The following is a 144,179-nucleotide window of genomic DNA, read 5'->3' on the forward strand; positions in this document are numbered from 1 at the left end:
ACACTACATTTGTCTCATACCAGTTACCAGTAGCCTCTTGGGCAAGGTCACATAAGCCAGTCATGTGTCAGGTGAGACTCTGGGAAAACCTAAGACAATAGGACATTTACTCTCTACGAGAAGCACTCATTAACTCTCACCATTAGGGACCACTCTTTCCAATGACCCTAACCCAGTGCTTCTACAACATCTCCCCATCTCACCGCTGCCACAATTAATAAGGTGTATTCTCACTTCATGAAGGCCACCATAAAGTGTCTCTATGTCAAATTTTCTTCTAATTTCATTCTTTAAGGCTCATCATGCTTTGTGCTAAGTACTATATCCCTCCCAGGACAACTAGAGCCTAAAATATTGTCATCAGTGATGAATATGTGTTCTCCAGGTAAGGTGTATTGCTAGTAATTAAACAGTATTAATTCCATCAGCTTTGATTTATTCTGCTCTCTCAGTAATGAAGCTCAGTATTCTATTTTCTCTCTGCCTAGCACTGAGCAATAGAATTGGTGTTTAAGGATTATCATATAAATCTACTTTTTGGTCAGTCAGTGTTGGGGAGTTTTTTCAATATATTACAAATGTATTCATTATTCCCTCGTTCATAAAAATAATTAAAAGCTACGGCCGAACACAAATTCCCAGAGCACAAAAGCCTGACTGGCAGGCCACTGCCAAATACCAAGGTTACCAGCTTCTTAGTTTACGGGTTTCTTAATGAGAACTCGTACCTACTCATTCAATAAAGGGCTTAGGTGGACATTTCCTGCTGGTGTTCACAGGAGTTATAAAACTAAAACCCTACACATCAAAATGAAAATGGGCTTCTGTTATTTTCTGTATGTTCTTAGCAATTCAGAAATAACTTACCCTAAAATAAAAACTACCCCCCTCCAAAATAAAATCCCAGAATTCTTTAGAAGCGATGCCCAGGATGCTAATAACATGTGTTCACAGTCTCTTAAAATAAAACTAAATAAAGAAAGAAAGAATAAAGCAAGGAAGGAAGGTAGAAGGAAATACAAGTAGATCCAGTCCATCATTGTGATAGCCAAGTTTCTCCTTAGATAAAACAGACATAAAACATGTACTTTACAAGCCTCAGATGACCTTCAAGACATCTGAGTACAGTTATCTATGGATTTTTAAGTATAATTAACGACTTCTGTTTTTCCATTTAAAGAATCGGAGTTCTGTTTCCTTGACAGGCAAAAGCCAATCAATCTTGTTTTCAAATGCTAATACAAGCAATTACAAATAACATTAATTAAAATACTACAGGAGCTGTTAGAGCTTGGGTGGTAGAGCTTTTTTTCTTCACCGAAACTCATGAGGATTCTAATTTGCGGGTCGAATTGAAGAAGAACCCTTGGTTTGATCCATTTCTGGGAGGAAGAGCTCGCCCTTGAAACCCAGCTGAGAGCTGCAGAAATCCCCTGGTCTGTGAGGAATCCCGGGCCTGCAGAAGCCACGATGCTTATCGCACACCTGGTAGACCAAATGTGACAGATCATTTTATTTACAGCGCGAATATAAATTTTCTGGTTTTGGTAACGAAAATACAGTGCTCATTTGTATTGTTGTAAAACTTGTAAATATGCCCAGTAGGATAAATAATATCCAAACAACATCCTAATTAAAAGGAAAACTCAGTTGTCTTGCAAGATAGTGTAAGGAGGGTACATAAATTGTAAGTAAGATACATGGTAAAAATGAAAAAGACAGACTGGATAGGAGAGGAATGAAATAAGATTTGGAAATGTGCTTTTTAAATGAACACAAATTGTGAGATAATGTCTCACTGAACAATAAAAATAACAAAACAGTGGCAAAGATGTAATAGAATTTCCTGTGTACACCATTTTAATCTTAATATAATTTTCCCTAGTGCCTCCACGATTACTGAACTACTACGACCATTTCTTTCTCACTCTGTCCAAAGGTACCAAGACAGTGTTCTTTGCTGCAAATAATTCCCTGATTATGAACACGAAAATGATCTAGAATTTGACCACAGTGCTTTTTAAAAATGACATAGTGTCTGCTCAGGGCCAAAGGCCTTAGGGAATGGCAAAGTATGGGTAATTTCCTCAGGGAAACAGAATGAGAACACGGAAAAATACTTCCCCACTTCCTCCTGAATAAGGCAACCCCACACTTTTGCTGTTGTTGTTCTTTTGCTCCTGTATTCAAAAGAAGGAGAAAAGATTTCTACACAGATCTGGACCTACAGAGTGTTAGAGCACAGAGCTGATGCCAAAGAAATTCTAGGTTTGGGAAACAAGTACCAACAATATGACCTGAGGAAAATTCACATCACTGCATCCTCTGTTTCTCAGTCTGCAAAATGGAGGTGATAATATTTATCTCTTAGCTTCACACATGACACAAATGAATGTTGAGTAAATGCTACTCCAATATGGAGGTAAGGGTCCAAATATGATTGTGAAAGGTTTTCTGGTGTAGACACATTACGTCCAGAGGAAACCCTACATCTATTACTGACCCCAACTGAGGAAGCTCAATAAAATACTCAACTCCAATCCAACCCCATTTACATCTTAGATATGTGCAGACATCTCACACTCATGTAGGTCTTTCAAGCTATGTATATATTTCCTGGGTGTCATCAATGTTGTTATAGATCTTAAACTTTAAAAAAATACCCAAAAGTAGAGACCATGCCCTACTTATTATTTTGCCTTTCATTTGGTGTCACTCTGGAGTAGGAATTCTGTTTTTGCTAAACATCCACTCAAATACTTTTTCTTTCATTCAGAGTCTAATTTGTTTTATTAATATATTATTTTTCAAAAATAATTTATCAGGCAAGAGAAAGATATACTTGCTCATGCATAGAGAAAATATGTGCCAAATACATCAACAAATCCATTTTATTAAACGTGCCATCAATTAATCCCTTTGTTGAATAGAATGCATAACTATATAATGTGACTAACTTTTAATTTTGATTTTTTATACTAGATTAAACAGTAGAAGAATTTTGGGCCACATGAAAATGGGTCTACAAAACAAACAAAGCTGACATAACCAGAAAAGCTAGGCTCATAAACAAGTATTCTTATAATATGCGATCTTGCTATTAGAGCTGCAAATCATGAGCACACTATATTTATGAATTTTGCATTATTTTTTTCTAGAAAAATTCTAAGGATTTAAATTGAAGTTTTCAAGTCTATCTGATTTCTTAATATAAAAATCAATTTCAGTGGTTTTTTATTTATTTATTTATTTTAAAGCCTCATTGATCCAAATGCAAATAGAGTAAAGGCTATCATTAAATACATCCCCAGGCATTCCGTATTCAGACTTCATAATCACGGATCAGCTGGTAGGAGATTATTACAAAGGCAATTTGAGATTGTCTAAAAGATCACCAAAGTAGACTTCTTTTCCAAAACCAGAGTCTTCTTCTCCAGGAGATGTGGGTCAGCCATCTTTTATGGATGTTCCTCCAGTCCATTGTTTTGGATGATCTTGGTATACTCCTTGGCAGATGTGTAAGGCGCTCGAGGTCTAGCAGGATCCTCAAAATCAACATGGAAGAGACCAAACCGGCTGCTATACCCTTGGATCCACTCAAAATTATCCAGAAGAGACCATACAGAATATATTTTGCAATTGACTTTATCAAGGTGGATAGCTAATTAAAAAAAAAGAGAGAGAGAGAGAGAAAGAAAAGGAAAGAAAAAAAAGGAGAAAAATTATATCTCTGGGAAGTTTTTTCGTGAACATACAAAATCACTGACAACTAGTGTGGGTATCTTTCTCTTGCAGAGGATCACAGGAAAAAAAAAAAAAAACTCTCAATGCTCTTTTCCAATTTTCTCTTTTAACCAAGTAGGGTTTCCATTCAAGAAGTTAAATTACATATCATTCTAATTATTTGGTTATTCATTCATTTTGATGAATGTTTTATTCATCCATTCATTTACTCAATAAATGTCTTTTTCAATATCTACTACTTTTCATACACAAAGAAACACATACACACACAGAGTTTTTCCCTATTACCTAGAATTATATTCATTAAAGACACTGCTTGGCTCTCACTCTCCACAGATGACGTGATATGCTGTGTGGAAAACACAAAAAGCTCTACCCAAAAATTGTCGGATCTCATACAGGAATTCAGCAATGTGACAGGATATAAAATCAAAGCACAGAAATCAGTTGCATTACATACACTAACAATGAAACAGAAGAAAGAAAAACTAAGGTATCTATCCCATTTACAATTGCAGCAAAAACCATGAGATATCTAGGAATAAACCTCACCAAAGAGGAAAAGGATTTGTACTCTGAAAATTATAGAACACTCATGAAAAAATTGAGGAAGACACAAAGAGATAGAAAAACACTCCACATTCATGGATTGGGAAAACAAATATTGTGAAAATGTTATGTTACCTAGAGCAATCTATATATTCAAAGCAATCCCTCTCAAAATACCATCAACTTTTTTCACAGATCTAGAACAATTAATCCTAAAATTTATATGAAAAGATCCCAAATAGCCAGAGGAATGTTGAAAAAGAAAACCAAAGTTGGTGGCATCACAGTTCTGGACTTCAAGCTATATTACAAAGCTGTAATCATCAAGACAGTATGGTACCAGCACAAAAACAGACACATAGATCAATGGAACAGACTAGAGAACCTAGAAATGGACACTCAACTCTATAGTCAACTAATCTTTGACAACACAGGAAAGAATATCCAATGGGAAAAAAACAGCCTCTTTAACAAATGGTGTTGGGAAAATTGGACAGCCAAATGCAGAAGAATGAAACTGGACCACTTTTTGAACCATACAAAAAAAGACGCTCAAAATAGATGAAAGACCTAAATGTGAGACAGGAATCCATCAAAATCCTAGGGGAGAACATAGACAGCAGCCTCTGTGACCTCAGCTGCAGCACCTTCTTGCTAAACAGGTCTCCAAAGGCAAGGGAGACAAAAGCAATAATGAAGTTTTGGGACTTCATCTAGATAAAAAGCTTTTGCACATCAAAGGAAATAGGCCACAAAACCAAAAGACAACCTACAGAAATGGAGAAGTTATTTGTAAATGTCTTATCAGGCTAGTATCCAAGATCTACAAAGAACTTATCAAACTCCACACCCATAAAACAAATAATCCAGTCAAGAAATGGGCAGAAAACATGAACAGATATTTCTCCAAAGAAGTCATACAAATGGCCAACAGAAGCATATAAAAATGCTCAACATCACTAGGCATCAGGGAAATACAAATCAAAACTACAAAACTACCACACTACACCAGTCAAAATGGCTAAAATTAACAAGACAGGAAACAACAAATGCTGACCAGGATGCAGAGAAAGGGGAACCCTCTTACACTGCTGGTGGTAATGCAAGCTTGTTCAGCCACTCTGGAAAACAGTATGGAGGTTCCTCGAAAAGTGAAAAACAGACTTTCCCCATGACCTGGCAATTGCACTACTGGGTATTTACCCCAAAGATACAGATGTAGTGAAAAGAAGGGGCACATGTACCCCAATATTCATAGCTGCAACGTCCACAATAGCCTAACTATGGAAAGAGCCCAGATGTCAACCAACAGATGAATGGATTAAAAAAAATGGTGTATACACATACACACACACACACATACACACACACAATGGAATATTACACAGCCACCAAAAAAATGCAATCTTAACCATTTAATGACATGGATGGAACTAGAGGGTATTACACTAAGTGAAATAAATCAATGAGGGAAAGACAATTACATGATATCACTCATATGTGGAATTTAAGAAACAAAACAGAAGATCATAGGGGAAGGGAGGGAAAAATAAAATAAGACAAAAACATAGAAGGAGACAAACCATGAGACTCTTAACTATAGAAAACAAACTGAGGGTTGCTAGACGGGGAGTGGGTAGGGGCTGGGGTAACTGAGTGATGGGCATCAAGGACAGCACATGATGTAATGAGCACTGGGTATTATATGCTACTGATGAATCACTGAACTGTACCTCTGAAATTAGTAATACACTGTAAGCTAAGTAACTGAATTTAAATAAAATAAAAAATTTAAGTAAATAAATAATAAAATGTTCTTTAAAAAAAAAAAAGGAGAGAAGACACTGCTCAACTTCCAAGTGCAACCTCCAGAGAATCCAGAAAGTCCACTAATAAGTTAAAAGAGGTGATAACAATAGGGCTGAGATAGCCCCAGGTATTACCTTGTGTCCCTATGACCAAACTGAGACATGTATTATAATTCTGGAAATAGGACCCTAAAGTGAAAAGGATCGACATACAGCTCTGGTTGTACATATATCTTAGACTGAGTAGGCGCAAAAATGTTATGGCATCCCCTCTGCCCAACATCTAAACTCAGAGTGGTGTTTAAACCCTCTAAGAACCCTCTAAGAGCCAAAGCAATGGGTCATCTCTCCCTCACATACACATATGCTCATACACAATATTCTATATAATTTCATTTGTGGATATCCTAAATCCCACCCAGGGACTCCTATAGTAATATGTCAAAATGTGGAGAATTTTCTAAGTAGTTTTATACTGATTTCTATCATGGTAGGAAATTTAACTCATTTTTTAGTATTTCAAGCATTTTACTAATATTACTTTTGCATTAATATTTATTAATTAGTATTTTAATTTAATATTTCAAGTTGGAGGGGAAGAAAGAAAAACCTCTGGGGTTGCATGAATTGTTGCATTGAACATTTCTTTTAAAACCAGAATAAGTAAACTCTATATATGGGATGCAATAAAATCTATTTCCCAATACAGAAATTAAATAAAAAGACAAATTTCCTTTATAAGATAGACATATTCCTAAATAAGTTGGGTGAAAATGAGCCTTCATATGATATACTAAATTTTAACAGTATTAGGGGTCACTCTCAACCACAATGACTCCTCTAGCATTAGCAAAGCAAGATCCACTCTACCTTTTTCTTTATACATCTGTACTTTTGGGATCTCTTAGAGGAACTATATAAACCATGACACATGAGTACATTCTGAATCATTTTGGAATTTTATTTATTTATTTATTTATTTTACTACTGATACTCCATAGACAAAAGTTTCCTGAGCAGTTAATTGATGCCTAATCCCTCTACCTTTGTGCATGGAGGCATGCAAAGTGCCTCAAGGCAGGAATTCAGCCAAACCAGATTGGCTCTTTTTAAATAAAGTATGATTGGAAAATGAAACACATAACATTCAAGCACATCAAGCTTTGTAGGAATTAAAACATGTATAGATACTCCTTCTTCTACTTGTCCACATTGCCATTTGTGTCTCCTCCCCTCTGTCAACCACAATGGCAAAATACCAATTCTTAAAAATAATTTTTTTTAAAGATTTTTATTTATTTATTTGACAGATAGAGATCACAGGTAGGCAGCGAGACAGGCAGAGAGAGAGAGGAGGAAGCAGGTTCCCTGCTGAGCAGAGAGACTGATGTGGGGCTCGATCCCAGGACCCTGGGATCATGACCTGAGCCGAAGGCAGAGGCTTTAACCCACTGAGCCACCCAGGCGCCCCTTAAAAATAATTTTATAACTAATTTAAGTTTTACATGGCATGTATCTAAGAATTAAAATAACCAAAACCAAGTACCAGGTCAGAAAACCACTATCTTCTTTGACTGCCTTAGAATTCAGTGGGGAGACATGGGAGAATCTTGCATAGTTCTTTTCCCATTTGCAGAACTACTGCCCAACACAAAAGCCTGCCAGGGAGAAAGCCAGACAGCTTCTGCAAATACACACAGTACCACGGAACACGCACAAAGGATTGATCCATATGCTCAACCAGGGGATAAAAATGATGCGGAGCCTGCTTGCAAGGGAACAAAAGGGAGACGCTGACAAGTTCATTGTTAACTGCCAGGAGTTCAGAGGCAAGTACTGCCCCAGTGACACCATGGGTGTCTCTGCGTTTTCATTGCAGGAACATTCAAATAGAGAATTATGTGGTTAGGGCTGAGGAGCTGGCCTGCTGGAATCCTTCTTGTTGTGCTACCACAGGGAAAAATGACAAAACCGTGCTAGAGCCTACATGCCTCTCCTCATCCGATCTCCTCAAGACCAGAAAGAGACCATCATCACATTTCTTGTCAATGTGATTTACGAGGTCCCACATCTGAGAAGGGAAAAATCACTTCAGCATGTTCACTTTCTTTCTTGAACCAGAGTTGCAGGCAAAGTATACACAGACTGGCAGGGACTATGGGTGGGTACAAAACACACTGGGATAAAAATTACAAACATACAGAGCCAGAGTTTGGTTTGGGACACAAAGTCCAGTGGAAAAAGCCTCACAGTCGGCATGTTGCATAAAAGAAGCAAGGCAAAAATGTCTAAGACTTGCTAATATATTAAAGTCTGTTCTAATTAGAAGAACCCTGTGCCAGAGTTGTTCTACACACACGCACACGCGCGTGCACACACACACACACACACACACTGCCCAGTTTTAGCCAAACTGAGAAGGTTGAGGAAATAGCCTTTCATCAGACCACCCTCATTTCTGGCAAAACTACAAGGTCATGGGGGTCCCCAAACCATCTTCAGTTTCAATAATTCGCTAGAACTCGCAGACCTCTCTGAAACCCACTATACTCACAGTTGTGGCTTATTATGGTGAGGGTTACAAGTTAACATCAGCCAAAGGAAGAGATGCTAGGTCAGAGATGGTGGGGGGTGGGGAGGGGCACTCCAAACATGAAGCTTCCATCATCCCCTCGCCGAGGAGTCCTGGGATGGACATGTGACAATATGCACAGAGCACTGCCAAGCAGAGAAGTTTACCTGAGCTTTAGTGTCCAGAGTTTTTATGGTGACTTCCTTACACTGGCATGATGGATTAATTGGTTGTCCATGTGGATGAATTCAGACTCCAGGTCAAGTGATACCATGTTACCTCAAACCCCACCTTCAATCATATTGTTGGTCTTTCTGATGTTAATAGCCCCCACCCTTAACAAGAACATTCCTTCAGGTATGACATAGATTTTCTCCCCAAAAGCTGAGGACAAAGACCAAGTTGTTATTTGGGCAAAACCCAATTCTTTACTACACACACATACACAGAGATACAGACACATACACAGAGATATACACTTATTTTAGAAGCTCATTATTTCATGATGCTGAGCAGAATCTTCTCATATTATTGCTTTATAAAGTGCCATGTTTTGCCTGTGTTTGTCACATTACAAAAGGCTAAAAATTGGGCACTTGGCTTCAGTGGGATTTATTTCCCAAAAGTTTATAAACAGAGATAGCCTTTGTTTTCAGGATTACCTAGGACTATATAAGACATCCATGACTATGGCAAAATAGTTCAACTATCAAACAAATGACTCATCTACAGACCTAAGCTGCTGTGGTGGGAACCAGTGGAAAGGTTCCAAACGGTGTTCTAGGCAGCAGTCCCACAGTAGAAAAATGACGGAGAGAAAACCCCAGGAAGGAGTGAGAAGAAAAAATAGAAGCACCTAGATTCCTATGTTCTGGTAATGGCAGATGACATTATTTGAGCAAGCCCTCGTAATGAAAACAAGTAAGCATGATGCATAGAATTTTAAAAGCAGACCTTCAAAACAATGAAAAGCTGACAATTTCATAGGGAATTACCAGGCCAAAGCAGAATGAAGAAATGAAGATTGCTAGGCATGGCAGCTACTTTCACTTCATGGAGTTCTCCCACCTTAGGAAATCCAAATCTTTTCCTATTTCCCAGGGTGTGAAGCTAAGTGTCAAAGCCCAGAGATACATGGCAGGAAATCTGAGACCTCACACAGACAAAACTAAGATCTCCAAACACTAATCCCTCAGGGGAAGGGTGAGCCAGAAGAAAAGAAGTCACTGAAAGTCTCAAGCCATCTGGTGGTTCAGAAAATGTAAAGTCCAGAAGTTGGATAGAGGTGGTATGGGATCACCCAGGAAGACACACATTTAAATACTTTCTGAAAGGAAATACCCATATTCTAAACCTTCAACCATTAGCACAAATATTTTTAAGTATAATCATCAACTCATTATCCAATATAACCAGAAAGACATGGGAAAACAATGATAACTGGAAAACCAACAAAATCAACAGACAACAGAAACAGGGGTACCTGGGTGGCTCAGTCAGTTAAGAGTCTGACTTCAGCTCAGGTCATGATCTCACTGTCCAAGGAATGAGCCTGATCAGGCTCCACACTCAGTGGGGAGTCTACTTCTCCTTCTTCCTCTCCCTTTGCCTCCCCCACTACCATACTCTTTCTCTCTCTCTCTCTCCCTCTCTCTCTCTCTTTCTCTCAAAATAAATAAATAAATAAATAAATAAATAAAATCTTTAAAAAACAAAACAAAATAAAAATAACCAGAAAGGCATGGGAAAACAATGACAATTAGGAAATCAGCAAAATCAACAGACAACAGAAACAGACCCACAAAGAAATCAGTTATTAGAACTGTCAGACAGACTATAAAATATCCATGTTACTATGTTTATATTGTAGAGATGAAATATCTTCAAGGTTCAGGAACCCATAAAAAATGATGTAGCAAATTTGAGTAAGGAAACTAACACTTGGGTTTGAATCTGAGATGCAGAGGGGGCCTCCAGTTTCTCATGAGTACAATGTAGACACTAATATCTACTCCTAGGGCTGCTATAAAGATTAAATGAGATAGCATGGACCCCAGCACAATACCTCGCCCATGTCCTTTCCTTCTCTGGCCAGCCCTTAGGAGAATACAGAACCCAAAGTAAAAATATATTTTGATGTGCCCTCTCTCCACCAATCCAGATACTTTAATGACGTCAAAACTGGGTTTAAATGAGCATCTGGGATAATGTAAAAGGGGAAGAGGAGGCAGAAGGACAAACTTAAGTCTAAGAAAGTGTAAGGACAAAGGGAGAGGCATAGATCGACTGTATAAATCTGAGAACAGGGCTCCTTACATTAGTTAAGAAACTCCTTTCTTTCTCCAGGGTGACATCCCAAAGTCACTGCCTGACTTCCTGCTTTCCTGCATCCCAGGAAGCAGTTCGGAGACACCTACAACCCTGAATTTCAGGTTTCCAAGCTCTTTAACTCTTAAGATGTTAGTTGAACAGGTACATCCTGGGATTTACTTTGTGGGCAGCAAATCTGATCCCAGATATGGAAAACAGTAATAGCATGGTCTGAGTCAAAATCCTTAAGTAGTATGTGGCTAAGTCAAAATTATAACAAGTCCAAAAGGCAGGATGCAAAACAAGCTCAGATTTGAAGTCACTGACAGAGAATGGGAACAGATCAAAGACAAAGACAGAAGCTGCAGAACAGTCTTGAGGAGTGTCTGCAAAGGGTCACGGAGTATTTTCTATTTGCATTAACTTATTGCTGAATATGTAGCACATAGAAGAACTGGGCTGATGAAAAAAACATGGAGCCAAAGCAATCATCAGTATAATTACTAATCCAGCAGGGCATTGTTTCTCAGTGTTGACTCTGACCACCTGAACCACTTGGAATTACCTAGGGCGTAGCTAAAAAAAAAAGTTTGTTAACCCCACAACAGACCTACTAAAATCAGATCTCTTGGGTAGTATTATGAGCTAATTATAACTCATATAGCCTCAATAAATACAGCTAATTATAGCCCCAACATCCATATTGTTGAAGCCCCAGCCCCTAGTACCTCAGCATATGACCTTATGTGGACATAAAGATTTTAAGAAGGTGATTAAGTTAAATTGGAGGGGGAAACAAACCATGAGAGACAGTGGACTCTGAGAAACAGAGTTTTGGAGGGGAGAGGGTGGGAGATGGGGTGAGCCTGGCGGTGGGTATTAAGGAGGGCACGCACTGCATGGTACACTGGGTGTGGTGCATAAACAATGAATATTGGAACACTGAAAAAATATAAGTAAATAAATAGGTGATTATGTTAAAATGAAGTTGTTAGGGTGGGCCCTAATCCAATGGGACTGTTGTCCTTCTAAGAAGAGAGAAGTCACCAGAGGTATGTATGAACAGAGAAAGACCAATGAGGACACAGTGAGAAACTGGTTATCTGAAAGCCAAAAGGAGAAAGCTCAGGAGAAATCAAACTTGCTGACACCTCAATCTTACACTTCCAGCTTCTAGCGACCTGCAAGAAAATAAATCACTGTTGTTTAAGCCACTTGGTTGGTGGCATTTTCTTATGGCAGCTCTTAGCAAACTAGGTTGAGATCTGAGAATTTCTGTTTTTAATAAACAACCTGAGTGATTGTTACACTTTCTCAAACAGTCCAGTTTGAGACTACTAAGCCTAGAATAAGCTCTAATAGTCCACCACAGTTTTTTGAACAGAGGCATCCCTCTCGAGGTTATAAATGTAGATGACTCCCTTAGCCCCTCAACACTCATAGCCGGAGATGCCCTATGCCAAAAGATACCACAATGTGCAGGCCAGGCCACCCCACCTTTCAGAAATAGGAGACCACAGAGAGATCAAGGTGGGAATCCTGCAAGTTCAAGAGCGCCAAATGCCTGGCATCACCACTTAATCAAAGCCTCACCTTACTCCAGTGGATCATGAGACACCTTCCCAATTCACCATGTGTAACTGGTTGAATGGTGTCTCCCCGTGAAGATCTATCCATACAAAACCCGTGAATGTGACCTTATTTGGAAAAAGGGACTTTGTAAATGCAGTTAAAAATGATCTCAAGATGAGAGGGCGCCTGGCTGCCTCAGTCAGAAAAGCATGCAACTCTTGATCTCCAGGTCATGAGTTGGAGCCCCACATTGAATTTGGAGATTAATTAAATAAATAAAACTTTAAAAAAAAGAAAAGGATCTCATGATGAGATCATCCTAGATAATATTGAGTCCAAAATGCAATGACCAATGTCCTTAGAAGAAAAGAGGAGGGGAGAAGACACACAGGGAAGAAGGTAATGTGAAGAAACAGGCAGAGATTAGAGTGATTAAATCTGGAAACCAAGGAATGCCAAGACAGCCACCAGAAGTTGGTGGACAAGCATGGCACAGATTCTCTCTCAGAGCCTCCAGAAAGAACCAATCCTACTGGCACCTTAATTTTAGATTTCTGGCCTCCAGGACTGTGAGAGAATAAATGTTGTTTTAAGGCACCATGTTTATAGTAATTTGTTACAGTAACACCAGATCATGTACCATACTCTTTGTAGAGTAGTTGCCAACGGGGCTCCAAGTCCCAAACCACCCACCTGATCTTGCTGAGAGCTTGTGAGAACCTTTTCTCAAGGCCAAAGAGAGAGAAATCCTTCCCAGGACACAGTTTGAAGCAGATTTTCTGGCAATTGCCCCCACCAACCTTGCAAATGTGTTTCTCTGAGCTTGGTTGAATTGCACAGAGCCCTATAACTGGAGGACAGCTTTAGCAGGATAAGAGTGCCTGCAAGGGAACTGGCTCACTGTCTTTCCCTTTCTTCGGAAAAAAAATAAATAAAATAAGGTAGAACAACATCAGGAAGTTCTAAACATAGAAAATGCACACTAAGCCCCCCACCCTAACACCAGGTGAGTATCACTGGCTAGACAGCATCTGTGAAAAGGCCCAAATAATCTCAACACAGGAGGTCCCACCTGCACATAGGAACTCCTAGTAACAAAACCTATGACTCTCTGAAAAAAGAACCTGAAAACCAAAGGCTAAGTTTTAAATATTTTATAGGAAAATGCCAATTAACCAGAAATACACTGTAAGGATTTCTTAATTATCTGTATTGTTCCTGTTACTTACATTAGATTTGGGAGAAAAAAGCCCACAAACAGCAAGCAGTTGAAAGGTATTAAAAAATATATTTTTATTTAGCTATAAAGCTGATTTGAGGATAGGTATACACTCAGTGTCACTTTCTATAATGTCTCCATCAGTATTACTTTCACAGTTACCTCTGTGAAATAGATAAGTTCTTATGAAACCCAAAGTTCTGAGCAAGTGAAACTCTCTTCTAGGGATGCCTGGTGGCTCAGTCGGTTAGGCATCTGCCTTCAGCTCAGGTCATGATCCCAGGGTCCTGGGACTGGAATCGAGCTCTGTGTCTGGCTCCCTGCTCAGTGGGAGCCTGCTTCTCCCTCTGCCCCTCCTCCACTCAGTCTCTCTCAAATAAAATCTTTAAAAAAGAAAAAAAAAAAAAAAAAGAAACTCTCTTCTACCAGAAAACCTTCCTTCCTTCCCCCTTTCCCTCTTCCTTCCTCCCCTTCTTACTTTCCTTCCAGGACTTTCCCCTTCTGTAAAATGGGGCCAACAGAATCTTTTTATGAGGATTACGGTATTAAATAAATTAATACATATAAACCTGTGAATAATACTAAGTTTATAGTAAACACTCAACACATTCTATTTGTTGGTATGGTATTGTTGTTTCTTCTCTCTGGAAGGGCGATGACTGAAACCTGTTTTATCTCTGCCTCCCATCTGGCTTCAAACAGCTCTCAGAGGGTGTAGAGTCAGCAAAAAATGTTCAGAGCTGAGAACCAGAGAAATCAGGGCATCAAGGGAAAGAGCAGCATCTGGGCCAGGGTTTGTGCTCTGTGGGAAAGGGTCAGTTGTGGGTCACAAAAAATAAATCACTAAAGACAAGGACCTTGGGGGAGGGGGGCAGACTGCATGGAACACCAGATGCTGCAGAAGCCTCCTGGCCTCAGTGTGCTGGGAGGTGGAGACCACATCGCTCAGTGCTTCCAGGATCCTACAACAGCCACCCCACAGTTATTAAATAAATATATATTGTGCTAGCAATTGGGAATATAATGGAGAGCAAAATAAACAACCCCTCTTTTTATAGAGCTTAACAGCGCATGTGGAAGACATATCTTAATCCAATTACCACCCTGTGAGCCTTTAATTACAATCTGTGAAGAGTATTATGGAAGGAAAGACATGGGAACTGTGAGAAAGAACAACGTATCAGCTCACATTTATTGAGCATTTAGGTACTGATCCCAGCATTTTGTGTGTACCTTAACTCATTTCCTCTTTACCATAAACCTATGAGATAGATACTATTATTGTCCCCATTTTACAGATAAGGGAATTGATACATGGAGAGGTGAGGTAAGATTTACAAGATTCATACAGCAAGTAAGGGAGAGAGTTGGGGTTGGAATCCAAGAGAGATAACCACAGAGGCTGCACGCTGAGCCACAATACTCCATTGAGTCCTGACCCCTGTGGTGGGAAGATCTAGCTCAGTCAGCAAGGGTGGGAGAAGAAGGGGAATGGAGCCATCTCCTGGAGCAAACTAGAGCTGAGAGCTCAGCATTCATTGGGGTTATCTACTGCCATCAGCCAGGGTTCTCTCATAACTCTAAGTGACAGAAACTGACCTTGCCTGATGAAGCATAGAAGGGTCAAGTTGGAAAAGCAGACTCAAACAAAGCTTTCAGGACCAGCCAAAAACACAACACAGAACTGGTGGAAGGAAGAAACTTCCTTAACGGCTACTGACGCAATGGGCACTAAGTCCTGCAGTGCATTGCTGCCAAGACCTAACTTCCTGCAAGCAGACCAGCCACTACTTCTGTACCAGAAGCTGCACCTTATAAACCAGTCATTCTCAAAAGGGGGATACCGATGCTGCTTTGCTCACCAGCACAGTAGGTTCTGCCTGCCTCAAGCTGTTCACTTTCATATTCTCCTCTCACGTGGATAAGTCTGATGGGCAGAGACTAGATCACATGTGTGTGCCCTGCCCTGACAAAACCTGGAGAATATCATTCTTTACCTGGGCCAGACAAAACTCTCAGATGTAGCCAGGGTGTTCAACAGGTGCTAGGCAGCCAGAAAACATGACAGGTGTCCACTTCACGAGATGAACAAGGACAAGAGAAACCCAAGAAAAATGAACCACGTATGTGCAAGATCAGACATGGGAAAGTTCATAGCATATTTAAAGAACTCCCGGAAGGTGGTTCAATGGATCATAGAGACTTATCAAGAATTCATAGAAATAGAGAGTAGAACGGTGGTTACTAACCAAGAGCTGGGGAGAGATTACTCAAAGGGTACAAACTTTCAGTTATAAGATGAATAATTTGGGGGATCTAATGTACTATGTGGTATTTATAGTTAGATAATTATACTGTATTATGGACTTGAAAGTTGCTAAGAGAGTAGATTTTAAATCGTCTCACCACAAAAAAATAAACAGCTATGTGAGGTGACGGAGGGTGTTAGCTAATGTTACAAGGGGAATCATTTCACAGTATATAAATGTATCAAATCAACACACTGTTTACCTTAAACTTACACCATATTATATTTTAATTATATCTCAAAAAAGCTGAAGGGGAAAAAAAATAATGGAGAGAGAGGAGAGAGAGCCATAAGGCAGGGGACATGTAGTTCCTTATAAAGATTTCAAGGATTTTGATCTTTATCCCAACCACATTAAAAGTCATTGAGGGAGTTTAAGCAAGGAAGTGACTTTAGCTAATTTGCATTTTTAGAAGACTGTGACCTCTGTGGAGAATAAATTTGAGTGTAGCAAGAATGGAATCCAAGAGAGTATTTAGGAGTAATTGCGGTAAAGCATGAGGGAGATGATGGGAGCTTGGTCTGAGGTGGTGTGAGTGAAGACAAGAGAGAATTAGATGGATTAAATAGATATTCAGATAAAATCAACTGGATTGAACAATTCACTGGAGCTCAGTGGGGAAGGAGATAAGGTAGCAAAGATAACACAATTTAATGGATATCATTATCACTCTCTGAGTTCAGGTATACTGGGCATAGACAAGTTTTGGAGGAAAGGCAGAGAAGATAATGAATCAAGATTTGGTTATGATAACTTTAGTTTTCTTTTTTTTTTTTTTAATCTCCAAATGAAAAATTGAAAAAGTCAGAGTAGAGTCTGAAATGGAAATGTGAATTTTGGAGTCATCAAGTAAAAGAGGTAATTGAAATCATGGTTGTCAAACACAATTTAGAGACTAAGAAAACAAGACATTGGCACAAGCCTTATGGTAGTCAAATATTTAAAAATAAGCTGGAAAGGGAAATTGAACAGGAGGACCAGAAATATTCTATATCCTTGACCTGATACAACCATAGATGACACTTTCTGTGGACATAATTTGACCAAAATCAGACAGCTGAAGAGGGAGAATTTGGAAATGAACACTAAGGAAGTCTGACTCCAAAGTCCACAATCCTTCTATCAGAATGGAATGGAAAGATTGTAAACCAAGACTGTGGGTGACATGCAAGGGTCACAGCCACAATGGGAACATAACCAGACCATGGAGAGCATAAACTGGATAAGCACCTATAACATCAATACCCTAACAGCAAAAATCTAGTGCTTACAGTGTAGGGAAATTTCTCAAGTCCTCTCCACCCCTTTCAAAATCCCCTTCTATTACTACAGGAAAGATTCAGGATCAAAACCAAAAAACTTGTCCCCTTGTACTGAGAAACAGTAGTACTCAATTTAGAGGACAGTAATTGGCCCAGGTTTTGCTGGGGGATCAGGTTATGAAGCTATGACCTACATAGGTAGGGGTCTCTCTTTCATGCACTCCTGAAGTTAGAGTGATTAAGATAGCATGGACTCTTTCCCTTTGGAACACACTTTGCCAAGGCACGTACTTTGTTCTCAATCTCTCTTTTTCCTATTTGACAACAGGCCCAGAGCTTCTTGACTTACTTAGACCCAGGTGGCATTGGTGGGGAGGGATGCACCCTCTCCTGTTACCTGCTGCTCTGGTCCTATTTCCTAGGGTATGATATAGTGGTGCTGGTTTTTATACTATTAGAAAGATAAATTCAGAGATCCTAAGATTATTTTAAGAAAAATTGTGGGTTTTTAGCCTGTTTTAACTCTGGGCTTTAGACTAACCTATACTACCTGGGGAAAAAATAAAATAAAATAAAAAACTACGCCACATGATTCAGCCTCACTCACTAAACTTCTGAAGAGAATGGAGGGCCATGACCCAATTTAGGTCATGGGTCCTCTTGTCAAATATCATATGGTGACTCCAAAATTTATATCTCCAGCTCTTGCATCTCCCTTACCTGCAAAATCTCTATATAATTGACTAATTGACTTCTCCCCTTTCATTCAAAATGACATTTAAACTTTAACATACATATTTGTACATTAATGTTCAAATCATCATTATTCACAATAGCCAAAAGATGGAAATAACCCAAACCTCCATCACTGGATGAATGGTTAAACAAAATGTGCTATACTCCTACAATGGAATATTATTCGGTGTTAAAAAAAAGAATAAAGTTTGATACATTCTACAATATGGATGAACCTTGAAGGCATTACACTAAGTGAAATAAACTAAACATGGAAGACACATACTGTATGATCCCATTTATATGAGGCACCTACAATGTCAGATTCACAGGGACAAAGTAGAATAGTTGTTTCTAGGGATGGAGGGGAGGAGGCAATGGGGAATTATTGTTTAATGGACCCAGTTTTAGTTTGGGAAAGATTAAAAAGTTCTAGAGATCGATGCAGGTGATTGTTACACAACATGAATGTACTTAGTGCCTCTCACCTATACACCTGAAAATAGTTAAAATGGTATATTTTATTTTTATATGTTTTAATTTTGAAATTTTAAAAACTGATTTTAAATCAATTTAAATAAATACACAATTTAATACGTATAAAATAGAAGTCTTGATTTTTAACTCATTCCTCAAAACTGTGCCCTCCCCCCTTCCCAACCAGGTTTTCTTTTCTTTTTTTTTTTTTTAACATATAAAGTATTTTTAGCCCCAGAGGTATAGGTCTGTGAATTTCCAGGTTTACCCCTCACAGCACTCATCATAGCACACACCTTCCCCAATGTCCATAACACAACCACCCTTTCCCTACCCCCTTCCCCCCAGCAACCCTCAGTTTGTTTTGTGAGATTAAGAGTCTCATGGTTTGTCTCCCCGCCGATCCCATCTTGTTTCATTTATTCCTATGCTACCCCCCAAATCCCCCATGTTGCCTCTCAACTTCCTCATATCAGGGAGATCACATGATAATTTTCTTTCTCTGATTGACTTATTTCGCTAAGCATAATACCCTCTAGTTCCATCCACATCATCGCAAATGGCAAGATTTCATTTCTTTTGATGGCTGCATAGTGTTATAGTGTTCCATTGTGTTTGTGTGTGTGTGTGTGTGTGTGTGTGTGTGTGTGTGTGTCCATTCATCTGTTGATGGACATCTAGGTTCTTTCCATAGTTTGGTTATTGTGGACATTGCTGCTATAAACATTCGGGTGCACGTGCCCCTTTGGATCCCTACATTTGTATCCTTAGGGTAAATACCCAGTAGTACAATTACTGCCAACCCAGATTTTCTAATCCTAGCAAATGGCACCATCTATCTAATTCTTGACACCAGGCACCTAGAGGTCACCCTTGATTCTCCCTTTGCTGTATGTTGTCCAGATGCCAATCTGTAACTGACTATGCCTCCATCCACCTCTCTATCCCTCTACACTACCACAGTAGCTTCCTTACCAGTCACCTGCCACAACTCCTACATACAATGTAGCCAGAAAGTGTAAATTTTTAAAAACCAATTTAACTGATGTCCTTCCCTGCTTAACTCCTCCACTCAATGGTTTCCTATCTTACTTAGTGCAAAATTTGACATCGTTATATGATCTTTAAGGCTGTTTATGATCTGGCCTCTGCCTGGCTCCCTTCTGCCTTCTCCTTTCTGTCTTCTACCTCCACTGTCCAGACACACCGGGCTTCTTTCTCCTCTTGAAACTTGCTGAGCTCTTTTCCATTCCATGATCTTTACCCTTACTTTCATTCTGCTTGGATCACTCCTCTAGGTCCTCACTTTATGGCTTTTTATTGCCAATAGGTCTTAATTTAAATTCCTCTCCATAAGCTATCTTGTCTGATGCCCCAACTTAAAGTTTTATTCCCAACCAACCCATTGTCTCTCATATCATCCTGTACTATTTTCTCCGTGTCCCTTATCATTAAGTGAAAATGTCTTATTCATGTATTTACTTATTTTTTATTGTCTATCTTACCCAGAAGACTGAAAATCCCATGAGAAAGGGACATCTGTCTATTACTTTCAATATCCCCAATCCTGAGAACAGTACTTAGCACATAGTAGATGCTAAATAAACACTTGTTGAAGGAATGAAGGCGGCGACAATAAATGGAAGGAAGAGAGGAAAGAAGGAAGGAATGAATGAACAAATGAACAAATGAAGGGGGGGAAAGGAGTCATCTTAATAGGATCTTAATAAGACTCTGGTCTCACTATTATCATCTGGATATTCGAATCATAGCATCTTCAGGTTGAACAACCAAGATTCAATGGGTATTGATTCCAAATCCACACCTAACATCTGAATCTCTGTTACTACACTGCTGGCTGTCCCTATCCAGCCTTTGTTTCCAGTCCCAAACTGTTGATTCCAAGTCTCCATCCACTCAGACCTGAGATTCCTCATCACTTTCCATTATCCTCTTACTCTCTGACATTCCCCAAAAGCTTCTCTACTACCTCAGCTGCTACTACCACACTTCACCTCTAATTCCTAATATTTCTCAAAGAACTCTTTATTTGGCCCTTAGCTGCATGTCTAGCATAGTCCCCTGGAGTGTTTTCCCTTCTTGAGAACTCTGGAGCTCTCAACCTTCTTGAGCAACATCACTCCACTCTCCTGGACATAGTAGGAGCTTGAATGATGGCTCTTGGTCCCAGAAATCCCCTAGGGTACCAGAGCGGAGCCCTAGGAGAAAACATCTCCCACCTCATGACCTTATCTGTAGGCCTGAGGCATGTACTTTAGAATAACATCATTTTTCTTTTAGTCCATAAGAATATTGATCTATTGGGGCACCTGGGTGGCTTAGTGGGTTAAAGCCTCTGCCTTTGGCTCCGGTCATGATCCCAGGGTCCTGGGATGGAGCCCCACATTGGGCTCTCTGCTCAGTAGGGAACCTGCTTCCTCCTCTCTCTCTCTCTCTCTCTCTGCCTGACTTTCTACCTACTTGTGATCTCTATCTGTCAAATAAATAAATAAAATCTTAAAAAAAAGAATATTGATCTATTTGTATATAGAAATAGTCCATCTCTAACAACTATAGCCACCTAAGAATAGCCCTCAAAGAAAGTGACTGGTGCTCCAGATAGAATTATCAGAGTTCCGGTTTTCCATACACAGGTGATAGGCTAAGTTCTAGGTTCTATGGTTTTAAAAGTGAAAAAATAAGCATTATGGCTGATTAAAAATAGTATAACTGCCCATGAGGACACAAATAAATAAATCATGTGTACTTTTGCTCTGAAACTGATTTAGGGCTTTAGAACTATAATTTTTTAAACCAAATCTTGAACATATAGACTAATATTAACACCTTCTTCTTAGTTCTTTCTTTAATTCCTCCCTTACAGCCACAAAATATTTTATTAAGCATCTACTAAATGCAAATTATTGTTTTAGGCAGAGTCATTCTCATAGAGGAGAGGAAAATCTGATGTAAAGTTATTGTTTTAGGCAGAGTCATTCTTATAGAGGAGAGGAAAATCTGATGTAGACCTTACCCTCAAGGTCAAGTAGTCAAGTAGAAGAGAAAAGCCCCCACATATTTTCTCTGATTTGCTTCTCACTCAACACTCTTAACTTCCCTGTTGTAACATCAATAAGACATGGAACTAACTATTTGTTCATTTTCTGTCTTCTACTCCAGACTCTAACCTCCAAGAGGGCATTAAGCACATGGATCTTATCCTGGTGAAGGGTAGGTGTTTAATAGAATATTATTTAAATGTATGAATGCTACAAATGAATATAGAATACTGAATATAACGTCACCAGTATAAGAACAGAGAAAGGGTAGTTCTCAAGAAGGCGAGATTATTTTCTTGGTCACAGTAACAAAATTCAACTCTAAATTCATCTTATCCAAATAAAAAGAAAGAAAGATCTTCTTCCACTCTGATCAAATCACTACTCATTTTGTACTCTTAAATATCTTTGTGTGATCACAAGGACCATCTCTCATCAGTTACTGGAATTCTTATACATATATAATAAATGTTGAATAAATTATATTAAATGCCCCTCAAAAAAGCCATCTTCAGAGGAGTGAATGCCACCTTTTGCTAATGACAAAACAAGAGGAAGCAAGCCTTAGCATTATCCTCACCACAATAACACCACAAAAACACTTCAAGTGTTTGCATACAGTGGCCACTAAAATGGCCTAAAGTCAGGAGATACAGGAAAGTGAGTAATAGAGAAGAATGAACAATGGCATCTCTTTAAAATGCTACTGTGTAAGTGTTCATATTGCTGGCACCAAGTTCAAGCCCAGGTGGGTACACCTCACCCAGACTGCCTGTCCTGGCCTATTGTACAAGTCTTGCTAGTCTGCTTTTTAAGGACAAGGAAGGACATTGCTTGGTGATGTGGCCACAAGCTGTTCAGGGAAGAGACTTTGCTCAGCACATTTCAGCTACTGAGCGAGGCTGGGCTCATTTCAGAGACCCACATAAAATAAATAATCATGCAAAAGCAGATTCGTTCTGATAGGGCTCTGACAGCTGCTCTGAGAGGTGGATCCTTGCAAGCCCATCTTTCAACAATGAACTGACCCAAAGATCCAGGAAAGCTCCAGACAGGACCATATGGCCTGGAATAAAAACATATTTCAAACTCTGTTTATTATGCATATCTTTCAAAGGTCCACTACTCTGTGATGAAACATTGCACCTGCAAAGCTTTAATAAGCTTCCCAAGCAAGTACAATTATAAAATCGCAGGCACCTGAAGAATTTGTCTTCTCTTACACTTAGCTATGCACTGCCCACCAATGACTGGTCTCATTCTTTTTAATTATATAGGTTTGCAGTATTTTGTAAGCTGCGATCAATACTTATTCAGAAAATAAAACTCTTTATAGACCTCAGCATGAGGGCCATGAAATATCTCTCCTCCTAAATTTTAGGGACTCCAACATTATTGCATAAAGAACCTTCCAATATGCCTGAAAGGAATAGCAGCAGCTCAATCATGCAGCCCTGCAAAGACATGAGAGCATTTGACATGAATTTTGGCTGGGCTTCATTCATCAGCAGTGGCAGGGGTAGGAGGGAGCATGAACAGTTTCCCCTCATAATTAAGCTCTGTGACTCTACATCCGGTCCAAATATTTGAGATGCACAGTCTGTTCATTATTCACTCAACAAATATTCACTGAGCAGCAATTATGTAGACTCTGTATAGACTCCCCAAGCTAGGTGTGGTGATTCAGCAACAAACAACACATAATTTCTGTCTTCAGGAGTTGATGGTCTCATTGGGAAGACAGACTCAAAACGAACTGATTTGGAAATACAAAAAGACATTAGAGGGACAAAAAAATGGGGTTACTTAACTCCCCTGGGAATTTCAGGTACAGCTTTCCAGGGAAATAGGCATTTGAGTCAAAACTTGAAAGGTAATAATTCACTAGCTAGTTAAGTAAGAGAAAGTATGAGCCATATCAGTGTGGGAACTCTAACCACACATCAATTTTAATGGCCTGTCCCAAGGCTACAAGCACTGTGGTACCATTTGGGGCCGTGAGTTCTGTTTCTATCCTTGCCTCTAATCCACTTAAGCATTAACAAGTCATGTGTCTCTAAGATTGTTCGCATAATCCAATGATGGGTTGAGAATCGAAGATCTTTACAGATCTATTGGCACTAGAATCCTTCTAAGGTTCTCTCCGAACCGAAGATCTTTACAGATCTATTGGCACTAGAATCCTTCTAAGGTTCTCTCCGAACTAAGAGTCTACATAAAATTTGGACCTTTTCTATTTCTCTACCCCGAAACAGTGCACAGTGATATATCTTGGGATTTAGAAGTAGATTTTACACAAGATAGCTTAGCCTAATCATTTGCAGTGTGATGGAGTGGCTGAGTCTTACTGCCAAGATCCTCTTATTCCCCTTAAACCTATGGTCTTGCATCAAAAGAGACTTTGGATCGTATAACAGGATTACATCAGACTCGGCCTTCAGGAATACAGGACCAATAATGATAGATGAAATAAAGACTTTGACTATGAAATTACATGTATACCTAGAGACAGATGAAAAAAAGTAACTGCTGTTTCCTAGAGGTGCTGATGATGCCATCAGTAATATGCAAAAAGATGAGTTTTTTGTTTGTTTGTTTGTTTGTTTGTTTTTGACCACAGGTCGTTATTTGACAGCTGCATTGAGATAATAAAAGAGAGAAACAGAAAAGAGACAGTGAGAGAGGGGAGGGGGAATAAAGGAAAGAGGAAGCAAAGAGGGAAAGAGGAGTTCGGAAGAAGTTGGGGGTGGGGGTGGGGAGAGGGTAAGGGAGGGAGGAAAGCAGAGAAACATTCACTTACTATAACAATAGTGTCCCTAAACTGTTTTTATCTCCAGGCTCTCAACAATGAATCATAGTATGTAGCCAGGGCATTATCTCTCAAGGCTTTTTAGATTCAAGGAGAGCAACAGAGGAGTACAAAGATGGCACCTGATACTGCCAGGCACACAGAAAAAGGGACAGCTATGATATATCGCTAAACACCATGTTGTTCACAGCAACCCTGCAAGACTGATGTTATTATGTCCATTATATGGATAAAGAAAATAAAGTTCAAAGTTAAGTGTGTTCAAGGTGAGCAAGAGAACAGTCGACAGAGAAAGGATGAAGACCCAGCAACCTGCCTCCAAAGTCCATGCTCTTTCCAAGACCCTATTTTGCCCTCTTCCTAAGTCATCTTCCTGAAAACCCTGCACAGGAGGTAGAGATTAGCCATTTTTGTCCCTGTCCTACCTATGCTTTGAAAGACTGTTGATCATAGCCATGTAGGTGGCCATAGCCGATGAAGTGTCAAAGGAATTCCGAACAAGTATCCTGACACTGAGCATGTCACTGACAGGTGCAGGTCCAACGAGTTGTCTCTCTTTATTTGACTTCACTGTCTGTCATATATCAGTTAGCCTTTTCTGGTTTGAGAATTAAAAATACAAAAATATTCCTAACAGGTGTCAGAGAAAGGGAGAGAGAGTAGAGAACTGGAAAGTTTTGTTTTTCTATGAACTACAGATAGAAAAAAAACCATCATTCAAAGAGAGAATGGAATCAACAGATTTTTTGGTTTTCCTCTGGCTTATGGTAGAACTCTATCTATGTTCCTTGAGCTCCATTATTTTTCTTGATAAATATTGACTTTGTTAGAATTTTAATAAATCTATTTATGAGTCACTTCATTGAGGTTCAGAAAAGCTACAGACCACCTCCCTCACACAATTTTTCATTGACCACCTTGAAGAACAACTTTCTTGAATGAAAGATGGGGTAAATTTACTCCTGCTTTGAAGCTAATAAGACAGTAGTAATTCATATTTACTGCATGTTTACTGGCTACCAAGCACTGTTTTAAGAGCTTTATATGCATATCTCATTTGCCCTTTTCAACAACAGGGTAGATACTCTTATTATACTCATCTTAAAGCAGAGGGAAAATGAGACTTAGGGAGGCTGTGTCATTTGCCCAAGGTCACGCATGTGATAATACATCTCAGGTATGGTCTCCTTTGTAAACTTCTTGTGGAGCAGAGTGGTTTAGTAACTTGGAAATGATTCTGGAAGGATAACTACATCATCTTATTTCTATTGGATTTTTAATAGTTTTATATTGAATATAATATTTATTCTTTCAGTCACTCAAGTTTTTTTTTTTTCCAAGACACCAAAAATATGGAAATAAGTAGGATGAGATCAAAATCTCAAAGGGTTCCTCTGTCTTATAAAGAAAAAAAAGATACATAAAGGAGTAGTTATAAAACAAGGCAATCAGAATAAATACTGCATGTCATGGGGCACAGAAGAGAAACTCCTGACTCAGCAAGGGTATTGGGGAAAGGAAACATCAGACCTTCTTTAGTGTAGATAATGCTAGAACAATCTTAAAGGGCAGATAGAAGATAATGAGGAAGAAAGGGCCAGAAAGTACAAGAAAAAGACAAGGACATGTTCTGAGAACTATATCTAATTTGGTATGACACAAGCATTGATAAAGGCAAAAGGGCGAGGGTAACCCTGAGGAAGTGTGTAAAAAGTGTGTAAAAAGCCATGTCATGGGAGACTTTCCTTGCCATGTGGTAATAAATTGCAATTTGATGCTGAAGGTAATGAGAAACCACTAGGAAGTTTTAAGAAAGGGAATACGAAAACTAAGTTTGCATTTTAGAACAGTCTTCCAGAAGACTGGAGACTAGAGTCAGGGAGGCCAGTTAGGAGGCTTCTAGAGCCTTCTATTCAAGAAAATTGCAGTGGGATAAGGAGGGACCAAATACCAGAGATATTAAGAATCAAATCTTACAGCCAACTAATTGGAAGAGTTTAATATGACTTCCACATTTATAGCTATGTCTACTGTGTTAATAAGAGAGAGAATTCAATAGAAGGATCAGGTTTGGGGCATTAATAAGAATAATGAACAAGGGACTTTACAGTTTACAAATGAAATTGACAGATACGATTTTATTAGTGCTTTAAACATCCCACTGAGGGTTATCCTCATCTCAGATGGGAGCCCTGAGCAGAGAGGCCAAGTGACTTGTTCAAGCTCCTACAAGTAGTAGAGGGAAGAACTAGAACTTAAACCCTTTCTAAGTCCCATTTTCTTTCCACTATATAATCCAACACACATAACAATAGTAGCAGAATAGTAATGATGTTAGCAAATGTATGTGGAGCCCAGGTTCTATTCCAAGAACTTTATATTTATCAGCCCAGTGATTCTTCACCACAACCATGCTCAGTGGGCACTGTTGTCTCCATTTCACAGCAGAAGCAAATAGGGCACAAGGAGATGATACAGCAGTGAGCTGTATCAGCTGGGTTATACCTATCACCGCTTTTCCTGTGTGGCAGATCAAAGTGCCATGGCAAGCAGAACCACAGAGCCATAAGTCAATAACTTGATCCCATGCATTCTTCACCAGACATCAGGTTTCTTTCTGAGCCTATGGTCTAGGGGAACCCAGACCCAGGATCTCATTGTTTTAACCCATATATGAAAGAGAACCATTTTCTCCCCAATCCCAATTCCTTGAGTTTATAGGCAAGGATATCCAGCACTTCTTAGATGGGCTGCCAGTGTTGTTTTTTTGGAAGCTAGAACCAGTCTCTGTTGATCCAGTTTGAGTTTTCAATAGGGAACCATTTTCCAGCAGCATTAGTGTGCTGGGCTGTGCTGTCCTGGAGCGGGATAAACAACCTTAGGCTTGACTGCCCAATGCATCAGGCTGTGGAAACAGCCCTCTGGAGGACACTACTCACCAAAAGCCCATTAGCCAATTACTCAGAGCCCGTTTAGTAAATGAGCTCTTTCTGTGTACTAATTGGAGCCCTGTAAAAGTAAATTTGCAGTGAGAAGCTAGCTCTCTGTGGCCAGATTCCTCTCTGGTGCACCTCAGAATGAGGGTCCTGGAGAGGCAGAATGGATCAGTGAGTGGTACAGCCATTGGTGGTACAGCTGGTACTTACCAGCTATGTGGACATCAGCAAGTTATTCTGGCCTCAGTTTCCTCATCTGTGAAATGAGGATTATAGAGCCTAGTTCATGGGATTTGGGGGGCTCAGATGAAGTAATACATCTGTACCCAGCACATAGGAACTATTCAATAAATGTTATCTGGAATTGTTTACTGCCCTTGCTTATTTATGTAGAACAACCCACCGTATTCCAAAGAATGTAATGTAAAAAGCTGAGAGGAATATATATAAATTCACTCAGGTTTGATTACTCAAGTTTTAGTAATATATTTACTCAGGGTATCTATGATGTCTGCTATCCTCCTCATTTGGCAATTAAGACATAATGTATTGTTAGTTTGCATTACTGTGTCACTAAGTGACTTTTCATACACCTAAGCATTAATTACCTCATCAGTTCAATTTCATGCTCCTTGAAGACAGATTCCAGGTACCTACATGCCTCCCAGTACCATCCAAACATTAAGTAGATATTCGTTTATTATTGGTATCCTTGAGTAAATTGTCATTCCTGATGAAAGTCAGCTGGAGTGAATATTGGTGTGTTACTACCTACTACAAATACTTAATTCTTCAAGACTGAAAGTTTCCAATGAATTTAATCTCTATTCATGATTTGGCATCAAATTAGACATACATATAGTCAAACCCATAGGGCAAAATAGTAATAAAATAAGCTAAGGCAAAAACTTACTCTACTCATGAATCATAGTTGTTTAATTTAAGAGGACTTCTTAAAGTTAAAGTAGATGAATACTAAAGCTTTCGTGGTCTTAACTCCCCTGGAGCTGGGTAACAATTAGCCTAAGAAGTAGAATAGACTCTGGAAACTAAATTAAAGTTCTGCCTAAATTAACTGTTACTGTCATTGAAGTTGTGCAAACTCAGTCAAACAATCTTATTGTCTGATAAATGTCAAGACCATTTTAGTATTCGTGAAAATAATGTGCTTGCATATTATTGAAACTACATTAAGCCAAGAGCCATTGTACAGGTTTGAGTACTTGATGATGATTTATTAGAAATTATAGTTTTCAAGGTAAATATCAGAAATAATAACTTTGTAATGTGTTAAAATCCAACTCTATCTAATCTTTTAAAATTTCATCCTTAAAGGTATAAAAATAATATGTTAATTTGTTTAAAAGAAAAATAAGAAAAAACGTGTCACATCTTTCATTAAGCATAGGAAATAGCTGAATGGAAAAGTCAGAACCATATACCGGCAGACCTATCATTCAAACAGACTTAGGTAAAGAGTTAAGTTACTCTTCAATATCAGGCTTCTACGGAAATAATTTTGTACTTAAAAAAAAAAAAAGGAAAGAAAAGAAAACCCTAGAATAGCTTCCTTTCTTTAGCATGGTCATTTTCCTGATTTCACAAGCAGAAGCAAATACAATGTGACTAGCTAATTCCCAGCTGCATAAAGATTTAAATTCATGTCTGAACACTGGACAATCAAATTATGTAGTACTACAGTAACCAGAAATAAACTCAACACATAAATGCAGTTTATTCAGTATTATTAACACAAATGAAATTTACACCTATAGTCCTATGCATTAAAAGTAACTTTTCCTATATCAAATAGCAATATTTTGCTATGCCAATCAAATTAAACCACCAGAACCATACGGAAAGAAATCAATCCTATAACAAACCTTTGAAAAGTATGGCATTTATCATGTTCAAGACAGGTTAATTCCAGCTCTAAACAAACTTTATTCCAAACAAGGGCTTTTGTTTTTATTCTATTCTTCATTGGAAATGTACTTAACACAAACATTCTGTCAGTCTAACCACAAAATCCTTTTTCTTCCACCCTATGTGAATTAAAAAGAGAGAGGAAAACAGAAACAAAAAACAAATACACACACACACACACACAATCTTACCAGACCCAGACAAATTTAACCGTATTGATTTTAGGCAAAAGTGGGACTAAAATCCTATACCCAGAATGAGAGGCTAGAAAAATTCTGGTGAGAAATGTTTATAGAAAAAGCTGTGTCCCCTTGTTCCTTGTCAACAGTGCTTTGGAAACTAATTGTAAAATCACCTTAGGAAATGTACTTGACTAGTGGGAGAGAAGCCATCTTTAATGGTTTCCGAAGCCCTAAACTACACAGAGCTCTGCAGATGAAAACTGATAGCCTCAAGTAGGGCCCTAACCTGAACAATAACTGCATCATCCACACTACCTGAATCGTGTTCCTAAATTAGCAGCCTCTGCAGCCTCCATTAGTTCGTATTTGAAAGACATAGTCAAGACCAGTCTTCCAAATCAAGTACCACAATAGCCTCATCTACAAGTTATGAGCAGATGAACAATACAGATGAGGCAAAAGGAACAATGTCTGCTCTAAAGCGCATACAAAGTGGAATGGAAGGAAAAGAAATGCATAGCATAGGGTGCACATTTTAGAGCAAAAAGAGACCTTACCAGTAACCTAGTCTGGACTTAGAGCTTCCATCACATGGGAGTGTGCGAGTGGAAATGCAGGAGGCAAAAAGATTTCCCTCTGGCAAAGAAGAAATGAACACATGGTGCCAAATGCCTGTGGGGCTTCTCAGGGTTTGTGCAGGTACCTTGTTGTTCTCCTCAGCTTTTCAGCTGGAGATGTGAAATTTGCGTTTAGTTAAAGCCAGTCCACTGAAACATCAAAGTGAGTTTCTTTGTTTTGCCTTAATTTTATCATATGCATCCTAATGAATTCATCACACATTCACTTATTAAGTCAATAAATATTTACGGAGAGCTACCAAGTATCAGGCATGGCCCTCGCTGCTGGGGTATAGCAATGAACCAAGCCGAGAAAAGTCTCTGGGAGGGGACGATCAATAAACAAGAGCAGACACGTATATATCAGGTATTTGTGAATGATATAGAGAAAAGAAATCATGGTGAGAGTCAAGATTGTCAGAAGATGCTATTTTATGTAAAATGGTCAAGGCAGGCCTCACTGATAAAGTGTCACTTGAGACAAGATTTACAAGAGAAAGGGAGCAAATCTTGAGAATATACAAGCTAAGCATTCCAGGCAGGGGAAGCAGCAGGTAAAACCATTTTTGACATGTGCAGGGAACAACAAGGAGGCCAGGCTGGATTTGAATGAGAGAAGAGAGTAGTAGAGCAGGAGTAAGTGGGATGTTTAGAAGAGATCAGGTAGGATCTTTTGGGCCACAGTAAGGACTGTGCACTGCATGCAGAGTGAGATGGAAAGTCATTAGAATGCTCTGGGCAAAGAAGTGGCATAGTCTGATCTGGCTGATGTGGAAAGAGTGGGGCACCAGGGAGCAAGCAAAGGGTACTTCAGGGAATTGCCATTAATTGGTAGCAGCCACTGCCCAACAGAACTTGTTTCTTTCAAGACCTCAGCTCATCACCTGCTACCACAGCCACTACAAACACCTACACCCAACCCAGTAGATCTAAGCAAAACCAGGAGGGAGGGGTCACCTTATGAGTGTGTAGAGCAGCAAGCATCCTCTCTTCTTAGACCACTCCATCATCTCTTTCTATAATATTGAAGGGACCCAAATGTCCTCCCCACCTCTGCAAAGTCAGGGACTGTGATCATTTCTTGCCTGAAGTCCTGAGCAATGGGAATCCTCAGAGTTCCCAGTGTGGCAGTGGGACGAAGGGCAAGAACAAGATGACCAAGGAATGATAGGCAGTGTTGTGGGGCAGCCTGTATGCATACGGATTTATGGTTTACCAGAGCAAAGATTGAGAAAACCCCTCTTCATGAACAAGTGCCAGAAAACAGAAGGATTTAAGCACTTCCAGAAAGGTCAGTCAATGAAGGAGAGGATCCTAAAGCAAGGGGCCACAGAGTGAGTGGCCTGCCCATGGTGTGGGCTGAAGCTGCCAGGAAGACGTGGACACTGAGCCAGGTCTCCTGGACCAGTATACTGGGTAGGGCACGTATGAAGAGAGCATTCCCATGAGCACCCATAAGAGGTCACTCTTTGGTGCCCTGTCCCACAGAAGGGTGACAACCAGTCGATAAACAAAGGCAGACTAAAGGGCTCCGAGAAATCCTGAAAAGCCCCTTACCGTACTATTGCTTCTTATATGATAACAGCATTCTAGAGATATCTCACTGAGGAATTCATAAATACAGCTTTCTCTGCCTACGGTTTAAATTGTGAAAACACCCCAGTGAATATCTTCTACATTAAAAAAAAAAAATGCCATAGTGAGGGAATGATTAAACAGAGCTTACATTATTCACCTTTTATAGAATTAAATTGAAAACAGTTCAACACAGAAAGTTTGAACAGTTTTCTCACAGAGTCATAGTCACTTGTTCTTGGGGGTTCTCCAAATTTTTAAAAAGGCAAAAATAACAGTTTCAAAAATGGACTATTTTTAAAATAATATATGATTAACCTAAGAAATATTCTCATCTATAGGAAAAGCATTGGAATGGTTCTAGGCTGCCTCTTCCTTTTTAACTATGATTTGATGAGTAAGTCACTTCACTTGTAGTGATTATGTCCTCACGGAGGTGCTGCAAGGTAGAAAGTGTTCCTAATCTGCAGTCCTACAGTCCTCTGGGGAGGGGTTCCTCTTAATATCACCTATCATCCTTTTATTACCGCACCGTATCCTGGAGCCCACTTATGAAGTTCTCATGGGCATCTCTCAGTTTTGCCTACCTTGCATTTACCTCCCACCAACCACTAATAAGAACACCCCAATTTTTATGGTGAAATCATACTGCCCACACTCAGTATACACAGTCTGGATGGGACTGGACACATCCCGTGAATCCAGTTGTTAACACAAAAACTCTTTCTGTTCAATCAATATTTTCCGAAACTAAAGTCACACTGATTGGTTCAAGGACGAACTCCTGATTCAAGCTGTCTAATCAAGCTAAGTCAAGCATTGCCCAAAGAAGTAAGAGGAACTTATTCTCTTCTGGTCTCTTCGAGATCAGAATCTCGATCCTAGAAGAGAAAAGCCTAAATCTGCCAGCAACAATCACAAAGAAAGAGTCTGAGGGTTGAAGAAAATCCACGTAAAAGCAGAATCAGAATATGGAGAAGAAATAGATCTCTTTAAACTATTAAGTCCAATTAAGAAGAACTATCCTTGGATCTGTCACTTGAGCAAATAAAATTCCTTATTTTTGTTTTTTGTAACTAAAACCAGTTTCTGTTACATTTTTTGTACCTGAAAGACATGTGTCTGATACACATGGTCCTCAAATTTAAAAATTTATTCAGATTAATACAGATATACAAATATTTCTATAAAATATGTAAATAATATACCAAATAAAATAGAAATCAGTGTAAAAGTTTTCTAATTTTTATTAGAAATCTATAGCAATCTCTAGCAAAGGTACAGTCAGAAACTTTCAACAGTCCTTTAGGTTTTAAGATCTTATGATGTTTAAAAGTCTTTGTATTACATAAATCAAGGTATACACCTGTGTGCAAAATGGTACAGGGGATGTTTGTCTACAGAGATTAATCAAAATTAATCAATAAGCAGCTGTGTACCTTTGCCTGATATTGTGAAATGTGGTAACTTTGAGACAATGATGTTACATTGTGGGTTTTGCAGATTAGAGACATGGAAATAAGGTTGTGAATTCTGAGTAAGACCGAAAAAAAAAAAAATCCAAAAGATGCCTTTTGTTTTGATCCTTCCTTTGGTGCCAGTAGAGAGTTCACACTGGGTAATATAAATCAGCAACGTGCTAATTAAGCTGTGTTTCTCACTGTAAGGTCTTTCTGTGCTTCCCTCAAAGTGATAACAAATGGAACATCATCATTTTCCTTAGATCTGAGATCACAAAATGTCCACAAGCAATATACAGTTGTAGTGATACAATAGCCAGCAAAAAAAAAAAAATAGGCTTTAAATATCATCCGCCACAAAACTTGGAATATAAAATGTGAAATTTGCAGAGGTATGACTAATGGGGTGATTTCTATTTTTCCAGCAACTGAACACCCAGTCCATGAACTGAGCACATATAATACTTAGAAAACAGTCTTAGAGAAAACTGACAGATATATAGGGCATTTTATCTTGCATTATGTGATTTATAGAAGTAATCTCAACTGGAAGTACTTCAAAGGAAGGCATTAAACAAGTGTAAAATAACTAATCTACAAGTATTTATTAAGTGTTTGCTATGTAGGCAGCCAAATCCAAGGTGATTGAGGAGGAAATAAGAAAGTGCAGTCTGAGGACCCTGTTGAGAGTGACTTGCTAACTATGTCCCCCTCTCTCAGCCTCATCCCCTCCACATGTTCCTGAGACTAATTGATTCAAAACACAATATGACTCACTTCATTGTCCAGTTCAAGCATCTCCAGGGTTCCTCTGCTGCCTCCTCAATACATACTGGATCTCTTCAGTTGGCATAAACTAATCCCAACCTAATCTCCTCGCCTTACCCCCCAGTATTCCCCTTTGGGTGACATCAATCCAGGTTAGCATTTTTATCTGAGAAGGAATTTATTCTAGAATGGCTATGAGAATGCTCACAACAATGATGATAAAGAGGAAAAAGATGAAGAGGAGGAGGAGGAAGAAGAGAATGGCATTCTTTGACTGGTTGCCCTGTGCTAAGTATTAGCCACTGTGTTGGGCATTTAATGGCCGTAAGTCTCCTTATAACCCTATGAGGTGGATACTGTTTTCATCCCCACTTCTTTCTGTTGAGGTGAACTTGGCATAACATAGACCTAACCATTTTAAAGTGAATAAACATTTAGTACTTACAATATTGTGTAATCACTATCTCTATCTGGTTTCAAAATGTTTTCATCAACCTAAGGAAACCCCATATTCATTATTCAATTGCTCCTCATTCTCCCCTCCTCTCAGTCCCTGGCAAGGACCAATCAGTATTCTGTCTCTATCTACATTTTAAAAGATTATTTATTTATTTATTTATTTGAGAGAGAGAGAAAGAGAATGAGCAGTGGGGAGGGGCAGAGAGATAGAGAGAGGGAGAGAGAGAAGCACGCTCCCCACAGAGATGCAGGGCTTAACCCCAGGACCCGGGGATCATGACCTGAACCGAAGGCAGAACTTTAACCAACTGAGCCACCCAGGCACCCCTCATCTACATTTTTAAAATGAAAAATTCAGTCTTAGAGAGGAGAGGCTATTGATCCAAATTCTCACTGGAAGGAATAATGGACCTAGAATTCTGTCTCCTTCTTTAAAACAGCTAAGTGATAAAGCTTTTGCAACACAATTACTTGAAGAATAAAGTTATCCTGAATACAGGGACTAGAGATTGAATGATATATGTTGGGGAACTCATAACTTTAAAATAAACTAGATCCCCTGCTACCTGGGAGAAACATGTCAGCTGTCCTTACCCTGAGAGTCCCCTGAAATTTCTTTCTAGTCAGTGTTTGCTCCCACCATTTATGTTTTTATAATACGAATTGAACACCTACTATGAGCTCACTGTGTAATTCTAAGCTATAAGTACAATCCACTAATTTTTTTATGCTTTTAAAGCTTCCCAAAAGGGACAAAGTTCAAGACAAAATATCGATAAGCCCATATATGCCACACTTGGCAAAATGGGCCATTTTGTTTCTTTCATGTTGGTTTCCAAGTTCCTTTGTAGAATATAGTATGAATATTACATAATATCTTATAGAGAAGATCTAAATAACCCAAACTATAATATGATATGCACACCGCAATATTATAATTGCATAATACTATAAGTTATGGTAATTTAATACAAATCCAGATATAATATTATTATACATAGGAAATCATACAAATTAACTCTAAGAGCCTGATATTCTAAGACATCACACCTGACTCCGAGATGAACCCCTACAATGGCTGTCTGATTTATGTTCTTTTTTTTTTCAGTATTTTATTTATTTATTTCACAGAGATCACAAGCAGGCAGACAGGCAGGCAGAGAGAGAGGAAGGGAAGCCGGCTCCCTGCTGAGCAGAGAGCTGGACTTGGGGCTTGATCCCAGGACCCTGGGATCATGACCTGAGCCGAAGGCCCACTGAGCCCCCCAGGTGCCCCTGATTTATGTTCTTAATTCCACCCCTGCTACTGCTTTTAGTCAGGCTATGCCTGAGACAGACATGCAGAACCAATGGAGGAAGCTGCAAAAAGACAATTAAGAAATCAGCTTGCATGATTGTGAAAACCAGAAGTACAAAGTCAACGGGGCAGGCTAGGAACCCAGGAAGGAGTTAATATTGCAACTCAAGTACAAAGACAGTCTGAAGGCACATTTTTTCTTCTTTTTTAAAGAACCTCAATCTTTTTCTCTTAACGCTTTCAACAGATTGGATTGGCCCCATCCACATTATAGAAGGTAATATGCTTTACTCAAAGTCTACTTATGATCATCACAACTAAAAGATATCTTCACAGAAACACCTCGATTGGTGTTTGATCAAATTTCTGGCCACTGCAGCCTACCAAGTTAACACATAAAATTAACCATCATAGGGTAGTTATGGACTAAATTTTGTTCCCCCAAAATTCTTGTGTTGAAGCCCTAACCTGTGACTATATTTGGAAATAGAGCCTTCAAGGAAGTAATTAAGGTTACATGAGGTCATAAGGGTGGGGCCCTAATCCTATAAGACTGCTATCCCAATAAGAGGAGGAAGAGAGACCAGGGTCCTCTCTCTTTTTCTCTCCCCCATGCACACAGAGGAAAGGCTATGTGAGCACATAGCAAGAAGGCAGCTATCGAAAAGCCAAAGTGAAATGCCCCACAAGAAATTATCCCTGCTAACATTTTGATCTTGGATGCTAGCCTACAGACATGTAAAATAAATAAATAAATAAATTTCTGCTGTTTAAGTCACCCAGTCTGTGGAGTGATAGTCCTGACAGACTAAAGCACACCCTAAATCTCTTCCCAGTGGAATATCCAGGTGTTCACTGAGAACACACATCTGACACTGCCGTCCTCTGCACAAAACTTTCCAATGACTCCTACTGCAGTCAAGGTAGAAGCCAATATCATTAAAGGCCTGCCCTGACCTATGGGATCTGTTCACACAGGTTCCCTTTCTTTCTCAATGACTCCTTTTCCCTCACCCATGCCTTTCCAGCTATGCTGCCCCTCCCTGTTATCTCTGGGCCATATCAGATCAGATCCCAGTTCATAGATTCTGTCCTGGTGCTTCCCTCCACCTAAGAGCACTGTTCCACTCTCATTTCCTCTGAGTCAATCCTCAAACAATCCCTCCTGAGTGAGACTTACGTTGCAACCAGCCTTCACCACCACTCCCAGTGTTACTCTGCTCCCAGTGTCTCTGGCCCCCATGTTCCCACTCCACTTTATCTATCCTCTTAGTAGCCCCAGGAAGAAAGTGTTGTTATTACCCCCATTATAGATGAAGAAACTGAGGAATAAATGATGTAATTATCTTGCCCTTGCCCATTAATCCCCAAAACAGAGTGACCAGGGTATGAAGCTAGGCAATCCTACTCTAACACTACACCCTTCATCACTCAACTGGACTCTCACTATTTTGGGGAGAAGGTGTGTGTGTGTGTGTGTGTATGTATGTGTGTGTGTGTGTGTGTGTGTGCATGCCAGCACACACTTTTTGCCCATTTTTTCATTTAATTGCCTAACAATTTTGCGAATTTGATATGGTTCCCTTTATACAAGTGTGGTACAGCTTTTTAGAAGAGATTAGGCAACACAGCAAATGAGAGAATTCACATCTTCTTCCAAAATCTAGGTCTCCACTACTCCATGCTATCGCTGATCATCTATTGTGAAGCTGGGCCCCACCCGTTAATAAGGTTGAAACTCACAGAGAGTTTAAAGCTTGTTTTTCAGAGAACTGATTCCCCCCTAATCAGCTACTGTGCCTTTTTCAGACCCCCCCCCCTCACAAATCCACTAGCTGTCTCTGCAGAAGCCTGGACTCAAGGTCAACTGATGTGGTTCCAGCCTAGAAACAAGCAAGGCCCTGCAATCCTTACCAGAGTTAACAAGCCCAAGACCCCATTCATTCTGTTCCAGCTCTTGGAGCATGCCCATAGCCCCTTCTCCTTATCCTAAAATAGCCTTCTGATGTCAGGGACTGAATTTTGCCTCATTCTGATGTTAAGTCTCCACCTTAATGTGAACATGAGATGCATGGTACATACATGCTTGCTCGATACTAGCCTTTTATCAAGATGTATGTAATCTCAACCCTTATGGTTATAAAAATTTATTCTCCCCCCTTGAGGATGCAGATTTGAGGCTTGCCCTCCCATCTTCTCATTTGGTTGCCTGTCAAACAGTTTCCTTGCTGTGTGTCTGATGTCTCTGTGGTTTGTTTGCTGTGTATTAGACTGATGGACTTGGGTTCAGTTACAGCTATGGATAATATGGATATTACATAAATATGAATCTGGAATGAGTTTAGAGGTAAGACTCCCACATGAGTTAGAGCCTTCTCAAAGACAGAAATTAGTAGTTTTGGTGTATTCTTGTTGTATATAGGGGCTAATGGACATATGCTTTATAGGATTCATTCCTTCTGATCAGAGCTAACCTTTATATAATCTACATATTATGAGCTGAGGGATCCTAGAAAGTCTGTTATAATGCATGTAATTCCAATATTAAAAATGAAATCTATGAGTTATGGCATTACTATATTCCACTAAACCTTTTAAAATTACAACAGAGTATTTTCTAGAAGTCTTTCTTTTGTAACTAACAAAGACCCAGACCTAGAAAATGAAGGGAATTTATAGACCTAAGTTGAGAAACAAGTCAGCCTAAGGTAAGGTTTGATCTAGCAGCTCAGATGGTCTCACCAAGAATCCAGGTTCTCTCCATCTATCTGTTCTAACTTATTTGATACCTGCTTCAGTCTCAGGATTCCCTCAGAGCCCCTGAAGCTCCAGGCTCTCCCTAAGTGAAGGTAACATAGTGGCCAGAGGCTCAGACTTCTCTTTCCCATACCACATGAGGAAGACCAAGCATCTCCTTTCATAGCTCTAACGGAAGGGAGAAAAATAATCTTTGTGGAAATGCCAACAAATGTTTTCTTGCATCTCTTTATCTCTAATTAGGTTATACCTATTTTCTATGCTCCAATCACAGTGTCTCAGGAATGGGATTCTCTGATTGACTTGAAAAAATTAAGTGCTCCTCTTTGAAACTAATAATGGAGCCATTCTCGCTGAAATTAGGTGGCTGAAATGGGGACCAAATGAATTGCTTGGAGGAAATGTGCAACAATGTTAGAAAAGCTACCACATGGTCCACTGGAAAAGAGTAAGGTATAAAACCATTTGGGGTTTTTAATACCTTATCGGGATATTGGTCTCTCCACTGATTGCTAAGTGTGGCACCTCGCCTGATACAAGACAATGAGAAGAGTGTGCAGAGGATGTTAATGTGGGTGGGTATTGGGGAGTGGCCTTTCATCTTCTGAAGTAAGAATTAGTAGAGCAGGCATATGCAAGAATTGGGACAACCTGAGGGGACTCGGTGCCTTAGGTCACCCCTGAGTATCAAAAGTTATGAGGCGGAGAAATCGGAGGAAAGCAGAGAAGCTCGAGAAAGAGGACGAGGTTTTGCCTACTTGACAACTTTGCCTTCTCTGGTTGGAATGAGCTGTAGGATGGGCAGGCTACAGAATGAAAAGAGATAGTTTCTGCAAAAACAAGCATACATTATAGAAATTCTCAGATGGGATGATCCTCCAGAGAATTTTGTTATATCCTAGCTAATTAGCCAAGGAGATAATTCATTTTACTCTTGAGAATCCTGTTTTCCCTGGGGGAAGGGGAGAAATATTCAAGGTCTGCAAAAAAGAGTTCCAGACTACTGTGAGTGTTGCTAAATACCAAACATTCCTTCTCCCTGGCTGGAGCTCAGCAAGGACAAAGCAAAGACAAAAGATCTGGCTTTGGGAGTAGCCACTCCCCTCACACTTTGCTCCACCTCCATCCTTCTAATCCTCCTCTACCCTCCCCCAGCATTTAGCCCAGAGATAGCTCACAACCTGGGAATGCAGATCCTGGAGAGAATTCCTTTTGTTACTGCCAAAATACACAGGAGGGAGAATCATGCAGTACAATGTGGGTGGAACACAAGGGAACAAAAGGCATGCCCAGTGCTCAGTGAATCGGAAGAGCCTTGCTGTATTAAAATGGGTGATAGCAGACAACTGCAGAGATGGTCTTAAGCAACAGAGTCCCCCCAGTACAGAATAAAGCTGACCACAGTCAAAATGAAGGTGTGGTTATACCTAAAGAGGAGATACAGCAAGAGAAAGTTCAGCCATGAAAACATAGGAATTAGGCAGAATTTTGGATCAAATGTGTGCTCAGCACATTCAGGGACTAGAAGCCCTAGACAAATAGTACAGTTTTTTGTGTCTCCTCCCCCACCTTGGAGGAATAGCATCACTGGTGCATCAGGCTACAAGATGCTTTTAGTCCTTGCTATACCTTGATCACCTAGCCAGCTTTTAAGCTTTTCTTCGTTTCACTTACAGCTTTCTTCCTGAAAGAGAATGTGTTGATTAATTGCTACAAATATCTTATGTCCTTGACAGTTGTATTTCAAGTCATAAATTAATAAATTGGCATTTGGTTTTATCTATCAGTGTTTTGCAAGTTGCTAAATATGTGTCTATTACATTAAAAACTGATATACTCTGGGAATACTGACAACAAACACTTAATTTTCTGAACAAGTACTGTGGAAGAGTAGAGCCACCTCTGGCTAAGATAATGTCCTCTGAAGGGTCTTTCCCAGCTGTCTGGATGGACCCTCTAGGTGTTGTCCCTTTTGCTCATGCCTTCAAACCACAACAACAATGCAGGGTAGTCAGGAAAGTCAACTTCATTGTAAAGGATTAGCCTCCACTCCAATTAGAAGCTTGAGAGAGGTGTTTATGTGTTGAAATTTGAGGGCCACTTCTTTCAAAGTAGTCAACAGTCAAAACATCATATGGGACTTAAGAGCTGTAGTGAGTCCTCATTGTACAAGTGATGACAAAGAATCTCAAAGAAGTCAAGTGACTCATTTATGGTCACATGTTTTTGACAAAAACAGGACCCAGGATTCTTGGTTTAAATCTCAGTTTCTTTCTACTGTACCACAATGGTCCCAAAAGGCCATCAAAGTTATCACTATATCCACAAAAAGTCATCTTTTGCCTCCACGGTTGTTATTAAGTGAACTAAATTTGTAAATATAGCCAATTCCAGCCGATGTCCTCCCTCCACCATAAAGTGTAGACAATTTTCATTGCATTTCAAAGGTAAAATGCTCTAATTTGTAATCAAATTACAGTTACCCTGATGGGTCTTCCATTTCTTTATTATAATGATCCTAAGACTTCACATAGAATTTCAATATAGAGAAAGTGAAATACTGATTTAATAAATTGTCAACTTAACTTGAGTTCTCATTTTTACATGACACACAGTAAGTTGCTGATAATGTCACAGACAGTCAAGTGTTAATTTTGGTATGAGGAGATTATACTGTTTGGGTTCTTGAAGAACTGGCATGTATGCTTCTGTTGGGTAAAGAAAATTATACAGCCCATGGTATTTTCCTTTTTCGTCCTGGCTGATGGGTGACTCAACAGTAAATGTAATGCTCAGTCACAGGAATTATTCTAGGCATGTTTTAGGATATTTGCATGCTTCATTCTGAGCTAGCCATGCGGGGCTCAAGCCACCCTCAGGCAGAGCTGCCCAAGAAGAAACTATGCAGAGATGATCGAGAGTCCGGTAATAGGTAACCTATGCTACATCTGGGATGAACTAACTAAAATCTCAGCAAGATAAACAGCCAGGAAACTAGAACAAATAGTGTATTGGGCTAAGAAAAAAACCACAGACAATAAAATAGGAGGGAAACATGTTAGCTAAAGACTGAAATCTAAAGAAGAAAAGGGCTAACCAGGACAAAAGTCCTGTGAATTCAGTTAAGTAATCTTACATCTACATTGTGAGTGTCTTAATTGGTTTCCCAGCTCAGATGCCTAAAAAGTCAACTTCCTTTAGTGTGACACCTTTGTTACTAATCCATCTAATTGACTATGTTAACTTTGTTTTAAGCCACATCTATTCCTATATGAAAGCAAGTAGACAGAGTCTAAAATATGTGGATGGACTTCAATGACCTTTCTTTAAAAAATCTTCACTCGAGGCAGTCATGTGCTTGGAGTGTTGAGGAACAGCTAGCAAGAAGGCAAGTATTGCTGGAGTGGAATGAGGCAGAGAGAATAATAGCAGAGAAGATTCAAGAGTTTGAAAAAGAAAGGTTTTCACTATTATGCTGTGTGAAATGGAAAACCATTAAAGAGCTCTAAGCAGGATATTTATATGATCTGACTTATGTTTTAGAGAATAACTTTGGCTGCTGTAAGACAGAAAAATGGGGAACCAGTTAAGAGCCTATGTCATTAGTCCAGGAAAATATGACGGCACCTCATACCTAGGTATTTCTAGATAAAAGAGAAGGGAGAGAAAAAAGAAAGAGAAAAGACAAATAACTCCAAGATTTCAGCCTAAAGTCATTATTAGTAAGGAGTTGCTATGGAATAAGATACTGTGCCAATTTAAAGGACATACATACAGAGGATGAACAGGACATGGTGATGAACAGGTCTGAGAACTCACAGTCTAGACAAAGAGATGGACAAAAAGCAGGATATTAATAAAAGCAAGTTCCATTTCTTATGTGCTCACTTTGTACCAGGCACTGAATTAAATAGTCTACACACACCACATAATTCTGTCCGCATAATGACTTGATGTGGTTGATACAATTAGCCTTAGTTTACTGAAAGAAAACTAAAGCTCAGCGAAGTAAAATGACTTGTCCAAGATCTAGGAGCTGAGAGATAGAGAACTGGTTTGAACTCATGTCTGTCTAACCTCAAACTTACACTCTTAACTAATATATTTTAGACTACCTCTGGCTCAACTTAATCTGAGAAAGGTAGGCAGGATATATGAAGCATGCCCGTGAGTACAGGGAGCAGTTTACCTATGACAGAATGATTGCATGATCACTTTTAATCCATAAAACAAGAAGGAAGGACTCAATGATTTCCATGGTTCCTCTCAGCCCTAAAAGCCTATAATTTTAAAACATGGTGATGCTTCTTTTCACTAAAGTGAAAGTCATTTTTACTCCTTAAGATTGAATAGCATAAAACACAATTCTCTTATTTATACAAAGCTATTCCAAGCCAGGCTGAATTGAGCCTCAAGCCTTATACTTTGCCCATTTTGAAATAGAAAGGGCATTAAGGTTAAAAAAAAAAAAAAATAGCAGTGAACATAGAAGAGTAAATGAAGAAAAGGAAAAGACACATCAAGGAATTAAAGGCATCATCATAAAATAAGCAAGGGAAATAAAAAGGAGGTTTGGGAAATTGTCATGTTGCAGAATACTGAAGCATTTTTTACATCTTTTATACAGAGACACCTTGATTATTGACAAAAAAATTCAGTGACAACTAAAAAAGAATACTGTATGTAAGCAGAAACTTTAATTTTCATAGTCTTTCTTGTTCCAAATCCTAGTTTGTAATATCACACCTTCAATTTATCACAATAGCAAAATCATAGGAACATATTTTCACCCAGAGAAGACATAAATCATGTATAGCCAGAAAAAGATAATGCCATATAGTTATGTTTGCCTCTGATTTGGGATATGTCTGTGAGATTAAAACAAAATTTGGCCTACATTTAAGGAATCATAAAAACAACTTTGGGCTTAATTAGGATGTAATAAGCAGTGTGTTTTTCTTCATCATCATCACTAAATTTATAATGGGCTTCCATAATGTATGTATCTCTGCAGCAGTAGGCAGCTATCGGGCACTTGATTTGCTGATGTTGGAGGCAAATAAAGTGACAGTGAAATGGTAACAAAGTGTTCCATTAGCATGAAGAGGGAAGGAAAAGCTCTAAACTTTGGATTTTAAACCATGCTTCATGGAACCAGAGCATCCCAGTTACTTTCTCTCTCTCTCACTTCATCCTCCTTTAGGAGGCTCCATATGAGGTCATTTACTTAATGACACCTCAAATTTTCATTTTAGCTTTTAAAAACCTGTAAAACTGCATCTAAGATTATAATAAATAAGTCAGATGTTTAAAGATATAAATAGAATTGAAGACTTTACCCCATATATTGGAATCAGCATTGTTTCTAAGTACTTTCTGGGGATGGACAGGGTAAATGACATTCACTTATTATAATGGCTAGTATTTTCTTAAAACACATGCTAAACATGAAAACCACAACAGGATGCTCAAGTAACATGAACAGACACCTCAGACAAGAAATTCAAATAACTGATAATAAAACATTTGGTCTTCTTTGAAATTAAATATAAATGAAAACCTACATGCAAATAGATAGAATGTCAAATTAGCAAAGTGTGTGTTGCATGTTATGTGTCTGTTTTAAAGACAGCACTCAGTATCGGTGAAGACATGGCTAAATAGGTATCTTAACAAGAATTAAGGAAAAAAAGTTATTTTCTACAAATCGATTTGAAACTATATATCTAAACACATAAAAGGGCAAAATTTTGACCCAGTAATTTTCCATCTCGAACTGCATCCTAAGGACGTAAACAGAAGCTGCATCTAAAAGATATTCTCCAATAAATAAATAAACTAAATTAAATTAAAATTAAAGGTATTCTCCAAAGATTTATCATGATTTTAGATAAACTGTCAGTGTGAGCACATGCATCTAATTCTCCCAATTCTCATATTCCTATAGAATATTTCAAAATATACATATCAGTGATTCTCAGCATTCTCTGTACATTATAATCTCCTGGGGAACTTGTAAAGTCCCGAATGCCCAGGTAACAACCCAGACACTAAATTAGAATTTCTGTTTTTCATTTTCTTGTCCATCGCAGCATTATTCATAATAGCCAAGACATGGAACCAACCTAAATGCCCATCTATAGATGAATGGATAAAGATGTGGTATACATATACAATAACATATCATTCAGCTCTGAGAAAAAATGAAATCCTGCCAACTACAACAACGTGGACGCACTTCAGGGAATTATGCTAAGTGAGATAAGTCAGACAGAGAAAAACAAATACTGTATGCTGTATGATCTCATTTATATGTGGAAACTAAAAAAAAAAAAAAAAAAAAAAAAATTAAAAAAAAAAAAAAAATATTTTTTTTTTTTTTTTTTTTTTTTTTTTTTTTTTTTTTTTTAGTTTCCACATGTCGGGTGAAGGGAATGGGTAGATGTTGGTCAGAGGGCACAAACCTGTAGTTACAAGATGAGTAGGTTCTAGGGATCTAATGTACAGCATGATGACCACAGTAAACAATACCATATTACATAATTGAAAGTTCCAAAGAGTAGAACCTAAATGTTCTCACCTCAAAAAAAAAAAAAAAGTAATTACATGAGTTAATGGAGGTGTTAATTAACTCTACTCTGGTGATCATTTCATAATATATACATACTCTATCACCTTGTATACCTTACAATTATATAATGTTATACATCAATTACATCTCAATAAAGTCTGAACAACTAAATTAGAATCACTACATGAGGGGTGCCTGGGGGGCTCAGTGGGTTAGATCCTCTGCCTTCGGCTCAGGTCATGGTCCCAGGGTCCTGGGATCCAGCCCCACATCAGGTTCTCTGCTCAGCAGGGAGTCTGCTTCCTCCTCTCTCTCTTTGCTGCCTCTCTGCCTACTTGTGATCTCTGTCAAATAAATCAATTAAAAGAAAAAAAAAGAATCACTACATGAGATGAGGATGTTAATTAGTATATATATATATATATATATATATATATATATATTCATTCCCCACCCCCGACTGGGGGTGGAATTCAAGTGTATTTGTTAGATCTCCCCAGTGTTATCGCCAAGATTAAGAAGGAGTGCTCCAAAACTTTGCTCTAAAGTGAGCAAAAACTAGACGATTAAAAAGGAGTAATGTAGGGGTTCCTGGGTGGCTCAGTCAGTTAAGCATCTGCCTTCAGCTCAGGTCCTGTTCTCAGGGTCCTGGGATGGAGCTCCCCACTCAGTGGAGTCTCCTGCTCCCTCTCCCTCTTCCCTCCTCCCCCTCCCACCAACAACCTGTGCTCTCTTTCTCTCTCTCAAATAAATAAATACAATCTTTTTTTACAAAAAGGGGGGTAGCAATGTAGGAGCAATGTTTTCTTCCTGGTGAGAATATACAAACTTCTTTTTTTAATATTTTTAATTTCCTAATTTTTTTGCTTTTCCAGCTAAGATCCTTTAAAAGTCTTTGTATAAACACTAAATGGACACTCTAGGCCCTTCTGGCAAATCACTCTTAGAGACTTCAAAGCAATGGCTTGGGAAGGCTGTCTCCCTCATGAGCTCCTTCTGTACTATATCCTTTACTCAGAATACATTAATCTGAACTACATTTGGAGAATGTAATTTTAATCTGGATTAACTTCAAGGTCAACAAATGAAAAGTAAGCACAGACAAAGAGACTTTGGCCAATGGAGGAAATAACTAAGTCTCCAGACTATATAGCAAAGGAATATTTTTTAAGGACTGTTCAAGAATGCCTTGTATATTTACTAACATAGTATGAAATCAAACATTAAGTATCTGGGGCTATGAATCTACTCAGGGTCAAGGTTCTGTTAAATAGCCAGAGGAAGCATATTAATCCCTCAGATCACTGTGATGACATGTGGATCAGTAACTATAGCAGATATTACCTACATTAATGAGGTTCCAACACACTTGTTTCTGAAGTGTGTAAAAGAGAGAGAGGCCACAACCATGTGACAGCTGATGTAGGAGAAGACGTTAGGGTTCAAACCTGATGGCCAAGAAAGAATTTTTTGGTGCAAAAAGCTGGTTTTAGTAAAGCACGCGTACAGGAACTGTGGGCAGAGAGAGCTGCACTGGGGTCATGAGGACTGGCCCATTACATACTTGCAAGTTGGGAAGGGGTTAATAATACTATAAGCACCCCCACCCCGCCTAGGTATATTGGAAACAAGGTTTCCAGGATCCTGAGGGGGCTAGCTATTGTTAGGAAAGGCCATTTATTACTGCTTAATAAAAACTCAGTCATGAGATCCTTCAGATGTATATTGTTGGGTCATATGCTTGGGGGATGATTGCCAACATGTATCTTAGGGGGTAGAAATAAAGGAAGTTCCCAAAGGAATTTTTATATATTAAATTTTTTTTTAATTTTTAAAAAGATTTTTATTTATTTATTTGACACAGAGAGAGAGAGAGAGAGAGAGAGAGAGAGAGAGAGAGAAAGCACACAAGCAGAGGGAGCTGCAGGCAGAAGGAGAGGGAGAAGCAGGCTCCCTGCTGAGGACCCAAGCCAAAGGCAGACGCTTAACTGACTGAGCCACCCAGGCGCCCCAGGAATTTTTATATGTTAAGGTAGGCTTACAGGATCCTGGGGGTTGGGCCGGAATTGCCTTGTGCCCTTAGCAAAGTATTAACACTGAGACAGCTAAGTCCTTAGAGCGATGTCACTCTGCCTGTTTCAAAGACTTGTCAGTGGACTGTAGATAGTAAGGAAAGTTAATAATTTTTCTTCTGCCTTTGTTTCCCACATCAACAGCCAACTTCATGTCATTGACAGAGGCCAAAGAATTCAAACCAAAATGTTAGGTCATTGCCATATCCAGATCTAACCCCCCAAACTGTTCCATCCAGACGTTTATTTATTAATGTTCTCTACTGTGCAGAAGGAAGTTTCCAAGTCAAACACTTTGTGATTGATTGAGGCAGATCTGACTTTAAAGAATTAAGTGTGCTTACTTATAATTCCGTAAAGTCTCTACTTTATAATTCATGTTTTTGTCATTGGTGAGAATCACAGAGATCCAATTCTAATGCAAAAATATTTATCTTGACAAAGTTTGATTAAATAAAGCCAACACATGTCATCCTGAGCTCTGAACTCATATTAAACTTTCAAAACCAGAAGAGAAGTGAACCAAAGAAAAGAAACTAACTTACATTTGCCAGAATCTTTTCTGTCACAAAAGCAAAGCCAGGGCTTCAGCTGGGGCACAAAAGCAGGACTTAGCTATGAAGTGGTATTCTGCACCATGTTCGTCCTGCTGGGCATAAGGTTAAGTGTGACCAGTAGGTTAGCGATGTTTTGGGACTTCATAACTTTGGACTGCTCTAATGTGGAGGATGTGAAAATTCCATTAGGTCCTTGGCCAAAACTGCCTGAAATTCACAGAATTTAGGATTGGAAGGTGATCGTGTCCAGACAGCAGCTGTGCCTTATATATTTCTGTATCCTCCATGGAAGCAAGAGCACTGTGGGTACCCAATAAATATGAGGCGATTGCACACACTTGTGGAATGACCCTCCCACATGGGGCAGACGTCCTCTCAACAGCGTTTTTGACAGATGGGCATCTGGCATCTGCTTTCATGCCATCTATTGACAAGTATCTAATGATCTCCTGAGGACATGCATTCCCTTATTCAGCCCCACTAATTGTTAGAAAGCTGTGTCTTATGTTAAACTGAAACTTGCTTTCATGTAATGGGCCCCACTGGCCTGAGTTCTGCCCTCCCCAACAACACAAAATGAATCTTTTTAGTCTCGTACCTGATAGTTCTTTAAGAATTTTAACAAAAATAAAAGCCCTTGCCCTATTAGGAGATCATCTTAGACAATATCTTCTGGGTATGACTTGGGTTGTTAATATTAATGTTAATGTTCAATGGTGCCAAGGATGGAAGATAATACTCCAGGCAAAATTAAGAGTGATGTTATTATACCTTATAATCAGGAGATCTGACACTGTGAATACAAGTAGAGTAAATTTTTTAAAAATTACAACTCACATGTTTTCTTCCATAAAGCATTTTCAATAATGCATACTAGGCTTCTATTCTTCCACATTTCATTTCTGAAACAGGAATATGATCATGACACTTCCTTGCCTAATATTCTTCAATGATTCCCATGACTTTCATTCAATCAACAAAAATTGATTAAGTTCCTATTATGTGCCAGGAACTATACTATGTCCTGGGCATGGGGGGGGGCAGAAATGATCAGGGAAGCATGGTCCCTTCTCTCATCAAGCTTACAGTCTATGGAGATGTGTCAGGAAACCATTAAGCAACTAAGAAATACAATTTTGGATCAAGAAAACAGGTAGAAACTGATTGGAAATGAAGGTCATACATTAGTTGGATCCTCAGGGAAAGCCTCTGTGAAGAGGTGAAATTTAAGCTAAGACCTGTTTGATGAAAATGAACAAACCACCATAAAAGTAGCAGCAAGCTTGTTTTTGTTCTCTCCCCTAATGAACTTTTTGTCATCTGCAAACTGGAAATGCATTCCCTCAACTCGTTACCCAAATCATTGATGAAAACGTTGCCTGGGACGGAGTCAAGACGAAGGGAACTTCAGGCAGATAAGAGAGTTTCCTGCTAGACTGTTATGCAACGTCTAGTCGCAAGGACCTTGCAAAGCAAATACGCTTTTAAGATTTCAAAAGCAGGGCAGAGTCTGTTCCTCCTAAACTCCCATAAACAATAGAGGGCACACTGCACTGCCTCTTGTGGGGCTGTTTTCCCCTCCAGCAAAGCCAGATAGTGAGTAACTTTCCATGAATGCATTTCAATGTACTGGCACTTATACCACCAGCCTCAGTGGGAGTCTCACATTATGGCACCTCAGTCCAATACAATTCAAACTTCTTTCCCCGAGCAAAGACATCTAAGCCTTCCCTGGAGAGCTTGCCTTCTCTTATAGCATAGTGTTGAGTTAGCAGATGAAGCCTGGTAGGAGCCTGTGCTGTATATGTGTCTACATAGGAGGAGCCTGAGGGCAGTGTTCTGGACAGTAACACCTCTATACAATATCACTTGACCCTGCTGCTGGTCCTCTGTGACCTGGAAAAGAGAGGAAGCCTATATATGTTCCCTGGTTTCCTCATTTGCAACATATTATCTCTGAGGAAGATACAATTTTCCCCAGCCCCTGACTTCAGCTGGAAAGATCTCATGTAAATACTAAGCACAAATCTTTTATTTAGATCACAGTTGCCAATGTGTTAAGCACACTCGTTCACCCAAACTCTTTATATCCTGCGGGTTTCCTTAGTATCGGTTCCCCTGCATACAGGGTGACTGCTATGATCCTGCAAGTTCTACTTTGCGAAAGTATGGAGGACATCCTCGAAATGAAGTGATTATAGATTTGCTTTGTCTTTGAGACCATTTCCCAGGAAATGTAAAGTGTTTTAAGGAAACGGAACCTCATTCTATATGGTACAAAGACAACAGGTGGGCTAGCAGAAGGCCTGCTTCATAATCTCCCATGTAAGAAATGCCTTTCAAACATGAACTACTCAAGGATATTCAGTGCAGTACTGTTTGTAAAACAAAAAACAAAACAAAACAAAAATGTCCATCATTTAGACTCCAAATATCCGCCAGCCGGAGATGAATAAATAAATGTGGTATGTTCATAGATCAGAATACCATAGATCCATTAAAAATAATGAGTTAAAGCTAAAATTATAAACATGGTAAGTCTTAAGGAATGTACTGTTGAAAACGGATATGTATAGTGTGAAGCCATCATGTAAATGGCATAATGCACAAAACAATATACAAATGGGTTACAGAAACATACATTTGTAGGCAGATGTGTATCTTGTGCCCACAAAGACACTCATCAGCCTCAGGATCTGGGTTATCCAAGGTCAGGGAGGGAGCAAAGGAGATCTGGACAAGAAGGGTACAAAGGGGTTTCATCAGGGTCAATTTTATTTATTTTATTTATTTTTTTAATGTAAAATACATGTGGCAAAATATGAACACTTGTTAAATCTGGGTCACAGTTACATGGGTACCTGTATTTTTCTGTATGTTTGAAATAATTTTTTTTAAGTGAAAGAGAAAAGCAGTTAAGCTTCATTTCCCCAAAGGAGCTACTATGTTGCTTCCCCTCTGATAATGAGCTCCCTATTATTCAGCGGCTTTCCAATTTTTCTTTTTTTAGCAACAGAGTCTTCCTTTCAAATTAAAATTTTTATGGATTCCTAATATATACAACCAATAAAAGCTGCGGTGCCCTGGAGCCCCATTTTCTCACCCTCCCTCTATGCAAACTAACAGTCCCCAAAGATATCTCCATGGAACCCAAGACTCCACAGAGCACAACTTGAAATTAAGGTAACTAATACTAAGTCCCCTTTGACCTGGCTGTCAGGACACTACAAGCTAGTTTCAACCTTTATGTCAACAATCTATGGTCAGAATGTTTGCATTCCCTCCTCTTTTCCCTCCTTCACCTTTATGAGCCAGTATTTCTTTTTATCTAGAGCCCAAATATAATAAAATGGCCAATCTTCAATAATTGACCAAAATTAATACTTCTCAACAAGTTTAAACTGGCATTACTTAACTGTTCTTCCCACCATTATTCTCAACAACATATTTAACAGTGCTTGTGTTAACAAAAAAAATTTTAAAAAATAGAAACATAAAAAGATAATTTTTTCAAGAAGCCATCTCCCTTAAATAAAAGGAAAGTAATAAAAGACTTCAGGTGAATACAATTACACATATTTATAAGACCATTAGGAATGTCAAAAGTCAAAAAAATAAGATACATCATATAAACACCTTTCAACTACTGACCAACACAAATATTTAATATGACATTTTTGTGACTAAAGATTTATTGGTGTGGAAAGCTAGTAAAGATATTTAAACTTCAATGTCGTGAATGTCCTTAAGTTTTAGCATTACATTTACATCAACATATATTCATTTGTTCTGCCAAATGGTCTACGTTATACTTAGGAAAATGTCACATTTTGTTACAAAAGCCTATTTAATAAAACATTGCAATTGGCCACTCTGATATACCAAAGTTCAAACCCATGGTTCCCAAAAGATTCAAAATAGCCCTATAATGCGAATATGGTCTGTCAAACAGGAAACATGTTTGTGGTAGCTAAAGAGATATAAGTTCGGTATAGCTAAAGAAGCCGTGATAGTGATACCGTTGAGTTGTTGGCTTTTAATATATGTCTATATAATGAGGAAAAAATCACTTTGGGGTGAAATTACACACAATAATATGAAACTTACCTTATCAACTGAAGGACAGCTACCTAGTGAGTTGAGTCTCCGAGAAATCACAGGATTACAGTGGAATGCTAATTGTTGCTTTCTGGCTACGGATCCAGGCTTCCTATCCTTACTAGTGCTCGCCCTGACATTACCAAGGGAGACATCTACATTTTGAAAGGAGTACCCTAGCTAATCCTGCCTTCACTCCAGGGCCAAGAGTTGCCTGGTCTTGGAAAGAAAAATGAAATCTTCACCAGCTATTTTTCTGTTAGCTTTGCTCTCCCTTTAAGGCAGACAATCAGCCTCCTTCTACTGCCACTGTTGAACTCATGTAAATAAGTACTGAGGATGTGAAAGACATTATGGAAGAAAAGACTGGTTGTGTTGGAAGAGGGATTTCAGGGCAAGTAAGGAATTTAAAGGCAGGTAGAATGAGGACAGAGAGAAACCAATGAATACTATGTCCTATGGTGATCAATTAAACAACTAAAATCAATTGGCTTGCCTGAAAATGAACCTTATTAACTGAGATCACCACAAAGGGACAATAATAGTGATAATTTTTTGAGGAGACTATTTTTAACTCAAGTCAGTTTAAAGTAGCATATGACCTTATGTGGGGTGGTTGGGGGGTGTGGAGATGAGGGGGAGAGAATGTGGGAAGTTCAAAAGACCACAGAAATGATAAAATGCCTGGTGAAATTTTCATCAGGAAGGTTATATCGCCTAAAAAGCCCAATAAAAATAAGTCTAAAACATGATTGGATAAGAGTAAAGGTTGATGAAACACCAAGCTAGATTGATTACTAATGTCAGTTGTGATGTTCATCTCTAGAAATCTGTAGGAAAAGAACAGACAATCCTCAAGGCTAGATTTAGTTACTCATGTGCACAAAATCAGACTGGATGACCGGCATTATGACCTTGTGATAAAAAAAAATGAAAACAGGGTGTTCTATAGAGTATTGTTTAAGGATATTGGAGGACTAATTCCAGAACTTCTCAACAGACAAGAAGTCAACACATTGGGTCTGAGAATGGATATCAGACCCGTGTGAAGCAAATCTATCCAGCAAATGCCCAGTTTAATCTGTAGGGCAGAGTTTGAGTTCCAACAATATACAATAAACTCTTCATTAGTCTGACAGTCAGGAAGCGGAGTGCTCCAGCTAATCAAATATTTTTTGTTAATTGTTACCACATGCAGTAGGATTACAAATTTTTTAAAGAATGAGAATAAATTAAAATACACTTAACACTGAAACTAAACTGATTATAATTTAATCTTTCTCTAATTATTCAGAATGTATTTCAGGGTCATCAAGAGAAGCATAAATTATCAGTGCTTGATGACTGTGCAGGAAGTCACAGTTTTTCTAAAATCCTGGTTAATAGATGCTGGGTAACAAAGAATTCACTGCAATCATTATCATTTGGGGGATTTATGCGCTAGGCATTTTTCTAGGATCTGAAGTATATCATCAATCCTCACCAAAAATAAAATTTCACAAATGATGAACTGATATTCATAGAGTCAGGATAACACGTCCAAGGTCACACAGCACAAAAGGGTGTCAGAGCCAGGTTTTGAATGCAGAACCATTTGTCTTTAAAGAATATGTTCTTTTTGTGTCATATACACTAATCCTTGTTGTGTAGAAGTATTCATACAAAGTGCTGCCTGTCTGTACAACACTTACTCACAATGGGTCATGCTGTTTGTTCTTCCAGAAATGCTGAAAGATATTTCTGAGTCACTCTTGACATTATTATCATACATTCATGAGGGCAGCAAACTTTGGCCATGAAATATTTTTGAAGTTTCTTTGTAAATGGAAGGCCAACTGTTCATTCAAAGGATCAACAACACGGTCTGAACATTCTTGGAAGAAAAATATTTTAAGAAGATTAAGCCAGCATGGCCTCAGTCACAGAACAAAATGATCTACCAATAAAGGTATACACACTTTATACACACTCACGTGCCCCCATTTCATGCAGTGATCTAATTTTTGTGTTATTTTGCTTATTTTTAACTATAAAATCTGTTTGACTCAGTTATTAGTCATGAAACAATGTGGCCATTTACATTTTTCAAAGATTTTAGGCTGGGTTTAAATCTACTAAAGAAATGAATTCCACTTGTTAGGGGAGAAAAAAGCTACTGCATCAACAGATGTGAGGCATCCCTCCTCCCATCATCTACATTTAGCCCCAAGCTCATTAATATTTTCAGTTGAAACATTTATGGCTTCTTGTTCACCTTCACTCACCAGCACCAATTACAATTCTTCAAGGTTCAAATGCCTTTTCTTCCTCCACCCATAATGGTTTCACTTATCTCTAAAGCAGGCAGTGATTCCTATAATGGAATTTCACAAACAAGGGGGGAAATGTGGCTGAACTTTAGAGAGGTACAAAGTAATCTCAGGCCATGATACTGTTTCATTAGCTAATCTCATTCACACACAGGAGACTTTGCTGTTGCTGAGATGACCCTATTCAGGGAGACAGGCCTCTCTCCCCCTCCTCCTCACATAGCATTTCCAGATAAGCCTTAAGAATTTCTTTCAATTCTGAAAGAAACTACTTTCATCTCCAGCACCAGGCTGATATTTTCATTGTATTGAAGAAAATTCCACCTAAACAGTAACTTGGGGTAAAAGGAACCCTGACTGGAGTAAACTCTGTGCTTAAAAGTTCCAAATAGAAGAGATTTCCCAGCTATGAAGTCTCCACAGAATCATGGTGGGAAGGTAATTTTGAAAATGGCTGCAGCCTTATTCTCTTTCTAATTCAGGATCTTGCCCAGACACAAAAGTTTCATGCTCAAGCCAAATTTGAGGAAAGCGAAAATCACTGCACTGCCTAACTGAATTACATTATGCAGTTATGGCAAAGCTTGGAAATCATACTGAACTGTCTTAAAACTTGATAGATTAGGTGGGGCTTGGCATGATCATGTTTTGAAAGGTAATTCTACTACTTGTGATTGTTACTGCCATGCACTTGTTCAGCTGGGGATTTTATTCTAATGCTCTGGACTGATTTGTTCATTCTACTTCCTCCCTGAGATTTTATGTTCTCTACAATAACTTTGTTAAACTTGAATCTGAGGTGACCCTTCTAACTCTGAACTCCAAGGGATAACTTTCTCAGGGGAGGAAAAGTAAGGTTCATTTTCAATATGACTGAAGAGAAGAGGAAACTCCCAGATTGAAGGTCAAGAAAATGTTACCTGTAACCCGAATCAATATCAATAGAAACAGTTCATTGAAGAGCAAGGTCTTATTTTATGTTCAGCTAAGAAAGGTGTTCACATTTCAAATTAAGGAGCTAAATGAGAAGAATGAAGAAAGTTTAAAAAAAAAAGATGTTAATTATAATTCCTTAGACCTAATTTTATAGCCTAAGAAATTATTGAGAGTTCTAATAAAATATGATCTTTGACATACCTGAGTTGAAAGGGTATTTAGAAGGTCACAAAATTCTTAAACTGGAAGGATCCCAAAAGAAAAACTAGTTCAACCCTTTTCTTTTTCTAATGAAGAACTTGAGGCTCAGAGGAGTTAAGTGTATTTATATAAAGAGTTTAAAAACCTTCAGCATAGATTTCAATTATTGTCACAGCAAAAGCAAATTTGGTATCAAAAGGGTATAATTAGCACCTATGCATAATCCCAAAGCATGAAAATTATTCTCATAATAGCAAAAACAATCCTCTATTTCTTTAAAGAAGCAAAATGGTGGTATAAATCTAGTATTTTGTTCAAATTCCCAGGAGTGATTCTGTTTTTCTGCTTATTTAGACTCAAATTCCTAATCGGCCATTAGGAAATTTACTGACTGGCCACTGAATGCTAAGTATATAGCTCAAAAATTTAATTCTGGTCAAATTTTGTCATTTAAAAAATGGTAAATAAAATCTTTATACACACTGATCCTGCCTATGAGCACTTGTACCTTTTAATAATTTCCATTTCTTCCATGGCTTACTTCCTTACTTCCATGGATTATAATGGGTCTTCAAGACTCAAAGTGTCTCTCAACTCCCATCTATTCAACTGTGTTATTCAACATGTGCTTAATTGCAACAAGGCTGCAATTGCACAAGGAGCCCATGAATCAGTTATGGCACCAATTTTTTAATGTCCTTATTCATAACATTGCTGATTTTCTTCTACATGGTGGCAGGCCTGCTATTGAAAAACTAATATAGGATGCAGTTAACCAGTTACTCACCCAATTATGAGTCTGGAAGAGCTGACAGACACAACATTTATGTCACTATAGAGCAACTGACCAGCATAAGTCTTATCAAAGTTATAAATAGGTAAGATAAGAACAAGAAAGGAAGGCTATAAAACTGCGAGATTAGCACTGCTTATAATCTAATTACTAACACTGCAAATGCAGACACTCATTTCTTTTGTGCACCCAGAGTTAATTCCCCCTGATGAACTCACAAGACCTAGATTTACAAAACATAATGTCCATGTAGTAGTTTATAATGGAGAATATTCCTTTCCAGGCACCGGGAAACTCATGTTAAGCTTCCTGAGTAGGAATGGCTAACACCAGGGCATCCACTTCTCTCTATTCTTTCCATGAACCCACAGGTATCCGACAGAATCTTTATTAACACCATTATTAACTTTATTAACACCCCTGCCAATCACACTAAGATAAATTTTACTAGCTTTATTCCAAAGCAGTGCCTTTTCATTCTCAAGATAACTAAAGGTGGGTAATAATCAGGTACTAATCAAGTTATTTTGGAGATTTGGAAATAAGAGCTAATGTAAGCAGATGCTTGAGGACCACTTCACCTTGGCCCAGGGGAAGACCTGAGACGTTCACCTTCTCTCAATTCCAACAGCTATCTTACCACATGAATATTCCATCATTGTGCTCTCCTGAAACAAGTTAAAAAAAATCATTATCTCTTTAGACTCATGTTTTTATTTCCTTTGGATATATACCCAGAAGTGGAATTGCTTGATCATATGTTAGTTCTGTTTGTAATTTTTTGAGGAAACTCGCTACTGTTTTCCATAATGCCTGAACCAACTTATGTTGCTGCCAACAGTGGGTAAGAGTTCCCTTATCTCTACATCTTTGCCAAGATGATAGCCTAGTGATATGCACTCCTATGTTTATTGCAGCATTACTCCCAATAACCTAAGATATAGACACAATCTAAGTGTCCTGCAACAGAGGGAGGAATGGATAAAGGGGTTGTGGGGTGTGTGTGTGTGTGTGTGTGTGTGTGTGTGTGTGTGTATACAATGAAATACTATTCTGCCATAAGTAAAGGGCAAATCTTGTCATCTGCAACAACAGGGATGGAACTCGAGGGCATTATGCTAAGTGAAATACATCAGACAGAGAAAGAGAACTACTGTATGATATCACTTATACGTGGAATCAAAAAAGGCCAGACTTATAAAAACAGAACAGAATGGTGGTCATCAGTGGCTGAGGGATGAGGGAATTGGGGATATGTCATTTAAAGGTACAAAATGGGAACTAATAATAAATAAGTTCTGGAGAGTTAATGCACATTGTAGTGATTATAGCCAATAATACTGTATTATAAACTTCAGAGTTGCTAAGAAACGAAATCTCAATTATCCCCAGCAAAAAAAAAAAAAAAGAAAAAGAAATAATAATTATGTAACATACTAGCTAACACCAGGGTGGTAACCATATTACCATATATAAATATATCAAATTAACGTGTTGTAATGTCAAACTTACAAAATGTTATATGTCAAATACATCTCACTTAAAAATCATTACCAGATACTTCCTCTTTTTTCACCTTGTTCAAGATTCCACTGAGTCTACTCTTCATATAGGAAAAGTAGATTTTCTCCAGATAAATTATGCCTCAATTATTTTACAGGTCTCTTTTACAGTTATAAAAATGAAACTGAGCTTCTGTTTGCTACCACATCACACAAAAACTACTGGACAGATTGTCATAAAAAGTGGAGAGGGTAAGTTTGAGATAATCTGAATTTTTTTTTAGAAGGCTTTAGAGTAGTCTTAAAATTCACCGGGCCTGAGGTAGTAGAGAACCTTGAGTAATTATCCCTCAGAGCTGGTGGAGCTGAATTAAAAAGAAGCTCAAAGGAATGTCCATCTGTAGGGGTACAGCATAAGTATTAGAATGTTACTGAAGGAGAAGATAAAGAGTGGTTTTCAGTCAAAAAACACAAGGGCAGATTCTCTGAGGTGTGGTTGAGCTGCTGCTCACTTGGGCAGCCTCATGAAGCCTATTCCCATGAAGCAGGTGCACCAGGTTCTATTTCTAAGAGGGTGTGTCTGCTAAATGGTCTATGTCCCTAATCATATCAACACGTGCTTCACCCAGGTAAGCCTGGCCAAGGAGCTTAGCAACCACCACCCGTGCATGTGTTTGTGTACATGTGTGTGTTTCTGAGTGTTACCAAGCTCTACACAAGTCATTTGGTCATAGCACATGTTCTCCAAAACCCCTACAGAGATCAAACCATCACAGCAGTTTAGCAATTTGCAGGAAAATAAAACCATAGAATCTGGGAATTGCAGATTTTGGAAGCAACTGGATAATGAGCACCAATCCCTTCTCTTTACAATGAAGAATACTGAGGTCCAGATTGTGGATTTTGGCCAGAGTAACAGATGTCCTTACAAGTGTAAAGTAAATGTGTCAATTTGAATATAATAGCTAATATTTTAAGGTATTTGAGTACATAGGGACATAAATCATCTCATTTTATTTCACAACTGACTTTGGGTTAGGCAGAATAGTAATTAGCATTAGTCCCATTTAACAGGTGAGGAAGATGACATTCAGAGTCCTAATGATAACTGCCCCAAAGGCACATCACTCAAACAGAGGACTTAGTCTGTCTTCACTCTCCAAGCCCTGCAGACTCTTTACTCTGTCATGCTTTATATGAACAGAAGGTAAGTGTGCCACCGAATGGAAGTAGGGGAGAAAAAAATCAGGGAAGGTCATCGGCCATCACTCTGTTTAAGGTGAACTCTGTAATCTCTGACTGTCTGAGTTTGTGGTCTCTGTGTGCAGGTTGGTGGACCACAAATATATTGGAAATTGTTTTCTTCATGACTTTTCAAATTCCACAAGTCTATACACTAGCACACACTAACAATTCTTGTGCACAGCCTTCTAATCTTGTTCTTTCTTCTCTACTCCGACCTTGACTAGCTGTCATCCAGTTCATCCAGGAGCAACAGTACCCAGTGGACCTGATATCCCACCCCACAAATATCCAAAACTGTGGGCTATCAGTGAGCTCTGAGATGAACTGCTTCATTGGGGCTAAGTTGACAAACGTTTACTTTAAGAAGCAATAAAGCAATAGATAGGGAGTAGAAATCTATATGCAGGTACTTGGGTCTCTATTCTGAGCTTGCAATGGATTTTTAATTGGTTAGTTTTTCTAAAAGGTCAATGTATTAACCTTTGAGATCTTTCCTTAATTCTTAGGATTTTTTAAATGCACATTTAGAAAAACACAGGTGCTTAACACATTTTGTCCAGTTAAATGGGCCTCTGCGATCTGAAATTGACATAGGCAGGTGGCTGCCAGGTCTGCTCTACTTCGGGAAATGGATGTATTTCTCCTTTACTGGCTCTCCATGGGAAGGAGAAGAGGGAAGGGGAGGGAGGATGCTGACAGACAACAGCAGGGTGATTCTGTGCTCAGCATCTTGTCTTGGTGGTATACCCAAACTGCAAGATTTATAACCTTCTTGTTACAATGCATCAGCTTCAACACTTTCAGTGAAGTCTTCAATAACTTCAATGACATCTTGCTGAGGGGTTTTGTCATTAAAAGCCTAAAGCTGGTCATTAACAAACCTTCTCTGCAATCATCTACTGCTGTGCTAAGTCAGGCATGGATCTGACTGGAAAGTTGGGCTGGCTCAGAAACTTTCCAGAAGTCTGCTGCTTTCTTTCTTTCTTTCTTTTTTTCCCTCCCCTCTATGGGGTATATTTCTTTAGGGAAAGAAAATACAGTTCCCAATTATTTAATCATTTAGTTCTCATTATGCATTGGCTAACTCTTCTCTGATAGACACAACCAAATTCAACAAATGTGTAGAACACTTCTACATGCCAGAAGGGGAGTCAGGGCTGATGATATAATCATAAAAAGACACAGCTCCAGAACGGAGTGTCCACAACCCCTTCAAAAATTAGCCACCGTCTACAGATGCTTTATAATGTGCCAGACTCTGTATTTAGGCTTTATAAGGATTACCTTGTTCACTTTTCACCACTCCTTAGAAGACAGATGTCTTATTATCCCCATCCTGAAGATTAGATGGCTGGAAATTACTGAGCTTGTGAGTGGCAGAACCAGGTTTGAAACCCATGTCTTGTCTGACTTCCAGCAAGTTCACATACTCCAAACAACAGGATTTGGGCAGAACACAGGCTCAAATCCCCTTTCAGGAGAATTTAGGTCATGGCTGGGGTATTACACATTGGGAGTAACCTCCCCTATTTCACACACTTCCTCACCTCCCTGGCAACATTCAGATTATTGAAGCATCCATTTGTGTATATTTACAGATGAACTTAAACTTGCCTGCCGGTTCTGGAGCAGCAAGGACTGGTGAAAATTTTATGAATATAATAGAGATTCATATGAAATGAGAAAGGCTTAACTGTTTGAAGATCAGTGCTTTCTGAACTTATGCAAAAAATTCATGTGGTCGAGCAATTCCAGCTACCCAATTGCATATGGTTATTTCTGCTGCCAATGATTTAATTTTTCACCTAATCTGGCAACCTCTCTGATGGAAACAATGAATGGAGGGAGACGGTTGTTGCTTTCTACTCCGCAGGAGTCAACGGTAGATAGCCAGAGGGCCAAAATTACAACATTCATTCATACCAAAAAGAAAAATAGAGAAACCTGCAGACATGTAGGAATATTCTGCTATAACTTGAAAACTTGGTGGAAAATTTAAAAAAAAAAAAAATCTTGGGATGACATTTGTAAAACAACAAGTTAAGTAACTGGGGTGATAAATTAAGAGTACACATTTAGTAATAATAATTATTATTACCATTGATTGAGGGCCTACTGTGTGCCAGGCAATTGCTGGTCAGGGGTAATTACATATTAGCTCATTAAATGGAATCTTTATAACGACCTGTCAGGGGAAAGTGTTAATCCATTTTTACAGATGAACAAACTAAGAGTTTGGGAGGTTGAACAATTTGCCAAAGGCCCCTCATTGAATAATTTGCAGAGCTGAAATGTAAGCCAGTTATATGTTATTGCAAGTTTTTTGTGTCTCTCCTGTGTTGCTTTTCTCTTATCTATATCTACATTAATTAAAATACAACCTATTTAAAGGCATTTAAATAATGCAATGATTAAAAAGGCATTAGCTAATTTCTTTTTTTTTTCTTGAAATGACATTTTTCTTTTTTTTTTTTCCTTTCCCAATAGGAAACAGAAACATTAGCTTACTTTTTACTGCTCAATTAATTGCTGTGGGATTTTACCTGAAGAGATCAGTGAGACCTCCAGGCGGATGCCATTGATCCAACTATAGTGTCATTCTGTGCCTGTCCATATGTGTGATGTTAGAGAGGAAGCTTTGTTTATGGGGACCACAAAGCCATCATCCATCTGATTCCCTGGGTTCTGACCAGCTCTCACCTGCAGCACTTCCCATGAAAGTCTTCCTTGGCCAGTTATCATTTTTAATTGCTCATGGGGTGCTTCTTACTAGTAGAGTTCTTGCCAATCAAGATCATCAGCACTACCTCAAAGGAGTCTCAGGAAATCGATTATAAATTAAGCTCCACTCCCCTGATGAGATGCAAGGTAGGGCGGGTGTCTGAGTGGTGTTCAAGGTCATAGGACCTATTGGCTCCTGCAGGGACAGCATGGAGCCCTTTCGAAGAAACTATGCAAGTTCTGAGTACCAAAGATGAGGAAAATGTTCTTTGTGGTATGGGCAAGCAACCACCCTGGATCAGAAAGCCCTAAATTCACAGACCTCATCAAACACCAAAAGAGTAGTAGCAGCAGTAATAATAATGCATGCACTCTGCTAACATTCCAGGAAATAGTACTTAGTCACTTAGTGATCTTAAACAAATGACTTAGCTAGCCTCTTTGAAGCTTAGTATTCTCATCTGTGTAATAGGAGCAATGACCTCGTCTCACTGTTTTAAAAATGAAATGATATGATGGTATCAGTTAACAGTCTTTTTGTTCCAAGTGATAGAAAACCAATCAGGTTCAGGTAAGCAGAAAAAGCATTTCATTGTAAGTAAAAGTAATGTCTCTCAAGATCATGCATGCAGCTGAGGAGAACTGGAATTAGAGGCTTAAGAATTACCCTAAACTCTCCCTGTTTCTTGTTTCCCCTTCCCTCCATGCACGGACAGCTCCCCTTTGTACTACTCCTTAGCTTCTGAGGCAGGACATAGTCACCAAAGGCTCACAAAGCTACATTCCCCTGCCCAATCTAGGCTAACAGACAAAGTGATTGGCCCAAATTCTAAATCTCAGGGAAGAACTGGGATTGTCCCTATGGTAACCCTGAGGATAAGAAGAGGTGGATATTTCATAGAAGAAAAGGGAGTAATTACTAGAAGAGTTTCACCGAGATTAAATGATTGGTATCTACTACAACAATATATAAGAAATAGCTATCACTATCACTATATCCACTCCAGAAAAGATAACATGTCTTTTTTTGTCAATAAGTAGATTTCTGCACATTTGAAAGGCTACATTTTTTAAAGATTTTATTTGTTCATTTGACAGAGAGAGAGAACACAAGTAAGCAGAGCAGCAGGCGGGGCGAAGGGAGGGGAAGCGGGCTCCCTGCTGAGCAGAGAGCCCAATGCAGGGCTCCATCCCAGGACCCTGAGATCATGACCTTAGCCAAAGGCAGAGGCTCAACCCACAGAGCTACCCAGGTGCCCCAAGGCTACATTTTTTAAATGTAAAACAAATATATTTCATGTTAATTACAATAAGCATAGATCCTCTAATATTAAAAATCAGAAGAGAACACACATACTGTGAACAATTAATGTTTTAAGTGCCTGGTATCTTTTCCATCTGTTGGGGTGCCTGGGTTGAGCCCCACATCAGGCTCTCTGCTCAGCAGGGAGCCTGCTTCCCCCTTCCTCTCTGCCTATTTGTGATCTCTCTCTCTGTGTCAAATAAATAAATAAAATCTTAAAAAAAAAAATACAATTGAAATTCAACAAGTAGAAAAACAGAATTTTGTTTCTAATCCTATCTCCTCCCCTGCCCCTCAGAAACCCAAATCTTCTCACATTTTCCACTTTAACCTTCAGTTACTTTACTACTCGTTTAAGTTGTCTTAGTTTTGGGGTCTACTATCAAGTTTTTAGTGTTAAAGATCTAAGGGACTGTATTAAAGTACTTGAAACTATTTCAAAGAACAATGAAATTCCCTTACATGTTAGAACTAAACAGAGTACCAAGCTAGAAATGAACAAAGTCAATTTCTATTTTTCTCTCTTTTCCCAAAAATACACAGACAATTTTGGAGAAGTCATTTGTGGTCCTCAAACCATCCATAAATCTGCCTCTTGGTAACCAGCTTACTTTCCTCTCAGAATGAAGCTGGGAACATCAATGGATTAACTATGAATAGGGCCATTTACAGAGAGAAGGGGGAGTGGAATCTCGGAAAACTAGACATTTCCTTTTTTTTTTTTTTTTTTTTTTTTTTTTAATCAGAAAGTGAATCCTTACCTAGAGAAAGAACCTGTTTTGCATGTGATACAAAAGAATTATTTCACTGGGCTCAAATCATGGGAATCAAATTGCCTTATGCCGATAAACTCCAAGCCAGAGTGAGGGATTAAGTACAATATATTTTAGGTTTGGGAAAGAGACCATCTTGTGTCACTTTCCAGAATTCCTTCTGGCTGATTTCAGCATATTACTGATTAATTTTGGATAGAATAATTCTAGGACCTTTCAAATAGAATGATGAGAGAGAAGTGTGCCTATCCTGGTAAAAAAGGAAATTGAAAGTTTCATTTTTCCATTGGATTTTTTGTTTCTGTGATATGATTCCTTTATATGGAGGAGAAATTAAATTTACAAAGCAACAGTGTTCCATGTAGATGCTGAAATGGGGAAATTAACTGGTGTCGAAATGTGTGTTACCCGTTAAAGATTATTCTTTCACATTTGTTTTCAAATATGAAAAGAATTTCATGGGGAAAGAGCAGTTTCCAGAATAATAATCTTGTCTAGAAATAAAATTCACAGATCCTATATGACAAAAACATGTTCCTACATGGGGCTCTTTGGTTACAATTTAAATGAAACATATAGTGATGCAAGACTCATTTTAGGCCAAAACTCATCGAAGCCCATTTTAATGTTCATTGCATAAATGCTTGATTTTGATCCTTCAAAAATTCTGTCAGTTCACGTCTTGGTAACTGGGATATTAAAATATGCAAATAGGCATGATGTAGTTGGCCAGTGCTAATCTTTTTGTAACAACTAAAGTTCTCTTTCACCAGCCACCACCCTTCTGTTCATGTCACCTTCACCCAAGAGTCACACAAAATGCAGAAGACAGTCACTTTTACTTGATTAAATTTTGGGAGGTTGAAGCTAGGCCAAAATCCTCACCTTTCTCTTTCGTAAATACCTTTTCTCCTCTCTCTTAATTACATGGCTTTACACTGAGTTACATGAATTTCAGCTTTCAAAATCATTGGTCTTTGCTGAATGAAAACAGGCACATGGGAAACTTATATTAAGTTTGCACAATTGATCTTTCATCATTTCAAATGGTACCTTTGAACAGTTCCTGAAATGTCTGTCTGAAATACTCCCAGCTCTGAGTGTTATCAAGAGATGCAGGGTCACCCTGGGGAAACCCATTCTCAGTGATGTAAATTACAGGGTTATTATACATATCCTAGAACAAGAGAGCAGAAGTTTTATTCCAAAGAGGTGTAACAAGAAAAAAAAAAAAAAAGACTCATAAAATCAGGTGTTTTACCCTCTATCTTCTCTAAGCTACAACCCAAAACTAGTTTTCATCAAATTGCACTGACTCTATTAACTTAATTTTCCACACACTGACCTTTTATGACTAACAATGGAAAAGCAAAACTGTGCAAATGTCCATGAAGACAGTCAAATGACTCTTATCATAATGAGAACACAGAAGTATCTTTCTTTCATCAGCATCTGCTGATTGTCACTACACTTTAACCCCTTGGTCCCACCAATGGCTACACTCTCTATCCCCCCAGAGCAAGGGTCCTAAAAATCATTAACTTAAAATTTTAATTTCAGCTACCTGGACTCCATCCAGATAACAGATGCCCAAAAAAGGATCCAGCTATTTCAGCCCTTAATATGCCTTTTAGTAATTACAGTTGTGACATCAGCCTGGAAAATATGTCCAAGCTACTCCTATGCCCACAACTGACTTTAACAGAGAAGTCCAACTTTAACCAGTGTATTGAAGCCCCTTATCAGCTAGTTACTCCTCACCAGCTGAACACCTAATCTCTCTTTCCAAGCCAACAAATGTGTAACCTACTGCCTAAAATCATCCTTTTTCCAAGTTCACACATACATCTGTCTTCCCACTTCTACATATTTGGGTATACATGAATAGAACACTGTGTTTTACCTTAATGTATTTCAGTACTTTACGTATTCCCCATGGCACCACATAGATCCAATCCAAACTTTTTATCCAAGATGGGTCTGGAAAAACTTGAATCTCCACATCCTGGAAAAAACCCAGTTCTCCTTTCTTATTCTCCTGGTACTTTACTAAGCGAGTCGTATAATAATGCACAGCAAAGAAATCAGCAGTGCCTTTAATCATTCTCTTCTCTTCTTCTGTAAATTCTGGAAGCCTTGATGATGGATAGCCTTGCTTTTTACTCATGAAGGCAATCTGGGACTTGACAACTTCCGGATAATCACCATCAGTAAATATGGGCTTAGCAAAGAAATCCAAGCAGAAAGCAATGGTTCTTTTAGCAGCTTCCCTGTCGGACACTGAATTGGGATCTGCCGGTTCCACCCAGGTAGCAAAAATTGCTAGGGACACCATGCCCTTCTGCTCTTTTCGGAATAAGGAATCGTAGCTGTGCCAGGATCTGGCGTGAGCTTTAATCAAATTATGAGCTGCCTGATAACCTCCAGTTCCAAAGTGAGGTACACCAGGAGGATATATTCCAAAATCATAGGCTAGCAGGGCAAAAACATTAGGTTCATTTATGGTGATCCAATGCTTGACTTGATCTCCAAAAGTACTGAAGCAAAACCGGGCATATTTATCAAAGGATTCAATGATTGCCTCTGACAACCAGCCTCTTTTGTCTTCTAAGGCCTGAGGCAAATCATAGTGGTAAAGGGTCACTATGGGTGTAACCCCATTAGTTAACAAATCATCAATAATCTTGTTGTAATAGTCAATTCTTAGGAGAAAAACAAAAAGGAAGCATGAGAAGAAAAGTTATTTTTAGAATACTGACAATAAGTAAAGATCAGGAAAGAATCAGGAATAATTTCCTAAATAACTTTTAGCCCAAATAAGATTTGTTAGTTCCTACATATCATCAATTAAAGTTTTGGAGGAACCATTAAAAATTCCGAGGAAGAATGGCTGATTGGGAAGTTGGGGGTATCATGGAAGACATGGAGCACAGATGCTCTGGGCAAGTTGCTACCACATAACTTTGTGTTATGGCCACACTTACTGAAATTATTTTATTTGTTTGTATGTTTGATTTGTCTCTTAACCCCGCTAAAATTCAAGCTTCATAATAGCTGGGGTCTTATCTAATTCACTTCTGGTTCCCCAAATCCTGGAACAATACCAGGAATTCAGTAGATACTCAATAATATTCGTTGAATGAATGAATGGTTCTCAGTGTTATCAAATATTAAGTAAATGAATTGATGGCTGCCTCAGTGCTTCTCCAGATATATCAGTCTTATAAGTCTGAAAAGGAGACCCATTGAGCATGAATAAGAGCTCCCAGAACATGGGTTACAAAGGCAGTTGGCCAGAGGCTTGACATGTTAAGGAACATAGTCGGGGACTTTGCTCTAGGATCCTGACATAGTCCTGTGAGAATGCATAGCCACCCCTTGCTTTCAGCTAATTCTCCAGCACTGCAAGTGTGTGGGAGAATTTTTAGGATTGAGGCAGAGTTCAGAAGAATGTTATTAACTTAGAGATACTCTGCCTCAGAAACCAATGCCAAGAAGATGTTGGGTCCAACCTAATAATGACTCCTAATAGGAAGAGACTTACTGGGGAGAGACCAGTATTAGTGCTTCATGTGATTTTATGTCTAAGATTATAGAAGAAACCTAAGCTCAGGAGAGAGAAGCTATCTTAGTTTGTGGTTGTTTCCTGGATAATAATTATAAATTCATATGTAGAATTGTGTTGCTTTCAAAGTTTGTCTAGAAGTAGGGTCCTTTTCTCTTTCTTTTTTTAAACTTAGTGTTCTCCAATTAAATAATAATACAGATTTTTTAATTTGTTTCATTCAATTATTAATTTATTCATCCCTCAAATGCACATGTATGGAGAAGTTACTATATGCTGGACTTCCAGACATATATAGGATAAATACTGTCCTTGGTCTAAGGGAGCTTCTATTTTAATAGGGATTACAGATAAATTCATAAACAATTATAATACAGTATCATTGGTGAAGATAAAGTACAGAATTCCATTTAAGCATATGATAAGGAGTACCCACTACAAACTGAGAACTTATGAAAATCTATTTGGAAAACAGTATAGCATTATGATTTTAAAAGCAAACTACAGCAACAGGCTACATAAATTCTACCCCAATTTGTTCACCTATTTCCATGACCTTAGGCAAGTTACTTTATCTCTCTGAATTATCGTTCCCTGTCTGTAAAATAATATGGACAAAATAAAATGTGGACAATAATAGAAAACTACTTCAATAATTTATTGCAAGAATTTTAAGAGTTGATAAATTGAACATGGTTACAACAGCTCTCGGCATAGGTAAGGGCTCAGTACAGGTTAGCTATCATTTTAGTAATTATTGTTATTGTTGTCACCAGTGGCATCTAAGCTGTCAGTCAAATGCTGAATATGAATTACTCATATAAGGCAAGGAAGAACAGGTGATCCAAGAAGAGAAAAAAGGGAAACAAATATGTGAAAGAGTAAAGGAGGTGTGAAGATAAACAAAGACCACCTGAATGTGAGCAGTCTATTCAGAGCTTGCTGTAGCAAGGGAGTCAGTCATCATCACTTGCTTTTGACAGATACTCGAAGGCTGTCAGAGAAGAGGGAAATTTTTATAGTAGCGGAAAAGAAGGGAAGGAGAAGTCTTCAGTTACCTTCTGATTGGAAGTTGTTGGCACAGGGAGGCTGTAGGTGGGCTAATTAGAAGTGGGGCATCCCAAGAGATTGATTTGGGTGGCTTATTTGGCTATCTCTGGTTGGTCCTAAGTTGGAAGCAGGGAGCAGGGAAACAAACCAACAATTACAAAAACAAAAACAAAAAAACAAAGAACAAAAAAAACAGAAAAGTTGGCAGATCTTGATCAAATTCTGACTATTGTGGACCAATTGCTATAGCTGTTGTGGTTTGGCTTCCTGGGTTTCTTTTGTAGATCAGAGTCTCATTATCATATGGACTGGCCATTGTTTTGCTTGTCTATTGTAATTTAGCCAAGTATGGCTATGTCTGGGAACTCTAAGTTAAGCATAATGAGAATGTATAGCTGAGCAGAGAAAGCATAAGAATGGTGAGAGAGAAGTAGGGTAAGCAGAAGCCAAATTATGCAAGGTCATGTGTTGTCTACCTATCTGGAAGAGTGGATATTTTTAACAACAGCTCACTTGTTTTGCAAACCAGAACATAATGTGAATCATACATAACAACTCCATTCTTGGAAGAACCATTTGTATGCCATTTTCACTTGATAGACAGAATATCCCAGCCCCAAGAAGATATCCATGCCCTAATCCATGCAACCTGTGAATATGTTACTTTACATAGCAAAAAGGATTTCCAGATGTAATTAAGTTTAAGGATCTTGAGATGGGAAGATTCCTCTAGATGGTTCAAATCGGCCCACTGTAACTACCCAAGTCCTTAGAAGTGAAACAGTAGAATAGAGGAGTGGATCAAAAATATGCAACATAGAAGAAGAGGTAGGAGAAGTAGCAGCATAAGAAGGACTCAACCCACTATTGCCAGCTGTGAGGGTGGAAGGAGGGGGCCACCTGCCAAGGAATCTGATGGCTTCTAGAAACTGAAAATGGCCCTCAGTTGATAACCATCAAGGAAATGAGGACTTCAGTTCTACAACCATAAGAAACTGAATTCTTCCAGCAATCTGAATGAGCCAAGAAAGACTGTCCTCCAGATCCTTTGGAAACAAATGCAACACTGGAGGCATCTTAGTTTTAGCCTAGAGAGACCCATCTCAGACTTCTGATATCCATATCTCTAAGGTAATACATTTGTGAGGTTTTATTGAGATATAATCGATATAAAAAGTTATATTATTTTCAGGTGTAAATTCTGTGCTTTTTTAAGCAGCTAAGCTTATGATAATTTGTTGCAGCAGCAACAGAAAACTAATACATTCACCAACATTTATAAAGCTTATCTTATCTCTTGCAATGAAAGAACATTCTACCATCCCATCTCTGAGCCTTGGCAAGCCCACATGTCCTCACTTGTAAAATGTAATACCCAAAAATGGTATGATGGAATCATTCTGGAGTTTTCATAGCCAATTCCTTCCATTGGCTCTGAATATAAAAATAATATCAGCTTCCATGTATTGCATTCATACTGTATGTACCAAATGCCACACATTTTGTTTAATCCTAGCCCTAAGCCCAAGAAGTGGGCATTTTTATCCTCGCTAAGCATCTAAGAAAACCGAGATTCAGAGAGAGTGAATACCAGACTTAAATGATAATGTTGTCATGTGGCACTCCCAGCATTTAAGCCCAATAACCCACTCTATCTCACTACAAAGCCTGAACCTGTCCTACCATGACATTCAACTTCCCATGAATGTTTCAGAATCGGAAACATGGTGACTCTGTTTTACTAGTCTTCACAATCACTTATTTTGGAGCTGAATCAGAATATCAGATCCTTTTTTTAAAAAAAGTTTTAGAGGAATCAGTGATTTATCTCTTGTAAACATCATTAGATATGGCACAATCATTAATGATGGCAATCAATGTAATTCCAACAACATGATAATCTTTAGTTGAATTGAAGATTTAAAAAATTTTAAATAAGACTTTTTTCTCACTCATCAGCTTGGCAGAGCAACAAAGCATTGCATAATTAATATTTAACATCCCCAAATCAAGTACTTCTGGTTTGTACAGAGCAATTCTGGTTTGGTGCTCTAATGCAATTCTGCCATGAAGAAGTGAAGTTGAGTTTTTAAGAGCAGAGCTCCAGAGTCAAACAGTTCCACCAAAGAATCATGGAATCATGGACAAAAAACTTGACATTTGAAAGAGAAAGGCCTGTCTATGCCTAATCTGCCACCTCATGAGTGTTTTAAGTATCAAATGAGAACAAATCATGAAAGAGTTCTTTAGCTTTATCAGCACAATTCAGTGGTAACTAATTCTCTGAACAAATGTATATTTTTAAATGATCATTTGTTACAAATCTAGGGATCTTGAAACTGACAGAATATTTGAACTCTGTTTTGCTTCTGGATATTTAGGACGTAACTGATTACTTTAAGTATTAAAACTTCAATTGCCTTCTTCCATAGTTACTACCACTTTCTCTGATTTAATTAAGCTCATTTCTTCTTGTTTGATCTTTAGAATTATAAAGCAATTTGAGTTAAAGCTTTTTTAGGTATAGAGAAAAGTAACCCACTCAGATTAACTCAAATATAAAGGTAGCGTGAAGGGCAAGTGGGTGGATGGTGTGGGCTATACGGGCATTATTTGAAATGATAGACAGCTATCAGATACTCAACGGAAAATTACAACTAAAACTCAAGGGAATTGGGGATTGGGACTGAGAAAGTCTTTGCCTCTCAAGAAAGACTAGTCTCATCCTTTCAATTTCACTCAACACATCTACTCCATTCCTCTCCTTCTCCCAGAACCTATTTTCTTAGCACCCAATTTGCTGTGGTCTCAAAATGGCCATCCCATCTGCCGAAAAGCTACCTTATAGTCCTGTTTCCAAACCAACCAACTCTAGACTCTCAACTCCTGAATTCCAAACATCCCTGAGAGGTGAAGACAATTGGGCAAGATTCTCTTTTTCCATGAGGTTAACAATAATACATCACAAGGAAAGAGGTCTTTCTCTTGTTCGGTCAGCTATGGCCAGGAGCAGAGCAGGTTTATGTAGAACAAAGAAATGAGAAATTCTCTTAGAAGAGGACATGACTAGGCCTTGCAAAGATGATGTTTCAGTACAGAAAATAACTGAACTGGAATCTCACTAATCAAACTATAAATGTCTTCACATAGAATTGACTTTGGTCAAGTGCCTATCATGTATCATACATGATAATGAGGCCACTCCCCTCTAGACTCATACCACCAGTTAATTTCTTTAATTGCCCTACATTCTTTTAGCACAATGCCTGTATTAGCCTCCTATTGCTGCTGTAACAAATTACCACAAACTTAATGGCCTAAACCAAAATAAGTTTATTATCTTATAGTTCTGGGCATCAGATATCCAAAATGATACTCATTGAACTAAAATCAACATGGCAGCATGGCTAACTTCCTTCTGGAGGCTCTCGAAGAGAACCCATTGCTTTGCCTCTTGCAGCTTCCAGAGGCTGCCTGCATTCCTTAGCTCATCGCCCCTTTCCTTTATCTTCAAAGCCAATAGTGTCACATCTTCTCTCATTTCTGACCTCTGTTTCAGTTCCTCTATCTTCTCTCTGACTCCAATCGTCTTGCCTCCCTCTTGTAGGTCTCCTGTAATTATAAGGGGACCATCCAGATAATCCAGGTTAATCTCCCCATCTCAAGATTTTTAGTGTAAAGTTTTAAGAATTAGGAGGAACATCTTTGGGGAGCTATTATTCAGCCTAATACACTGCCCCATATGGAGTAGGAGGTTAATAAATGTTTCTTTAGTTATTTACTTTACCATTCCTGCTAACTGGGCTCATATTTTAAATACTAAAGTGAATAAGAAATTCTGCATAAACTTTCCTTTTTTTTTTATTTCCAATACTTGGGTTCCCTATTAATCATCTGAAACTTGCATTTGTGGCAGATAGGAAAATTCAGTTGAACAGTTGAGAACTACAGAAAAATGTGATTTCAGTTGCCAGCTCAATCTCTTCTTGTTAAACCTTGAAAACTTGACATTTGAAAGAGAAAGGCTGTGTAACAATTCCACTTCGTAAAGTATTCTTCCAGTTTGGGAACACAGGATTTTACAAGTTTCCAAACAACCTCTAATCAAGCTTTTAAAATAGAGTGTTGAACACACACACAAAAAAAATGGGGGTACCTTGTAAAGGATTGTGACAAGTGTTTTCCAATTCTTCACATGCTCTTTGAGAAAATGTTTAGACAGAAAAAACAAATGATGGCCTTTCCGAGTTAAAACAGTTCCAGTTGCTTCAACAGATCACTGCACAAGAGTGAGCAACTGCTTATTGAAATTCTGCCTCCCGGAAGCACCTCCAGTGCCCTCTCGTTCATGGAAAAGTCTGTAATATTAATCAGCTATGACTTTACAAAAGCTGGGACCAAACATGAGAAGCTCAGTGCTGGGGCACATGATCCCCACATGTGCATGAGTGATCTTACCACATTGTTCATGTGGCCCCAGTATCTCCCCACCACCACCCTTCAGCTTTTCTGCTGCTCTGCTCCTAGGTTGCTGATCTACAGTGTGCTATAGTGATCTCAGGTTCATTTTAAATAGCTTGATATATTGACATAGTGGTATAGTAATTCCCTGTCTGAAAATCTTGGGGGCAGATGTGTTCAGAATTTTTGAATTTTTAGAGAGGAAATACAAAGCAAATACCATATATTCAGTTAACACTCCCAGTGGGTCTGGGTCAGCCTCCCTTAATATTTCTGCAGTAAAATATGTAAATATTCTTTACCAGTGAAATCACCTGAGATTATAAAAAAATTTTCACAAGGGCTTAACATCCAAAATATATAAAGAACCCATAAGGCTTAATATCAAAACACAATCTAAAGGGCTGATAAAGTTCAATATCAAAACACAGCCTGATTAAAAAATAGTCAAGGAACCTGAATGGACACTTTTCCAAAAAAGACATACAGATTGCCAACAAGCACATGAAAAAAATGCTCAATGTCACTAACCATCAGGGAGATGCAAATCAAAACCACAATGAGATATCACCTCATACCTGTCAGAATGGCTATTATCAAGAAATAACAAGTGTTAGTGAGGATGGGAACCCTCACACAATGTTAGTGGGAATACAAACTGGTGTAGCCACTAAGGAAAACATTATGGATATTCCTCAAAAAAATAAAAATAGAACTACTGTATAATCCAACAATTCCACTTCTAGGTATTTACCTGATGAAAACAAAAACACTAATTTTTTTTTTTTAAAGATTTTATTTATTTATTTGACAGAGAGAGATCACAAGCAGGCAGAGAGGCAGGCAGAGAGAGAGGAGGAAGCAAGCTCCCTGCTGAGCAGAGAGCCCGATGCGGGGCTCGATCCCAGGACCCTGAGATCATGACCTGAGCCGAAGGCAGCGGCTTAACCCACTGAGCCACCCAGGCGCCCCAAAAACACTAATTTGAAAAGATATATAAACCACTGAGTTCATTGCTACATTATTAACAACAGTCAAGATATGAAAGCAACCTAAATATCTATTGATGGATGAAGGGATAAAGAAGATATGGTGTGTGTGTGTGTGTGTGCACGCACATGTGTGTCTGTGTGACGGAATATTACTCAGCCACAAGAAGGAATCAAATCTTGCCATTTGCAACATCATGGGTGGACCTAGAGCATATTAATGCTAAATGAAATAAGTCAAAGACAATTTCCATATGACTTCACTTACAAGTGGAATCTAAAAAACAAACAAACAAAACTAAATGGAAACTGTCTTGTAGATACAGAGAACAAACTGTTGGTTGCTAGAGAGAATGGAGGAGAGAGGATGAGCAAAACAGGTGGAGGGAATTAAGAGGTACAGTCTTCCAGTTATAAAATAAATAAGTCATGGGGATGTGATGTGCAGTTTAGGGAACAGTATTGATAATATAGTAACAACTTTGTATGATTATAGTACCTAATTAGTATGGTAACCAGACTTATTGTGGTGGTCATTAAGTAATAAATATAAAAAGCAAATCACTATGTTCTATACCTGAAATTAATACAATATTGTATGTCAATTGTTCTTCAATTAAAAAAAAAAACCTGTCCCATCAATTGAGGTTAGCTTTTGTTGCCAAATTAGTTTTAGACCTAAACTTGCTAAAACGGATTCAGTATTCAAAGCTTTTTGGACTTTAGAATTTCAGATAAGAAGTTATGAACCTATATTACAAGTTGGCAAGGGGGTGGTTGTTTTGTGTTGTTTTTTCAAACTTTTTCATTGTGTACCATCCAAATGGAAACTCAGTGAAAACTCCACACTCCTGGAATCAGGACAGTAGCTATTCAGTGAATACAGCTAAGGAAAGGCCATTCCAGGCAGAAGAAAGAGCTTAAGAAAAGCCTTACAGAGGTGGGAAATTGCATAGTATGTTTAGTATGTAGTGGGTTATGTGTTTAGGGAATTAAATGGAGGAATTGCATGGGGGAATTTCATCCTGTAATGCTTCAGAGATGAATTAAGACTAAATCAAATAAAACCTGGAATGATATATGAAGGAGTGTACACTATATATTGAGTCTTGGGATGACTAAATAAAATTTTTATAGGGGTGCTTGGGTGGCTCAGTCAGTTGAGTGACCAACTCTTGGTTTTGGCTCAGGTCATGATCTTGGGGTCGTGAAATCAAGCCCCACTTCAGGCTCTATGCTCAGCAGGGAGTCTGCTTGGGATATTTTTTTCTCTCTCCCTCTCCCTCGTCCCTCCCTTTTCAAATAAATAGATCATAAAAAAAATTTTTTTTTTAATCTTGCTTTGTTTTTAACAGGAGATGATGCAAGCCAACAGAACTGAGACAAAGCTTTAGACAAATTGCTGGGGTGGCATTTTGTACAAGGAATTAATAGACACAGAATGAGTGAAAATAGGTAGACCCAGCAAGGGTATATCAAAAAGTCCTTGATGAGAATGATAAAACTCTAAAGCAGGGCAGAGGCAGAGAAAATGGCCTGAGGGAGAAGTGAAAGAGACCTAAGTGGAACGGATCATAGTTAGCAACCAATTAGATGTAGGAAACAAAGAAAAGAGGAAATTCAAAGATTACTCTTAGTTTTTAGTCCTTGGAGGTGTGATGGCACTGGAGAAAAGAGAAGGTATAGATTATGGATGAGGAAGGTGGGAAATTATTAATTCACTTTTACACTAAACAACAAATGAACTTCTGTTCAAAGTCAGGAAAAAAAAAAACTGGCCAGTAATATATCAAGAAAATAGACATTCAACCAGCAGCAGTTAGTCAGGGGAGCTAATGCTTTAGAAACAAGCAATGGAGCTGCTAATCTTGTGTTGTCCCCATCTGGGGGACACATAAGTTGCAACTGCATTCCACACTGTCCAGCTTACCCCATCTCACAGAAAATGAGCATTGCAAGGACACAAGCTCACCTAAGCAGTTGTTATCACTGGTTGTTCTTACTATGTAGGAAATCAGATAATTTACTCAAATGGAATCCCTGAGGATTAGTGAAGTCACCGCCCCTGAAAGTAGGGTGAGCAAGCAGGTACCCTCCCTCAGGATTCTGCAAGTGTCCATCTTGCATTTCCAAGACCCTGAGAGTCAATGTCTCCTTAAATTTTGCATCTTAGTCACATCGTTTGCCTTACCAAGTCCCAACCGTAGGAGGAATATGAAATATTTTCCAGGACAAAGTAGCTATAGAGGTTCTTTATTAAGAAACCTTTATGTTGTAGTACAGGGGTCATAGAACTTCTCTCACAAAGTACCAGGTAGTGAGTATTTTAGGCTCTGCAGGTTCTCTGGTCTCTGCCCCAACAACTCAATTCTGCCATGGTAGTGGAAAGGCAACCACAGACTAAATGTAATGAATGGGTATGATTGCGCTGCAATAAAACTTTATTTACAAAAATAACAGTCAGATTTGGCCCTTGGGTCATAGTTTGCCAGAAGGAACTAGCCAGACCCTAGGTTTACATTCTAGATCCACCATTTACAAAATATCTAGATTTGGACATGCACCACTGTAAAATGTGACTAATTACACCTCCCTCACTGATTGTGGGGATTAGAGAAAATGTATGTAAAATGCCTCATAAATAACAGACATTCAAATAGGACAGTAGTCTTTTTAATTACAAAACTTAATACGAATAATAGCTAACACTTTTTGAATGCCTTTATGATATACCAGCTACTGCGTAAAGCACTTTGCAAAGATTATTTCATTTAATTTTCCAATAGCTCTCGAACTAGGAACTATTTGAGTATATTCCTTTCTACTTGTGGAGAAACTGAGGCATGAAAAAATGCCCAAGAGATGCTTCTCCAGATAGTAAGTGATACAGCTGGCCTTTCATCCCAAATTAAGCAGATTCCAGATGCCTTGGTGCTAATCTCTGCCCTAGTTAATTCGCTCTACTAATTCAGCTCCAATTGAAATGCTCAAAATCTTCTCAAGTTCTATAGGACTTTTCATCACTTTTCACAGCATAACACAACTGAAAATAGTTTAATACATAACTTTTGGAAACTCAGCTTCAGGCTAACACTCAATAATATCTTCCATAAGTAAAACTCTATTCCCACCCCTTTCCTGCCCATCTATTGTCCCCTTCCAACACATATCTCCAATTCAGGGAAAACAGAATATTATTAAGAAAGCTAATGCAAACCCATTTCAAAAAATTTATCCTATAATCACCCTAAAAACTTGCAATTTCGAAGCTCCACTGCAGAATAGCATACTGGATTAATTATGCCAGACTGCAGCAGTAACCTTGAATTAAAGCTGCAACCTTCTATTTTTAAGAAACACTTGCCTTTCTGGTTGATGAAACCTGTCGTCCCATCAGGTAACAGACGTGACCAGGAAAGAGAGAAGCGGTAATGAGTCAATCCAAGCTGTTTGATACATTTCAAATCTTCCTCCCACAGAGTGTAGCTGCCACAAGCTACATCGCCAGTCTGGTTCTTGAAAACTCTCTCTCCTCCCTGATGGGTGAATGTGTCCCAGACACTAGGGCCTTTTCCATCTGCATCCCAGCCTCCTGAGAAAAAAGAAGAAAATGAAACAGTTACACTCTTGACATCAAGAGGCATATGTGGAATGTAAATATTTGTCGCCAAAAGAACATACCTCATTAACTCAATGTACCATATTTATAACTTTAAAATATGCCTTTAAAATAGCATGCATGAGTGAATTATGTGTTTAGCTGTCCTTGATCCCTGAAGCTGACTGGTGGCAAATGAAAAATTATTTCATAGTGCTGCCGCATAGCAGGCTTTCATGGTTCATTTTCTGAAGATTTCCCAGCTGGTAAACAGAGGCAGGCCCCAGCTTATGAATGTCTGAGTTGCAGATACCTCCTCCTGGCCATGACTGACAAGCCTTGTCCTTATTGTGCCTGATGGAGTCTCAGGACCTTGTCTTTGGCCCTCTACACTTGAACTCTATTCACCTGCTAACTGACAACAGAGCCTGCAATGGTCCAGTCAATTATTGTGGGGAGGGTACTAGTCTCTGCTACTGTTAACATATTAGTATCCTACCTTCATTCATTCATGCCTCCATTAATTCCACAAATGTTACATGTCAGGATCTATGCTGAGCACAGGAGTTAACAGGGCGCACTCTGCTGTGCTTCCTGTCTTTGGAGAACTTAGGTATGGTTAACCGTAAAACAGCCAAGGTAAAAGACTTGTCAGAAAACCAAGAAGGGGCATTTATCCAGATGTGGGCTAGAGTTGTAGGTCTCTTAGAGAAATGACTTTTAGACAAACACTTCAAGGAAAAATTGGGTCATCAAGGTGAATTGCTGGGAGGTGGGAGTGGGGATAAAATAGAAAAAAAAGAGAAGCTAGGATCCAAATACGCCCACAAGAAAGAGAGAGTGTTGCACATTAGAAGAACAGAGAGTAAAAGTTACATTACAGTTGGAATATCTGTACACATAGAGATCTTGTTTAAAACGTAGTTAGAATCCATTTTATGGTAAAAGGAGTAATTTCAAAAATCTCGTGACTTCCTCATTTCACTTCTAGGTACACACCCTGGAGAAATGCTCATGTAGTTTCACAAAGAGATTATAGGAGATCATCGAGACAGAAACATCTATAATAATAAACTCTTGGAAACAACTCACATTCTACCAATAGTAGAACAGATAATTTGAGGTAGAAGCATACAGACGAAACACAAATCAACAGTTAAAGGGAATGAATCAGAGCATCAGTAACCCTCTGTTACAGTGTCCCCCCAAATTTATGTTGAAATCTTAATGCCAATGTCATGGTATGAGGAAGTGGGGTCTTTGGCAGGTGTTAAGTCATGAGGGTGGAGCCCCCAGGAATGAGTTACTGCCCTTATAAAAGACCCCCCCCCAGAGTTCCCCAGTCCCTTGGGCCATGTGAAAATGCAGACGTTTGTGATACCCAAGAGGGCCCTCAACCAGCCATGCCAGTGCTCTCATCTCAGACTTGCAGCCTTCAGAACTGTGAGAAATAAATATTTGTTGTTTATAAGCCATCCAGTTTATGGGTATTTTGTTACAAGCCTCCAAATGGACTTAGCCTCCAAACAATAAAGCTATACAATCAAAAAAACAAACAAACAAACAAAAAAAAACAAAAAACAAAAACAAAACAAAAACCACTTGAGATTAAAAAGAATGTATCCAGGGACAAAGGGGTGGAATTTAGATTTTTAGGGCAGTAAAAATGTTCTACATGATATTGTAATGGTAGATATATTATCAAAACCTATAAACTTATAAACTATGAACTTCATTTACTAGTTTTATATTGATATTCATTCATCAATTGTAATAATCGTCTCACAGTAATGCAAGCTGTTACTTGTAGTGGAAACTGGGGAATTGGGTATTTGGAAACTCTTAATAGGTTCTGCTCAATTTTTCTGTAAACCTAAAATTATTCTAAAATATAAAGTCTACCAATTTTTAAAGAATACATACAATATGTTTATCATGTTTTGTATATTTTAAATATGTAAAATAATCCATGTATATTCTGAATGTGTACATATGAGATAAAAATACAACATGCCTGGAAATGATCCATTCAGGCTAGTGGTTACCTTCAGGGAGAAAAAAAGGGTAATAGAACAAGAAAGGAGTTTGACTGCATCTCTTATGTTTTATTCCTTAAAAGGGGCTAGGGGTATTTGGGGAGCTGTTCATTACACTAGTCACAGCCCTTTTTATGTGCCTAAAATATTTCATAATGATTTTTATATAAGAAAGAAGGTCACAGATAAAGTAAACTAAAACAATTACAGGAAGGTCTTTTAGGTCTTCATTTAGCATCTACTTACTCGTATTTTACACAATTTAAACTGAATTAGGTACTAGTTTTTAGAACAACAAGAGGACAGCATAGGCTATAAATTATAGGAGGGGATCATGGGAAGACAGGAGAGACAGGTAAAAGGAGGAACTCCAACAAAAGCAAAAATGACAGTTGAAATCAGGGTAGGATATTAAGTATCCATACAAAGAAATCATGAACATGTACTCTGGAGTCATAATTTAGAGGCAAAAGGTTTTATACATCCCAATGGCTTTCAGTTTATGTCTGTATATGGGATTTAGAAGGATGGGGGAAAAAGAATACTGATATTCAATCTTAGAATGAAAAAGGTACGAATATTAAAATAGAATTTTAGTCAAGTATGGAGCTCATAGTATCAGATAATTTATTTAATAGATGAAGAAGCTTAACCTCAGAGATTTTAAGCAATGGTGTTCTAGAAAATATTGACAACTGACTATATGTTTAAAAATATGGGGGCACTGGGCTGGCTCAGTTGGTAGAGTATACAAGTCTTGATGTCATGAGTGCAAGCCCCACATTGGGCATAGAGCTTACTTAAACAAATAAAAATAAATAAATAAATAAATGTATACATATGTTTATTAGGAATTTTATTGACATAACAGTTGTATAGTATACAATTTCCAAATAATATGAATAATATGCAATATTCTTTACTGTAAATTCTCAGAGAATGCTATTTTCGATTTTTGTCAAATCCTTATATTGATAACCAAACTATGGTTGCAATCTAACAGTTCTCATGTGAATGTTAACCAGTATTTTTGCTTAAATTAATGGACAAAATAAAAGAAAAACTTAACAATGTACCAGGATTTCACTTGTTCATCAGTGACATGAGCTACACCTTCACTGAACTAGAATATTTCCTCAAATGTTTGTCCTACTCACAATGTGACACTATGGACATGAGACACTTTTAATTTCACCCTGCATTATTAACATTTTCTCTATCACTTTCTTAGGTCCTAACAACAGAACAAGGAATCAAATACTGATTTGCAGCAGTTGCCAATTTCTCCAGTGTAAATACTTCCACCATGACCAATTTCAAGCAACCAATAGGATGGTACTAAAGGCAGAGTGGGGAAAAGATGAGCAGTAACACAACATTATATAGTATACAGACAAAAGAATAACCTCAATGACTTTTGGTTATATATAAGAGCATAGGGAATAATAAAATTTAGTAAAATAATGAGGAAGTAATGATTTTGAGCCTTAATTACCTTTCATTTTAATATAAATTATATCCTTATAAGTTTCTATCATTTAATTTTTAGTAATGGATATGTTTAGGAATCAGCTCACAAGGGGCACTGGGTGATTCAGTAGGTTAAGAGTCCAACTCTTGATTTTGGCTCAGGTCAGGGTCATAACATTGAACCCGGGTCAGTTCCTCACTTAGTGCAGAGTCTGCTTGAGATTCTCTGTCTCCCTCACCCTCTGCCCCTCCCCCCAACAATGCATGCTTTAAATAAATAAATAGATAAATAAATAAAATCATTTTTTAAAAATAGAATCAGGCCACAAAATTACTGAAAGCTTAACAATAGGTACTGGTGAACAGTACAAGCTGGCTTCCCAAATCACTGATAAGTGACTTGTCTAAGACCACACTGCTAGTAAGTAGGGAAGTGAAGGTATATTTCCAGATCTATGTGACATTGAAGTTCAAGTCCATTCAATGAACTATGCTACTTTTAGTAATAATGAGTGATGAAGGAAGAGTCAGCTAGTGCCCATGCTACTCAATTTATGAAGCCTAAGATGTACATAACACATTTATGATACCTTTTGGAAAATGCTCCATTAAAAATGCCTAAAACAAGCAATGACAATTTTAAAAGGGGTATGTCAGTTATCAGGAAGATATATATATATATATATATATATATATATATATTTTTTTTTTTTTTTTAGGAAGATATACTTATGTGGAGCACTTCATTCTACATGTATACCAGCTAGACAAAGCAAGTCTAAGCAACACCGTTTCCAAAAGACACCAAAATTTAAATTAAAATCAACCATTATAATTGGAATTTTTATAACAAAACATATAGTGGCTGGTACTCACTAGTATTTTAATGTAAATTTGGTGAAATCAATAATTCACTTGTTCATTAGGTATATTCTCTAAATGCAATTATGTCCATATTCTGAAAATATGATTGTCCTTTATGGGGAGTACGACTAGCATTTCCAGATGGAAGACATACCCTAAGCTATCCTTCAAACAACTACAATTGCTGGATGAAATATAGGAACTACATTTTTAAATGTGTCCTATCTGGTGGAATGGTAGGTAACTCAAAAACAAAGTGAGAGAGGTGATTCAGAGGCACAAATGAGTAGTGATGCTGGCTTCTGTCTTGAGAGCATCTGCCAAGCCCAGATGATGTGAGCTGCCATTTTAATGGCCTTATGGGACAAGGCAGAAAGGAGCTGAAGTCTAAAGCTTACCAAGGATGGGAAGCCTCCATGAACATGCTTACATCAGGCTGGCAACGCAAGGACTCTACACCCTGTACAAACCCTACCTGAGAAAGAGACAACAAAGCAACCAGCTTGACACAAAGTTAGGTGGAAGGGGGAAATGACCCCTCGATGTCTGCAACAACAATCTAGCCCTCCAGCCATTAACTGTGAGAATGAAAAAAAAATGTTTCAGACATATGAGCTCTCATTGGATACTGAGAGAAAAAAATCTGGTCTCACTGGACATTACAGGAGAGTAAGTTCACCAGAACAATTAGGTAGACCAAGAAAGATAAAAATCTAGGATCCAGGAAACAGGAATTCAGCAGAAAAAAAATCAACAAAGAGAAATCTCCAGCTAATGGTAGAAGAAGACCTCCAAGGATACAACTGTGCAGCAAACGTAGGGACTAACCAGTCCACGCAAACACATCACAGGCTGTAGGAAATAGTTCTTCAAGAAGATTAAACTAATAGAATATATAGTATTTTTTTAAGATTTATTTATTTATTTGAGATAGAGAGAGTGTGAGTGAGAGAGCATGAGTGGCAGGGGTCGGGGGACAAAGGGAGAAAGACACAGGCTCTCCACGAAGCAGGGGGCCCAAGGCAGGGCTTGATCCCAGAACCCTGGGATCATGACCTGAGCCAAAGGGAAGCTTAACCAACTGAGCCACTCAGGGTTCCCTAGTACGATTTTTTTGTAATTATAAAAATTTATTATGGGGGGCGCGCCTGAGTGGCTAGGATGGTTAAGCAGCCAACTCTTGATTTCTGCTCAGGTCATGATCTCAGGGTCATGATAGGAGCCCTGCAGGCTCTTTGTGCTCAGGGGGGAGTCTGCTAGACAGTCTGTCTCTCCCTCCCCCCTCCACTCCCCCCCCCATGTTTGCACGCTCTCTCTCTCTCTCGCTCTCTCTCAAATAAATTTTAAATTTTAAAAAATTATTATGGAATTGACAGAATGCACAAAAGTAGACAGAATAATACAGCAAAGCTGTATATACATGGCTCAGCTTTAGCAGTTTTCAACATGGTACCAATCTTGTTTCATTTGTATCTACCCAAGCTCCTTCATTCAATCTGTAAACATTGCAGTATGTGCTCTGACAAGAGTAGTTGTTAATTGTGGTAAAATACACACAACATAACAAGCTTAACTACTTCCAAGTGTACAGCTCAGTAACATCAAATACATTCATGTTGTGAGACTGTCACCACATCCATCTCCAGAACTCTTTTCATCTTGCAAAACTGAAACTCTTTACCAAGTTAGCAGTAACTCCCCACTTTTTATGGTATTGGAATTGCGCATGGGGTCAGTGAAAGGAGGAAGGTAAAGGAAGAAAAAGTGGACAAATGGGTAAATCCTCACTTTTCACAGTGAGAAGTCAATAGATTATGCCTGTAACAGGACTAAAATCAAGAACTAGTAATATAAGCATGCTTAAAATACATAGTCAATGCCAAAAGGATGAACTAAAACAGTTAAAGGGGTTCCTCTAGGGAGAGGAACATGGAAGGGGACCAGGGATTGATGGTTTCTGAAACAGTCTCATTTTGGTTCTTTAATATGTTTTAGTATATAAACTTGAGTTAGCATGAAACTTAATTTAAGAAATAATATTAAATGAAACACTACGAGAGAGGATGGTAAATAAAGGCATTAATAAATATATGGATAATCTAAACAAGCTTTTAACATATAAAAGGATAATGTAATGTCTATTTTGTGAGAATTAAGAATAAATAAAACTAAAATACTAGACAAAAACAACATATAAGCACGGAAGGGAGAAATCAGAGTTAAAGTGTCCTCAGGTCCAAAGTGGAATTTATTGTTTTAAAGAAGAGTCCAGGGCGCCTGGGTGACTCAGTTGGTTAAGCGACTGCCTTAGGCTCAGGTCATGATCCTGGAGTCCCGGGATCGAGTCCCACATCCGGCTCCCTGCTTGGCAGGAAGTCCGCTTGTCCCTCTGACCCTCCCCCTTCTCATGCTCTTTCTCTCTCTCTCTCAAATAAATAAATAAAATCTTAAAAAAAAAAAAAAAAAAAAAAGAGTCCAGGGCATCTTTAGCAAAAGTTTTGTACCACGCTCAGTTCTACACATTTTATATATATTAACCCTTCACAAAAATATTATGAAACAACAGCCATTATCACCCCCATTTTCAGATAAGGAAACTGAGTGAAGAAGGTAAGTAACTTGCTCAGATTAGCATGTACCAGAGCTGAGATTCTAACCCAGAATTCCAGAGCCTAATCTCTCTCTCTCTTTTTTTTTTAAGATTTTATTTATTTATTTGACAGAGAGAGATCACAAGTTGTCAGAGGCAGGCAGAGAGAGAGAGGAGGAAGCAGGCTGCCTGCCAAGCAGAGAGCCCGATGCGGGACTTGATCCCAGGACCCTGAGATCATGACCTGAGCCAAAGGCAGAGGCTTAACCCACTAAGCCACCCAGGCACCCCAGAGCCTAATCTCTTAACTGGCAGGCTAGAGGGGGGAAACTAAATAAATGAACTAAAAGAAGGGTAAGAAAATCAGAAAAAATAAGCATAGGCACTGTAAGAAAAATAAAAGCATAAAGCATAAAATAAGATGGTATGACAAGATATAAATTACCACTTATAACAATAAAGTCAATGCACTCTATTCCTCAGATAAAAGACAAAGATTACCAGATCAGATTTTTTTTTTAAATATAGAAAAATTTGAAAGCCAAAATACGGAAAAAGATATCCCTGCCCTCTTACCCCACCATCAAAAAGCAAAGGACTTCAGTGGGAAACTGAGCATTCCTGGAGATAACGTGGACACTACACGACAGCACTATTTTAAACATGTATGTACCCAGGAATCTGGTTTTCAAACATGTGAAGCAAAAATTAAGAAACTGAAAAACTAAATTGACAAATCCACTTCCATGATGGGAGATTTTGATAAATCTAAGTTCTATCGAACATCTAAAAAGCAAAACAAGCGAACAACAAAAACAAACAAACAAACAAACAAACAAAAAACCCCTCTACTCTTGCCGAAATTATTCCAGAAAATAAGAAAAAATTACTCAATTCATTTTATGTGATTAGAATAACCTTGATACCAAAAACTTTTTCAGAACTGAAAAAACAGAGAATAAGGACAGCAGACATCAGCGATCTTGATCTAAAGTATATATATGACATTGCACAACAAAGAATACTACAACTGAAGAATACATATTTTGTCAAGAAGACAAAATCTATGAAAATTGAGCACAAATTAGTCCATAGATAAAGTCTCCATAAGCTTCAAAAATTTGGAGAAACAGAGATGACAAACTTTCACCAGTTATATTAGAATTCAAACACTAAAGAACATTAGAAACCTCCAAAAGTTGGGGGATGCCTAAGTGGCTCAGACAGTTAAGCATCTGCCTTCGGCTCAGGTCATGATTTCAGGGACCTGGGATGGGGTCTCATGTCAGGCTCCGTGCTCAGTGGGGAGGCTACTTTTCTCTCTCAGTCTGCCCCATGCCTACTTGTACTCTCTCTGTGTGTGTTTCTCTCTCAAATAAATAAAATCTTAAAAAAAAAAAAAAGAAAGAAAGAAAAAAGAAACTTCCAAATGTTGAGGAATCTAAAAAGGTACATCTGAATAACTTAAGGCTTAAAGAAGGCATAATGGTGGTCACCAGAAAATATTAAAAACTACATAACAGAAAGATAAATATGAAAACATTATGATATCTAAGTGGTATTTAGAGAGAAAGCCTTAATTCATGCATTAGAAAAGATACAAGCCTCAGAGTCAATGTGCTAAGTATCTCACTTTAATGCATAAAAGAGAGAGAAAGAGGAAGAAGAGAAGGAGGAGGAAGAGAACAAAGACAAATAAATAAGAAAAAATAAGGTAATATCAGAAATAAGAAAATAGAAAACAAACCAAGATAGAGAGTATTAATAGAGGCAAAAGGTAGTTTTTAGAAAAGTCTAATAAGCTAGAAGAACCCCTGCAAAATATTTTTTTTTTAATTGGAGAAGATAAAAGTATTAGTAATGCAAAGGGGAATAGATCTACAGAAACTGTAGAGATTATAGTGATGAAAATAGTGTATTTCTTTTAAAACTTTATTAAAACATGTTTGAAAATTATTTGGAAATGACAAATTTTAGGAATTTGAACCTTAGCAAAATTGATTCAAGGAAAAGTGAAAAACCTGAAAGATCTTAACTATTTCAAAATTTAATCAGTAGTGGGGCACCTAGGTGGCTCAGTGGTTACGCATCTGCCTTTGGCTCAGGTCATGATCCCTGGGTCCTGGAATGGAGCCCCACATCCGGCTCCCTGCTCAATAGGGAGCCTGCTTCTCCCTCTCCCACTTCCCCGGCTTATGTTCCCTCTGTCAAATAAATAAATAAAATCTTTAAAAAAAAAAAAATCTTAAGTCAGTAGTTAAAATGTTCCCCAAAGAAAATGCCATGCCAGTTGGTTTTAATATTGAGTTCTATCAAGCATTTAAAAATAAACCAAAAAAGTCCACTGTTGTATAAATTATTCCAAAAAAAATTTTTTTAAGAATTTCTCAGTTTATATGGCTAGAGTATCCTGGTTCCAAAACCGGAAAATAACACTACATGAAAGGAAAAATTAGAAGCCAATTTCACTCATAAACATAGTTGTAAATGTACAGACATGGAAATTAAAAAAAAAAAATCTAAACTGAACTTCAAGAGATAAAAACTACAATGTCTGAGACAAAAAATACACCAGATGGCATTAACAGCAGATGAAACATTGCATAAGAAATGATTAGTGTATTTGAAGACATAGCAACAGAAACTCTCTAAAATGAAACATGAAAAAAAAAAAAAGGACTCAAAATGTAAACAAAGGATCATGACCTCTGGGACAACTTCAATCAGCTTAATATACATGTAATCAGAATCTCCAAAGAAGGGGGGGGGGAGGGAAGGAGGGGACAAACAAATTTTTTGAAGAAATAATGACTGAAAAAAAATTTTTGATGTAATGAAAACTATAAACCTAGAGATCCCAGATCAATGAAACCCAAGCCCAAGACAAATGAAGAAAACTATGCCAAATCATAACCAAATTGCTCAAAACCAGTCATGAAGAGAAAAATCTTAAAAGCTGCCAGAAGAAAAAGATATATAATGTCTAGAGGAACAAAGATAACAAAACAGTGGATTTGTTGTCAAAAAACAATGCAAGCAAGAAGACATCTTTTTTTTAATATATAATTTTTTAAAAATATTTTATTTTGACAGAGAGAGACACAGTGAGAGAGGGAACACAAGCAGAGGGGGTGGGAGAAGCAGGCTTCTCGCTGAGCAGGGAGCCTGATACAGGGCTCAAACCCAGGACTCTGGGATCATGACCTGAGCTGAAAGCAGATGCTTGACGACAGAGCCACCCAGGCACCCCTGGAGTAACATCTTTAAAAAATGAAAGGGACAAAAACCTGTGTGACTAAAATTTTATACCAACAAAATATGTTTCAAAAATGAAGGCTAAATACTTTTCCAGACTTGCCAAAGCTCAAAGAATTCATCACCAGCAAACCCTCAATACCTTAAAGAAAGTCCTTCAGGCAGTCAGCAATGGATGCCAGATGAAAGTATGGATCTACACAATGGAATGAAAAGCACCAAAAATGGTAATTACATGGATAAATACATAAGATTCCTTTTTATTATTCAAATCTCTGTAATAGATAATTTATTGGGTAAAGAAAAATAATGATAATGTAGTATAAATTTTATAACATACTTAGGCATGAAATGTATGGTGACAATAACACAAAGACCGGGGAGGAAGAAACAAGTATGTTGCTGTAAGAGTCTTTAGATATGCATGAAGTAGTATAATAACACTTGAAGGTAGACTGTAGCAAGGTAAAGATGTATACTATAAATCCTACAGGAAACACTAAAATAATAAAACAGAGAGTATGGTTAGTAAGCCAGCAAAGAATATATAATAGAGTCATTAAAAATAAGTTATCTGAGAAAGAAAAAGAGGGAAATGAGAATAAAAGACAGACAGAAGAAATAGAAAATAAATAGCAAGACAGTAGATTTAAACCCAGCCATATCAATATCATTAAAGGTAAATGAGTCTAAACAATTGAAAGGCAGAGATAATCAGATTGAATAAGAACATCAAACTCAACTATATACTGCCTATAAGAAACCCACTTTAACTATAAAGACAAAAGAAGGTTAAAAGTATCAAGATAAAAAAAGACATACCACGCTAATTCTAATCAAACAAAATTAGAGTGGCTGTATTAATACCCATGTAGATTTCAGGGTAAGAATATTACTAGGTATATGAAAAATCATTTCACAAAATTAAAGGGGTCAATTTATCAAGAAGATTTACAATCCTAAGTGTTTATGCACCTAATAACAGAAATCCAAAATACATGAAGCAGAACCTAATAGAACTGCCAAAAATAGGAAAATCCACGACTGTATTTGGCTATTTCAATTAAAAAGACCAACAAGACTATAGAAAAATGGACAAAAGATATAAACAGTTCCTTCACAGAAGGAGAAACACATGGCTAGTAAACATTTAAAAAAATGTAAGAGAACATTAAAAATCTGGAAAATGCAAATGAAAACCACAGTGAGATACCATTCTACACCCACACAGTTGGCACAAATTTAAAAATTGGGCAATATCCAGCATTAGAGAGATTGTTGCATGGCAGCAATGTTTATATGCTGCTGGTAAGAGAGCAATATGGAAATATTTAGTAAAGTTGAAGAAGCACATAAACCAAAACCCGATAATTCACATAGCACCATATACCCCGTTTCTACAAAGGTAAACCAGGAAACGCATATATCCATGACTGCAACAAACAACAGCAAAAACCCCCACTGGAAACAGTCCAAATTTCCTTTGTCAGGACAATTAATCAATAGAGGAATAAGTAAACTAGAGAATAATCATACAGTAAAGACTATACGGGACTAAGAGTGGATGAACTACATCTATTCAGATCCACATGCATAAATTTCCCAAATGTAATATGGGAAGGGAGAAAGCAAATGGCAAAAAACATACATGATCTATTTCCATTTACATAATATCCAAATCATGTAAAACTCACAATCCAGTTGACATCAGACTAGTAAATTCTAAGACCGCATCAAGATAAAAGTTGCATTAAGATCACGTAAAAACAGTATGGGGGAATCAAGAAAAGCATCTGAGTTACTTTTGTCATTGCTAGTCAGAGAGACTAGCCCAAGAGAAACATTTTAAGGCAAGCGTTGAAAAAATGAGTAGGAGTTCTCACAGTGGACCTGATAAGGGAAAAGCAAATGCATAATTCAGTGGCAATGCTCAGGGTGAATTGTAAAAAGAAGGCAGTAGGGACCCAAAGACCCCCAGTCAGCAGGTTATTGCAATATTTTTGGTAAGAAATGATAGGCTTCTATATTTTTTTAATAATTTGGAGGAATATAAAATAGTTCCTGAAGTCCTTACCATGTTAGGACATGGAAGGGATTCCCACAAAAACGTAAATTACTGGTATTACCTACCAACTTAAAATAAAAAAATATCCAAGCCTGCAAAGTATGATGGAAAACAGCACAAGCTCTAGATCCAGTAATAGGGGAGCTTAAATTTTGTCTCTACCCCTCACTTCACGTCTCTGTACATAGAAAGTGGGAGGATAAGACCTGCTTCTTGGGGTTCTAGTAAAAATCAACTGAGCCAAAGCAAAGATGCTAGCAAGGTACACAGTAGAAAGTGTGTGCTCAATAAATGTGCTGTTTCTTCTCTGCCAGACTCAACACAACAAATACTAACTATACAAAAAGTGACCAGTTGCCCTTTTTTTTCCTTCTCTCGGTGGCCTGCTCTTGATGCCATAGTACATCTGTAGGAATTACTCTAACTAAAAATACTCGCAGACTTGCCTGTGATGAAGATCTGGTGTCCAGGCTTGCGTGACTTGGTCTACAGAGCCCTCAGCTTCCTGATTTGGAAGTCATCAACACAAACAGGGCTATGTCATTTTCACTTTTGCCACAATAATGCCCTTTGAGAGGACATCGATCTTTGTAGACCTCAGTCCTCTGCCTAAGGAAATCATGTCAAATAAAAAGTAAGTAAGTGTGTCAGCCTGTGTGTATGTACGTGTGTGTGTCCTCTTCCTTCAAAACCCAAAAGTGGCATTATCACGACACCCCTTTTTAGAAGTATTCTCTGACTCCCCATCAGAATGACGCCCTCCTGGGTGCACCCTCAGTACAATTAACACAGAGGGTTGAGTCATCTTTAAAAATATCTTTGCCTCCTTTACACTTGGAGCTCTGTCAAGGCGGGGGCTAGATTTCACTCTTATGTGTGTCTCTCCAGGACCATGAATAATGTTTGGAAATAAGGTTTCTCAGCTATCTAAAAGTAGAGCGTTCCTAGGAAACCTTTCATAACCTGAAATGGCGTAAAGCAAAGAGTACCCCCTGCTCTCCTAAGGTCAGCATTATGCTACTTTGCTTTCATGAAAAAAGCCATTACCATACTTATGCAGGTTGAGTGGCATACCATGAACTTTAGGAAAGTGGAGGTTACCTGTAGTAGGTGTTGAGTAAAAGAGTTTCTGTGAGGTGAGTTTAGCATAAAACATAAATATTGATGTTTGCTATCTCCTTGCTTCACAGATATATACAGAAGTTATTTTAATGCTTATACGTTATTGCAAATTATTTGAGAAATTAAATGTGGCTAAAAATTCAAGTAGTTGCTATTATAAGTTATGACCTGGTGTACTTTCAGACAAAAAATATTTGTTTATTTTTGCAAATAACATTCAAATGTATTAGATATAACTATTCTATGTGGAACTTTGAGGTTATGATGAGCAAAGATTCCCTGATCTACTAACAACACTCTGTGTCCAAAGCTAATGCAGAAGGGACAGAGCCTCCAAAGTGACAAGAAAAACCTCTAGATTCTATGGAAACACATTTCAATATCGTGTCACAGGAGGATGGAGGTTCCAGAAAAGATGTCTCCAAGAAAAAAAAAACAAAAAGAGAGAGAGAGACAGAGAAACTGATAAAGCATCTGATGTGTTTAAACATGTCAAGAAACAATTTACATTTCTGGCCGACAGGATAGGGATGAAATAGTGAAAGAATCCTAGAAGAGGAAGCCACCAACAACAGACAATCATTAACTCTCAAGCAAAACAAAAACTACAAGAAAAGAAACTCAATCACAGGACATTAAGGTGGTTCAGTTGTGCACCATTTCTACATAAAACAGTGATGTAAAAACTGAATGAAGATTTAAACAAAATTCGCTAAATAACCAAATGGGAAAAAAATGGAGATGAAAAAGTTTGTTTTGTGAGATGGTGCTAGAGCAGGCTGAAAAAAAAAACCTCACCTTACAAAGTCGGAAGTTGATATGTTGTATTTTCAACTAGAATACCAAATAATGACTGTATATGCATGCTATTTAGAAACATAGAAGTAAGTACTAGAAAAAAAATGGTGAAAAGGCTCAAATATGTTGGCTTTAGGGAACTAAGAATTTGAGAGATGTGACATAAAAGATCTTTCTTTGTTGTTGGGTGTTATAATTCTCACAATATTATTTGAGTTTTTAAACCATGTTCATGTTACCAAGATAAAATTGAAAATTAAGTTAGAAAAATCAAGGTAACCACAAGGGAAAAGAAATGACAGACCTAAGTCGACCCTGTTTAGAGTGAGGAGTGGAGTAACAGAGGCATGTGAGACTATGCAAGTATGCTTCCCATTGTCCCGGAGACTGGGCTGCTCTGATATTTAGTGGCAAGGCCAATAACGAGGGCCTCCCAAGTGCAGGACAACCACACACGAAACCAAGAAATGACCAGGCCAAATGCCAACAGCACCTCCAGTGGGAAACACCATACTCAATGGGAAAAAGAGTGAAGAAAAATACAATGGGGGAGGAGGAGGTAGAAAAGAAGAGGGGGAAGCAAAAGGAAACTATCACATTAGAAAACATAAAATAATAATGGCAGAAAGAAGCTGAAACCTTGGTAATCACAAACCCACTAAATAGTTCTGTTTGAACAAAGTAAAGGTGAAGAGGAAAAGATATTTACCATGTAAATGCTGATAAAAATAAAGTAGACTTAGGGATATTGATATTATGTGAAAAGGCATCTGGCTGGCTCAGTCAGAAAATCATGCAACTCGATCTCAGGGTCATGGGTTTGAGCCCCACAGGGGTGTAGAGATTATTTAAATAAATAAAACTTTAAAAATTATATAAAAATGAATATAAAGAAAAAGCATTAAATGGGACAGAGTAATACTCTCGTATTAATAAAAGTTAAAGCCCACCAAAACCATATAGCAATCATGAACTCTCATGCATCTAACAATAGAGCTTTGACAAGACAAATACAAGAGAAAAACCTGTGATAAATGGCAGGGATATAATGAAAACTCCACTAACACAGGACAGACTTTCTCAGAAAATGACAGAGAAAGAGAGAATTTAATTAACATAGTTTATAAACTTATTCTCTTATGGGCAGATATCTCTGTATGACTTTATGCATATAGGTACATATGCATGTATGTGTATATAACATTTGATACACACAGACATACAAGAGACATAGATTGCTACTCAACAGCAGAAAATTATTTTCAAACACCTTGAAGTATTCACAAATATTAGAATTCATACAAGTACATTCTTTGACAAATAAACATAAAAAGAAGAAAAAAAATGGAAGAGAAAATGAAGGGAGGGAGAGGAAGATTAACAAGAAAAGAATAAGTCCGTCTATCCACTTGTTTTTTTTTTTTTAATTCTAACTAAATCTTATAATAAAGAGAAAATAAAAGCAGAATGATTTTTGAGAAGAAAAAAAAAGTGACACAATTTTAATACTTGGGTCAAGAAAAGATTTCAGAAACCTTCTGAAAAGGTTTCAGAAACCTGAAAATAAACATCTGCAGTGCAGCGAAACTTTAAAACAGACGTCCCCTCCACAGGTGGAAGCTGAGGTACATGGCTGGAGAGAGCCAGTGGTGAGCCGGAGCCGACAGCTTCTTGGGCATCCGGGACACTGGATGCTCCACGGCAACGGGCAGGACTCTGAGCATGTCCATGAGAAAAAGACTTTATTCTAAATATCTGCCAAAATCAGAAGTCGTGAAACGCCTTCTGAATTTTCCTTTTTATTACCTTGTCTTCACCCAGGTCAACCAGATTCGACCAGGTCAGAAGGCTGAGTAAACAAGCAGTAATAAGAGAAGCAAGGGAGGAAAGACGATTGACCACACCCTCTCCTCCAACAGAGCTAAATCCGAGACAGCCCTAAATCAGATTTGAAGTTTTAACTGTTTCACAGACTGATAATTCTAAATACAAGATGAGCCTGTGTTTCATAACCGAGAGTGGCCATATGTATCAGCCAGGGTCCCAGCAGGAAACAGATGGCACTCACACTGGGTAATTGAGGGGAGTTTCGTAAAGGACTATTTACAATGGTGTGAGCAGGGCTTGGGGAAAGCAACAAGGGACCGTGCAGAACCTCGGGGCTTGCGGCAGCATGAAATCATTAGCACCCCGGAAGGGGCTGGGGTAGAATCCGTTTCCAAAACCTTAGAGAGTAGTTACTGGCCAAGGGCTGCCTGGCAGAAGAGGAGGCCTTTATAGCTCAGGGACACAGCCAACCCACCGCAATCCAACAGGAAGGGAACCAGAACAGTAAACATTCTGGCTTCTCTCCTCCCCTACCTGACTCTACGACCTCCTGCTGATACTTCCCATTGATCAAATCCGAACTGAAGTCCAAGGACAATGACATCAATATGGATTGGCTGCCCAGGGCCAAGAGCAGAGGCAGTGGAGAGTAGATCTAACAGGCAAAGAAAATATCCAGTATACAGTAAACCTTAAGATCACTGAGCCCACCTGTGTTGATTTCTGAGGGGAAAAGAAGAGCCACCCCCATTAAGTCTGAAGGCAAAGCGTTTTTTAAGAGTGTGCCCCCAGTGTCCTCCTTGTGGACGGCACAGTGTAATGTATAACAGAATGTGGTTATAATTTAACTACTGATTTAGTAATCGAGGGAAGTGACAAATTCCCCTGGAAATAAATAGTGAGAAGAAATATTTCAGTGCTGGTTCTGGGACTCGACCCTTTGGGCTCCAGCCCTGCACTTGTCGTGTTGTTGTTTTCTGAGGATCCTAATGTGCTCAGCTGCAGAGGCTTCTCAGACCCTTTTTCATTTACTTTAGTCCTGTTTAACATATGCGGCTTTTTGTCTTCACTGCCTTCGCCTCTGCTATTCGGCTGTAATTATTTTTATATCTTTCAATTAAGTCTCTTCACGTTCAGCCATATATGCATCAAAACATGCTATCTAGTGAAAGACACTTTTCTCTGTCTTTGAAGAAAAATCTCTGCTCTCCTCTTCATCCATCAGAGCACTGTAGTAATCTAAACTGGCTTCAGTTTCTGATTGCCACTTTGCTAATCTGAGCCCCATTTGGAAGGATGGAACAGTACACTGGAAAAAGCATCATGATAATAATAATAGCTATCATTTATTAAGCCTTACGATGGGACGGGCACTTTGCCAAGCACTCTACATGTGTAGAGAAGGAAAAATCATTTCCTCGACCCTCTTAGGGGTCCCCGGCTGGGGCTGAAAATTAAACTGACAAAGACAGATTAAGAGGCAAAAAGCATACAGATTTATTTAAGTTTTATTTGCCCTGGGAGCCTTCATAAGCAAATGAAGATCCAAAGAAATGGTTAAACCTGAGTATTTTTATGCTAAGTTTGATGATGAGTGGAGGGTTGTAGAGGAATATGGTAGGTCACAGAGCATAAGGTAAGGGGAGGAAAATGGGGGAAGCTTGGCAAGGCCTGTTTACTCAGATTCTGCTCAGCGTCCCTCTGTCTTCAGAGATAAGGATGCTCCTTTCCTCCAGGGATAGGCACCTCTCCCATGAGTGTTTTATGACCTGTTTCAGGGGAGAAGGGCGGGGGAGATTAGAGCAACCTTCTCACTTGTGCTGTTTTCTCAAACTCCTTCAGCTTCCAAAGTATTGTACCATACCCCAAAACCCATCCCATAATTTGTATCACTGATATCACCCCCAGTTAAACTGGAAGAATCTGGGGTTTCCTTGAGGAGGAGAGCATAGGTAACAGATAAAAGTAAAAATGTAAGCCAACTGTCACTGAATAGAGACCGTGCTCTTACTCATATTCTCTATATGTGTGTCAGTTTATCCCTCTAGCCTTACTATCTCTGTGACCTCAAGCAACTCGCCCAACCTCTCTGTACCCTCAGTTTCCTCATCTGCAAAAGGACAGTGATAATAACACCTGAGTCTTCCTACTTGATAGTGGTGTTGAGGAAATGTATTGGATGTATTATTGGAGTGGATGCATTTGGAAATGACTCTCTGGGAGGCAGCGTAGGATTGCTGTTAATAAATGGTTTTTGTATCCACTGCTCCAGCCTACACTGGCTCTCCTAAGAAGTGACCCCAGAGTAACTAGTCTTTTACGGAGCCCACCCTGTCTTGCTGGCCTCTTCGAGATTCCCTCTTCTGGACTGCCTGGCTGCATTTGCTCTTTGCACCAGGGACCATCCAAGCCTGTTGGGCATGCAGTGAATCCTGTCCATGCAGTTCCTCTGACGCCTGCACTCGGTCATCACTCTGGACTCTCAGCACCTTGAGAAGGGCATTCATCCTATTCCAGAAGCTTGAGGCAGGAGGAACTAGCTCCTGAACAACACGTACTATAAAAGTTGTCCCCCAGGGACAAGTATTTTTCCCAGTGGCCTTTTTTCTGTTTCCCTTTAAAAATAATAATAAAGTTCTTTTATTACATAACTGTGGGACAAGGGATCAAACATCTGTGCTTAAAATGCAAAAGGTGCCCTACATTCAAGCCTCTCCTGCCCAGAAGTAACACCCTTTGCAACGTTTAAATCCATTAACTCTTTCCTCCCTCTACTACATGAAAATTATAAAGAGCACCATGCTATTAATCTGTAACTTCCTAGTGACCTCACGGTAGGCATGAAATAGCCCTAGAAACCTCAACCCTTACTGGTTTGCCTGACCGGGTTCTAGTAGCAAATCAACTCAAAAATTTTATGAACACGAATTTGCTTTTCATGGTTTTCTTATCAATCACCAATGAGATTTTTATTGTACAATAAAACTGAGCAAAAAGGAAGGGGTGGAGGGCAGCTTCCCAAACCTACTCTATGAACTGCATCAGGTAAATTGATTCTGTTTGCCAGTTAAATACAAATGTCTTATTTTAACTAATTCCATTTTAATGTGTTTTCTAGAACACCTCTATAAATCTGGCGTTTGTGAAAATGAGCTAATGGCATCCTTTTTTTGACTAATGAAAATCACAGGCTTGAGCGTTTGTGGGATATTTGAGATCATACCAACAAGTATGGATGGATCTCACAATGCTGCAGATACTGAGGCAGGACTCTGGACTTTCAGTCCTGGTTCCCATTTCCCAAGACAAGTGACAAGACCTGGGGGTGAGCAGACGTGGAGATGCTGACCTGAAGAGAGGTGGGTCGTGTCCAAATATTAGCACCCTAAAGGTTTCTAAGCCCACCAACTAACAGGACAAGAATTCCTAACAACTGGCCTCAGCAGGAATTTGGGGTGGTTGGGTTTTAGAGGGTGTTTTCTGTATTAAAAAAAATTTCCAGAAATCCCACACGCTAACTCACCCTGGATAACTTCATTTCTTTGAGTCTTTGTCCTCATCTATAAAAAGGGAATAATTATCGGGGTTTCGTACGTAGCAGAGCAGCTCCCTCGCTGCGATCTATTGAAAGTCAGCCCTCGACACAAGGGTTTGTAATTTTAAAATATTAAAAATTTTTTTAAAAATTAAATAAATAAATAAAAATTTTTTTAAAAAATGAAAAAAAGGGAATTATTATATAGGAAGTGTGTAAAATGTCTGCCATGGTGGCAAGTAGTAGTTGTTTAAAAAGGCAGCCATTAGGGAACTTGGGTGGCTCAGTCAGCAAGGCATCCAACTCTTGGTTTCTGCTCAGATCATATCAGGGTCATGAGATCGAGGCCCTCCACCCCTGTGGGACTCTGTACTCGGTGTGGTGTCTGCTTGGGATTCTCTCCCTCTCCCACTGCCCCTCCCCCCAATTTGCACACGTACAATCTGTCTCTAAAATAATAAATAAAATATTTTAAACAGAAGCCATTATTGTTACTGTTATTATTCTTGTTGTTCCTGTGATAGCAGTTTTTTTCTATATGTGGTTTTCATATTTTCAAGTATCTCATTAGACTTGCTAAGGTATATTTAGACTCATGCTATATACCCAAATGCATCTGATGACAGGATAGGTCATACAGCAGCTCTGCTACAGTTTTTGTCTTTTGGACAGGTGCTCTTCAGAACCAATGTATCTCAGAAATTAAAAACCCAGCTTGAGGTATTACTGAGTCATAGTCCATTGCCTAGGAGAGCAGAACCATCCATCCCCCCCAGACAGGGCTGTACTAGGTACCAGCGGGTCTTACTAAATGTGTATGTGATCTAGGTTTTGTTATGTACTTGAAATGGTTAATTAGAAGAGGTAGGGGAATCTGAAATGTCACAGCAAGCTCCTCCTGGCCCACTGTCACGTTTCATGAATCTTTGTGCTGAACGCATTTGGATTAAGCAGTGACCCCCTCCAAACACATTGCTCCTGTGTCTCGTCTCTTTTAACACCTATTTATGTCCCAATACATCTGCATTGTGTGGCTCAGTGAGATCCATTAAGTCCTTGGGCAATGTTTACAGCTCCTGTTTTTATTATAATTTCTTTGTGGCTCAGATTTCTCACATAAAGTGATAAAAAACTACTGTACAGACAGTGAGTAAAACACTTCTTAAAAGAAAAGGAAAAAAAAAAAGAAGTTTGTATAAGATTCGCAATTTCAGTCTGCGAATTCTCAGAGCAACCCTGTGGGTGAGAGAAAATAATTTCTTGTAGGTTTTAGGTAAAGATATAATTTAGCTTTATTTGCAGACACAAAACTCTAAGAAAACATTACTTGCCATCAATGCCTCAGGCTTTAAAAATATTTATGAGATCGACATAGTTACCAGGAGGCAGACACTTCCTTTCAATGTCAGAGGTCAGGCACGTTGGCTAACACCCCAGATAATATTGATGTACCTTCAAAATTTAAAATAATGTTTATACCATTTATTTATTCATTCATATATAGAGCACCCATCCTGAAGTATCTGGGACACTGAACAAGGTTTACATAAATCTGACTGTTTTTTCCTCTGGGCCATTTGGCTCAGTCTGGTAGACCATAAATATTCAATAACACTTTACAATGACGAAGCATCTTTTATGCAAACATCTCTAAGCACATTATTCACCAATATTACAATCTCCTCCTTAACCTACTGGTAAAGTCACAGAAACTAATTGACTTTCTTCAAGGTCCCACCACAAATTGTTTATTTTGTAGATTAGAGTTCAGGTGTCCGGATCCTAGCTATAACTAAAGGGAGAAAAAAAACAATCAAACACATTTTTTAGGTGCTTAAGCTGATGACCTACACTAAATATTTCTAAATTGAATCTATTAGGCAAAACGTCCTCCTTAAAGATGTTAAATGTTGTGATGCATCCAATTGAATTTTATAACTTTTGTTCTAATTTGCCCAAGGCCAGTTACCATTTTCAGAGCCCCAAGTATGACCTATTTTAATTGAATTCTGTTACAAACACTTAAACTTTCACTCTTTAATCAAATCAGGTTTCTAAATAGAAATTAAAGTTGGAGCAGAACACCAAAACTTTTCACGGAAAGGTCCAGTTGCAGTAACAGCACGGCAGTACCAAAATACTGGAGCAAAGTGAAAAGCTTTTGTGAAGTGAAATGGAATTACTGTGAGATTTGGGCAAGTCTCAAACACTTTCAGATTATGCAAGCAAAAGAAAATACTTTAAATTCGTTATTTTACAGCTACTTTATGCTAAAGTAAGGCAGTTTAATATAGACAATAAAATAAAAAAAAATTTTAAAAAGGAAAGATTTTTAGAATCACTCACAACTGGGGCACCTGGGTGGCTCAGTTGGTTAAGCTTAAGTATCTATCTTAGGCTCAGGTCATGACCCCAGGGTCCCGGGGAGCCCCATGTCAAGATCCCTGCCAGGTGGAAGCCTACTTCTCCTTCTCCTTCTGCTCCTCCCCCTGCTTATGCTCTCTCCTGTTCTCTCTAACGAATAAATTTAAAAATCTTAAAAAATAAAATAAATCACTCACAACTATGACAGTTGTTAACGCTTTTGCAAATGCCCAACCTCAGGGAGCATAGCCGACCAGCTGACGAAGGGTCATCACAGGTGCAGTTTGCACCGAGGCCATACCTCCCCGAGCTGATCCCAGGCGGTGCTGGATATGCTGAGGCTACTACGACAATCCTGTCAATGGAAGATGTGGGACTTTCCAACAGGAGACTTGCCACTTCCCTGAAGACCTGGCAGAGCTCTCCCTTGCACTGTCCTGCAGTCTAAATGCTTCACTCAAACCGCCTTCTTCCTTCTCTCCTTCACTCATCAGACCTGCATCCCAACCTCTCTCAGCTCTCACTCGTTTCTGTCATGAAGAATAAACTTCTTGCATGTTTAACACCATCCTGGCCTCCGCTTCCTGGAGGACCCAGTCTCCTGTGCCATCTGATGGCAATGATAATGATGGTGATGATAAAGATGTTGATGATGGCGTTGGTGTTGATGGTAGTCAAGGTAATGATAAGGATTACCTTCTACTGAGTTCTTTTTAAAATGCCAGACCTGGATGGCTCGGTTAAGCACCATATTCTTGGTTTTGGCTCAGGTCATGATCTCAGGGCCTCGAGATCAAGCCCCACGCCAGGCTCTGTGCTCAGTGCAGAGTCTGTTTAGGTTTCTCTCTCTCTCCCTCTCCCTCTGCCCACCTCACCTCAGAAAAAAATAAATCGATCTTAAAAATAAATGCCAGGCCACGTGCTAAGAGGCTGCCTAAATTATTTCATGTACTATTCCCAAAAACCTCCAAAAGATAGATATTACCCACCTGAAGGACATAAGTCTTAAAAAGGTTAAGAAACAAAAACAAGATCACATTGCTCGTGAAAGTCAAATATGAACTCATGTTCTTCCTCAACCAGTAGAGCAAAGAAGCACTGGTGCCAGCAACAGCTATATTATATCACTTCTCTGAAGTAATATTTTGTAGTATAATCTTCCGGCCCTTTTTCTGGATAGGTATTACAGTTACAATCACACTCAAAATAATAATGCATTAAGTTAAACCTTTTTTGGTAAGAAATTGAATTTTTATTTAAATTTTTTGATTCCTTAAAAATTTGCAGTTATTTACTTCACTTTGGTTGTGTAGACCTGACCCAATCATTCCGATACTGTTAGTTAACTTATTCAAACATTTTTCATATTTGTATCCCATATATGAAGAGCCAGTACATCAACTCTGAGTAGTTGGGAGTTTTCCTAAACCCTTAAAACAAACAAAGGTCAAGCAAATGAGTCAAAGCCAAGAATTTAAACAATTGGGACCATTAAAACATCCAAAATAACAATACCCAGTCTCCAATTTTAGAATTTATGGACACTATTAAATAGATCACTTAATAACAAACTAATGGGCTTTTTCTAAATGGAACAATTGGTACCAAAAAATGCACTTAAAAAGATTTATACCCCATAAGCATCTTTCTAAGAAAGAAAACCAGCTTGGAACTCACAGCAGCTTGCTAATTCAAGAACAGAACTTTCTGATGGCAGCAAATGCCTTTTAGAATAATTTGAGGTTCCTTTGATTCATATACTAATTGACTTTTCTCAAGGTCCTCCAGGAATCACTGGGTCAGTCTTCAGTCTTGACAGATTTCTGCCGATGTCTCAAAACAACTCCCTGAGGGCTGTCTGGGTGGCTCAGTGGGTTAAGCCTCTGCCTTCATTCAGGTCATGATCTCAGGGTCCTGGGATCAAGTTCCGCATCGGGCTCTCTGCTGGGCAGGGAGCCTGCTTCCTCCTCCCTCTCTCTCTCTCTCTCTCTGCTTGCCTCTCTGCCTACTTGTGATCTCTCTGTGTCAAACAAATAAAATCTTAAAAAAAAAAAAAAAAAAAAAAACTCCCTGAATACAGTTTTCCAGACTTTTCTTGTTAAGGACTGATTGTAGCTTCCACATTTCCACAGTATGTCAATTGGCAGTGTAAAGGGATATTCCATCGGTAACTCCCCCGAAATAGCCTTCAGAAGTCAAAATGCCTTCTACTAAGAAGAGCATGCGTGCCTTGCAAATATAACCTCAAATTAAGTTACCAAGACATTGCCTTCCAAACAAGCTGCCCCTCCCGAAGTCCCTTCTACAGAGAAAGGAAAGCTACTGTTGCCCTTTGCTCTGACTCTTCAGCTTGTCCCATCATTGAATTTCCATTTCTGTTGGAACTGGGAAGGGGTCTGAGCAATAATTATGATGTCAGGTGCATGACAATTGCCTTGATTTTATAGAAGCTGGAAAGACTCATATTTTAACTTTCTCCAACCTAACACAACCCTTAAGCTCTGACTTTTAAATGGGCAAGAAACTAAATTCCTAAATACTTTCTTAGCCTCTAAAAATCTACTACCTCTGCAACTCCTTCCCTGACTATCACAACGCAGAACATTAACCCTCTGCCTTGTACTCATATTGTCTGCACCACTCATTTTGGCCATGAGTTCCACGTAGCCTCTGTTGCTTTGTTTCTTGTGGGCCTTATCCCATCATATTCCTCGCCTGTCACTAAGGCGTTGTGCGACATTGATCATATCAATCCATCTCTGGCTTCTGTAACATGTTTTAAAAACCACATTCCCCAGAGTGGAGTCAAGAGTCGCCATGGGGGAAGAAACACTCAAGAAGGAAATGCTGGGGGACAGTTAACCCACCTTCCCTTCAACCAGAGAAGCTCCATCACTATCTCTTTTGTTAGAGTTCTGAGTTAGGCTTTCCTAGTTCTGCTGCATGAAAATATGTTTTAAAACCACTGGATTAGAAGGTTTCTAGAATTCTTTCTAGTCAGTCTGACTTCCTAAAAGAATGTCAGTTCCATGTGGGCTCCTTCTGAGCTTATGAGTTTCTCTATAGCACTTGATCCAGACATTGCAACCTTTGCTCCTCTTTGCACATCCCTCTATAACTCTATTTCAAGTACTCTCATCCATTATGACTTCAACCATCAGCTAGATGCCAGTGATTACCAGCAAATCTAACCTGAAAAGGAGATATGAATTTCCAGTCACCTTCCAGGATTTCCATTTAAATACTCTGGGAAGGAGGGGATCACCTGGGTGGCTCAGTCCGTTAAGCATCTGCCTTTGGCTCAGGTTGTGATCCCAAGGTCCTGGGATCAAGCCCCAGCACAGGATCCCTGCTTAGGGGGGAATCTGCTCCTCCCTCTCCGTTTGCCCCTCCCCCCCCCCCCCTGTGTGTGCTTGTTCTCTCTCTCTCTCTCTCTCTCTGAAATAAATAAAATATTTAATTAATAAATAAATAACCTAAGGGAATCTCAAGCCTACAGGGAACCTATCTGACCGCTACCACACCAAGTCCAAACCTGCCCTTCCTCCACTGTACTGTGTTTCTATTCATAGTGCCACGAGGCAACTGGTCACCTAAAGTACAATGACAAGGATCACCTTAGTTGTTCTCCTACATCTTTCCTGCCCTGCATTATATTCATGAACATATCCTTCCAGTTCTCCCTCATTGTTGTCTCTTTATGCTTTCTCCTCCATTCGGCTCCCTCCATCCAAATTCAGGCCTTCATTATCCCCTGCCTCATCTACTGCAAGAGCCTAATGGCTGCTCCCTAGCACCCATGTCTCCTTCCTCCAGTTCAGCCTCCACACGACAGTCAAAACTATTTCTAACACACAGACTTAATCGCATTTTTCCTGTTGCTTAAGAATACTTTATGGCTACCAAGAACCTATTGTCCACGATCCTAACACTAACGTCTTAGCCTGGTACCTTATATACATCACAACATGGACCTATCCTACCTTTCTAGCTTCGGGTCCTGCCATTTACCTATCATCAGAAAACAGACTGTTGCAGGCTTTCTCAAAGCACGAGCCATCATATGGAACACTTATAAAAAAAAATGTAAATTCCTGGGCCCTATTTATAAATAGTGGTGTTGTAGAGGCCCCCCAAATCTACATTTTAACAAGAACTCTCGGTGATTCTAATACATTCCAAAATGTTAGAATCCTAAACCACTTACCTACTTTACCAGATGTGACTATACTATTCCTCAAAAACTACATATTCATAATTTCATGCCTTTGCTCAAAATGTTTCCTCTGCTGATATGCCCATCCTGAAAACAAAACAAAGCAAAACAAAACAGAATAAAACAAGCTTCTTATTAAAAGCCCAATGTAAATGCCCATAAAGTGCTTCCCATTTTACTCTTGTATCCCCACCTCTCCCACCGATGCTCCACTAGCATCTGGTTTGTTCTGCCACTAGGATCATCACATCACATCACGGTTCTGCATATGCTTCTATCCCTCACTAAAATGTGGGATTCGCATGATTGTATTTACTTTTTACAGTACTTTTACAGTGGAAGCTCTAATACAGTGAGTCAATGTCTAACTGGGAGGAACTACGTAGCAGGGATTCAAATAAATGTTCATTAAATTTAATTTAATTATTAACTCACATGAGGCACATGGGTCCTCCAATACCTCATGGAAACAGATCTTTTCTGACTCTTCTGGCACATTTTCTCTCTCAAGTCATCATCCAACATCAAGCCAACTACATCATAGTTTCAGAATGGCTGTACCTTATCTTTATTTGAGCCACAGAGAGTGTACTGGGGTGACCCTGGCAGATGTCTGGCCTCAGCTGTACAATATCTATGCTGAGAAGCCTTCAGCTCTTCCTTCAGCAAGTCAGTTGAACAACAAGAATTTGTTGTGTACCAATATTTGCCAAGTTCTCAGCATTGCAGGGAACCAAAAGACACATTAGGGTCTCCATCACCTCCATCCCCATACCCTGTTCTTCACACTAAAAAAGAAATTAGGCAATGACCAAAGTCCCTTGCAATATTTCACCCTGTGAAAGAGCCTTCGTCTCCCACACTCTGTTACAGAGTGGTTGATGTGCATCTCTAACCTGTGCCTGCAGTCTAGACCCGGATAGTAATTTATAAAACATATGAAGTAATGGACCATCAAGAGAAAATGTTGCTCTTTCAAAGATTCCCAAGTATGCATCTGTATGATAGACTACAATGATTCCAAAGGAAGATTATTGTCTTTAGAGTAAATAATGCTCTTTTCCCCCCAAGTCTCAAAGCCTGTATTTAAATGATTATTCATGGGTGTTGTGGGAGACTTTAAGCCTTAGCTTGGCAATTCCCAACATAAAAATGGGTAATGTTTCAAAAACCTTGTTTATGAGTCACCTGCCCAGAAACTCACTATTGCCTCTTACATTATGTCCCAAATTCCCAGGCCAACCCCCAAAATCTATTTATCTCATTACACACCTGAAGGGTATTCAGTGACACCTACCCCTATTTACAACATTGTTCCTTTGAGAAAATGTCCTCTAAATTCCCAGTCAAGTGACATGTAAATACATTTCTGCCTGCATTCAGAGGCACATGGGGAAAGACAAGAGGATGAAAATGAGAAGTGAATAAACACAGACATTCAGACAGGGATCAAAACCCTGTTAATCTTATATATACATTCAAAAAATGCCCTTCTCTACATGATTATTGCTCATTAGGGGCAAAGAATTATAGCCTCCATTATCAAGAGAGAGATTTTCAGAATTTGAAGTGACTACTACCCTCTCCTAGCTACCTGGTTGAAACATAAACATAGTTATAAAAAGATTTGACATTGACTCTGGAACTGTCCAACCTCTTCTCGATATTTTCAATCTTCCCCTAAATCCATTAAGAGCCTCTTATAATTAGCATACGTTTGAAATGGGTTTTAAATGGGTACACCATAGAAAGTATTTTCTTATTTTGTGTCAACATAAAAGCAAAGAAATTTACAGTTTCAAAATATAAAATAGGCCCTTTTAGATTAAAAAAGAAAAGAAAACCTAGCTTGTTTTTTTTCTATTATTAAAATGTAAAGGATTTTTAAAATCTCATTTATTTTGTCAATTGGTTCTGCTTAACATTCTTCAGCCCAGTCCACTCTCAATTATCCATGCTAAGGAAGGGGGATCAGTGGCCTGGATAATCTAAAACAGCAGACAATTTTAAAAGCCCTTGTATTTGGCCTGGACATACTTTACAATCAAACTCTGATTATCCACACTAATGAAAGGAAGAACAGGCACCTTGAGAAAGATCCAAAGCCAATATAGATATGCTTAGCCAGTTCAGGGCATCTCAAGGCAGAGGCCCATGGAGCATAGCAGAAGGAAAACAGAGCCCCAGCTACTACCTACGATGACCACCCACACCATCCAAAATACCAACACACAGCTACAGTGTCTATATCAACCTCTCTCATGAGAGAAGTCATCTTTAGAAGCATGGAGTTATGGGACCCCTGGGTTGCTCAGTCGGTTAAGTGCCTTCAGCTCAGGTCACGTTCCCGAGGTCCTGGGATTGAGCTCCCCACATCAGCCTCCCTGCTCAATGCCGAGTCTGCTTCTCCCTCTGCCTATGTTCCCTCCCCACCCCCCACTCCTGTTTGCTTTCTCAAATAAATAAATAAAATCTTTAAAAAAAGAAGATGAAGAAGAATCATGGAGTTATGTCCAAATGCCCCTAGGTAAAAAGGCATGCTGCTTCAAACAGTTAATGTAAGAATGGACTTTTCACGTGTACTAAAACCACTTTTAGGTGTTCCCTTTGCCCCATGCCACTCCCTCGCCTCTTACTCTACCAAGTTCATGGGTGACATACTCAGAAGAGGGGTATAAAGGCTAGAGATGAAGGAAACAGTGTGTGGGAGTAGGAAATACTCCAGCTTGGAAGGTAAGAGGCCTGGATCTTTGTCCCCTGTTGGTTTCTGCTCATGCCAGCAGTCAGGTGTGCACCCAAGCAGAGGGAACACAGCATTCAGCAGGACATGAAGGTCATGGCACATTTAAAGAATGGCTTGTGCTTTATCTTGGCCCAAGAAGAAGATACAAATGAAGAAAGGAGCAAGAGGTGAAGCTGGGAATGTAGTCAGAGGTGAAAGTACAAAGAGTTTTTTTGTGCCATGCCAGAAGTTCAGAAATTACTCCGTGGAAGGTAGGAGGACAATAAAAGTGTTTTTAATCATTGTTAAAACTTACTGAACACAGTTTGCCCAGGACTGCTGTAAGCATTTGATGTTAATAAACACAGTAAATGTTTGCAACAACTATTATTGTTGTTCCCATTTTACAGATGAGGAAACCATAGATGGCAAAGCTGAGGAGTCTCCGAAGATTGCAGAGCTGATAATTGCTGGAGTCAGGATTCCAACCTGGCCCTTTTGCTTTCAGAGCTCTTGCCATCTCTCAAGAAATGGAAGGATGTCATCAGAATTTTAACAGACCATACTATAAACAATGTGCTGGAGGGACTGGAGGAGTAGAGAGGAGGGTAAGGTATTTCAAGAAGACAAGAGCCAGTAAGTCCCAGAGCTAACGGAAAGGTAATAGTAATGGAGAAGAGGGGGTAACCAAGAGGTTGAGAGGAGCTGGGATTAAAAATAATAATAATAATTTGTTAAATAAAGGAAAGAGGAGAGTCTAGCATGAGTTCCAGAGTGCTGACCTGGGCACTGTGTAATGGCCTAATAATTTTTCAAGACTTTGCGCACTGGAAAGCAATCCTTACCAGATGGGCAGGCCCAAGAAGGAATGGCACAAGTAATGCTTTTTGTTTTCCAGTGCAATGCTGGCACATACTCATCCAAATAAACAAATGTCCCATCTTAATTAATGAATTAATTGATGAATTAACAAAAAAAAAGAACTTATGTACAAATATTCAGGCTAATATATGGAACCCATATTCCAAACAAATGGGGTGATTGAGGTACAGCAGATTTTTTCTTGTTTTTCCAGGTTAAATATATTAACTCACATCTCGCTTTTCATGTAACATCCATAAGCAACTATAGAAAGACAGATAAGACGGGTGCCTGGGTGACTTAGTGGGTTAAAGCCTCTGCCTTCGGCTCAGGTCATGATCCCAGGGTCCTGGGGTCGAGCCCTGCATTAGGCTCTCTGCTCAGCAGGGAGCCTGCTTCCCTTCCTCTCTCTCTGCCTGCCTCTCTGCCTGCTTGTGATCTCTCTCTGTCAAATAAATAAATAAAATCTTAAAAAAAAAAAAAGAAAGACAGAAAGAAAGAGAGAAAAAGCTCAGGATGAGGAGGAAAGAAGCAGACATGTTATAGTTTATCAAGATAGTTGTAGGTGTCATTAAGAAAGCCAAAACCATTTATAGAACATTCCTATTAGGATGAAAAATATAAAAGGGTATGTGTGCATGAAAATCTGTGGATATATAAAAAAGACTAGAAGCATATACTCAAAATTTGAAAATAGTTCTCTGAATGACTCTTTTATTTCTTGCTTATTTACACGTTTTTTTAAGTGTTCTGCAATTATCTTGTATTACTTTCATAACACACAAAAAAATTTTCTAAGCATATGTGATAGGCATCTCTATTTAGAACAATGCTGATACAAAAGAATACACAGGTAAGCAGGTACTTACCCATACATAACCCACATATGTCAATAGTGATGCCAGTGGGTACCTTTCAACACTGTCCATGAAGCCAATGGAGGTAGTGGAAAATTTTGTACATGGAGTGTCTGTGTGTTGAGAATAAAAGGAGCTAAGAGGGGGCGCCTGGGTGGCACAGTGGGTTAAAGCATCTGCCTTCCGCTCAGGTCATGATCCTAGGGTCCTGGGATCGAGCCCCACATTGGGCTCTCTGCTCAGCGGGGAGCCGGCTTCCTCCTCTCTCTCTGCCTACTTGTGATCTCTGTCAAATAAATAAATAAAATCTTTAAAAAAAAAAAAAAAGGAGGTAAGAAATGATGAAAAGTGCAAATGGCTTAGAGCAGCTGACCTCAGAAGCAGATGCCTGGACATGGGGCCCATGTAGGTCATAGTATTCCTCATCCGCCATGCCTTTTTCACATTGTCTGAATATTTCACTTTCTCCCATTACATTGTCTGAAATTCTACCAATTCTATGTTATCTCATCTTCTTTCTAAAAAGCGTAAGACTAGACAATGTCTGGAGGTTGGAAGTGTTAGTGATGAGGAGGAAAATGATAATGATAAGAAGAAGAAGAGAGAAATTCACTTGCTAACTTGGAACAGTGCTTCATAGTTTATGAGGCACTTCCATATGTTAACTCATGTTAACAGACTTCAACTTCCGGGTGGGGATGGAGTATACATATTTAATTTCTCTCCCTTACAACTTCACTGAAATGATAGTAAATAAGAAAATTCACAACTGAGCTGAAAACAAAAGAAAAAAAAAAAACCTGTCCCAATAGAATACCACATTTACTAAAGTATTTCCAGATAATAGAAAGAAAACAGAATTGTCTAAATGGTCTGAGAAACTAAAGCAAACATTAAAACACAAACTTACACTGAAGACTGGTGGTAAGGATTAAGAGGAGATCCTCTGGGGAATCTCCATTTTAACCAAGCGGAGAGCATAGCAGGTCTCAGAGAGATCATGAAGATAATTAATTAAAGAATTATCTATCATACTGCTGGCTTGGTTGGTTCTTCTCCCGCATAAACAGAGCAGTTGGTACTCCCTTCGCCTATGTTGAAATCCTAAGAAATGCTTAATGAAAGTGAGAGATGTGCTAGGAAGGATCCTTATCAACAGTACTGAAATGGTCAAGAGAAGTTGAACAAACTCAAGCCAAATAAGAACTCGAAAAGGAGTAGGGACAAGAGACCTAAAAGTAACAAGCAAACAGTTAGACGGGGAAAGACAAACACTGTATGAACTCATGTGGAATCTTAAAACAAACAAAGCTCATAGAAAAAGAGACCAGATCTGTGGTTACCAGAGGCAGGAGGTGGGGAGGGGTTGGAGGAAGGAGCTCACTAGGCACAAACTTCCAGTTATGAGATAAGTAAGTACTGGGAACACAATGGGCGACATGATGACTATAGCTAACTCTGCTGTTTGGTGCACTGGCAAGTTGCTAAGGAAGGAGATCCTAAAATTTCTCATCGTAAGGAAAAGACCTTTTTTAAGGGGATGGTGGATACCTATACGAGATGATGCTAACTGGCCTTGCTGTAGTGATCATTTCCCAATATGTGTAAGTCAAATCATTATGCTGCACACCTTGAATTTATACTGTATGTCAATGACATTTCAATAAAATTGAAAAAAATGACCTAATAAAAATGTAAAATCCTAAAAAAAAAAGCAAACAAAAATATTCTTCCTTAAAATCCTTGAAATCTGGCAGTTATTGAGCTCTAAATCTTGGCTCTTTCCCCTCATATATAGTCTTTTATGAAAAGATTGACTGTCAATAGGTCCCATTCACTTATACAGAACACTGCTTCTTACAAAGTCAGCCCTGTTTCAGTTAAATAGAACTATTTAACTTTAAAAAACAACCTAACTCAGATGCTGAATTTTTGTTTGTATATTTTATTTAAATGCAATTAGCCAACATATAGCACATCATTAATTTCAGATACAGAGTTCAATAATTCATCAGTCTTACATAAGACCCAGTGGCCCATCACATTATGTGCCCTCCTTAATGCTCCCCACCAAGGTATCCTATCCCCTCACCCATTTCCCCTCCAGCAGCCCTCAATTTGTTTCCTATAGTTAAGAGTTTTTCATGGTTTGTCTCCCTCTCTGATGACTTCCCATTCAGTTTTCCCGCCCTTCCCTGATGATCCTCTGCACTGTTTCTTATATTCCAGATATGAGTGAAACCGTATGAAAATTGTCAACCTACTCTTTCATTCATAAACATGAACAGACTCTCAAGGGTCACCAGACTTTGGGCAAAAACAAATAGCATGAAAGATAAGATCCCAAATAAGCAAATAACCCCTAAATCTCAAAGTGGTACGGAAAGCAAGCGAGAGAGAGAGAGACAGAAAGCAAGAAAGAGAACTCCCTTTTTTAAACTAGCATTCTTAAAAACATTTGAAAACAAAAACAAAACACAGCTTCCTAAAAGTGAAACAATCCATCAGAAAACAAAACACAGCTTCCTAAAAGTGAAACAATCAAAGAATAATTTGAAAACCTAAAAATGTAATTGCCGCAATTAAATATCCAACATTGGAGTTGAAAAATAGAATGAAAAAAGCTAAAGTCTAAATTAGTAATCTGGAAGAAAAAGTTGAGAAATCATCCCAGATCCAAAGAAGCATAAAAGTTAGAAAAATTCCTCCCATATTCATCCAGTGAACGTTCAAAAAAAGAGATAAGCATTGGAAATTCTACAGGTGAAGGGTGCTTGAGTGGCTCAGTCAGTTAAGTGACCAAATCCTGGTTTTGTTCCACTTCGTCATTCTCATGTGTCATGAGCTCCAGCCCTGCATTAAGCTCAGAGCTCGCAGGGGAGTCTGCTTGAAGATTCTTTCCGTCTACACCTTCCCCAACTTGTGTGTATGCACACACACATGTGCTCGCTCGCTCTCTCAAGTAAATAAATAAATCTTTAAAAAAAAAAAAAAGAAATTCTTTAGGTGAGAAGTCTAAGGCTTAGAGACATTAACTGATGTAATTCTTCAGTAGTTCACAAATAGAGTCTCGATATACTCCAGATGTGTCCCACTCATAAGCCTGAAATTCAATCCGTACATGTCAGTGTGGTCCCCATGCTTGTTTATAGCTGGTATCCATTCTGATTGGTCCATGTGGATGCCATCCTAGTCAATATCAGTTTTCTACAGCTCTATTCTTCATGGTCTCAACGGTCCCATACTAGTTGTTTATGGCTGGTATCCACTCTCACTAGTCAACGCAAGTGCCAGTCTAGCCTATACCCGTTGTTTACAGTTGGTATCTCCTTGGGTGTTGAATGAGTTGATGAATATTTGAATATCATTCCTTCCTAAGCCCATACTCTTTCCATGATGCCTACAAAATTTCATGGTACAATCAAAAAAGGGGGATAGATTAAATTAGGGATGAAGATTAAGGAGTGTGCTTGCTTGTGATGAGCACTGGATACGGTATTGAAGTGTTTAATCACTATATTGTACACCTGAAACTAGTATTACACTGTATGTTAGCTAGTTGGAATTTAAATAAAAGTTAAAGGCAGGGGCAATAATTAAGACTATTGTGGACAACAAATTTGAACCTGGGGGAAAGAAAGGTAGTTTCTGTCATATCAACCTTTAAGCTATGAAAAATTTCATGAATACATGATTCCCTCTGTTTTTCCTTTCTCCTTACGTATCAAGAAATTAATAACCATGCTTCAATGTCTATTTTCTCTCCTTCTTTTCTAGGTGTTCCAGACAAAGCATAGATATCCCTGGTGAGCCCTCTTCTAGAAAATTTCTACAGGCAGTCATCCCAAACTTGGATGTTTAATGGACGGGGTTTAGCAGAAAGCAGAAACAAGATAAACAGGCCATATTTGTTGAGTGGAGAAAGCAAACAGGAAGTGACCTAATGAGTCTACAGGCACACCACCCTGAAGGCGCCCCAGCCTGTCTGATCTTGGAAGTTAGGCAGGGCCGGGCCTGGTTAGTACTGGGATGGGAGGAAGTGAGCTAATGAAATATAGAGCCTGTGCTGACATCTAAAGCAGGTAGATGAAATGCGCCTCTAGCTCAGGTGTGTACATTAGATGAGTTTTTAAAAGGGACTAGAGAAGATTAAGCCTGAATAGAAATCACCAGAAATGGGATCTAAAACCAACTAATGCAACTACGCTGTTTACTCTCCTACTTTTTAAATGCAAAAATAAGGGGTGGCTGGGTGGCTCAGTGGGTTGAAGCCTCTGCCTTCACCTCAGGTCATGATGCCAAGGTCTTGGGATGGAGCGCAGCATCGCGTCGGGCTCTCTGCTCAGTGGGGAGCCTGCTTCCCTTCCTCTCTTTGCCTGCTTGTGATCTCTGTTAAATAAATAAATAAAATCTTTAAAAAAATAATAAAATAAAATAAATGCAAAAATAACTCCACATTTCTTAGCTATAGGATTCCATCTTTGACATCCAAAGGGAAACAGAAGGCCAAAGTTTGAGCCCAGCCCTACTTTCTCCCAACACAAAGCCAAAGTCAAAGTTAAATCAAAATCCAAACATTATATGGGTACCCAGTGCAGCATCAAAGGTTGAAAATGGCATTCATAAAACTGAGGCCTTTGCTTCTCTAAGAACCATAGACTCAGATCCCACCAGGAAGTGTTAATGGAGTAGTTTAGACTTTGCTTAGGATTTGTGGGATTTTGCAGAACATGTTCATCCCTTAAGAGCCTTCCCTGAAATCACTGGGAGTTATAAGCTCATAAGAGCTGTAGAATTGGGTCCTAAATGTCATTTTCATAGCTCCTCCGTGGCCAACCGAGGAAATAAACAAAATGCTACTGAGCTACCTGCTGTTTTCTGTTTCATATCCCCTCCAGCGGAAAACAGAGGCAGAGGTGGCTCCACAAAGGGTTAAAACTCATGAGAATTGTTTTTGTAGTTTAAAATATTGTATAAGACTCACTCCTGTACAAGCGATAATTATCTGCATTTTTTTCCCTGCCTCTTCATCTAACAAATACATTTTACAGTTTTTACAACGTTCTTTACAACTCACCTAAAACACATAATTTTCCTCCTGCTTATATCACTTGTTTATTATTTATTTATTAGATTTATATTGTGCTTTCCTCCAAAAGGCTCGAAGCACCACACAGCCAACTCTTATATAATAAACATTTCATTAAACTCTTCTTAAAAACCATAAATGGAGAAGTAGCTGGAGTGGAGGCAAAAGGGATATAAACAAGGACAGGAAGAAGAAAGAACCTTGGGGTCTGGTGAAACTGGCAACCAAGTAATCAATATATTAGCAAGTCCAGTGATCAGAAAGTCCTGCCCTGCCCCTTTCCATCAGCCCCACCTGCAGAGACCCTAAGGAGCCTTCTATTCCAAGTAACAGAGCCAAAATATCTCCCATTTCTGGGGGGGGGGGCGGTGAGGTATAGGTGTGCAGTGCAGTGGGGAGGTGGGAGATGAGCTAGTTATCTATCAGGATTCTCAGGATATGTGAAAACAAAGATACCTACAGAGACAACTGTGCTTTGAAAACCAGGGGAAAGATATACATGGTAATGCTTCATAACAAATCACCAAACTGTTAAATTTATTTTTTTCCAAATACAATTCATGTTTAGTCCTCAGTTCTGAATGTATGTGATTTCCAGTGGTTCTGTAGACTTTCAGGACCAGGGCAAACTTAAAGTTCAAAGATTCTCAAAATCACAAAGTGACAGGGCAACCTCAGCTTTTAAATCCCAGTCCACACTGACTTGACAAAGGACATAGCCATTGACATCCCCCGTATGTGATCTCCACAACAGTGGAGGGGAAGCTAAATGGGAACTCTCGCAGAAGCTGCTGGTAGAACCAGTCCAGAAGGAGTGAAGAGGGAATATATTCCAACATGCAGAACAAAGAAGAAATGACCATTCCCACTATGTGCTGCGGACAATGTCACTCAGTAGAAGAGAATATAGCCAGGAGAAAGAACAACGATAATAGTATTATCATTGCTGTTACTTTGTGTCAGGCACTCACCCACTCTGGTTACACGTGTTAACTTCTGTCATCCCCAGAACAAACCTACAAAGTGAGCAGCATCATTTTCCTAATTTTAGAAATAAGGGAACTGTGGCTTAAGTTATTAGCCCGGGGTCACTCAGTAAGTGCGTGACCTAGGATTCAAACCCAGAGCAAAAAGGTAGGTAAGGGCTCTTAGGTGGAAAACAGCAAACATAAAAAAATTCTGAGTTGACAAAGAGAGAGGTCGTGTTGGATCAAGTCTCCCTACTTCAAAGCTGCTGATATAGAGTTAACAGCACAATAGCAGGTTAGAGGCCACAAATAAAAATCTTAAAATAAGGCTGCAGCAAGCCTGGTGCAGAAAAGCATGAAATAAACTGACAGAAGAAGTACGGCAATCTGGAGACCCCATGAAGACAGGAGCTCAGAATGGACCAATGAGGTCATTCCTGAGTCCAGAGTGAACAGGACCTGGAAATGGGTATCTGAAATCCACAATATTGTCTTATATAACTGACTGCAGATTTATGCCAAGTTAACCGCTGAGTCCTACAGAGTCATCCTCAGAAATCTTTTGTGACTATCCCTATATAAAGACCATGCATTGAGCACTTGCTAAGCACCAAGCATTTGATACACATCATCTTATTTAAGCCTCACGGCAACTATAATATAAATACCATAATTATCCCCATTTTGCAGATAAGGAAGTACAGAGAGGTTGAATAACTTGCTCAAAGTCACACAGAACTAGTAAAGAGTTTAGATGGACCCCAGGTCTAGGGAGTCCAGTGACTTGTTCTGGCCCCCAGAACAGTGAGGAAAGGAACCTCTCAGTTCTTGATGATTTGCTGCAGCTGCTCTAGGAAACTACTGCAGGAAACTCTCTAAGCTTTGTTTAAGCCAGGGTTTCCCACGTGTATTTGACCAAATACGTATTGTTCCCATGATAGGCACAAACAACCCTTAATTCCTTAAGTGGAAAATACATAGGTTTTGGGAAAACTAGCCTAATCTTCCTATTTTGTAGAAGAGGAAGCTGAGACTCGGGAAAGATGATGCACTCACATGCTCATGCTCGTGTGTGGTAGGATGGAGACCAGACTCAGCCCTCCAGCTCCATTCCCTCCCATCTTGCAGCTGTTCCTTGTACTCCTCAGCTGCCCAGGAGATGGGGCAGCACATGAGATTAGGCTCTGCTTTGTGGCCACCAGAAATAGAACAGGACACCGTGCCCTAGAGAGGAACATCCTCCAGTCAAGTCTCCTGGATTCTTTGAAGAAATTTACCCAATATTTTTCCAGCCAGTAGGGGAAATTATCTTTTTTGTTGGGGGAATTGGGACAAATGTGTTCAAGAAACCAACAACAAAGGCAGCTAGTCCAATGTAAACTGATGTCTCAGATGAACTTGAACAAACTGAAATTATAGGTGCAGCTTGGTGGTCCACCGCTCACTACCACCACCCCTGCGTAAGGAAAGGGACAAGGGAAGGTGAGCTTCTTCTGTGTGAAAAGTGACAGTCTCATTGATACAGTTATGGGCTCATTTATCCCTTTTTCCTTCTTTTCCTTTGGCTTCCTCACCCTCACCCTCTTTCTTGGCACAGAGGACCCAAAAAGGTCATTTCCATCCCAGCCCTAGCAAAGGCGAAGGAGCTTCTCCTACCGTCCACTTGATAAGCTGCAGTGGACGCCCCCCATCCAAATCCTTCTGGGAAAGCCATGCTTTCAGAAGATGGCCAGCTAGACCATTCAGCCAAACAGGAGCTGTGTGCCCTTTAGTTAATGGAGTCCAAGAAATTGTGCAAACAGTCAGTGGACTCACCCTGACCAAAGTCTGGAATACAAATGTGTATGCAAACAAGAAGGGAGCCAGATTAAATGATCACACTTGACTGGCCATGGCCTTGATATGAATCCAAGACACTTTGTAAAGGCAAGCATTTCCGCTTTCTTCTCTGGGCACTTGCAGATTCTTAACAGAGCTGGACCAGCCTGGGTGCTTTGACAGGACACCCATTCATCTAATCTTATCCATTTTAATAAAATATGTGGACATTGTTTTTAAAAGACACATAATCTTACTAGAATTTTCCCTTAATCAATTCCTCCCAATTCTTAATCCCCACTCCTTAGAGATAACCATTTGCAACTGTTTCTTCTGGAATTTTCTCCCACGTTATTTAAAAAATAACCTGAGATTACCGCTTCTTAATTTGCTTTCAGTTTTAGGTAATAACTATTAAATTCTGGATATAGAGGTAGAAGATCTAACTCACTCTTTCTGTCTCCCTCCCTCTTGCTCTCTCTCCTCATCCCGCAACAGGATGAGATTCCCTTTTTTGTTTAAATAAATACTCGATATTTACATTACTGTGATTATATATGGTCAACACTGAGCCGTGTAATAGTAGTCCATGCTTACATGCAACCTTTTATTTTCTCTGGGTTAATCAACTGTCTGGTTTTTGTATTGAATTTTCAGTATACCTATCACTAATTCATCCCCAAACAGTCCAATAGAATTCTAACTCTCTGGCTTCCAAACACCTCTGTTTCCCTGCTCATTCTGCACTGTTTGTTTTTTTTGTTTTTTTTTTGCAGTTTGTTTTTTAGACCAGCACAGAGTCACTTAATCTGCACCCTATATCCCCTCTCTTTTGTGCTTTCTTCCCCTTTGTCTCTCCCTTTTAGAGAAGCAAATCCTTGACTAACTTTCTGATAAAGGGGGCACGGAAAGTAACTTTTTGGAAACTCTGTGGTTCTAGGATTGTCTTTATTCTAATGTCATGCTTGATATGCAGTTTGACTACTCTGGGATTCTATGATGGAAGTCATTTTCACTGAGAATTTTAAAGGTATTGGTTCATGGCATTCTGGTTTCTGGTTTGGCTCTTGAGAAGCTTGATGACAATCCAAGTCTTAATCTTTTATTTATAACTTGCTTTGTGCCCCAGCCCACTTTCACTGCTTCCCAAGCTTCTATTTCTGAAATTTCACAGCCATGTGCCTTGAAGTGGGATTTTCCTCCATCATGCCAGGCACTCAGCCTATGCACCATAGTAATGTGGAATGCTGGCAATAGGGGAAAGTGGGTGAGGGGGGACATGGGAATGCTCTGTACTATCTTTTGCAACCTTTCTGCGCATCTAAAATTGATCCTGAAACTAACATAACACTGTATGTTAACTAAAATTAAAGTAAAAACTTTAAAAAGTAAAAAAAAAAAAAAAAATTGGAGGCAAATTTAACAGCCTTTTTTTTTATTGTTTTTAATTCTTGTGGAGAGAGGAGTTAGGCAAAATCGTGGTACGTAAAAAAAAAAAAAAAAGAAAAAAAAATCATGGTACGTAAAGTTACTTATTCAGTCCCCCTAAAACAGTGTTTAAATCATCCTACACTGTGTCATGACAGGAACACAAGATTAGAATGGGATATAACTAGAGGGGAATCCTACCCTGTCCAGTTATTCTAACCCTAAGAAGAAAAAAGAAAAAAGAGATTAAATATAGAAAGAAATGAGAGAAGACATTTAAAATATTTAAAGGTACATGCTTGGTGAAATACAAATAAAAAATACAGGGCGTACTATTCAAATAAGTCCCTATGGTCATTCAGTTCTGAAGCAATCATCATAAATTGAATGAAAAAAATAAATATTAAAATATTTTCATTATGATACACTAGATGGCAGTATTGCAATTATTTTAGATATACACCTTGCTGTATGCAGTGTTATTAACATTTAGTTATCCCAACAATGACCACCTACTCCTGCAACCCCTAGTTAATTGCTACTGCTCTTCTAAGGATTTTTTTCCAGAAAGAACAATATACCTTCTTAGCACCACAGCTTCGGAGGTTACTTGACCACAAATGGTAGAATTTAATTTTTCTCACCTCTGATCTAATTCTCTACTATAGCATTCTGAAACAATTTGGTGTCGGGACTTCTTTACACTCTTAAAAGTAATTGAGGCCCCTAAAGAACTTTCTAAAATGTGGATTATATTCATCAATATTTACTGTTTTGGAAATTAAAACTGAGACAAAAAACTACTGATGACTTCATTTAACATAGCAATAAATAGCAGGGAACATAAATAACATATTTTATGAAAAATAATTATATAATCCAAAACAAAAAATATTTAATGGAAAGAGTGTTTTACATTTTTGCAAATTCTTTTATGCCTGGTTAAAGGGAAAATAGCTGGATATTCATATCTGCTTCTTATTCTACTTGTTGCCTCTGTAAAACTCCACTGTGCGTTCATAGAGACAAGAATAAAAAAGAAAAATCATGTCTTTGCATTATGAAAATAGTTTTGACCTTTTGTACCTCCAAAAGAGTCTCAAGGGCTCCCAAGGGTCCATAGCTTTCCTGGCACTCTCTTCCTTCCTCTCTCCTAGTACCTTGCTTTTCTACCTACAGTCCCTCTGTATTCATCTGCCTTTACAGAGAGCTCACTCTAACTTTCCCTGCACTGAAGTCCTAATGGTTATAAAATATGTAAATACATAGCCACAGTCTTGAGTACAAAGGATTATCTTGTTTATTTTCTTTATGCAAAAAGAATTCTGATTGTATAGCTCTAACTAGCAAAGCTGGCCCATATTTTAATTTGTCATGATGTGGGTCCCCTCCATTCCATTTTAGGGCCATTGAAGAGCATTTAGATCATATGAAGATCAAATTTAAAGATGCTCAGTGTCTCCATTCTCCCATCTCTTGGTTTTGGGCCATTTTGATTAGTGCCAAGATCTCCACTATCCAAGCCTGCCATGGGTTCTTCAAGTCCTCTTACTCTCATTCTTGAGGCACTGAAACCCCTCTCTATGGGTATAAATCTGAGACCTTAGGTTCATTTCCCTCCTCAAAACCACACAGTAATTCCTTTGAGATCCTGCCCCCTTCTCGGGGAACAGCCTCAGAATAGTACTCCAAACCACTGCCCACCTTCCAACTGGAGAAAATTAGTTACTTGCATTATGGTTCCTCGAATAATGGCTACCATAATATACGCTCTTGCTAGAAGTCCTAGGAGGGCCAAGAGACTATATCCAATGACCTCTGGGGTAAAAATACATCTTGCAGAGACTCTTCTCTTTGTTAATTGCAAAACAAGCTGTTCTTCAATAAGGATTTAGCTCATTACTTATGACCCTCCCAATTTAAAATGCTACAATTCAAAAACCCTGGCTTTCTGAATGTTCCTGTGTACCTGTGTCAGGAGAAAAGTAACATTCTAAATAAACTTTTTTTAAAAGATTTTATTTATTTTTATTTATTTGACACAGAGAGATCACAAGTAGGCAGAGGCAGGCAGAGGGAGGGGGGAAGCAGGCTCCCTGCCAAGCAGAGAGCCCGATGCAGGGCTTGATCCCAGGACCCTGAGATCATGACCGGAGCTGAAGGCAGAGGCTTTAACCCACTGAGCCACCCTAAATATTTTTCTGTCTGCAACAAAGACTCCTATGCATTAGCCAAATCCTTTTCCATCTGGGCACATGATCAGACCACATTCGTCAGCTCTCTTACTGTTAGATGAGGACAGGACTGTGTCTTGACCAGTAGCATGTAGGCATGTGGACAGAAATAAAGTGCGTCTCTTCCAGGCCAGATTGCTGAGATCTGCCCACACAAGCATCTGTGTTTCATCCACATGCCATCATTCTACAGGCTCCACTGGAAAAACTGAGGCCCCAGGAACTCCTGAGATGGAAGGAACCTGGTTCCCTGTATCATCACATGGAGCAGGGCCCTTACAGACTCCAAGAGCAACCCACTTTGGACTGTGGTACGAATGAAAAATAAATGTTTACTTTGCTAAGCCACTGAGACTGAGGAGTTGCTGATAAACACACTTTCTGAATAATGACTATATTTTAAAAAAGGTCAAGGAAAAAGCCTAATTACTTCAAAGTTTGTTTTTTTTTTCTTTTTGCAGGGAGACTCTTCAGTGGTATCACATGGCTGGAGGAAAAAAGCAGCGACAGGGAGCATGTAGGGGGTGGGGCTGGTATGAGGCACCAAAGGGCAAATCTACCCCAGGTTGTTTGTGCAATGGATTATTCATCTTGACTTTCTCCATTTGTCAGGAAAGATCTAGACAAACTTGACCCGAAGAGTCACATTTTACAAGAGTGCTTCCAAACAGAGCCCTTGATTCCTGAGAGTCATCAAGCTATTTTTAATATTTCAATAATTCTAATTGTAATTGTACGTTTACTTCCTATCGAGTCTCCCAGTCTTTCTAAAAGATCAATTTTATTACTTTTAGGTTGGAATTACATGAACTCGTCATGGTAATACCAGTTTCTCATGCATGAAAATGCAAAACCAAATTTGTTATAACAAAGCTCTCAGTTTCTTAGTAGATAGAATCTGTCAAAACATGAAGTCCAGAAAGCAAATCCATTATAAAAGGAAACTTTGATTGTGAAATTCCTAACGACCATGATGTGTGAACACACATGTGTAGGAGACAGGGGAAGGGGCATTTATTAATATGGACCACCCACAATTCAATCAACTCTCAGGCTTCTGTCAGTAACAGAATGTGATTTTCCTTTGACTATCCGTTTTCCTCTACGCAGCCCACATTCTCCCAGAAGAGCTGACACTGTACCCCACAGCTCTAAGGATTAATTTTAGGCCATCTTCACACCTCTCATTGGCCAAGGGATTGGATTAAATGTGGGCTTGAATCCCAATCAAACAATAATATGTGAGAAAAGGTACTTTCAGGGGTTCTGAGAAAGAAGCTTTTTTGCTCTTTCACAGAAGCTACCTGAACAGACATCCTCTTCCTGCTACATATGAATATGCAAGTTTGGGGCAGCCATTTCAAAAACATAAAGAGTACGACTTCTGGGATATGGAAAACAGATGGAAGGAACTGTATCTTTGAGAACCAATAAACTGCTTTTATGGTTTAGGCTTATTCGGGTTGGGTTTCCTATTAGTTGCAACCAAAAGATTCATATATAGTACACATATATATTTGGGGTGTGTGTGCACGCTTATATCTATCTCCACATATACATACCTATAGATGCATGTGTGTATATGTGTGTAATACATATATGCATGTGTTTATCTGTATTTATCCGTGCATGTGGTATGATGTAGACATAGAGGTATATAAGCGAGAACAGACACAGATACATGGAAAGTAGATGTGTGTACATATACATGATTCATATGTGTTTCTGTGTATAATTCCCCTCCAAATAAAGGAACTTTACTGGACGTTTTTTTCCTAGGCATCTTGAATGTTGGCTCATACCCCCAGCCAAGAAATGAAGATATATGTGAGATAATTAATGGCACACTGAAGTGAGATTCAATTACATTGTTTGCATTTATTTATTGAGGATCATACACCCCATAAGATTTAGCATGAATGCAATATAAAACAACAGCCGTGCATCAATCAACATTTCCAAAAGTCATACTGTTATATAATTAAGGATTACTACTGAGTAATTTCCAAAACAAACAAAAAGATGCTCTGTCCTTTACGGTGTTGACAGGCTGGTACTAACGATGGCATACAAGTAATCACAAAAACCACTCAATACCACTCAAAATTCAATCTTTGCGCTTAGAAGCTCTAAGAATAAAAGGCAGTCAGAGAGAACCCTTGGGATAGCTTTTGGGAGCCTTCCAGCAAATACCCACAGCTTTAGGTATCAGATTATAGCAGCGGCACATTTCAGGACATTTTTCATAGTGCAGCTGCCCGTGACTCTGCCCAGAGTCACCAGAATTATTGTTCCACAAACTCGGGTTTAGCCACTCAGATTATCCTCCTAAAAACCTCTCCACCAATGCAATCTAAACTCCTTTTATATACCTATGGATTATTTAGAGAAGTGTTAAACTGAGCTGGAATTAGGGTACGGCAAGTGAGGTGCCTAGGACCCCAGCTGAGGGAGGAACTTACTCTCCGTCCTGGTCCTCGTGTTAAATACCAGAAACAGAGCCCTCGGTTCAAGGGCCTGGCCACAGACCACGAACTGGCTTTCCTTCTAAACTGTCTGTGGACATGCACCGTTATGCTGTGTGGCTCAGGACTAGACTGTCGCTGATGTATCCAAGGCCCATGAGCATTTGCACATTGGAAAGTATCTTTGATCATTCATCTTGCTTCAGGGATTGGGGTTTAGAATTTCAAAAGCATTTCCTTCCTACAATGAATAAAGCAAAGCAGCGGAGGCCCACAATCTGAAAAGGAAGAGTAAACGAGTGGAATCAAGCCCAATAAAATGTAAGACGAGAGGGAAAAGGAACAATTTCAGTGATCATAAAATGACTTGTAGTGAATCGTATTGAAAGAGCAAGAACTGCCTTCTGTAGACCATGTGGCAGTCTAGGAGAACCTACCCAGTCCTTTGCCTCTTGGGTCCTTACTCCAAGACCACCTCCTAGCCCGGACACCATTCTGAAACCTTCTCCTCTCCTCCTCCTCCTTCTTCCTGTCACATGCAGCCAACCTCCAAATATCATTGACTCCAACTCCTGACATGTCCCACATATGTCTCTTCACCTTCATCCCTGTAGCCTCTTCTCTATGCAAAGTCCATAGAAATCTTCTCAAGCCTGTGGAGTTCCAAACTGTACTAACTCCCAACATCCAGTTTTGTTCCCATCAGACAGTCCACTGCAGTCTGGGCCATCTTTCTAAAACACAAATGGTTCAGCTGGTCTCATGCCTCTGAAGTTCAGACTTGCAAAGTCTGCATTGACCTGGTTCCCGTTTCCTTTCCACATGCATCCACACCAGTGTTCCTCTCATAAACTCTTCTAACTCTTTCAGCTTTTTAAATCTACCATGCTCCATCTTTCTCAACATTAATTCTTAGCAGACAATGTGTTCTCCCTTTGTCTGGGCTAACTCTCACTTCTCTTCCATTGGCCAGCTTTAAGCTATTTTTTTAAGGACCTATTCCCCAGAACCAGTTAGGTCCCACTGTCTCATGCTCCCATTAGACCTTGGGGACTTCTTTTCACACATTCATGGCCATTTTATTCTAAAACATTTATTTTAAATGTTTAGTTGTCTGACTTCCCACTCAGTTTATAACTTTCCAAGAGTAGAGTTTTCCTTATTCTGGCAAGCTAAGAATGAAAGGCTCATTTGGTCAATTTTTTCCCTAAATTCATCAATTCACTCACCAAATGGATAATGAGCATTTATGATGAGGAAGCCACCATTCTAAACCCTTGGAGAAAAGTGGTAAACCAATCCAACCAACGCAGCATCAGTGTTTGAATCATCTTCCAATCTGCTAATTAAAGTTCTTCAACTTCGCTTTAATAGCATCCTATTTTTACCCTAAGTTACTTGGGGAAGAATCAAAGAATTTAAGCAGAGAGTTACCGATAGCTTTCCTAAGTGTATTATTGCCACTCCCCCCACCCCCAACAACCTTACAGATTCAGAGTAGTAAAAGGAGACAGGTAGGGAGGAGGGAGAGTGTACCAAAAATTACAGGATGCTATTGTGCCTATGAGGTCATGGATGGAGAAAGGAACACTCTGGGACCACTGCCTGAAGTGGATTTAGGATTTAGGCTCAAGGAAGCAGACAATAAGGAAGCTCCTCAGAGCACTGCACCAGAAAGGCTACCCGTGAAGCTTCCTGGTCTTACAGTGGTTGGCATAAAAAAATCCTTCTGCCCAATCTGGTATACTAATGGTATAAGGCATCTCTCAGCCTCTGCACCAAGCCAGGGAGCCCCGCCTCCCTGTCTTCCATAGGCAGGCTGTACTGTACTCATTATTTGGGAATCCCCGCATTGAACAGTATTGCATGGCGTAACACTAGCACTCCACTTCTGCTTTGGTTCATAACATTTAGAGCTAAAATTGTAGTCTGCTCGTTTTCAATAATTATGAAAGATTATTTTCATTTCATGTGTGCATTTTATGTGGTTGTATTCTAATCATTTCTTGCATTGTAATCTTTACATATAACAATCAAAATGTATAAAGCATGAGCAATACATTGATATTGTTCCTGAAATCATGGGGAAGTCATCAAAATATACCGAGACAGTTCAAGTCAGCAAGAAGACGCTTGTGACAGATGAGAATTTTTCCTGAAAACCTCTTTTTATAACATTCACTTCATGTGTTTCAAGTTTCATTGAAAAGACAGACATTATATACACAAACAACAAAAAAAACCCAAAAATCAAATTACAACTGTGATAAAAACAGAACTTCTAGCTTCTGATAATGGCAGAATAGCTTGTATCTGAATTATCCTGTTACCAATTTCAATTGTAAACTCTAAATAGAACACCATCGACAACTGAAGATAATGCAAAGGTGGGTAGATACTGGGGAAGATTTAAACCATCAGAGAAGGGAAGTGAACCAGAGTGTGACCCATTTTTAAAAGGCTTTTACCAGAAGGACACCCCTCATAGAACCCCAGCAGAACACCCCAGTCCTCTGGCCTGAAGGGAGACAAGGAAAGAAGTCTGATGGAGGAGGGGAGACTGGAAAACAAGGGGGTAAAATCCAAAAACAGAGGAAGCCAAAACTTAATAAAATTGCTATGTTCTCATTATACATTTTTCTGGCTACCTTTTACTTATAACACAAGATAATAATTTTCTATATACCACCATGATATAAATACATTTATAAATCCATTTTTGGTTTAAAAAAATAAATTAAAAAAACATATAGGGCAATGTAAAGTAAGTAGCAATGCAGGTATTACAAAGCGACAGCAAAAATTTTAAAGGCAGTACCCAACATTTGAAACCAGGGAAGCTCTGTCTTAGATCATTATTTTCCCCCATTTAAACCCACATACAACCGATCATTCCCCGTCTGTCTTAGGTGTACTCTAACAGTAAGGAAGACATTGACTGGCTTTGCCTTCAACATTTTTATTGGAAAGGAAACTGGAATATGGAGTATTTTTCAACTACAGGTGACACCTCTTTTCTAGAATAGTTTAGAAGAGGCCTATGGGCTTGGGTGTCAACCAACAGGCCCCATGAAAGGCACAGCTTGGCCTTTTGTAGATAAGCTTCGATGCATTTCTTAGATATGTAAGCTTGGGTGCATTTCTCTTATTATTATTTTTTTATTATTATATTTCTAAGTAACCTCTATATCCAGTGTGAGACTTGAACCCACAACCTTGGGAGGAAGAGTTGCAAGCTCCACCAACTGAGCCAGCCAGGCACCCCTCTGAATGCATTTCTTGACCTCTCTGAACAACAGTTTTCCTGCGAGGGAGGGATTCTCATTCTTAGTTCACGGGCTCGTTGTGCAGGTCAAATGAGATGTAATGTGCGAAGCTCTGTGGAAAGTGCCGGGCCCACAACTGATACACTTCATCAAAAACGGTCATGGGGGGCGCCTGGGTGGCTCAGTGGGTTAAAGTCTCTGCCTTCGGCTCAGGTCATGATCCTAGGGTGCTGGGATCGAGCCCCGCATCGGGCTCTCTGCTCAGCAGGGAGCCTGCTTCCTCCTCTCTCTCTGCCTGCCTCTCTGCCTACCTGTGATCTCTGCCTGTCAAATAAATAAATAAAATCTTTAAGAAAAAAAAAAAAAAACGGTCATGGGTAAGACATTGCATTTGTTCAAAATCGCAGTCTCAGAATACCGTAAGGGCAGTCGCAAGTTCTGGCAGGAATTCTTTTCTGCAGAACAGACCATCTAAAAGAAGTCAATTCCCTAAGTTGATTTCACCTGGCAGTGGAAGGGGAACAGGTGGAAGGCAGAGAACGTGTTAACGGCAGACAATTACAGGGTATACGGGAGCAGGGTTTTCCCAAACCTCCCACTTGGGAATGGCTTCTCTCAGTAGACACTGCTCCTTTGCCATGAATTCTCCCGTTTTTACAAGTACCTACTCTTCTTTAGACAAACCCAACAAAGGAATTAAGCCAGAACAAGTCACATGTATGTATGGAAAAATGCATCCTGCTAACTCTTCCCAAAGTGCAGTGTGAAGTATTAGGTGCCCCCACTTTTGCTGGATGTGTGGTCTTTTGCCATTTTTTACTCCACCTGAGACTCAGCGTCGTCCAACAAACACTGTGAAAATAAATCTCTCAGCTGTCCAGGAAAAACACACTGTCTTCCATATTCTTATACTCACAATACTTTTTTTTTTTTTTAAAGTAAGCTCCACACACAGCATGGGGCTTAAACTCACAACCAAGAGTCACATGATTGAGCCAGCCAGGCACCCCTGGAACTCACAACACTTGTGACACCCGAGGTGTGAGTTTTTACCCACACCGACCAATTCTCCAACACCAGCAGGGTGTCCTACAATTGGATTCAGTTCTGATATTATCCACCTCGAGTTTGCATCAGATCCCACGAGTTACTTGCTCAGTAGTACTTTGGAGGCCAGTTGAAAAGTCCCAAGTCATCACTGGTACTTCCGACCAACCAGCTAGAAATCAGGGTTCCCACATCCCACTCCTTGTTTGATAATTTGTTAGGACAGCTCACAGAACTCCAGGGAAACATTCACCTGTGTTTATCAGTTTGCTATATAATAAAGGATATGAAAAAGGACACAGATGCACAGCCCAATGAAGACATTCAAAGACGAAATCTAGTAGAGCCCCTAGTGCAGGACTTTCTGCCCCCATGGAGTTGGGGTGCTCCATCCCCCACTTGGATGTGTTCACCAACCTGGAAGCTTTTGAGCCTCCTACAATTATAATTTTTATGGCGGCTTCATCATGGAGGTATGATCAATTACTTACTCCACTTCCAGCCCCTCTACCCTCTCTGGGAATGGGGCGGGGGTTGTGGAGTTGAAAGTTCCAAACCTCCTCATGGCTGGGTCCTTTTTGTAACCAGCCCCATCCAGGAGCCCATCAAGAGTTGCCTTTGCTAAAACAAAAGTTGCTCCTGTAATCTTGAAAGTGACAAGGATCTTAGGAGCTCTGTGTCAGGAACAGGGGCCAGAGACCAATATAGGTATGTCTCACTACTTCACATCAGTGTAAACTTTTAAAAATCCTAAATCCTCAGGGTCACTCATTTCTATATTCTAAGCAATATTTACTATACATGCTAGAAGTAAATTTCAGTCTAATAGAACAGTTTAAAAAGTTCTTTATGTAGTTTTGTCATGAGGTTGGACTTATATTTTTTAAAGAGGCAATCAGAAACTGGAAATGAGCAAAAAATAGGGAATCGTGAGGATGAGACCTGGCCCCTTCTATTTTACTGCATTTGGATATGACTTTTGTTAGAACAAAATCCCAGCGTGTCACCACATCCATTTCTAGATCACTTTACCCAGCTTTTGTTTTATTTCTGCTTCTGTTATTTAGAAGCCAGAAGGCTTCAGCTAAAAATAGGGACTTTATTTTATGGCATAATGGCCAATACATGAGACAAATACTTAGTTTGGGTTGGGTTTTTTCCCCAAACCAATCGACCCCTAAATCAATAACTTTTTTTAAAAAAATTTGGACTGTCAATGATTGAATGGCAAACATTGTTAAATTTCCTCCAAAATGCCTTTATTTTCCTACAATGTTAATTTATTTCATCTTGCCTCTGGTCTATTGAGCTACATCTACGTTCATTTTTTCCCCTCATTTTCTCTTGTGCTATTCTTTTCTCTTCTCATATAACTGGATCTAAGCTTCCAAAAACTCTAATAACTAGGACCTTTTAGCAGGAGAAAGCAGGACACTCACCAAAGACCTTTTTCCTTCAATAGCCCTACTAAGAATAAAAAGCTGCACCCATTTAAAAGAAACAGAATCTGGGACGCTCAGGTGGCTCAGTCAGTTAAGTGTCTGCCTTTGGCTCAGATCATGATCGCAGGGTCCTGGGATCAAGCCCCAGGCAGTTGAGTCCTAGGTCTGGCTCACTGCTCTGTGGGGAGTTCTCTTCTCACTTTCCCTCTGCCCTCCCCCAGCCCTTGTTTGTGCTAAATAAAATCTTTTTTTTTTTAATAGGAACTAGAATTTGTATTTTACCGATTTTTTTGTGCCTTAAACAAAGCTGTCAATTTTGCCAGGCTAAGGAAAAAAAAAATTATTTGCAATATTCTTCATAAATATGCTATGTTTGGCTTTTATAGTTAAAAAACGCATCATTTTCTCCAAGTGTAAATATTTTCTTGGGATGAGAAATCCAATAAAACCACAGGTCCCTGGCCTTTGTGGTTGGTATAAAAGCTCTGCTTTTAGAGCTTTCAGTCTCAAAATGTGACAGCCGCGATTTTACTTTAAAGGTTATACTTTGCATTTTTTTTAAGTGTTTGCAAGATTTATTCATATGTGGTTAAATGTTTCCACATCTCTGAAGTCACCTGCTAGGATCAGCCCCACTTTACATATGGGAAATCATTTACGGGAAGTGAACAATATTTCCTTTGTATCTAACCAGAAGCTGGATCAGCCTCACCTTCACAATTAACTGAGCTTCCAAAATCATTATCCTGGTGTGCACTGTGATTCTTTTCTTCCTTCAGAAATAGAAACAGATTGCCTTATCCCAAGACCTTACTTTAGCTTTTGAATGTCAACAGTGCTTTCGCTCTCCTGAAATGTTTAGCTGGGCCTCTGAGGAAGTGTGAGGTAGTAAAAGAATCTGTAGATATTGCAAGTTTCCTTAACTTCTCCAGTGCCTATTTCCATATGCATACATCTGTATTCCCTACCTCCCATGCCCCTTTGGCTACTTACTGACATATTTCTTACAAGATACTTTTCAAAAATGCGGTTATATCTTGGTGTTGAGGTTATGGCATGTTCCGCAATAAGTATATATTATATATCCGAAGGGAGAAAGCATTTTTCTTAAACTGAGACCACATAAGAAGTAGATAAATTCTACTGACCATCAGCAGACTCTGATTCTAACCACCAATACTCTTCAAAGCAAGCAGTGTATGCATTCCACTCCGCCCCCACTACGAAAGAGGAAAAACAGAGCCACACAGGCTTACTGTTTTCTCTTGAGCACTTGCAACAACTGTTTTGAATGGCAACATAGACACGTTGAGTAATAATGTCACGACCAGCTGCCAATCATTTGGGGCTAAATAAAGCTGACATTCCAGAGGCTCTTGCCCTACTACTACTTGGTCTTTTTTTGTCCACTTTAGAACCTCTTTTATTTTTTTTAGGAAACAGACATGCTTCTAGGACAGCTGTTCTTTGTGCCGCATGGTAGAGCAGTTAACTACACACAGCCCCCTTCCAAACCTCTCTCCTCTTTTTCCACAGCGGTCAAGTGAGAGTCAGACCCTCTTTCAGCATCATAAAACGTAGAACTGAAAAGGTCCTATTCATGGGATTTGGAGAGGAATCCTTGGCTCAGCTCATAGAGTCTTTGGAGCTAGAAATAATATTAAAGGTCATTTGGTAAGGCACAATCATTTATTAGTGAAGAAGAGAGCCAGAGCCTCGCCTGGAAAAGCACTGTGATAAGTCCGCAAAGCCAGAACTCCAGTCCAGGCTTTTCCATCCAAGTCCTGTCTCTTTCCAGCATTTTCATTCTGTTTGAAGATTTAGTTGATTCTTCTTATAGAAGGCAGAACACATTTCTGCTACAGAGCCCGTGTACTGGGAGAGTGTTTCCCAAAATTGCTTTTTTTTTTTTTTTTTTTTTTAGTTTTTTACAAGCACTTATCTTTACTTGGTAGTTCCAGTTTTCAACAGGCGTATGTATATCTAACAATAACCAAAACAATATTGAAAATTCCACTCCTGGCCAACATGTCTTCACTCTGTTTTTTTTGTTTGCTTGTTTTTTAAATAACCCTCTCTACTCTTTCCCCCTCTCGTCTATGTATAAAAGTAAAAACTGCAATAGGAGAGACATACCTAGAAATATTTGTTGACATATGCTTGGCACTGGGTTTTACACACTAGAATAGAAGAAACTCATGACACTGGGGCACACCCGAAATGGATCGGTAGCACATTGACTAGAAAACACTGAACCAAGTCTCCAAACCAGGAGGGCTATTTCAAGTGATTGGTTATATTTTGGACAAAAATTTCTTGCTAGGGTGAACATACAACCAGAATTCTGGTATTCCACTCCATTTTGTTGGATCAACACTATGCTTTAGGGGGGGAAAAAAGCCCACCAAAATGCTTTTTAAAAATAATTTTCCTGCAATTTAAATCATTCCATAAAAAGTGTCAAAGAACTCACGTGGGTTAATTTAGGAAGATGAGAATAATACTTTTAGAAGATAGTGAGGTAGCTTGCCTTCAACAGGGAGGGAAAAAGTCATGCTTCCCTGAGTCAGAACAATCAGCTCTAACACTTGAGCTTTCTACTTCAACCTAGATTTCACATTCCAGAACACAGGCTGATTCTAGAAACCGGTACTACACGGTCCAGTTTGAGTAAGAGAATGTGGTGGGTTTTCCAAGCCTTGGATTGACTATTTACCTCTCTTCTCCTTTCTGTCTTCACAAACACCTAACACAAATGCAAATAGTTCACAGATAAACCACAGATGTTTGAAAGAAAGGAGAAATGCCCAAAAAGCAAATGTGTAGACATGTTATTCTTTCAGTGAGTGTTCACAATATGTATGCAACTGTGTTAACCGTGCTCTGACCGACAACTTTAACCACTTCACTTTGTCCTAAAGCTTTTCCCATTTTTCATGGTGAAACTAGGTATTTGTGGGGAGGGCGTTGAGGAAGAGGGCATTGAAGGAAATCAGGTGTAGACCAGGCATTATCCTATCCACTGTAGCAAGCCTACTTAGATATTCTCCACAAGAATTTTGAAGGCCAAGAAATCTTACTCTCTATTTAAAGACAGAAATTACGGTTATCAAGGTTTAGCAACTTGCCCAATTCAAAGCTGGGGAAGAGCAGCATAGGGATTTATTTGACAATAAAACCTATTAACCTTAACACAAACCATGACACTTGAAGCTAATCTCCAATGTGTGATTTTAGCTCTTCATTCTTGGGCAAGAGGACAAACCCAGAGGACACATGCACTTATTCTCTGAAACTGAATTCCTAAAATATCACCATTTTTCCATTCAGGCAAAATCTAGACCCTGCTAAACAAATGATGCCTAGAAAGGAGGAGCCCCTGGGGTGGGATTGTGTATTCATTTTGATAGACGAAAGAAAAGCCATGAGGCATGTGGGGACTGTTCTGATTTACAGTTCAGGAGTCACTGGCGACAAAAGCCCCAGAAGGCCATCCTTCCTTTTTAATAGGATACCAGCTGTTGCAAAGATCACCTTTGTTTGGAGTTCTGACTTCTGACTTCCTGGACTATTAACACCTTCATTTAAAAAGCTCTACCTCCCAGAGACTGCTGCCTTTGAAAAACGAAAGCTTGCATTCTCCCTCCAGAGGAGATGTTAAGCTTCTTGAGTACCAACTGGCCTGTCCTAACTATTGTGATATCTACAAAGGACTTGACCTACTCTGGTGGTTTTCTTAACTAAAGCAGGCAAGCAGAGGGGAAAGGATTAGAGGGAAAGTGATAAGGTTTGGCTAATGCAAAACGAACAGGAAAAAGCACAAACAAAAAATTGGCTTTTCCCAGATTTCCAAGATCTGACACATTTTTTTTTTCAAACCCATCTCCATAAATCACCTTGGTCATTTGCCTCCGTTTATCTTTTTAAAATCATGTATTAGAGTCCATCGTTCAGGCATGGCTCAAATGTATTCTATCAGCAAAATTTAATTTTTTGTTGGTGGGCAAGACCAGACCATAAGACCTTATGATCTGTGAACTGTTGATGATGTACATAAGTCTGTCTAGGAAAATGGTTCAACAGGCTGGATCTGATGCCTCTGGCAAATATCACATCAGTGGGTGGATGTACCTACTGATACAATGATGTAAAGAGAAAGCAAAGAGAGAATACTGGTTGTTCTTATTTACGATCAGAAAGTTTCTTGGAGATCATTTTTGTTTGCCTTATTTCGTAAGTGAGGAATTTAGAACACTGGCTGACTAAGGCCAAAGAGAGTCGATCTTATAACTCAGTGTCTTGGACTTTGCTTTCACCACACGCACCTCTAGGTCAACAACAGATGCTCATAAAAGGATCAGAACGCTACCAAGACCTTTTTAATAGCTGCTGGGAAACCTGTAAGTTTGAATTGCTATGTTCAAACAAATCGCATGTAGACTTACATTGTGATTGCATTTATAAGGCATTGTTACAGCTATCTGGTCACACCCAAAACTAATTCTGTTGTCTCGAAAAAGCTGCTTATTTTGCATCTACATTAACCAAACTCCAAAACAGCTCTTGCTCATGAGAAAATAGTGAGGCCTGGTAGTTACACTGTCACGTGCGCGTGCCCTACTTTGTGAGTTCATATCCAGGTTCTGTCACAGCTGCAAGAACTTGAAGAAAACTGTGCCTTAATTTCTTTATCGGTAAAACGTAATGGTTCCCACTTTGGGTAATCGTTACCACTAGTTTATTTTATTCTCAGGGAACACTTAGAACTGTGCCTGATATATAATAATTAATGCTAGCTATTATCATGCATGTTGAAACAGACATCTGTTTCATTGTGGGAGATGAACAAGATGGCCTAAGGAAGAAAACAAAGAAATGTACAATTCCAGGGCTTACCATGAGGATACTTAGAAAATTTGAGCCTGCAATCAGAAGATCTCAATGCAGTCTGTAAGAACAGGGTGCTCTTGGGAATGTCTCCTAAAGTCTATTTCTCAAGATCTTCCTCATCTTCCTGCCTTGAATGTTGAAAGACCAAATAAACCATTAGCTGAAACCTGTTGTAAAATGAAAAACATGATACAAAAGTCAGTTTGGTTATATGTCTTAGTGTTGATTTTTACCAAAATTAATCTGACAATAGTTTTTATTAGAGCCTTAAAAATTAATTCTGTATCAACTGCTAACTTCTTAAAGCACAGGTTTTTGTTTTTGTTTTTGTTTTTAAGATTTTATTTATTTATTTGAGATGGGGAGGGGAGAGGCAGAGGGAGAGAATCTCCAAGCAGACTCTCCACTGAGCACGGAGAGCAACATGGGGCTTGATTCCAGCTCCCTGAGATCATGGCATGAGCCAAAACCAAGAGCTAGACAGACGCTCAACTGACTGAGCCACCCAGGTGCTCTTAAATCACTATTTTGATCATGTATCTCCATCAGTGGTTCTTACAAGTAAAACAAAATTCCTTTACCTGGAAGTCAAGGTTTTCCCCGATTTGGCAGGGCAAATTTTTCTAATCTTATTTCCCTGAATCTCATCAAAGTGAATGATTATTCATGATTCCTGTTCACAAACTGAATATTTATTTATTCCTTCTCTAATGAGATTCCTGCCATTTTGAATGCTTTTCCCTCTCTGTCTTCATCTGTCCCATTCTCATTCATCCTTCAAGATCGAGTGTCAATCCTATGAGATCTTACCTAATTTCCCTAGAGTCAATATTATTTTCTTCCTTCTCTGAACAATGTTGGTGCTTTATTCATATGGTCTGAAATCAGAGCTCACCAGACATCCCACTGCCTGTCAACAGTCATAGCAAGTGACTTGCTCTTCCCCAGACCCATTCTGCTTTTCTCTCTGGGATTGTTTGCTCATGCTGACTCTCCACCCTGAGATGCCTTCCATCATCTTGTTCACTTAATGGACTTCTAATCTTGCAAACCATGGTCCAAGTGCTACCTTGTCAACCAGAACTCTCCCAGACAGAGTTCAGTAAACACTTCCCAACATCTATATAGCACCCAACAGACTCTGAATACTTCATGAACCTGTAGAAGGTATAGTTTTTGATACCTGGCAACCCTGTGTTCAAATTCTAGCTCAGTCACTTATCACTCTGATCATTTTGATTAAGTCAGTCAAACCTACTCTAAACTCCAGGTCCTCCACCAAAAATAGAAAAAGAGGGGCACCTGGATGGTTCAGTTGGTAGAGCATGCAACTCTTGACTTCAGGGTTGTGGGTTCAAGCCCCATGTTGGGCATAGAGATCACTTTAAAAACATAAAATCTTGGGGCACATAGGTGGCTCAGTGGGTTAAAGCCTCTGCCTTCGGCTCAGGTCATGATCCCAGGGTCCTGGGATGGAGTCCTGCATCGGGCTCTCTGCTCAGGAGGGAGCCTGCTTCCCCCCTCTCTCTCTGCCTGCCTCTCTGCCTACTTGTGAACTCTGTCTGTCAAATAAATAAATAAAATTTAAAAAAAAACATAAAATCTTTAAAATAAAATAGAAAAAAGAGATTGAGAGAGAGAATATTAATGTTGAGGAGAAACTACTATATCAGCTTACAAAGTCCTCAGAACAAAGCACATGGCACATAGAGAGAATGAATATCAAAAATATTTTCACATAACTCCATGTTAACTTCTATTATGTCACAATTGCTTTTTTTTTTTTTTTTTTTTTTTTTGATGTTTCCTTTATACCATGAGCCTCTGGAAGGTAGGTACCATGGAGCAGAAGAGTCTTAGAGCCTAACAAACAAACACCTAGGTTTGACTATCAGCTCTGTTACTTAAGAGCAGTGGATCATTGAACAAGATCTTCCATCTCTATGCCTCAATTTCATGCCTACAATATTCAGGTAATATTACCCACCTGGGAAGGTTGTTGTAAGGATCCAATGTGTATAAATAGTTAAGCTCAGAAGAAAATATAAGACATAAGAACTTCTCAACATATGACATTTATGATTTATTTGTAACAGTAGCTAAATACAGAACATAGCAGATAGCTAAATAAATGTTTTTTTGAAGATGACTAACTATAAAGTATTATATAGATATTAGCAATTATTATGACTATTGACTTGATGAGATTATTTCAGCTCTAAGATCCCATTTCCAGATGGGTTGGGCAGAAAACTTAATTTCATCATTTACCTGAATCCCGGTGAATTGAGCTCCAGGATACAGATAAAAGAGATTCCATCTTTTTTCTTTAAATATGCTGGAAAATATACCTGGACAAATTGTCTAAATTTATTTTTATGCACTGAATAATCTACCAAATTATCTATCAGGAGACTCTCAATGGGTCAAAACAAAGAATGTTGTGTCTTACATCTTCTGGAGATTTTTTTCTTCTTAGATGCTTTTGGACTAACCTGGAATTTTTTTTTTTTTTTTTAAAGATTTTATTTATTTATTTGACAGAGAGATCACAAGCAGGCAGAGAGAGAGGAGGAAGCAGGCTCCCCTAGACAGCAGAGAGCCCGATGCGGGGCTCGATCCCAGGACTCTGAGATCATGACCTGAGCCGAAGGCAGCGGCTTAACCCACTGAGCCACCCAGGCGTCCCCTAACCTGGAATTTTTTGGACAAAGTATTCTCTAAGGTGCCTTCTAGGATTCTAAGATGTTGAGCGCCTTGTTGGGTTCCATGGAGAGATGACTAAAATGAGACATGTTCCTTTCCTTCCAAGAGTACATGGTATTCAGAGCTAATATTTTTAAATTAAATAAGGAATACAGAGAAGCTGGTGATTAGAATCAGAACCCAGTGGTTCTTGGTTTAAGGCTGAAAACATGGCATATTCTTACTCTAGGCCATTGTTTTCCATTATGAACAAAATCTTCTGATTCCCCAGTATCTGTGCATTGTAATATCCCATATACTATTTCAACACCAAGTTTTACAAGAAAGACACCTCCTGATTGCTTCTTGCTCACCTCATAGGTGTCAGTTTCTGACATGTTTCACTTTTTGCTGATTCTAATGTCTTTCCCAGCATCCACATTATTTTAGACACTTACCTATCTATTCACCTCAAATAGGGCAGCATTAAAGATGACACTGAGTTTTGGCATTAACAAAAGAGAAATGAGGCACTATATTATTATTTTTGACTCTCATTGGAAAAGCTTTTAGGATACTTAATTTAGTTTTGAATTTTTCAAGTTCTAAAGAGTTATCAATTTCAAAAAAAAGTTACCGATTTCATAGGATTTATGCTATTTGCTATTATACTAAGGATTTATGCCTTCCTTACATTTTTCTTAAGTGATTCTTGCAGCCACTTTATTTTCATTATTTTTTACTTGTATCATGTTAATTATATGCTTAACTATTTAAATGATTTGTATCTTTATCTTTTCTCCCCTAAAAATAACTAATATTTGTAAGTGCTTAATGTGTATCAGACACTGTTTTGTGTCATTTAGTCCTCACACGACAACTGTATGAGAAAGGTATTAGTAACTCCATCTCACAGCTGAGAACACATAGTAAGGGTATAAAATTTGCCCAAGGACCTATAGCCAAAATATAAAAAAGCAGGATTGGAACTCAGTTTTTCTGACTCTGAATCTTGAATCTGTAATTGCTGTCTTAGCAGCTCCTCAACCAGATTGAGTATCTTTTGGAATAGAAATAATATCTTGCTCTGATTTCTGTATCTATTCCTAAAACCTAGCAAAGGATCTGTTACCTAGTAACTACTTAATATCTATTTGTGATGAAGAAGAAAAAGAAGGTAGAGGAGGAAGAGGAAGAGGAGATAGATTGCAAGAATGGTGTAGTGACTGTACGAAGATTTCTTCTTTCTGAAGCCATTCCCTGCTTCTCTTAAAAGTTCTGGGTTCCAGCCAACGGTGCCCACATGCTGTGTGGGGGATGAAGATGATGGGAGGTGGGCAGGCAATGCATTTCTAATTTTCTGCATGGATGCCTTAGTTACTATTAAGATATTGTCAAAGGGAAGTAATTTCAAAGAAGAGAAGCTAGCCTGATTAAGAAGTTCGATTAAGATCGACTTTTGAGAAAATATAAAAGCTCAGAGGAAAGAGAAAAGATTAAGATTAGGAGCCATTGAAGGAGCCCTCAGATAGCAGATTGACAGAGGACAGCTGTTCATTGGTGTAACTCGGAGCCTTTATATTGATTTTTTTTTTTTTAAGATTTATTTATTTACTTAAGGCAAAGAGGGGCAAAGGAAGAGTGAGAGAAAGTCTTAAGCCCACTTCATGCTGAGTGCAGAGCCCAACACAGGGCCCAGTCTCAGGACCCTGAGGTCATGACCTGAGCCGAAACCAAGAGTCAGACCCTTAAGGGACTCTGCCACACAGGCACCCCTTATTGATGCCTTTTATGTTAGTAATCACAACACAAGTGTGCACTGTCTTTCCACTCAAGGTCATGCACCCCATGGTAGCTGTGCTTCCAATAAGCTTGGGGTCTCCACTCAGAACATGGAGGTCTTCCATTTAATCACACAGCCTCTCTGCTTACCTTCTCTTTGCCAGACTCACAACTTAGACCCTAATCATAGCACATGGAGCTTAACTTGGTTCTTCTGCTTAGATTCTATGAATTAACGTTTTCTCTCCTTAGAGATCTGCTAAGATAAAAGTAACAATCCCAACCACCTCTCATTTAAACAAGAGATGTATTCGTTTTAACCAACAATATTACCTTATGTCAAGCTCCTTGCTTGTGAAGTCCTTGGCAACTGTCTGATTCCTCTAAACATCCTTCCCTTTCAGCCAGTGTTGCCCAGAAGTGGATGGCCTGGCATTTGGCTTCAGGAGGGAAGTCAAGAAATGATGTCCACAACTAGTCTCCTGGGGAGATCTCAAGAGGTGATCTTCTAGGGATCCTCTAGGGACAGCAGACATGTAGATCCATATTCTTCGATGTCTGCAAATCCTTTCTGTTTCTCTCTCTGGGTTTTATACTGTTGGCAGAATTTGGAAGCTATTACTCAAATGGACTCTGGCCACCCATTCTCTGGTCAGTTCAAATGGACTGTAATTAAGTGCTCTTCACACAGGCCAGTAAGGAGAAAGCTGTCAGACAGGCTATTCATAGAACCAGAACCAGTAGGGAATGCCTAGAAACCTCTACTTCAGTGAAAACATTAGGCATCCATGAGAGGGACAGGAGCTAGGATACTGGAATTACTAGGAAACTACAAGGTCCTTTTCACTTTTTGTTTCTTCCTAATTTTACTTCATGGTAAGAAACAACCTCCTGAGTTTCAAAATCCCACACTTTTACAGAAAAAGGGGAAACATCATTGCCACCCTAGGAATTTACAATGACAAATAGAAGGGCTCCTGGGTGGCTCATTCGGTTAAGTGACTGCCTTTAGCTCAGGTCATGATCCCAGAGTCCTGGGATCAAACCTCCCATAGGTCTCCCTCCTTACAATGGAGCCTACTTCTCCCTGTCCTTCTCCCTGCTGCTCCCCCTGCTTGTGCTCTCTTTCTCTGTCGACTATAATGACAAACAGAAAGTTTTTGTGTTACTGTGCACATGTGTGTGCTCAACATTTATGGAGTATCTAACTTGGTAAAGCAGACCAACATCTTCCTCAATTTATTCAGAGAAATGTGACCCCGTAAGTGACAATAGTTTGCAACCTTCTACTTACTGCCCCTATTTATATAATAATCTTCTGCTTTTAGAAACCCCAGAATACATATGCTTGAGAAATGAGGGGACAAGACAGAAGTCCATAATATGACTCGGAATTAAGTAGTAGAATGAGGTTATGTTCTAATGTTACATCTGCTTCTCTGAACTCAGTAAACCCCAAATAATTCTAAGTTAACAGTTTTTGGTTTCTTTTGGGTGTGTTCTTGTGTGGTATGGTGTGTGTGTGTGTGTGTGTGTGTGTGCACACGTGTGCCTGCATTTTAGTCAACTTAAAAGAACTTTACTTTTCTCTTATTTTTTTTTAAAAGATTTTATTTTTAAGTAATTTCTGCACCCAATGTGGAGCTTGAACCCACAACCCTGAGATCAAGCGTTGTATGCTCTACCAACTGAGTCAGCCAGGCACTCCTACGTTTCTCTCATTTCTAAAAAAATGAAGAAGAATTATTGTAGATACATTAGAAAGAATAGAGAGGCCAAAAAAAGAAAAAGAAAAAGAAAATTCCCACTCACAAAGGTAATTAAGATTTCACATTTTGGAGTATCCTGTCAGTAGGTTACATTTTGTTCTTTAAAACACAAGAAGCAGGGCACCTGGGTGGCTCAGTCTGTTAAGCATCTGCCCTCAGCTCAGGTCATGATCCCAGGGTCCTGGGATCGAGCCTCACATCCAGCTCCCTGCTCAATGGGAAGCCTGCTTCTCCCTCTCCCTCTGTTGCTCCCCCTGCTTGTGTTCCCTCTCTTGTTCTCTCCCTCTGTGTCAAATAAAATAATAAAATCTTAAAAAAAAAATAAAACATAAGAAGCCCATTTCATTACATATTTCTTCACACTCTCCTTCACTAAAACACAAAATGACTGCTTTTAAGTATCTACAGAGTTGATCCAAGGGAGCGAAGAGATGGGACAAGTCATCCACATATATTGGCATGTGTGCAGAGAGTCAAAGAAACATTTTAAACCTAAAGGAGACTTACAATTAAATATGGTGACATGAATATGTGTTTATTTTGCACTCAATCCATGCTTCTTTTAAATATTCAATTAAGATAACAATGTAGGGATAAACTCACAAGACCAAAGAGAATGGGGAAAGGGCAACAAATTTTGAGAAGTTAGAAATCAAATGGTCAAGTAGTAACAGACTTAGCAGAACAGAGATTTACATGAGAGGCAGCCCAAAAGCAGGTTGATTCAGTCCTTGGAATTCCAAAATCTAAAAGTGAGGTTGTAGATGGGGCCAAAAACTGGAAAGTTTATTGAAAATCTGTCCGATAAGCAGCAGGAGCCAATAGTATAATGGTTCCCAGCTCCCTAGCCCCCCCACTGCAAAAATCCCTATTAGCCAGTTTCCATGGTGTAAATACCCCCACCATGACTATGAATAGAACAGTACAGAATAGAGAATTGGGATGAGATAACATAGTCATCTATAAAGAACTGGTTCAATCTGGCTCCATCACATCTCTGGTTCGACCCTATTAAGCGGCAGGGAAATTATCCTACTCCGTCTGCAGCTAAGGAATGGCCACTTATTCCATGAAGACATCCTGATTGAGACATTGGACTCAGGAACCCAAGGCTCATTTAAAGAGGACATGCAATAAAGAAAAGGGAGACTACATGGAACTGTATTCAAGGTACAGTCCCTTTCTCTTCTTGGTTTCCAGAACTTCCCACCAGCTGGAGATTGGAGAATCTCTTCACAGGGAATCAGAAACCCGAGGAGGATCCATAGATATGACATTTGAGGGGTCTTCAGTGAAACAGTCCAGCCACATCACACCAAAGGGAAGCTCACAATTGAGATGCTCCACTCTTGTCCAGAGCTTCCAGTCAGCTTTTCAGTGCATCACTTTAAAAAATGGACAGAAAATTATAGTGGTGTTGGTAGTATGAGTATAGCTATCCTGAAACTACTCTGTATAATGCGGGAAAAAAGCACATGTATAATTGTGGGACACTCTGCCATCCTCTGTGTCTTTGAGAACCAGAAGACTTGATATAAAGGAAAGAAGACTAAATATAACAAAGAAAGATTTAAACCCTCACAATTATGGTCAAATGATTTTTGGCAAAGATTTCAAGGCAAAACAATAGAGAAAGGAAATTGCCAAGACAATTGGATATTCATAAGCCAAGAATAGAAACTTTGATTCACATTTCACACCTTATATAAAAGGTAACTCAAGATAGATCACAGACCTAAATGTCAAAGGTAAGAGTACAGAACTTCTAGAAGGAAACAGAGAAGGTAATCTTTGTGACCTTGGATTAGACAAACATTTCTTAGATCTGACACTCAAAGCAAAACCTGTAAGATAAAAATTTGATAAATTGGATTTTTTTTTATAAATTTCATCAAAATTAAAATCTTTCACTCTTCAAAACATACAGTTAAATAATGAAAGGTAACATCAAGTGAGATAAAATATTTGTAACTCAAATCTGATAAAGGATGTCCATCTAGGATATAAAAAGAATTCTTAATTCAATAAGAAGTCAAACCCAACTTAAAAAATGAACAAAAGAGGGGCTCCTGTGTGGCTCAGCTGGTTGAGCCACCAACTGTTGGTTTTGGCTCAGGTCGTGATCTCAAGGTTATGGGATCCAGTCCTGTGTCTGGCTCTGCATTCAGAACAGAGTCTTCTAGAGATTCTTTCTTCCTCTCCCTCTGCCCCTTCCTGCTCATGCTCTCTCTCTCTTGCTGAAATGAATAAATAAGATCTTTTTTATCTACTTGAGAAAGGGAGAGAGCAAGCAAAAGAGAGCATAAGCAGGAGAAGGGGCAGAGGGAGAGGGAGAAGCAGACTCCCCGCTGAGCAGGGAGCCTGAGGCAGGGCTTGACCCCAGGACCCCAGATTATGACCTGAACTGAAGGCAGACACCCAACTGACTGAGCCACCAGGCACCCCAATAAAATCTCTAAAATAAGTAAACAAATAAAAATTAAAAATGGACAAAAGATTTGAGTAGATACTAGATAAATATACACATTAAATATACACATTTGATAAGCACATAAAAAGAGGTTCAACACCAGTAATCATCAGGGAAAAGGCAAATTGAAACCACAATGAGATAGAGCAGCAACTAGAAATTGCTAAAATCAAAAACACTGTACCAAATCTTAGCAGGATATGGAAAAACTGGATCTCCTATATTTTGTGTGTGGGAAAACAGTTTGGAAACTGGGAATCAATGTGACACTTTCATAAAAAGTTAAATACAAACTTAACATACTACCTAACATCCCTACGTATTTACTTGAGAGAAATAAAAAATTTATGTCCACCCAAAGATGAGAATGACCATAGCAACATTATACATATTTGCCCAAAGCTGGAAACAATCCTAATATCCATCAACTGACGAACAGGTGAACAAAATGTGGTATATCCATACAGTGGAATGCTAGTCAGTAATGAAAAGGAATGGATGATTTTTACATACTACAACATGGGTGAGCATCAACATTAGGCTTCATGAAAGAGATAGACATAAATGACTACCTATATTGTATGAGGTAAATGGAATTTCCAGAAAAGCAAATTCAGAAAACACATCAATGGTTGCCGGCAACCAGGGTTGGGGCAGTGATTGCCTGCAAGAAGAAGACACAAGGGAATTACTGGAGTTGATGGAAATGTTCAAAAGTGGCATCATAGTGATGGTTGCACAACTGTGTGAATTTATTAAAAATCATTGAATTGTACACTTGTAATGAGTGAATTTTATGGTATATAAATTCTACCTCAATTAAGTTGTTAAAAAATAAAGAGAGTGACTCAAAGGCACATTTAAAAAGTGAGCAAGAATGAACTGTGTCTAGCACAAATACTGTGGCAATGAATATGGAAATAAATATAAGGAAGTAATGATTTTCCTACATTTTCATTTTATGTTTATTCTGTATTCTCTTAGTATTCCACCATCCCATGGATAAAAAAAAGACATCATATGAACAGATAGCCCAAATTTCCTAATCTTAGAACTATCTGTTCCTATAGCATTCCTGCTTTCTGCAAAATCTTCCATAGTTTACTCAAGAAATCTATGCAGGTGTCTCACTGGACTCTTCAACTGAACTCTCATCTCAGATTATCTCATGAGATCAACTGTGTTCTTCCTTTCATTTTCCAACTCCCTTTGCTAACCTACATGTACAAGCTATAAAACAAACTGTGTAATTCTGGTGATTCTACACGAGATAAATGCTCTTGCAATTGCATTTAAAACTGATATTTTATAATTTATAGAGCAACTGACTGGATCAGGCAATACAGCATGTGACTCTTGATCTCTGGATCATGAGGTCAAGCTCCATATTGGGTGTGGAGATTACTTCAAAAGAAATAATAAAAAATAAAACTGATACTGTGCAATGTAAAAATGAACAGCAAAAATCTATGCTAATAATTTAAATGTTTTATTTTTCTTTACTTAGAATGATGAAAATTGGAAAATAAAAAACACTCTGAAGGTTCAAGAGAAAGACCATGGAAGGAAAAACAACCCATATTTTAGCACCTTTAACACTTTTTTTCAACTTCTTCAAATGTAAGAAACCTTACATTTTCATTTTGCAGTGAATCCCACAAACTAAGGAGCTGAACCTGATTTGAAAGCACCATTTTGGTTCAGACAATGGTGCTCAGGTATGACAAGAGAGATTAGATAGTAGTAAATGGAAAGGCTACCCCAAGATCTTGACATTTTCCCCAAGACCCTGGGACTCATTCACAGGTTTGCTCCGTACATTTACTGAGTGCAGGATAAGAGTAAAGATGGAGGGACCTAGGGCACCTGGATTAAGTCAGTTAAGTGTCCAACTCTTGATTTTGGCTTAGGTCACAATCTGAGGGTTGTGAGATTGAGCCCCAGGCCAGGCTCTGCATGCAATGGGAAGTCTGCTTGGGATTCTCTCTCTCCCTCTGCTACCCCCCTCAAATAAATAAATAAATCTAAAAGAACAGAGGGTCCTACACACTATGGCTGAATATTAAAAGTTGTAAGAAAGGTTAACAAACTCTTAAATAAAATAGGTATGTTCTGCCCTCTCACCTTGAAAAAAAGTATTCCTCCATAACAACCAGAAGGCAAGATGTAAATTCAGATGCCTAAGATTTCTTGGAACTCCATTCCAGGACGTAAAGATGTAGGGATTGCTGATCCTGGCCCCAGTTCCCAGGTTTCTTTCCACCTCTAGCTTCATCCCATATCAAAAGGGCCTCATGTGTGCTCACCACAACTCACACTTTTAATCTCCATCTATTCCTCTAGAAACAGCCACCCCCTGTTTCCTCTTAGACCTAACCACTCAGACACTGAATCATATAGACAATGGCCAGGCTGAATATAAAAATAGAACTTTGACCCACAACCTGCCCAGAACACCAACCCCCTTATCAACAATGAACAATCCACAGCCAGCCTGCTGTAAGCCGGGTTTGCAGAAATCAGATTGCTACCTCCTGTGGGAATTTAGGAAGCTAAACAAAATCCTCCATAACAGTTGGAACCAAGTGGTCAGGACATGATTAATAACTGACAGTTTCCCTAATTTTTGTCCCCACTTCCAACTCAGGTCTAACCAGAGAAAGCCCAGGAATACAACCCTAGCTAATCACATAGGATGCCTCCAGCTTTCCCAGGACAACAGCCTCCAGTCAGTGTACACCTGGAGCCTACACTTTTCTCCCTATAAAGCTTTCCCCTCCTCTGTGTGCCTTTAGGTCTCTGCCAAACACAACTGATGGCGGCTCACTCCCTTGCTGATGCAAGTTCAGTATAAGTAGTCTTTGCTTTTCTCATTTGGTTGGTCTCCATTTATTCTATAACACACCATCTCCACACAGTTCACAGTCAAGATTGACCTGGAGGAGTGACTCACCAAGCCCTGGAAACAAGAGCCAACAATGCTGAGACCCTAGTGTCTGGAATGCTTCCAAAAAAGGAGACTATGGAGTTCAGGTGTGGGTAATCTCCTCAGCCCATGACTCCTTGTCTTCTGAGCATGGACACAGAGGTGAAAAGCC

General features: G+C 38.9%; 1 protein-coding gene across 1 annotated transcript; it reads right to left on the reverse strand.

Annotated features, from left to right (window-relative positions):
- Window positions 1-3,458: 3,458 nt before the first annotated feature.
- Window positions 3,459-115,573, reverse strand: LOC111149295 (cytosolic beta-glucosidase). Its single transcript, XM_022506284.1, has 5 exons — window positions 115,442-115,573; window positions 76,909-77,140; window positions 65,387-66,185; window positions 64,537-64,660; window positions 3,459-3,661 (listed from the first exon to the last, which is right to left on the reverse strand). The coding sequence occupies exons 1-5, from the start codon at window positions 115,497-115,499 to the stop codon at window positions 3,459-3,461; spliced, it is 1,416 nt and encodes a 471-aa protein (XP_022361992.1). The 5' UTR covers window positions 115,500-115,573.
- Window positions 115,574-144,179: the final 28,606 nt, after the last annotated feature.

Source organism: Enhydra lutris, unplaced genomic scaffold (genome assembly GCF_002288905.1).
Source record: "Enhydra lutris kenyoni isolate GAN:26980312 unplaced genomic scaffold, ASM228890v2 scaffoldscaffold21, whole genome shotgun sequence".
Taxonomy (NCBI): Eukaryota; Metazoa; Chordata; class Mammalia; order Carnivora; family Mustelidae; genus Enhydra; species Enhydra lutris.

Excerpts from the sequence above, each read along its gene's own strand:
- LOC111149295 (XM_022506284.1), bottom strand. The coding sequence starts at position 115,499 with ATGGCTTTCCCAGAAGGATTTGGATGGGGGGCGTCCACTGCAGCTTAT. Across the intron at positions 77,141-115,441 it reads TGCAGCTTATCAAGTGGACG|GAGGCTGGGATGCAGATGGA; the intron begins GTAGGAGAAGCT and ends CTTTTTTCTCAG. Across the intron at positions 66,186-76,908 it reads TTCATCAACCAGAAAGGCAA|AATTGACTATTACAACAAGA; the intron begins GTGTTTCTTAAA and ends TTTTCTCCTAAG.